Here is a 144,179-nt window from a genome sequence, read left to right as displayed (position 1 = left end):
ATAACCCTCCCTTTCTTCTTTGTTGGCTCTGCCTCCTTTTCTAATTCTTTCTCTTTGTCTTCTTTTTCTTCATCCTCTTCTTCATCCTCTCCTTTTCCCTCAGTAATCATTAAGGGACCAGTGGCAGTTTTCATCTTAGCAATCTTCCTCTTACCTTTGCTGATTGCTTGAGGTAGCTTAGTTTCCAATTCAATTATGGCTTTTGCCTCATCATTAGTGCCAAAGATTGGTTGCTTTGGATCTACAGGCTCATTTACTAGTGCTTCGATGATGTCCCTGGTTTCATCAATATTGACCTCATAAGGGAGAGGTTTCATCCATGCAACTCGAGACCTGCCTGCCTGAATGTATACTCTATCACAATCTACCATGAAACATACATCATCTTTATAATCCTCAACAATTTTAGGAGGAATCATGAACCTATTGTTCATTCTTTCTTTGAAGTCTTCAAATAATTTTCCATTATGCTATCAAATTTTTCACCCATTTCTGCTATAAACTCATTTATCTGATACAAAATGAGAACATCATTTCTCCATCTGACAGAACCTTTGGATGGAAAGAATTTTTGCACATAAAAGAAGAGACATTTTAATAAAGAACCAAATTTGTAGGGATTATTCTTTGATGACATGATGTTATCCATATTCTTGTTTAGTTGCTTCAGTAGTAGCTCTGACAAGTCAAATTCCAAGTTTTTCTTCACAACTTTGAATGCTAAGTCTACTGCCTCACATGGAACACTATTTAAATGACTAGAACTGTACATTTTGTGGGAAATTACATGAACTCTAAACCTCAGCTCCACATCAATAATGGTGCTAATTTTCAAACCTCTACCATCCCACTCAACTAGGGTTTTCTTCTAGAGTTCATCATGGGTTTTCTTCTGGAGTTCATCATGACCTAGGGTTTTGGTGGATTTAGCTTTGCTCAGAATGGAAGGCCAATAATCTTGTGAATCATCTTTTTGGTGATCAATATGGGTTGCTCCAACCATAACTGACCATTTTGTACATGGCTAAGAAAATACCTAATCCATTTTATCTAAAAGCTTCTTGGCAGGTGTGATATGTGTGTCAACCCTTTTGTTTCCAAATGCTTATGCTTGGGTTTCAATGAGCCATCAACACGCAATTCTTCTAAAGCACTATCAATTTATAAGGTTCCTATCTCTTGAATTGAACACTTAAAATGAGTGTGGATATCGTTAATCAGAAGTACCTTCTGTGGAATTTGTGATTGTGTGCCATTAGGGTCGAGTGCCTCTGCCACTTCTAGAACTAACTTGAAATTTGGTGCTTTCCACTCTACACCCTTGACCAAGATCTCTGATCCTCTTTTCACCTTGCTACTACTGGTGCTTCTGGATGCCATTGCTACTCAGTAAGTGATGGAAATTTTTTGAACAAATTCCCTAGCTGCAAATTCGCTCAAAATCACTTGGAATCGCTTAAATGCACTAGGAAATCTCTTTGCTCTAAAGACACAGTGAAAAAATGAAGTTGAATTATGCCCTTTTTGATGAAAATTCACCATTAATTCTAGGTACCATACTGATGTAGTGTGTGACAGATTGCCATCCACTAACCTAACTTGGCAAGAGTATCAACTCGGTAGACAAACCAAATTCCTTTTACTCTCGACCTTGCTTGATAAGGTTTTTAACCAATTTTTCTTGATGGAGTTTGATGAAATTCGATGAAAGATAACCTTTCTGTGATCCTGGTGTATCTAGAATACTAATTGGATCATTTGTGTTCCTCATATTTCTTGGAACTGCTTATGATTTTCTTGCTGAGTACAACTCCAACACATTCTTAGGAATTTAGTTTGAGGGGATAGAGTCACCCACTTCTTGAGTGACTTCACTTCCATGATTTGAGCTTGTATCCTCAGTAGATTTAGGAATCCATTGCTGCTTCATTTGTTTCCTTATGTTGTCAGCCCTTTCTTTCTTTTTATCTTCAACTTTTCCTATATTCATGCAATTTTTAGCTATATGAAAGAGGTCAATGCATGTGTAACACCTTATAGTAGTATCCTTCTTCCTTAGGTGATGCCTTGCATAATTTATACTAGTGTGTCCATATTCTCCACAATAATGACATATGCACCAAGTATTGTAGTCCCATCCAAATATTGCCTTTACAAATTGTTCAGTTGGATTGAATGATTTGGATCTGCATTGAGATGCCTTGTGACCATGTTTTTTGCATTTGTGACATTTACCTTCAAATTTTGGTTTCTCCTTGCATTTATTGGCTTTGTGACCATGCTTATTGTAGTTGTAGCACTTTCCATTGAATTTTTCTTTTCCATTGCTTCAGCATTTGTTTGATGTATGACCAATTTTCCCACAATGATTACATGAGGTTTTTTTATTCCTTTTTGCACATTGCTTGGAAGATTTACCCTGTTCTTCATTGTATCCAAGTCCTACTTTAGCTTTTTGCCTTTGAAGATTCTACTCATTTTGTTGATTCAATTGATTCATGTCTTCTTGTGATTTCAAAATTCTTTCATTGATTTTTTTTCAGCATTTAGGTCATTCTTCAATTTTTCAATGATTTTCTTTTCACATCTCATTTCTCTCATTATTCTTTCATTGATTTCCTTTTATAATTTAGATCACTTCTTATTCTTTCATTATATGCTTTGAGAATTCTGATTTCTTCATTTGCTTCAGTGATTTGATCAATAAGGTCTTCATGCTGAGTGGATTGATCTTGTTTTTCATTGTTTCTTGCCTCCAAGTCTTCATTTGCCTTATTTCTTTGTTCCAAAATTTCACATAGCCTAATTGATTGGATTTCTTGTTCTCTTTTGGGTTTCCTTACTTCTTCTTACAGAGAGCCATTCTTTGCTAGGAGTTCCTTGATTGCCTCATTACCTTCATTTGAGTTGCTTGATGGAAAAAAGTCTTCAACATACTGACGGTCATCCATTTTTCTTGCAAGTTCTTTTCTTCTTTTCAAGGATTGGGAAAGATGCTACTTTGCTTCTTTGAGTTGAGCTATGGCCATCTCCAGATCTACCTTTTCATTTTCAATTGCCTTGTCAAGTCTAAATATCTCCATTTGTCCTTAGATCTTTGCTCAAGCTGCCAAACTTTTATCCTAAGAACCACAATGCTCTAATACCAATTATTGAAAATATTCAAGATATGACAAGTTACTGAGAGGAGAAGGGTGAATCAGCATCCATCTATGCTACTGCATTCATTAGTATTGAAAGATAAAACATTCATCACACAAAAGAACACAATATTTTGATGACCCAGAAACCTTCCAAATAGATAGTAAAATTGGGTGGGGATGATACCCACAAAACTTCACTACTATAGTATAAAGTTGGCCTGTTAAGGCTTACATTGACCACTTCTGGTGATCTTCCCTATCAGGAGCACAAAGGACTACTAGGTCCACCTTGTTAGAGGATTTACAAACATACAATGAAGTATGCACTTGGTTAAGAGATTTATACAAAGATTGTTAAGTCTACCTTGTTAAAGGATTTAGAAAATTGATTCACCTATTAAGATGAAGTAGTGGATCTACTTACAACTGATTGCTGATAAGATCCTTTATGTACTAATCACCTTATGTGATGGATATAACTTTTTTGTCTATGTATTGACCTTGTTGTATTCCTTGAACTCCTTCTGATAATCCTTTGCATGTACTTCTCAAAAATATTTCACATTACTTCTCTCTCTTTTTTTGATTCATTCGATATCTTACAATATGTTGGTGTTTGAAAACGTTACAAGTTTTCAATTACCCTGATGAGAACGAAACACATCTAGGGGCAGCTAACTCCCATTTTCAACATGCCCATTCAGACACCAAGCCAACTATAAGGCATGACCCTTCTTCTTCTTCAGGCTTTGCAAAACCTATGCGGGTAGACCTATAGATCCTTTATATGGTTCCAGTAAAAGATAGAAATCACATTTGGAATCGCGTTTGAAAACTGATCAAACGGATTCTTCATAAGCTAAAACTTGGAACATAACAAGTCTCTGACGTCTATAATGCAACACAAAAGGAAATTTAGCATTTTAGTCAACTGGGTCAAAGTTATAGCACATCAAACGATGCTTCCCAAAAATGTGTGCAAAGCACATTAGCATGAAAAATTTAAATGATCAACTTTGAGGGATTCAAAACCTAGTCAAATGGATTCGAAATGACTCAAAATTTGAAACATAGGTTATTAGGTACGGATACTAGACACTCTCAAAGGAGTAATTCATGATCCATTTCTGGGTGTGAGATATTTAGGTGCAAACACAACCTCCTGTCACTGTTTGATACTAGGGCAGAATTGCAAATTTGACAAATGCTTGAAACAGGACTTCGCCAAATGACTCAGAAACTCAATTTAACTTCATGAAATGCTTAGGCATGCTGAATGAAAGGTGCTAGAAGCATTAAACACCTTAGGGATCTCAGATGGATAGTCAGGTACATAGATATTAAAAGCATTTGTAGGGCTCAATTTTTTAATGGTGCTCAAAATTGACCATGCAATTTTGAGTGCCAACAGTGGCTCTGTCTGGGGATGCATGCCCCTTGTGGGCATGGCAAGGATTTAGGTCTCTGGGAGAAGCAGACCATTTGCAAAAACTTCAAAACTTCTCTCTCGAATAGCTTTATTGAAAGCAAAAACAACTACAACTACTATGTACACATGATGGCCCCGAACTTAGCAAAAACTTTTACCTCTGTCATAAACCTTATTTTCATTTACATTCTCCAGAGGTAAACTAAAATTTTCATTATCATTTGTTTCACCAATCAGATCAGCATACTGAAACAAATAACTTGGCAAAACAAAACAGCTTCCTTCATTCTCATAGTGCATATAAAAATCAAAGACCATTTCCTCTTCATGCTCACTATGAGAAAAAGCATCAACATGCTCATGACTACACAAACTGAACTGAGAATCAAAATCCAACAACGATTCATGCATGCTGATCGGAAACACAAAAACTTCATAATCTACATCATTCACCAAGTTGCAAACATCAAAAACTTGCAACTCACCTTGTGTCTCCGGCTGCAAAGAGTATTTGGAATCTGATTGTTGCCTACTTGCAGTCATATCATTTACTAAATCAGATTCATCTTTCACTGAGAACTCTTCACATTCTTCAAACAACTGATTAGTCACCAAAATTGAAAACTCATTTTGAAAGTGCTGATCTAAACTATGTTGATCACTATCATTTTCTTCATCTAACTGAAAATTAGAATACACCTTGAACTTATCTTCACAAGACTTATCAGCACATGAAGAAAATCTATAACCTGATTGACAATATTCACCGGGTTCCTCTTTATCATATGAAACATCAAAACAATGTTCAACAAGATCAACATAAAAAGAATCTGAAACAGAATTAACCTTCCCCTCATTAACATTCCCTACATCCAGCAAATTGTCATGTGAAAAAGCATTTAAGGTTCTATTATATACACCTCCAAAGTCTAACAAAGATTGTTCGGATTCTACCTCTTTTTCCACATCAAACTTTGGGGAATTGATTTGACTGAATAAGAAGTATTATGAAAGAACATATGAAGATCCTTAGAGATATTTACGTGCTTTTCAAACTCACGAGCCAACAAAACAGAGATTTCATCATAACTCAAGAAGACTGCCTCACAAATCTTCTCCTAGTTGTGATTGTCATCTAGACAACATGAAGAACTTACAATAGGAAGATGATTAGTGTAACAATTTGGAAAATTAGAATTATTACAACATTCTTTCTTATCATGGCAATCATTCCCCTTACTGTTGTTACAAATTTCTTCAACTTCATATTCACTGTAACAAAGTTTATCTTCTCTTTTATATCCATCTTTTTCATGCTGATTGTTGTTACTTGATTCATTAACATTTGAACCCATCTCTTCACGATCGGAAGATAGATTATATTGCTCTATGAATTCATTATATTCATTGCTACCTTGGCTTTCAGCACATTCATTATCATTAGAAGACATGTCATGAAATCTATAGTCACCACTTTCCATCTCCTCAATGAATTTTTTGATTTGCAAAATTATTTGTAACCTTATAGGTGCTGGCCAATTAATTGAATTGGGTACTAGAACATCAAGGAAAATACTAGGCAGTGAAGATTCCTCAGGTCTACAATGAAAAGGCATCTTATTGATTACTGACTTAAGCCTTAAATAAAATTCTTCAACACTTAAACCTTGAATACTTCCTACCTCAATTCTTAAAAGATTGACAATCCTTTGATAAACCAGTCTATTCAACATAGCAATGTTATTATTCACAATTTCCAAACTCTCAGAATTTGGCAAACTAATCTCAGATCTGAGATCTAACTCCGTTATAGAACAAAATTTCTACCTCTTCCTTCTAGTGCTGAAAAATCACTTAATAGAGGCACTGATTCTTTAAACACTTAACTTCCATGAAAAGAAACATGAAAATCAAAATACCTCAAGTGTTGATGCTGAACTTCGATTTGCTGATTTGGCACACGTGCAAGACTGAAAATCCTTTACATCATTGATCAAAACTTTGTAGAGCTGCCACCTCTTTACAAGAGGAATAAAATAACCATTGTTGTGATCTACTTTTACATTTCAATTATTTATAACAGCAGATTGCAAATAGCACTTTAAAACTTGTCAAGAATTTAAAACTTCCTTTCCAAGATCTATCAACAATCTCAGATTTGCCCATACAACCGAAAGTCCTTCAAAATTTTGTAATGAAATCAATTAGGAACAACTGGTACAGAGATTTGAGAGTCGCCACTCACGCTTTGTGAGAAATAAAACATAATTTGTCACTTGACAAATCTGAACCAGACCTTCAATGTAGGAAAAACTTGCAGATCACTAACATCTTGAAAAGAATTTACACTTTATAAATTGAATTCTTGACTTTGAAACTTTCTCAATAGTATTTGCAAACTGAACTGATTGAAGATGGACCTATGACAGTCATAGCACACAATTTTCATCCAATTTTACAACATACTGTTGATAATGAATAAAGCTTAACTGGGGAACATGAAACTTCAGCAAGGAAAAGGAACACATCTTGCTCCAGATTTGCTATATCCAATCTATTTCATGGCAGAGATTTTGGTTCTTTCTATATGCAACTCCCCAGCGGAGTCACCATTTTGTTGGTGTTTGAAAATGTTACAGGTTTTCAATTACCCTGATGAGAACAAAACACATCTAGGGGCAGCTAACTCCCATTTTCAACATGCCCATTTAGACACCAAGCCAACTATAAGGCATGACCCTTCTTCTTCTTCAGGCTCTACAAAACCTAGGCGGGTAGACCTATAGATCCTTTATATGGTACCAGTTGTCAAAGCATACACTAAATCTAATATGAAGCAGATAAAACCCTTATTTCTCCTGATAACTCATGAAATAGCATCAATCTATAGTAGCTAAATGCAGATCTAGGAATCTCAGAAGCTGAGTGAGGGCATTCTATTATAGCTCTTCAACATGAAAGGGGAAAAGTGTTTGATTAATGATGTTGATATCAGCAAGACCCAAATACGAGCAACAAAATCTAGTGATCCTATTTCTGATCAATGCCTTATCTATTGGGCAATTAAATGAATTATAACCATACATCTTTTTGAAATCTGAGACACATTACTACATCCAGATCCCTAATCTATCCTTCACCTTGTGAACAGACATCTGCTTCAGATTTGAATCTCATACTCAAATTATCCCACCATAAAATCTGCAAACCCTATGATAAATACCAATCAATTACATCGCTCTTTTATCCATATGCAAGACATTTTAACCACATACATTCCAAAATGAGATGCAACCTAATCTATGATCCTTGATCACAAACTAGAAAGATTACAGATCCATAAACAGGGGACAAGACTCAAATTGAATTTGAAAACTTTTGTTGTATTTTATTCATTCTCCTTGAAAACGAATACATGAAAGACATACAGAAAATAAATCATAGATCACCTAATAGAAAAGAACTTTCTGCATAAAACATACATGCTGCTCAATACAACAGAGAAATGCTGAAGAATGGAGGTGGAATCACAGTTCTGGATCCAAAGAAGTGGTCTCACAGAATGACTGTAAATTTCCTACCGACAATGGTTTCATAGTCACAAAAAATGGGAACCCTTACAAAGAGAAAGAAAAAGATAGATATAGCAAGGAGGAAATCTCGAATTTGTTGTGAAGATGACAAGTGTCCACTTGGAATTCCATCGCTTGCAACTAAATCACTTATTTCATCTTTCTACCTCTTTGATTTCATTTGATCTAATTTTGTTTTCATCATTTCTTGTAACAAACTTGAAAATATCCTCTGTTTAATGATGAAAACCCCTTTTGCATCCAAAATATATGATTTGCCTACTGAAATGCTAGTGAAATTTTAGTTTTTACTAAATGAATCTGAACCAATTTCGACCCAAACTGAATTATCACTGCCTTTTAATCATATTCATTTCATTACTATGTTAGAAATTGGTTCTGATCTTTGATTACCTAAATATAGTTACAATCTGGGAACCTCAGAGAAAACCTAGTATAGCTCGAACACATTGCTACCTGTGCAAAATCTGACTCCATATTCGGAAAATTTGGATTCTCCCGGTTCCAACGGTATACTGCATTGCCTAATTCAAACAAAAATTGCCCCTATTATGACCATTTGAAAAACAAGCCTCCATGACTGAATCGGAACATTAAAATTCAAAAATTTAAAATTTATATAGTCAAGACTATATAAAAAATTTAAATTTATTCAAAACTTTCAATATGTGCTTAAAAGCTTTCTAAACTTTCACTTTTGAATTTATTCCTCTCTGCACCCGCCACTTGTCGCAACTTGATTGGCTATGAAATATCTGAGATATTTTAAATTAATTAATATTTTAATATTAATTAATATTTTTAATTCCTTCACTTCCATCTCCCTTTACGTTCTCATAGGAATGAGATACTAATATTTTATTAACATTCCCCATATCCCGTAACCCCGAAAATCTCCAAATTTTGCTTCCCATCCATACGCTCAAAGCTTCCTATTACGTTCTCACGACCCGAACGTAGCATCGAAGATCTTGAAAAATTGGTCTACGCCCCCATGCAAAGCTGGAACTGCTAGAGAGTCGTAATAACAATTTGTTTTACTTCCGTTCTTATGTTGAGCGTATCAACATAAACCTTCAAATGTCTCCTCGTAACCATCCGGTCAAGCCTTCACGGGTTTACACTAACACCCGTAGCACCGAAGCCCTTTCAAAATTTCGTTACGTTCTTATGCCACTAGATCCTGTGTCGTAATAGCTTAAAGGTTTGAAATTTGCCTCCTGCTCTCATGTCACGTTGCCATTGTTTGAGAGAGTCAACACTCATTGACCTTGAATCCTGCACGCCCCTCCATTCTTGTCTGAGCCGCAAAAGTTGTGTGGCTTTGGCGCTGCTTGATATGGTTGCGTTAGGTTATTTAAAAACCCTTTTGACCTGCTACACCCCAAATGTGGGATTAAAAGCTTAGTGGACACGTTACAGACAACCTGTGTGTGAAGCTCCTTATTTCATGTCTGCTCCCTGCTTCCTTTCAACTGTGATCCCCAACATTTCCTGGCACTTCAGGTGTAAGTGCTCCCTTGTTAAAATGGATGGTTCATCCTTGTCTTAATATGCCGACATCTCTACTTTTTCTTACTGTATCCGCTCCACTCTCACGTTAGGCCAGACTTGTTGTTTATATATTCCTTTCAACATGGGAGCTGCTCCTTTTATATGTCGTTGACTACCATACTCCACTTCTAGATACCCTGTAATTTCCTTTGGTTGCTCTGTAAATTCAGCGTGGAATCTCTACTCTTTTAATTGCATGGATTTTCTTTGAAACTCATGGGTTTTACTCTTAATTCCTCCACTACTCTGGTGTGGGTTTATTCCTGTCTTTAGCTGCCAACTGGTTCATTGTTGTGTAGGCTCCTCTCTTTAACAATAGTCACCCCCTCAAGGACTGCGGCTTCTCCAACTCTTATGGCATGAAGTTCTCTTTAATACTTGCGCTAATTTCCATTTCTTTGGCACTCTCTATTTTTTGGCTGCGGCTCCACTTTATACATCAGTCTACTCTTCTTTAGTATTGTTGAACGTGGTAGCTCTTTGACCCGCGGCTTATTACTTGTGTGATCTTCATGATGGGATGGCTTCCAAATTTGCTCATTCTTCTTGGCCACATTTTTCTCAAGTCTCAAGTCTACTTGCCTTTGCTTTGACCTGCATGAGCTTTGCCCCTATTTGGAGATGGCTTGGGCCTTAAGAATGTGTGAATTCTCTCCTGGCAATGGGTTCCTTCCTCTTGCTTGCATGCAGAGCTAGTATTTCATGCCATTCTTTCCTTTTAGCAGCGACCTCGATTGCCCTCTCAATGCGTGAGCTCCTCTTTGTCTTGGATGCAAGCTATTCTTCAGCAAATTTGTGTATTGGTTCCCTAATCTCTGTGGCTTTAGGTATGGCCTGCGTGTGGAGTGCTCCTTCCTCCTTTTAAAATGACACCTTGTTCTTTTTACTTTAGCGCCTCCAAATGTTCCTGCAATGGGCACCTCTTCAAATGGCATCTTTTATTAATTAACATGGATCTGTGAGCTACAGACATTGCTTAAATGTGGGCTATCTTTTCTGGGTCAGTAGCCTCCAAACGGCTCTTCTATTCCTGACGTGTGAGGCATGTTTTTATCATCAGCGGGTTTCTTTTCCTTTTAGGCATGAAGATTGATGGGCTATGTTGGAGTTCTTAAAAAGTGGCAACTATATTCCTTGAATCTAAGCCGCTCCCCTGCTGATGACGCCTTTGAATGCAGATTTGCTGCTCATTTGGTCTTTTCCTTATCACTGTGGATTTGTCTTTTGTTTGGGCGTCACTCTATCTCTAGCGGCTTCATTTCATCCAATCTCCTGCCACTTTTTCACAGTGATTACTATCATCTGTAACTTCTGAAAGAACTTTAGTGTGTGTCATTTTTTGCAATGACTTCTTGGCATATTTTCTTCCAGCAAGATGTGATTCAAAATCACCCTAAGAATTGATAACTATATTGTATGCAACACATTCCTTAATTCTTGATTGATTTGATTTCAATGACAGTGTTCCCCTTCCATCATTTGCTGCTCCATTCATGGATTTACTAAGCTCTTAAAAGAGATGCAAAGATCAGGATTCAAAATGTCTATAAGCCTATTGAAATCCTCATCATTCACATACTCTTGACTTGCAAATTCAGATGGCAATTCTTGTGTCTCTGGCTCCATGTTATCATTCTTACTGACAGAAGTAAGGTGAATATACTCTCGGTTAGACCTTCCCTGCAAAGAATCCATTGACCCATCAAAGCCAACATTATCATCAATTTTACCAATCTGGTATAATTAATCGAGCCCCAAAGCGGGCTTGGCTAAAAAAATTTGTTTCCAGACAACTGATACTCCAAACTAGTCCATTGATTATCTCAAACTAACTGGAATCCATTTTGATCACTGATTGATCATTAAAAAACCCAATGTGTCACTTTTTTCCAACTGTGAATCTAATGCTAGGAGGTCCATTGACTGCCTTTAAAAATTGACCCGAACAACTAACCAAGCTCTCAAACTCGAGATCTCTTTTCTCTTTGACATGTTCAACAGGCCTACTAGATCTCGTTACATGATGACATCAGGGTCAAAAGATATTGACCCCCGAAGTTGCCAACTTAAAATCATCTGCAAATAAACATGTCAAAAAGCTAGAAATTGCATTTGGAAATGGCCTGGAAAACTGAGCAAATGGGCACATGGGGAAATGAAAACTAGGGCACTCATTCTCTATCATGAAGACATTATGGACCTACGATTTAGGCTCACAAAGAATAACTGGGCAAATTTAGAAAGCATCTGAAGTTGGCTACCTAGATTTGCAGGACAGGAAACAATGACAACATAACAATTTTTACAAACGGAAAGACCCTGGAAAAGTGTGCAAACAGATTCGTCAAGATTTGAAAACTGACACACTTAGAGTATTTTTAGTGGACAACGCAATAGTACAATCCATTCGATCTTGCCAGTCACGGATTTCAAGTTATAACGCCACGAATAGGGGTACTGACAAATCTGCAAGTGTTGACACCAGTAAAAGATAGAAATCACATTTGGAATCGCGTTTGAAACGAATTCATCATAAGATGAAACTTGGAACATAACAAGTCTCTGACATCTATAATGCAACACAAAAGGAAATTTAGCATTTTAGTCAACTGGGTTAAAGTTATAGCACGTCAAACAGGGCTTCCCAAAAATGTGTGCAAAGTACATCAGCATGAAAAATTTAAATGACCAACTTTGAGAGATTCAAAACCTAGTCAAACGGATTCGAAATGACTCAAAATTTGAAACATAGGTTATCAAGTATGGATACTAGAGGAGTAAGTCATGACGCATTTTTGGGTGCGAGATATTTAGGTGCAAACACAACCTTCTGTCGTTGTTTGATACTAGGGAAAAATTGCAAATTTGACAAATGCTTGAAACAGGACTTCGCCAAATGACTCAGAAATTCAATTTAACTTCACGAAATGCTTAGGCATGCTGAATGAAAGGTGATAGAAGCATTAAACACCCTAGGGATCTCAGATGGATAGCCAGGTACATAGGTATTAAAAGCATTTGTAGGGCTCAATTTTTCAATGGTGCTCAAAATTGACCATGCAATTTTGAGCGCCAACACAATATACCTTACATATATACCTTTCAAATTTACAAAATTGCAAGGTCGGCCAAAATACAAATGAACAGATACATTACAAATTTGGCCCAATAGTAAATAACTTGGGTTTAGTGAACTAACTCGGTGACCTTTTGATACACGGCGTCCACTGCATTACTCAGCATCATCATGCACTCGGTAGAAGTGAAGGCTTGGTCCATACTAATCACTCCATGTAGTTCTGAACTTGGTAACCACTAGTGACTTGGTAGATGTAGTGTCACTTAGTAGATACTACACACTGAGTTTACCTTGCTTCACTCAATAAACACTACTTCTTTCAATGCTCGATTTACACTGAATCTCCATGACACAAACTTACTGTTTGGCAGACACTGTGAAGCAAGGTAGACACTAAGAAGCTTGGTAGACACTATTGGTCTTCACATTTCCTATATTCACTCGGTAGCTTCATCAATTCTCGATGTGAATTGCTTAACTACTAAGCTTACAAGGTAACCACTGAATGCTCGATATAAACTGTAGACTAAGTGATGAGCTTGGTAAGAATTCATAATTGAATAAGTGTTGTCACTAATGACAAATACAACATAATGTCAACACTGTGTGCCTTACTTATGGCTTAGGTACTTCATGTTATTTCTCGATGGTTTTCTGTTGTTGTTTGGTAATCCCTTACCGTGGCTCAATTTGGTGCTCGAAAAAGGTGCCAAGTGCTCATTCTTGGACAAGAATAAATATGTTGTAGTCTTTAGGTTCTTTCTTTCTTTCTACATCATTTTTATCTATAAACTCATCAATTCTCACATTTGTGCTTTCAACCATAGTATTAGTCACATTATTCAAACACTTATATGCTTCACTCCTAGTATAGCATCCTATGAATATCCCTTAATCTCCTCTTGAATCAAATTTTTCATTTCTAACATTCTTATGAATATAACACCTACTTCCAAAGATTTTGATTCCATGCTCAATACAAAAGTTAGTAAAATCATCAGACATTAATTCACCACCACTATTAGATATCAAATATTTCAACTTCTTACCAATTTTATTCTCAACACTTGCCTTATAATATTTGAATATTTGAAATGTATCTAAATTAACTTTTAGAAACATCACAATCATCATTATGGAGTAATCATAGATAAATAGAATAAATTTCTATGACCATAATGACTTTCAACTTTCATGGGACCAAAAAGATCAATATGGACCAATTCTCATATATCATTATATGAGTGTGACCTAATTGAGAAACTTGACTTAGTCATCTTGCCAAGTTGGGATTCTTTACACATAGCATTATCAAGTTTATGCAAGTTTAGTAAACCTCTCAGTTTCTTCTTCCTACTAACTTTAATCATATTATCAAAATTCACATTACAGAGTCTCTTATGCCATAACCAAACATCTTCAAATTTAGAAAATAGGAATACACTTATAGTAGGATCCAAGTAAAATAGGTTGCCTCTTTTTTGTTCACTAGTACTAATCGATTCTCCATCAATATCAACAAAAAAATCACCTTTTTGTTCAAAAACTCCAATCAATGGTCTGTGTTGTTCAATTGTGCAACACTTAACAAATTTTGTTTCAAATCTTGAATGCAATAATCATCATCACATTTATTATTAAACATAGAATATCATTTCCAAGCTTAAAAAATCCACCATCATACTCTTCTAGTTTATCAAACTTATCAATATCACTAGAGATGTGACTAAACACCAACAATAACCCAATTTCTATTCTTACTAACATGATGTTGGTTAATAATTTGTCCTCCTATTAGATTTGATAATTTTGACTCTTTGATACCCAATTTTTGGAGAAACAAAAGGATGTTTACGAACAACTAGGTTAGTGTATATACTTTATCATTGCCCTCTAAATTTATTAGGTATAGCTTGTAGAAGTTGATGAAAGCCAACTTCATAGTGCGCCAAGATCACCTGCATGCAAATAACCTATCGAAGAGAAACCAAAGGAGGAAGGAGCAAGACCTTGGAGAAACTAAACGGACTTGAGAGAAAAATATTCCAACAAAGAAAAATGAATTTTCTATACAATATTCTCAATGCCAATATGTTGTTATGAAATACAATGAGAGAGCTCGAATATAAAGGCCTCAAGGAAGCTTCTAGAAGAAGCTAGAAGATGCTAGGAGATAAGAACGACAACTAAGAATACATCCATGAAAAGAGGATTACCCTCCAAGTAGGTAAAAGGATAAGTATGACAAGTTGTTAACAACACATATACAAACTTTTATGTTGTCAAAAAGTCAACACATAAAGCTATGCTAACTCCTAGGTGACAACTAATGTCTAATGCATTTAACCTAAGTAAACTTAAGTAAAAGTATAAATAATAATAAATAATTATTTACTCTAACACCCCCCCTTAAGTGCAACTTAGGGGAATGCACTCAAGATCACAAAAGCTAAGATGAAATGTAGGATGGGTCCCGGCAACAAAGCCATGTTAGGTACCCATGAACAAATGCATAAGAAATGCAAAGCAATATCTATAAACCAGAGACAAAGGAGAAAACCCAGTGGGAAAAACCCTTCTCCAAAAAGAGATAGTTGAAAACCTAGTGAAGGATTGAAGAAGCCTCCAACTAGAGGAATGTCCCAGAAAATAGGAATAAGAAGATCATGAAGAGCATCACTGAAGCATGAAGAAGCTACAAAATCTGTCAAAAATAAACTGCTTGTCTGAAGAACCTCTATGAAAATAGAAGGCATGAACTGAGAGTGTCTATATGGTGAATGATCCATCTCACCGAAATGCATAGCTAGCCAGCCATTACAATTTCCTAGTATATAGGATCATGTACTAAATACATAGCTCACACTAATGAACCATCGAACCAAGGAAGCATTAGAAACAATAGAATAACCCCCCCTTAATGCAAATGGGGTGAGGTGACAAGCAACAAAGAAAGTGAGCCAAAGTCCCCTGCAAAAAGAACCAAGAATAGCGAGAGAGAGTGAGAGGTACAAACACTTATAAAGGCATGTGTCACTGACACAACATGGGGGAAAAAGGAAGAGGGTACAAAAGTGGTAAACAACTATTCCCCCCATGGCACTTTATAAACATAGTGCGAGTACAACTATCTCAAAACAACATTCATGAACGTGAAATGCAAGAGTGGAAATTTATCTCAGTGAGTTAGCATAAAGATGCTTACAAATGATATCAGCAATGATTAGAAAGGGAAAAAAGCTGATACAAAAGATAGTACAGCCCCAAAAAAATGATCACATGTCATGAAAATGATCTTCGGACCTAAAACACCCAAGATATCCACCATGGAGAAAAAAATGCCAAAATCATGATAAAAAGAGCAAGGGGATAAATTTCAAGGAAATGATAGAATTTTTGAAAAGTAGATAGAACTAGCTTTCCAAAAATATAACGTTTTCAAAAAATAGAGATGGGATGCACAAGATATGCTTGTCGGAGTGAAAAATATAACATCCAACTTTGACTACAAAAATAGGCAACTAAATTGTATCAAAACTGAAAAATACCTACACCAATGTCTCTATCTCAGAACCAACTTTTTGGCACTTCTTTCAGATCAAAAAAATACCTCCATATGCTCAAGTTATGGCCAAAAAATTGAGAGTAGGTCAAAAAAGGACCCTAAAGACCTTGCAGGAGTACTAATGCAATGTTGATGTCATGCTAACATCAACATTTCATGTGCTTAATATTGATAGCCTGTCAGTTGTTATGGAAGAAAAGGACTACCACATGGCAGTACAGTCAGCAGATGCTGATGTGGCAGTGCTAATGTGGCAGGGGCCACATGGCAAGTGCCAACATGGCACCCGCTGACTGGTGCACATCTCAACAGACTAGCAGAGGTGGGCAGAGCCACAAGTGGATGGAGAACAGGTGGGCCTGCTGGTGTAGGTGGCCACAAGGGCAACTATCGCTGGGAGGGCGGTAGGTCGACCGAGCGATGGCCTAGTTCCAATCACACCGCAGCTACACTGTCAGCGACGATGATGCCCAAGCTAAGTGTCAGTTGCATGATGGTAGTGCTAGGGTGGTGAGATGTTGGCTACCTAGTGCTATGAATTTTTTTGAAAAAAATGCCTCATAAATGCGTCATACAGTCTGTACAGTCTCCTAAACAAAAAAATTTGCCTCCCAGAGTGACCTGGTCCAGAATGGGAAAATTTTATATGGATTCTGATGGTAACAGGCCTTTTGAACTCAATGGCAGTGTCCATTTAGGCCCAAAGTGCTTCAAAAAAAATATCTTCCTCCTAATTTAAAAAAATTTCACAAACAAATTAGGGTTTGTGTCTCCAAATCGCAACTTCAAAAATCCTTGAACCAAGAAGCAGTAGGGAGGCTCTAATACTATGTAGAAGTTGATGAAAGTCAACTTCACAGTCTACCAAGATCACCTACATGCAAATAACCTATCAAAGAGAAACCAGAGGAAGGAGCAAGAGCTTGAAGAAAATAAACGGACTTGAGAGAAAAATATTCCAACAAAGAAAAATGAATTTTCTATACAATATTCTCAATGCTAATATGTTGTTATGAAATACAATGAGAGAGCCTGAATATAAATGCCTCAAGGAAGCTTCTAGAAGAAGCTAGAAGATGCTAGGAGATAAGCATGACAACTAAGAATACGTCCATGAAAAGTGGATTACCCTCCAAGTAGGTGAAAGGATAAGTATGACAAGTTGACAACATGTACACAAACTTCTATGCTATCAACAAGTCAACATGTAAAGTTATGCTAACTCCTAGGTGAGAACTAATGTCTAATGCATTTAACCTAAGTAAACTTAAGTAAAAGCATAAATAATAATAAATAATTATTTACTCTAACATAGCTCCCTATGATTATTGCAATAATATGCAATGAATATGTCTTTATGTGATAAGAAATTATTGATATTATAATCTCTTAACCTAAGAGCAATAAAGGATAACCAAGTTGTTTGTAGGCACAAATAGCTCAAGCAAGATTTATATGAATAACCTATCACACTCAATGGAATGATTGCAGTAGATTATCTTGATATTTTCACTCCTAATTCTATTCTAAATACAAATTACTCATCTACATGTAGAAGTGGGAAAAAAAATATTATACATATGAAGGCAAGTGGAATTGCTTTGGTTATTATCCTTGACTAAAATGTAATTCAACAAGTATCCAATAGATTCGCATACATTATCCTTTAATTCCCAATGAAGTGCATAACCCGTATGAAACTATCAAGAGAAGAAAGAGAACCATATATGAAGCAGAAAATGGAATTATTGTACTATAAATATCAAAATGAAGTGGAATCCATCTTATTATTTATAGGATCATACACAATTGTCTTTCAACTCTAATTGCAAAGCTATCTAACGTATGGACTACAAAATGTGAAAAGAAAATATTATAAATAGAATTACAGAACCATTCCCTCTTCAATTTTTCGACCCTTATTATGTCAAGTGGATTACATTTATAGTCTATTGTTATCATTTCTGAATTATGGCAGAGCAACAGTCTTATAATAAACAATAAAATATGGAAATATCCAATTTGTATCACAATATGAGTACGTGCTATCTCTTCTATTGATGATTCTAAATCCATGATATTCCTAAAAACACACCGTGACTATTCATCTTCATGTAGTCTTAGAAAATCCTGTAGAAATCTATTTATTCTTCATTTTCTATGGTTTCACACCAAACCCATGTATTTCATATTCCAACGGTCACTACATTTTTGAATTCCCGTCACTAATCTCAAATCAATGGTTGAGATTAAAATGTTATGACTTACTTTCTAGGTCCTTCTTGTTGCTTTGTCGCATAGAATAATGATCAAGCATCTTTTTATACCAAGATAGTGACATTTGTGGATTTCTTTTTGATCTAACAGGGGTAACAAAATGATGTTAGGTCTCTTTGTTTCATGGTGTGGGTCCCCTTTTTCCAACTATGCACAATGTGGCAAACAGTTGGCACCATTCTATTGCTTGGAGAATCTAACATTGACTTTCTTTCCTTTGTGGAACTTAGTGACTAGATTTTGACTGCACTTTGTGAAATGTGATGGCCCATCAGATATGTTCATTCATGTCACTATGTCACATAGAATAATGATCAGGAATCTTTATATATTGACATAACGACCTCTGTACATCTTCTTTGATCTAACGGTCAACAAGATGCATTGTTAGATAGTTTATAATTCCATCTTAAAATATTATCCATTGATCTGGTCTTCATCTGATGGTCATGACTTATTTCCAAGGTGACTTGACTACTCAAATCGATGATGTGGATGATCAAACGTATTTTGATTCATCAATTTGATTTCAACTTTGATCTTTTCCACATTTGACCTGGTTCTTTCACCATTTCTGATGATTTGTCTGCTTCTCCTGCATTCAAATTCAATTGATTTTCTTTGTATCCCATTGTCATGATCTACATTTATTATTTAAGCCTCAGTCTTTGATGTTTCTCTACTATATTTGCTCTATATATATCTATGAAAATGTATTCTTCTCTAAATATAGATCTTTGACCATGGAGTTATAAACTTTCAAAGATGAAGAAATGCTTTCATAAAGAACTACTTCTCAACATGAATCTTGTATCCAACATGATTAGGAACAAAGAATATTAATTGTTAGAGATATTAATATCTTTCTTCTAATCAAAAAAATGCATAACAAACCCTCCCAAAACTTAATCACCTAGCCAAGAAATAATGTATTTATCATATGATCTCTTGCATTAGGTTAACTCAAAGGGAGATGAGAAGAAAGACCATTCTAAGGGAAAACTAGATTCACACTCAAAACTTTAACTTTTCACTTGACTTAAAAACCCTAAACCAAAGATATAAACTAAAACTTGGGCAACACATGAGATATAAGGTCTTTTTCTTCTTCATACCTTTCCTCCTATCTATCTTATTTCACAACAATATACACAACTTCTTCACCTTCATTTCAATCATTAGAAATATGACTCGATGCTTTATTCCTTGGCAATGTAGCAAGATTTCTTCCCCATGTCTTTGTAATCTTTGTTCCTTTGGCTTTTGTTCTTTCTCTTGTCATTCTTGTCATTCCTAACCTTTTTAGGACATCTAGATGCAATATGACCAACTTTAGGAAATTTGAAACATATCGGGGATAATTTACGTCTGAAATTGTTTTTCTCCTAATAGCCTCCTAGTTAGCAATGCTTCAACTCATCTAGTTCTTTCTCATAAAAATCAAAATCACTTTTATCTCTCCTAAAATTAGTTTTCCTTGAACTACCAATAGTTAAAGATGACTTAAACTAATTTTATACCTTGGGTAAACTATTATCAAAGTTACTCAACTAAAAAGAAGTCAATATACCGACCAAAGTATCAAGAGTAAGGACATTACTAGGAATAGCTCTGAACTCTGGAATAGATAATACTCTAATAACATAAATGGGAAACAAGGTTGTTATTACTTCACTTACAAAATCTTTATCACTTATGATTCCTCCAGTATATTTGATGGCACTAATCACTTCCTTGATTCTATTATTGTACTGTAAAATGTTCTTTCCTTCTTTTGTCCTTGTGTCATCAAATTTTACTCTTAGACTTTCAAATTTTTCTCTCAACACATTTTGATCACTTCCATCAACAAGTAATAGCTTATCCCACATCTCTTTAGCAATACTGTAGTTTTTTATATCATCAAAGTCAATATCGTTTAGCAAAGAATCAATCTCTATCATTAGGTTATTTTGTTCTTGTTTTGTCTTCATCTTCTCAAATGTCAAAGGAGGGGTTGGAGGTGTGTATTGATTATCCAGATAGTATAATGTGTAGTCACCAATTATTGATAGGTACAGTTCCATCCTACTTTTCCATGATGCAAAGTTATCTTTTTTCAGCTTAGGAACCTCCCTCTTATACATTGTCAAATCTTTAGCATAAGTCCCTTAAAATTTTCTCCTTTAAGCACTCAATTCTGATATCAATTGTTAGATAACTGAGTGTGGGTTGAATTAGTTATCGACAGGTCCTTAAAAAAAAATTCAGCAACTTAATAATGTTAAATTTCAATTGACAATCTTGGTAAACAAATCAAACTTCACAATATTATCAAATCAATGTTTGTAGTAAAATAGCTAACTTTATATACCAACTATCAGAGAAGGTTTCATGTATATTGTAATGGGCACCCCTGGATGTCCCAAAAAACTAAACCAATTTGCTGAAAGGAATTTTGTCAAACAGTTTGCATGCAACCTCTTATTTCTCTGTTTAATGTTTTAAACCCCTTATAACTCCGAAAATCAAACGTTTATTTGTTTGTTGTGGTTTGTGCATGGAATTGGTATCATACAACATAAACAAGAAAGAAACTACAATAATATGAAAAGTGGAAATGAACTGCTGCTAATAAAATGTTATTTTCAAAATTCATAAAACCAAATACATGGCAGATTTATCAACTCACTAATTACTTCAGCAGTATTGACATAATACTCCAGCCCATGCTTTCGAACTTGCTGCTACAATACTTTGTCCTTCAATCAGTCCACTACCTTCGTAATACCATTCCCTCAAAGCAGCATAAGCGTCGGACAAGTAGTGAAGAAGATATGAGCAAAATACCAAATCTGCCTGTAGCCGAAAATGCAACTAAACTGCTTGATAATGAAGCCAATAACAAAGAATTCCAAAGGCCAAACCCCAAGGCAATGACGTCTAAAATGTTACAAGAGAGGATAGATGTCCTCAAATGCCAAGAACAGAGCTGCAACTCACACACCAATTTCTTCTCATATTCAACCTACCTAATGAAGCCACAAATGCTTCCTTTTATTCTATTTCCAAGGGTCCGCTCAACTCATATGGGAAATGTGGGATAAAAGATGTGTAATATATAAAACATATATTAAAATACCCCTTATGTCTCCCTTGGGTACACATCATCATAAAATAAATATTAAAGTAACACTTTAATATTTTACAATTAAATTAGACGTTACCTTAACAAAACTTTAGGCATTAAAATGTATTAGCAATCGGACTTCGAATAATGCGAGTGATAGCTCATTGGAAAGCTCTCACCGAGGAGTATCGAATCCAATCACCAAAATTGACCTGCACTGTGTCCTGTCGACTTACTAAAAAATAGTAAGTATGCCTGAAACTGAGTAAATCAACTTCATTTTGGCCCAAACTGGAAATGACTAGGCCAAAACACTCTAGGATCCCATTAAACCCTTCGTTAGCCCTTGGGACCATGTAGAACAAGGATAACGCACACACACTTGGTCAACTACTAAAAGAACGTGAAGGCCAAAAGATGGGATCATTACATATATATCAAGTTGCTTGGTTAACACTACATTGTCTCGGTCAATACTGAGTTGGATTAACACTACCCTTGTTTAGTTAATACTATTCATTCTTCATTCACTTTACATATGCTCGGTGACTTCTCTAATAGCTTGGTGACTACTACTCCATTATTTATCGGCCTCATTGACCAACTTGGTGCAACTTACAGTTTCTCTCTCTTCTCACTTTATGACTTCACAACTTTCTTATACATGATCTTAACACTTATCAAATCATGTAAAACAATCAAATAAACATTTTATTGTCAATTTGTAACTCATCAAGTAACCATTCTTGTACTTGTCAATACTTTCTTCAAATCCTCTTCATCAACAAATGATATGGAACTCTTTTGAATTAGCATAATGTCTTACCAATTTAGGCTTGACATCAATGACAACATAACAATTGATATGACCCTTTCACAAACATTATCTCCCCTATCTTTAGCATTATTAGTTGGACCTAACATGTATGTCTAGTTTTGTTGTTCATTTCAATCTTTCTGGATGAAGTTATCTTATGATTAGCCCAATCCTATATTTGGTTTCTGGTTGTAATGGACAAATTTAAAAAATTAAGTTTACAATGGAGATTCATGTTGTGCAAAACATAATGACACATTATTGTATTCTTATGCATGTGTTTGACCTTCTTCTGTGTCTACACATCACAATGTATCTAATTGGGGGTGTTCTTATGGATTTAGACCCTAGCCTATATTGTTTGTGATATATTTGTCTTTGATGAAGGTTACCCCCTTATTAACAAAAACATATTCAACAGAATAGAGAAATAAAAAGAAATTGTTAAAAAGGAAATTGGTTTCTTATTATCTCTACAAAAATAGAATTACAATATTCAAAATTATGACATGCAAAGTCACATAGGCATTTTTCTTATAATGTTCAAGAAGCTAGAGCCATCATATAAATCCCTAGAAATTTCCTAGACAACCCTATGGACCTTCGTTATATAGATATTTTTTAGCAACCTAAGAAGGTTCTACAAATTTTAACCCTAAACTTTGAGGCTAACTAACAACAATGTATTATTCAATTCGTATTTTATTACATTATAGTAGGTCCTAACAACTTTCAAAACTCAAAAAGTAATTTTAAAGGAATTTTATTGTTGTGTATTTCATGTAGTCCAACTTTTAGAGACCCCAACTCATTGTTAGTTTCTCTAATTGTCTATTATGACCCAATTTTAGAAATCTTACGAATTTCTAATTTATACCATTTATCCCACACAAGCTCTAGTCAATCAAGGTTTGATCCCTTTTTGAAGCCTCTAAAGCATTTCAAAATTAGGTTCAAATTTTTTCCAATATCAAAAAAAAATTGGTATCTTTAAAAAAAGAATTGATCTTGCAATGAAATTTTTGGTAGGCTTATATATCCAAAGTGAGCCTTTAGGGAAGAAATTAGAACATTGTGAGATTATATGACCAACTTAACAAAAATAATAAGCTTCTAGAAATAGCAACTCTAGACTAAAATAGTCATTATTTAAAAGACAAACTAGATAATATTTTTGGGTTGTGAAAGATTACCCTTACACCTAGGATGCTTTTGCATCAATCTTGGAGATTGTTCATTGGATAAGGTGACTTGTGGCTGCAATCATGTATATAAGCAAGGTGGTAGTTTTCTTTTAGGGCGCAATCAGATAGTGTGTTTGGTAATTAAGGGAGCCTATTTTTTTGGTATTGAAGATCAAGAATCGGGATTATGTCCTTAGTAATGAGGCATGTCTTCTGCATATTCATAATATGCACTTGTAGATCAACTTGATGATAATTCAAGATCATTGTTCCATATTTGTTGGATTTATTCATTGCTTTGTTTTGTCATTTATGTGATGTTGTCATTAGTTGCAAGGTTTGACATACCTTTTGGAGATTTATCCTTCCTTGATTGTGTCAAAGTCCAGTCATATTAATATCAAGAAAATAAAGCCAACTAAAGATAGATTATATAGTTGGAGACCTACTAGACATTTTTTACTAGATTCTCGTAGTTCAATCATCAACCTGTGTATTAGAGAATGACCTTTATTGAATTCAAATAGTAGTATCTACCTCATTCAAGATTTATAATCAATAATCCACTCAGTCTCAACACTAAATAAATAAGATTTTTAATAATCTTTTTCAAGATAAAACTATCTTACTTCAAACTAACCCTAATTATAACAGTAATCATAACATTAATAACACTTCATATCACTTGATTGTCCTTTCTTTTCATAAAATATTTTAGATGCCTTATTTTATAAGCTTTTTCAGACGAAATTATCTTACATCAAATAACCTTGATCATAACAATGATACCACTTCATTTCTTGTCTCCTCTTTCATAAACTATTGTCATTTACTTTTGAAGGTTATTCAAAACACTTACGATCTATCCAAGTCAAAGGTTCTTCAATTTCATTACAAAGTGGGAACCCACTGACAAACACTAGTAAATAAATCAAACAAATACAAGCTAAAGGATTCTCATATTACATTTATCAAGTGAAGTATTATTTTCAAGAATTAGCTTAGCTATAGACAATTATGTAAGGATGTTTGGTACAATATAAGTTGATAAGTAGGAAATATTTCCATAATAAGCCAAATTGTGATATTGCTATCAAGATTCAACTATATAGTTTTCGAGTCAGATTCATTGACCCATGTTTTCATAAGTATAGATTCACACCAAACTCCGTAGATGGATCCTAATAGCAATATTACAATAATAAAAGCTATAGAGAGAGTTATACTGCAATTTAGTATCATTCATAAATTATTATTCTTTGAATTTCATGTAGACTATGGTGATAGGAAGAATTATTATACAAAAAGAAAGCCTCAAACTTGAACACTTCAGTATATTATTATATATATTCCACATTATCATAAAAAAAAACAAGTAGAGACTACCTTTAAAACCTTATACAAACCTCAAACATAAAATCAACCTATAATGATTATTTTTCAACTAAATGAGTGAACTCAAGGTTGAAGTTATGGGGGTAATAATCAAAAAAGTTACAAATACCTCTAATGTACGCATTTGAATCAATTCTATTGAATCCCTCTAACTTTACATTAAATATAATTTCAAGTAAGAAAGAAAAGATGAAGGGTAGAGACATAACATTGTCAGTCATCTACATAATCATAGATAACAAACATAATCACTAAGTCTAAGAGTGTAGATGCATGCTTTATTTAGGAGTCAAAGGTGAAAAGTGCTCATAGCTTGCAATAATCTTGACAATTCATAGTTGGGTGAGAATGACACTCTTAACGCCCAAAAACCAATATGTGTCAAAAACTCTAAGCTTTTTCCTTAAGCTTCCAAGCATGCTCAAGCATAGCATTTTTTGTGTGGCTTAAACATAAGATACTTTAATTGTGAATTCTCAATGTGTATAGACTAGTGTTTCCTCAAGTTTTTGGGATGAGGACAATGGGGCCAAGAGAAAGTTTTCTAGGATGGTTTATTTTTTCCAAGTTTGGGGATGATAAAGTGGACGTTACATAAAATACAAAAGAAATTTAAAATTTATAGATAAATTTGTAGTTACGCATTGCATTTATATGAAGTTATGGATAAAGCATGTCATTTTAATATCATAGAACCTTAACATACAATAGTTCTTTTTTTCAATACTAAATAGTAAATAGTCAATTGATTATATTCCCAATACACATTCATAATTTGGAATTCATTGTCAATATGCACATGATAACAAAAAATATCATGCAAAATGCTCAAATGCTAAAGTGTTGCATATAATTGCATGCTCAAAATGAAATTAGAATAGAGAAAAATAAAACACATTTCTACTCCTGTTATGCTTATGCAATTGTTGTACCAAAATCAAAGTCATTTTTGCTATCATGCTCCACTCCAAGTGCATCCTCATTCAACAAAACCCTAGCCAATCTTAGAGGTGTACCCTCCTCATCAACCTAGGCCACATTTTTAAGATCAATATCCCATCTTAAAGCTACCTATACTATGGAGTCTAACAATCTTGAAGTCAATAAGCTTCATGTACAACCACTAGCTTCTATCTTTGTCTAGAGATAAGTCTATTCCTCTTGAGAAAGTGATAAAGGCATACATGGACCAATTCCTCTGTGCGACAGAGGAACTAGCAACCTATGCAAGAAGGCAGAAGGAAAGAACCTTTGACTATGGTGTATCTCTTGAATGCCATTTCCACCATCCAATAGGATCTCTCTATGTCAATATGACTATCCAACCATGCTTGTAGTTTACTTAATGTCAACCCACAAAATTTCAAAATCAAATATTTATGTGTGAAGTATGGAAGCCTCCTCTAAAAACATCTTATCAATGACTTTTGTGAACCCATACAAATACCTTTGGGTCATCACATTGAGATAACCTTGCATCCATATATGTAAACCATTTGGGATTAGAATGTAGGCCTACATATGATGTGGGGTAATTATTACGTTACACCTTCATGCCACAATGGGCTGAATATTCTACTCATATAATCCCAAAGTAGGATCTCAAGCCCAAATTGTTTCCTAATCTTCCCAAGCATAATATCAAATGTCTCATATTTCTCTCGTAAGACTAAGAGAATTTGCATCAACATATCTAATGACATAGATAATGGGTGAAATGTCAAAGTGAAAATATATGCAAAAAACACACAAAAAATTATAAATTTATAGTCAAGAATTGAATATGAGCATCGGCAATCTAAAGAAAAATATTTAGTTTTAAATAAAATTAGTAACTTACCTCCTTATGGTACACTAACTGTCATAGGGGATCTTTTCTTTGACCAATCTTCTCCAGAGAGCTAGAATTAGACCATCAAACCCACTCTGGATTCACCACTATCAATATAGAGGCTTGTGCACCTTAAATATCCTCTCCATCAATATGTGGTAATTGACATACCTATACTATATATAATTATTGTTAGAGTGGGGTTGTTGTTTGTAATGCCTACCCCTAGTTTAGTTTCATCTTTCTTGTAGGCTTCTAGGAGTAAGCCTAAGTGTAGGGGGAGTGGATGTAATGCTTACCCATAGTTGACTTTTCATATTTGTTTTCCTAGGTTCTTTTAGGCATGTTTTATGTTTGTGTTTATGATTATTGGTACTTGGTTGCCAAATTAGATTAAATGTATTTCATATTCTGTTGATATATGTGTTCAATTCCTTAGTTATCTCATATGTTTATGATTATTTTGATGATGATACATGTATGTTCATTTAGTGATTTTTAGTTATCTCATGATGATAGTAGATGGATTATTTATATGCAGTTCTATAGTTACTTACCTCATACTTGCATGTATATGGTGTACTTGTTTGTTTTACTTTATGATTGGCATTCCTAATGCGGTTGAGGGAGGGAGTCATAGTCACCTGCTAGTTGGGATCTACACGATGCACCACTCCCTGCCATTGTCTATTTAGTTTAGATTGCATGTGTATGTACATGCTCAATTTTTATGCAGATTGTAGGTACCAAGTATTGACTTCCCTAAACTGTCAGGATGAGCGTACCCTATCGCAGTATCTCAATTGATATAAGTGAGGAAATAATTCTTGAGTCCAAATCCTAACCTTAAGCCAATTGTCTTAGAAAGTAGGACAAGTATTTGAGTTGTCTACCCTTTCGAATTTGTCAAGTGACGTAAATTCGTGATTTTAGCCCCTGAATTTGATCTAAAATTTTGTACTTTTTAATGGGTTTTCATAATTAGTTTTGTGGATTTGTAATGATTTCATATTATAATTAAATCAAATTAAAAGAGTTTTTTATGATTTAATTTAATGTAAATTTTATAAAGGAAAATCAATATTTAATTATATTTAATTAATTGAGAAATTAATTAAATAAAAGAATTTAATTTAAAAAATTTAATTAAAGTTATAATTTTAGCATTTTTATATTTATTTAATTTAATAATAATTTATTTAGGAGTTTCACTTTAATAATAAACTCTAAATAAAATTATTAGTTAAACTAATAAATATTTAATTTAAAAACATTTCATGATTTAATAAGAGAGAGAAAGCATTAATTTAATAAACTTTATTTTTAATTAAATTGCAAAAAGCTTGTCATGAAAATTAAAATATAATAAAACAATAAAGGAAAAGGGTTTTCATGTGATTGCACAATCAAAGCCCTAATTTGGAGAAAAGCTCTTTATTAGGGAACCAGAGCTCATTTCTCCAGAGATAGTTTTGGAGGAGCCAATTTTTGAGAAGAGAGCTTTCAAAAGAGAAGGAAAATTCTTGTGTGTTTTCTGCATTGTTTTAGGATCATTTCTTATGGTTTTGTACAATAGTTGCTCGCTCTTTGATTTCTATGTCTTCTTCGTGTTTGCAAATTTGTTTTCAAAATTCAATTAGGTTAAAACCCTTGTATGTGATTTTATCATTCTTCATTTGAGAAATATTTGTATATGAACTAAGAATCTAAAACCTTGTTGTGATTCTATTGTTTTTTAGTTTCTAAATCATCTGTAAATAAATGATAGAATCGAAACCTTTGTTTGATGAATTTAGGGATTCATATTTGGATTGATTTTAATCGCAATGCAGGTTTTTGGAAACGAGAAAAAATTGATTTGTTTATAAGTTTGATTGTTTGATGTGGGTTTCTCTACCAGGTTCCTATATATATACAATAATTATTATGATAACTATAAATAAATAAATAAATAATTACATAAATTTAAAAATTTCAAAGGGGGCATGTTTTTATGGTTTGGTTTTAATTTAAAAATGCATATTAAATTTGGATGGATGGGGCCCACCACCCACCCCCCAACCCCCCTTTCCTCCTTTCTTCTTCATACACTAATGGCAATATGGCCACACATGGTAGGCCTGCTATTGATACAACAGGTACTGTTGTGATAGCAGGACTACCGCGACATCCCTCCAGCCCATGGGCTTTAATTTTATGGTAAGTTGTTTTTTAATTTTTAGTTTTAATTTTATGTTATTAATTAATATTAAGTTTTATTAATTATTTTATTATTAATTATTATATTATTATGTTTAATAATTATTATTATTTTATTAGTAGATAAGGAATTGTTTTATAAATTAAATTATTTTAAATTATTTTATTAACAATAAATTATTATTATCATTAATAATTTAATTAATTATTGTTGAATTTAAATAATAATTAAATTAAGGATTTCTAATTTATTAAAACATATTTGGAAAGTAAATTGATAATTGAAATGTCTAAAAGATTATTTTAGTAAACTTGGTTTTTGGTTGACAGTTCAATGTCATATTTAATTGACTTTTAATTAGGAATTTTTTAATCTTATTTTATTGTGAACCCGGGAAAACTTGGGTTTGACTTGATGGTTTAATTTAAATCATGAAAATGATTTCTATTATTAAAGGAAATTTGTTATATCTTTTGATAATTCAAAAACCTGGTAATTACAATACTTTGAGAATACAAAAATGTGAACCCTGATTGTAATCGAAAACTTTATAAACTGTAATACTTGACAAAGAACAAGAAACTTAAAAACCTATAGTGAAAATTGAACTTTTGTATTTTCAAAACCTAATGAGTAATGAAAGTTATGTTTGTATGTACCCTTTATGACGTGTGGTTTACTGTTATGGGTTTTGGGGTTGACTTATCTTTGACCAAATCAAGATGTTTACTAGAGGCTTGGGGGTTTTGTTCTGTGATGATGTTATGGCTTTTTTTTATTACAACCTTTTATACCCGACCATGGTGATGTGTCATGTGTGTTCTATGATGAGTTTGATCAGATGTTTTGTTGTGCTTTCCAGTTTCTTGTGTAGAACAAAGGTGAATGATATGACTTTTCTGGTATAACCTTTGAGTCTTTGATCAGTTATCTTTGGATTGTTTTTAAGTTGCTTGTTGAGGACTGAGGTGATCATTGTGACATGCTTTTGGTGATGTCATGCGATGTCATGGGTTAATATTTGTGTACTTGATTCTAAATCAATTCTGTTAGGATGATTGTATTGGTGAAATTTGTGATTTTGATTAGTGATATTTCATTGCTTTACACTTGCTTGTTTAAGAAGTGATGTGTATTTTATAATATTATGAGATCTTCTATTTTTACTAAGCTTAGGGTAGGTTATCTATATGTCATGTTGGGAAGTGGCTTGGAATGGAGGTCGGAGCCCTAAGTGACTGCCTGCGTAACCCATTGTAGGTTGTTTTAATAAGAGAGAACATTTCATTAAATGGGTTTAAAATGAACTAATAAGATATCGGTGCCACATAAAATCACTAAGGGGCCAGAGTCCAAAGAGGCTACCAGGGTAACCTTAGAGTTGGCTCATGCGATGACACTTGCCCACTTACAAAGTAGATTTCTTATGTGTCCTTGTTACCTCTGGGATTAGTTGATACTTGTGCCTTAGTACCCTTTGAGATAGTTTTCTTTTTGGATTTCCTTGACCTAGATGTTGGTTATGGCTTATATTTTGATATCCATATAGGACTCGAGTTTATCTCCTCAGCAAGATGGGAGTGGTCCATTTAGATTCCTTAAGGTTGGGTGGTAGTGCATTTTTCTTATACCATTGAGATCCGACCGTCAAATGTCATTGTTGGATGTACTTGTACATATGATCATTTATTTATGTTCTTGTGTACTATGATGGATGGTTATACTCTGTTGTATGTATTTGATTATCAATGATCTTATGAGATGATGTATTTTATTTATGATATTTAATCTTTCAGCCTTTCCTGTAACTTGTATAGTGGATGATTGTGCATTTTGATTATTGCCAAGTGGCATCCTATAATTGTATATTATTTGAATGGATCTTCACTTGTGATTATTCCATTATGTGGATTTTGGTTATGTATTAGATTTCGTATTATTAAACTTAAATGTGATTCAACATCACGGGACTCTTAGGAGATGTAATATGTTTATGATGGTTCTATGTATGTGAGTTATTGCTTCCACTATTTTATCTCTTGTTGTTATTGCTTTCACTATATTATTTGTTGTTGTTTATAATTGTTATCTTCAAAAAAAAAATGTTTGACAAGCTTAGTGAAACTTTAGGTTCATTTATTTTGGGTTTCCTAGTGGGGCATTACATTATTGCACCAAAAGGCCGATCTATCAATGCTCGATACAACCACTCAACTTATAGTACATAGGAGGCAGTTAAGCCCTTGTCACAAATTCTGAGGGGAGCGATGAACAAATTTCTAACAATTATATGGCCCAATGTAATTAAAAAACACATGTAAAAATAATTTAGATAATTTAGTAATTCAATAATTAATTTAATAAAATAAAGTAATTGATGTACCTTGTCCCGGCGAGTTTGAGGTACTCTTGCGTAAAAAGCATCGAAAAAAGCAAGAGGTGTATGATGGTTGCAAATGAATATTTGAACCTCTCTAGCTTCTAACACCACTTGCTTCACCGAATCTATCTTCCCTATGTCTTTTGATAAGCCAACACTAGGTCAAAAATGGAAGAAAATTTAATGTTTAATAATGAAATTCAGTTTGGTCTATGCATGTTAATTTGAGGTGAAAGTTGTGAAAGGTGTCTGGTCAATATGCCATCAAGGGGTAAAAGTCATGAGTTGAGTGGGGATGGGTGCATATATAAAATTGAATCTATTGCAAACCAAAGTAAATCTAGTGACTGGTACTCTCACTTCTTAGTGAAATAAAACTCACAATTCCAAAGGAAGCTAATTTGAAAATTGAAAAGCAATATAAAGCATAGAGATCTAATCTAGAATATAATCTCACAGAATATAACAATAAACCACATATATTGGAATTCATAGTTAAATCCGAAGCACATTAGAATTAATTGGAACTATGTAAAATTACATAAATTAAAATATCTACACCAATATGAACAATGCTAAATGTGTAATCAATTAAAATCATAACACAATTAATAAACACACATCTAATATAAAAGAAATCACCAAGCATCCTGAGAAGTGGATCCAACCTCCTCAATACCCAATGATGGAACATGAACACTTCCAACCTTTCTTTTATCATAATAACATTATTTTATTCATCCAAAACTATTAGAGAGATTGCTTACAATGTTCTACTACATGAATCTGCCTACAAAAAATGTTTGTGTTCACTACTATGTCTCTTGATTTGATATTACATAGCATATATATAGATCAACTCTATAAAAATTATGTGGAATAAAATGGCTTTAGTTGGCTCACAACAACCAAAATATTGATGCATGAGAAACCTTGGTCATGGGCTATACATTACAAACCTTTATGTTACAAATTTTTATTAAAATCAAGAAATGACAAACATCTAATTATATCCTCATGTTTTTGTTTTACATGTCAACAATAGAATAACTCTTGTCCAACCTTAGGTTCTATGCACAAACAAAGAGCATTTTTGTTATGGGGAAGAACAAAAATAGGAAAATATAGATTTTGGTTCCGTCCAAATTAGTGAGAAAGTACACATTTACCACAAATTGTTTTCCTAAATTTGATAATGTCATGAAAAACCAAACGAGTGTCACCATTGGATAAAATAATGCACAATCAACATCGAATAGGTAATTGATGTTGCCACATAGCCTGTAATAGGAACTCTCTTTAAAAAATGTGAGTGAGATTGCAGTTGTAGGTTGTATTTATATGGCTTAAGATAACAATGTGTATATCAATAATTAATTTCATATTTTATCTCAAAACTAAGTTAACATATCACTTATTAATATTTATTCATATTCAACATAATAGTAAAATAGAATAGAAATGGGATGTGAAAATGGGTACAAAGGCATATGAAATCAATTAAATTATAGTATAAAATGGGATATAGTTGGATCTCATCATTTTTCAATGCATTGTTCAATATATGAGCACAAGAGGTCCAAAAGATGTGCCTTTGAACACCCTCCATCATCAAACCAAGTGTTTTGCGAGCACACATGTTGAATCTATGATCACTTGTACACCATTAATGGGCATAATATTCTATATGACATCTCTCAAAATGGTAAAGTAGAGCTAGACATCCTTATGCTTCCCTAAAGAATCCACAACTTTCAAAAAATAAGAGCAAACAACAGATGTGACAATGATATTGATGATATCTATCACTCTAATAATCCATCACAATACAACAAACCATCCTCACCAAAGTCCATCTCATATCATCCATAGACACATTATCCTTGGAGTACTCTTTGTCTATGAGGGTATTTTGCAACTTGCAATCACGAGGGGGTACAAATGAGGGACTCATAATGGCTATATCTTTCACCATTCATTTGAAATAAGAGAAGACCGCATGAAATGGCATAATACGTTAGTAAGAAACAATTTAGCAATAAATGACTCTTTAGCTTCTTGTGTTTGTGCATTAAACATACTTTCCACTCTTCCTCCCTTCTCACCACCACTCACCTTCCTCATCTTAATATGACTACTACCAATAGTGGATGACATAAGCCTAGATGATTCCACTCTTGAAAAAGGTGTCAGCATTCCCAAATCTTTTTTCCACATTTCAACTTCTATGTTGTGAAAGTAATTAAATTTATATCAGATTAGATAGGTTGATTACAGAATTGTACACTTAATAATCTTCCTTAACTAGGAATAGAGTGTTTAGATCTGAGTATGAAAGTTTTAGCTTTGCTCAAAATATTTTGAAAAGTTCCGTAAGTGTTTTTCCCTAAGACACACCCTTTGCATGTCCCACTACGAGTTTGATTTAGTTTGGGCAGTCATGTTACCGACCTATCCATGGAGGTTAGGGCTCAAAAGTGAATGTGTCCTAACATTCGATGCTATATCTCATTTGAGTCAAGAGTCTCATGGATGATGGCTTCTTTTGTCTCACTGCAAAGTTTGTATGGGTATCCTTTCCTTATACCTATGGTTTTAGCTTTTTTATATAGAGAGTTCTTTGGCCATGCCAAAACTTTCCCATACATGAGATTAAGCACTAAACAAACTCTATTTAAGACCTTTGATCTGAGTGGATTATATACCCAATCCATTTCCAATATATTGAGGGAATAAATGATCAACAATTTGATCGGCTTGAGCAATAGATCTTATACTCGATCTCCAAGAGAAAATTTGGAATTTCAAATAAAGTATACTTAACTCATATGTGGTTTAGATTAGATGTAAGGATACTTCCAAGATATTCTGATTTGGTAAAGGTATTATGGTCATGCATTTAACATGATCCTTGTATCTGATAGACACTACATATATCAGCATAAAGCTATTAGGTTAAACTCTTTGCTATCAATTTCATTTCCAACAGTTTGACAGTTGATCCCCCAGCTCAGTTATTCTCATGAAATATGCATTGATGGTTTGTCCTTTATTCATGCTTATATGATTAATTTACCTCTTCAGTGCAAGGGTTAGGTCAGTGTTATTTATTTCAAATGTGCCCTCAAGGGATTTGAACATAAATTATGCAATCTCCTATTTTGCCAATATAGGCACTATGTGATCCCTAACAATATCTATTACTAATTTCATGGCCTTTTAGTTATTCTCAATCCATTGAGATTTTTCTGGTTTATGCTCAGGTTTTGTCTTCTTCTCTTTCACAAATGAATCTAACTTATTCTCTTTCACTATCATCACAATTCTTAACTTCCATGGTGTAAAGTTGTTTGCACAAGACGATCCTCAAATCTGATCATGTATGACATTTTTAAGAATGGAATGTGACACCTTGAGTAATCTGATATCTCAAATCTAATTTGGATCTTCCTTAACAAGGCTCTGATACCATGTGAATGTAATTAAATTTATATCTGATTAGATAGCTTTGATTACAAATTGTAAAATTAATAATCTTCCTTGACTAGGAATAGCAGGTTGAGATCTGAGTATGAAGGTTTGAATGAATCTCCATCTTTATTGTATATTCAATATCTAGAAATACTTAATACTAAATTTTGGTTATTACTACTAATGGTCTATCTGCTCTTAGAATAGATTATTGATAGATTTTGATGTCTATTTGGCAGATCGATCAAGTCATGTATATAACTTTATGAGCGGATATGTCCAAGAATGGACAAGTCTCCACATGTTGGAGGCATGTCCATTGAAGATAAGCCTCTTAATATACACTGATTCAGATCTATTTAACAAACCTGATCCTCAATCAAGGATTAAATAACTGTTTTCCTTAACAATAATCATGCTTTGTGAGATCGTCAATATGGGGGGATATAATCAATCTTACTATGATTTGATCCCTGCATCTCATTAATACAAAGAACATGAAATGATTATTGTAAGACACTAGTAATCTGCCAGAATATTAGATTCAATAATTTACTTATACTATGATTCAGATTATCATTCGAACCTCTTCAGTTAGATCTGGACAAGCTATAACCCAATGGCATGAAATACCCAAAAAATGAGACTTCAGCCTTGTTAGCTGCCCCCAACTCATCCAAATAAGCATGGCAATCCCACACCATAGTCCCCCCAGAACTTTTTTTCTTTCAACCCCTAGGTTTAACATATTGGTTTAGAGGTTTTTTTCTTGTTGAATGAGCCTTTGCATATTGACTCACGATCTTTTAAGGGCACTTTAAACAAGTCAGACTTTTGACCACTACTAGCCTCAACGCTTTTGAGTTTCCTTGTTTTCACCACCCGTTTCCAATTCATTCTCACTATTACCATCCTTGTTGCTCATTTTGATTTCCTTCGCGATTGAACAATGAAGAGTAATATTGAAACAACATAAAGAAGTACACTTTTTCAAGCTTCAAACTTTGAAATAAAATGAATGATAAAAGAATGGAATAATCATAGATTGTAACTTACCTCACTTCCTTTTGTCACCTGCTAGTTGCCTCTTCTTTCAAACCTTTTTTGGCATTTTCCGTTTCTTCTTCATATGACAAATCCTCTTAGACTCCGTTGCTGCTATGAGCTCGGAGAAAGGAAATAACTTGAAATGAGTCCCATAACAATCCACAATGCCTTTTAGACTTTTAGGGCGAATAAGAGAGGGATCCACATAATAATCATAAACAAATTGCATTTCAAAAGCTTTTTAGTTTTTTAGTTTTGTCGTTGCTGCTCTTATTCTTCAGGGACGCCTGTCAGTCCCAGGGACTGTCAAGGAACAGCTAAGCCATCACTGACTGTCCCCAAGACATACGGCAGTCCCCAAAATGGTTTTGCTACATACCCCCAGGTTTTTGGACATCCCTTGCCATTTTTTGAAAAAAAGAGGATACGGAAGAACACCCCCTAGCTATCCCCCCATCCCATAAAAGTCCTCAGTACGATGACAGGGTTTTAAGGCCGGGGATGCATCCCCATGTAACTCTGGTATAGACTTCATGGCAGAAATGATTTTTCCTTCACCTGTTCCTTGCTGTTACTCCTCTAAAAAGGAAATGGGTCCAGACATCCTCTATTCCACTTCTTGGACATAATTGCCCCAGTCTAACAAAATTGCTTTATACTTTCTGCATTGATTGATGTCCATACACTCTACCGGGTTATCACTTCTCGGAAAGCCTCAGTAGGTTGAAATATCCCTTGTCAATATCAAACTCAATTTTGACACAATTAGTTTGGAGTTTCAGGCACTATTCCAAATAATTTCTTTCCAATGTCCATTAAACAGCAAGATGAAGCAATAATAGTATCAGCACAGATATCAGAGATAACAGTTCTGAACTGAAACCTACTTCCAACTATCACAGAACTAAACTCAACACAGATATGGGATAGCACTTTAAGATCAACAACTTCAAGATTTCAGATATTTAGATAACATTAAACCACTTTCAAAATGTCAGATCTATTTTAGATATCAAAACCAGACCCAATGAGTTTATTGTTTATGACAGAAAAGATTGTATCTTCAGAATATTTATCGCAGACTAAAAATATCCCAAATACTAATCACAATGACACCAAAAATTACAGTCAGGCTTCTGAGGGATATGATAAAGAGTCTATTGTAGCTCACAGTCTTCGTGCAATCGATGACTCTAGCATCACTCTGTGATCTGTAGCAATCTGAAATCAGTTTTAGCTCTCCTACTTTGAGTTTTATGGTCTGTTTGATTGTTCACCTGAGTCCTGTCAGAGACAAAGGCGAAAGTGAGCTCCCCAAACCAGGTCACCTGTCCTCCAATGGCCTCAACTGATCTGAACAAAATCCTTCCTTTGATCTGCTCACTTTACAGCTACCTTGTGCCTCTCATCAATGATAAACAGCCATGGATATAATTGGAATTGAATGAAAATGTTCAGTAGTAAATATAGAGATAGCAGGGTTAGCATCCCACCTTGCTAGGTTTCTGTAGTTGTCGATCCAGTAGACCAGTTGTGCTAGGCACTTCTTAATTCAACCAAGCATACCATAAACTAAACAAAGCTTCATCTTATATAGGCAATCCAATAAATGTCAGCCAAGCCAGCACAAAATATGAATTAAAAAACATTTTATTAAATTTGTTATTAATCTCCTAAAGTTGTTTAATGCTGACCCTGATGAAAAAAAAAATAGTAAATATTGATTAAAAAGAGAAAACAAAGGGTGTGCTTTGGAGCACTGCCTAGCTGGCCAGCCATCCCTTTAGTTTTGGTTCATCACTGTGAGGAGCATTCGTTCTTCTATGGAGTTGAAAGTGACACCCCTCTTCTTGCCATGGCATCCATACTTGGCAGTTGGCACCATAAATATCTGTACCTCCACTAGCTACCATTACTTTGTCCTCAAACCCTTCTTAATAGTTATGCCTCTTGTCGACTTTCCATACCCATATCTGATTCATTATTTCTATTTAATTCTAGCTAAAAAGATACCAAATAGATAATTTAATCTTAAAAGAATAATCACAAAAAAGGTCTGTGATTTCTATATATTGTTTACATTTGAGAAGTGAGAACATGGGAAAATAGCTAACTAAAAAGATACAAATAAATCTACATAGCTGAAATTTGATACTCAACCAATATAGAAGAAATGAGTCAACATGAACCGGAAGTATAAATATGTTCCACATTACATATAATGTTCTAGAACATAGCAGACTACCAGGTATCAATGAAGCACCAGTGAACTAATTGAATAATTCAGTACAAGAAATATTCAATTCATTATTTTCTCAAAATAATGAAGGTTTTGAGTTTAAATATCTTTAATATCCACTGTCATACAAAGAAAGCGGATAGAAAGAGTCTCAACATATTTATGGAGCCATTCTAGTTAGCTTTAACAACCAAAGCTAACTAATTCCTGAAGAACCTAACAGTCAGAGCTAACTCTTGCCTGAAGCGTCTCTACCCCATGGCAAGCACAGAGTTAGAAGAGAGCAGGATAGACTCAACATAAGTCCATCTCCATATCAGCCTCTTTGAAGATGCATATGCCACTAGTTCCACCGGTATATAAACCATTGCTTGTGCTAACCATATAACTTGAGCTCAGTTATCCCGTATGCATTCACAAAATGTTACAACTTCCACAACTTCCACTTGAAGCAGTTAAGCTTCCATTTGAAGCCCTACACCAGAAGGAAAGAACATGATCAACCACTTTGAAAAGTACAATCATATTGAAAAAGAAAGAAAATTAAAAAGCACTAAGTCAGTCACCTTGGTATTGGTAACACATATATAACTGCAAGGCTAGTTATAATGCATGGAATAACAAAAAAGAAAAATATCATAATTTACTGCATCAAGCTAGAAGTGTTCACGACTACAAGTATACAATGGCTAAATGTAACAACGAGTTACCAATGTTGCTATTTTTTAAAAGAATAAAGTCAATAGTGAATATATATGTTGGTGAAAGCAAATATAAGTATTAGAAATTATTTGTATTTTAAGGGGAAAGTAGATATCCCAATGCACTACTGCAAGCTAAAACTACTATTTATTGAGTAAATTGTCCAATATTTGGCTCAACTTAAAAATGTTCATTTAGCCGTTGAGGTTTCATGCGAAGTCAGTTGACAGGTAAAATTAGGTATGATCATGTGAAATGGTAAGATGGTTATCGTTATAATTTCATAAGAAGATGACATGTTAGTTAACCGTTATAATTCATGTGAAGATGACATGTTAGTTAAAAGTTATAATGTTATTATATTGTTGTCTTGGAATCTTGGAAAGTTGGTACACTCCCGAGATAGCGGGTCATAGTCATATTGGACAATAGGGCCACTGTTAGCTTCAACTCATCACTCGTCCCAAGGAGGGGTTTACATACAAAGGAACATGAAGGTTCGAAGTTAAGGTGGTGGGAGGAAATCTATTGTCATGTACTCATTTGGTTTTGCAAATCAACATCACCATGGGGAACCGCATAATGACATTTGATTTCTTTTTAGTAGATTTGAATGATATGGATGTCATATTGAGCATTCAATGGATGGAGAACCTCAACTAGAACATATAAAATTTCAAATGGATGGAGTTCTCATTCAAAGTGGGTGGAAAGAAGGTGGCACTCAAATGGATGTCGAATGGCAGCCTAAGGGAGATTCCGCAAAACAAGTGGAAGTAATTTTCAAACACAATGATGTTGCTTGGTCGGCACACTTCTTGGTCTCGACCAAACTTTAGAGTGGGCAACAAGCCTACTACTATGATAATGAGGTTCAAGCACTGTTGGAAAGGAATTTCGTCCTCGCAAATATTCCACATGGCATACACCCACATACAACTTTTGGGCACAGCATTGAGATGGAGGGGGCCAAGCCGATTATCACTACACCCTTTCGCCATCCTAAGAAGTTCAAAGAAGAGATTAAGAAGAGACGATCTAGGAACTCTTAGACAAAGGCTAGAACAGACCTAGGCCTAGTCCCTTTGGATCATTAGTAGTGTTGGTGAAGGACAAAATTTTTAGGATGTGTATCAACTACCGTGTGTTGAACAAGAAGACTATCAAGAATAGATATCTCATTCCCAGGATTGATGGTTTGTTGGATGAACTGTGGACACTATAACTTCTTGATCATGTCATTTGGGTTGATCAATGTTCCATCCACCTTCTAGTCCTGCATGAACATCTTCAACAAGCAATCAGGTAGGATGTGCATCAACTACCGTGTGTTGAACAAGAAGACTATCAAGAATAGATATCTCATTCCCAAGATTGATGATTTGTTGGATGAACTTTGGACAGTATAACTTCTTGATCATGTCATTTGGGTTGACCAATGTTCCATCCACCTTCTAGTCCTGCATGAACATCTTCAACAAGCAAGTTTATGTTAGTGTTCTTTCATGACATACTTATTTACAAGTCGTAGGAGGAACATCAAAGACAATTAGACAATGTATTAGGAATTATGAAGTCACACTCATCACTTGAAAAGAGGTCAAAATGTGAATTTGGGATGATTGAAATCTTGTAATTGGGTCATGTCATCAACATTCGAGGGGTTTAGGTGCATAAAAAAAGGTTTAGGCAATTCCTAATTGGCCCACACCAAAGACACTCACAGAGTGGCATGGGTTTTTCAGACTGTGTAGTTACTACAAAAGATTTGTAAAAGGGCTTTCGCAACTATGAGCACCTCTGATAAAACTGACGATGAGTGGGGCTTTTCATTGGGATCAATAGGCACAACAAGCCTTCAATATATTGAAGGAAGTCATGAGTATGTGTCTAGTACTAGCCCTACTAGACTTCCCTTGAGCCTTCGTCATAGTGTGATGCGTCGAGAGAAGGCACTGGAGCATTGTTAATGCAAGACTATCACCCCATCACGTTTGAGAATTAGAAACCTTTGGGAGCCAAATGATTGTACTCAATTAATGACAAAGAGACAGAGTTGCCAAAAACTCCTCTGTCCTTCCCTGGGCGCTCGTATCCCCGTATCCAATTTGGAAACGTATCCGATACTGCCTCAATACATGTCAAATATTGTACCCATGTCTACCTAAAAAAAAATTGATTTTCCAACCATGCCAAATACTATGGGATTTGATTTTTCAAAAGATTTGACATACATCTTCCCAAATTTGATTTCAAAAAAAACTTTATTAAAACAATTTAAAAGGAAATGGTTTAAACAAAACCTGCACGAAATGATAAAGACAAATAAAATGTTTATCTATTTCAGCAACCTATTTTTTGGGTTAACTTATAAATATTTGTGTCAATATCACTTTTAAAGTAATGAAGATCTCTTATAATAACACTAATAAACTATGTTAAATATATGTGTATGTTTTATTTATTAATGTTGTGGCCGTATCCGTACCCAATATCATATCCATATTTGTATCCGTATCCGTATCCATGCAACTTTGCAAAGAGATGTTCGTCACCATGCATGCATTGGCCAAGTTTCAGCAATACCTCGTTAGAGCTAAATTTGTTGTGAGAACCGACCACAATAATCTAAGATATTTCATGAACTAGGACTTGCACAAGAAGCAACAAAAGTGGGTGAGAAAATCCAAGCATATATTTTTGACATTGAGTAGGTGAAGGGGAAGAATAATATAGTGGTTGATGCACTGTCAAGGAGACCTGCCATATGTTCATTATCACAAATCTTGGAAAATTGCAAGGCACTCCAAGAACACCTTTGTGTGCTAGTTAATGGATGGTCAAATACAAGATGATAGGTACAAGGTGTTTGATGATATCATCTACTACAACGATAGAATCTATTTGTACCTGAACCAAAGATCAAGGAGTAGATTTTCAGGGAAGTTCATGATCCACCCCAATCAAGACACCTAGGGTACCTCAATGACCTGTAGGTGAAATCAGGAGAGGTTCTCTTGGAAGAGCCTAAAAGATGGTGTTACTTGCCAACATAATAAATCAGAGAATACCTTGCCTACAAGGTTACTTCAGCCTTTGCCAACAACTGATCAAAAATGAGAAAGCATCTCAATGGGCTTCATTATGGACAACCTAGGGTATAAGGGAAGGATTTCTTTTATGTTGTGGTGGATCGTTTGACCAAATATGCCCATGGGATTTCAGGCAACTCAAGTGGTCATGTTGTTTTTTCAAGAGGTGTTATGCTTGCATGGATTTTTGTGGAATACAGTTCATGACAAGGATAGTCATTTTTTAATACTTTATCGATGGAACTTTTTCACTTGGCAAGCACAGAGTTCTCACCAAGTATGAGTTACCACCTACAAACAGGTGGTTAAACAAAGATTGTGAACAAGTAGTTGGTAGGCTTCTCATGGAAGTACGTCGCTGCATAGCAAAAAGAGTGGATCCATCGGCTTCATTTACGAGAGCATTGTTACAAAACTACCTATCACATATCAATGGCTATGTCATCAATCAAAGCACTTTATGGCTATGAGGCTTTGTCATTTGTGGATCTAGCATGGGTGACACTCATGCACCGAGGGCGAAGGGTCAGTTGCAAGAGAGTTTAGATATCCTTCTCTCTCAAGGATATCCTACAGTTGGCTTAGAATCAACAAAATATGTATGTCGATAGGCATTGGGTTGAGCGGAGTTTTGAAGTGGGAATTTTGAAGCTTCCAAACTAAAATTGAATTCAAATCTTTCTTGTTTCATGTCTCAAGAAGACAATCAGTCAACATGTCACAATTTCCCAAGAACTCCCACCAATTGACGAAGAGGGAAAACTTACATTGGAGCCTGCAGAGATCAGCATTCTTGCAAAGAAGAAGCTATGATCATGCACCATCGTGGAGTACCTAGTCTGCTAGAAGGATTTGGCAGTTGAAGATGCCACAACGAAGAGCAAACAGATCTTGGAGCATTCCAGCTTGCAATTGCTTGAGGGTAAACAATTCTTGGACTTGGACGACCGTAATGTTCCAAACTTATTAATATCCCATAGAACCTTTAATTAATTAATTGAATTATTAAATAAAAGGTAATAAATTACTATTGTCAACCTTCATGTAACCCCTCAGGAAAATTATTAGTGCCCTTTACAAGGCCATGTTGAGCATTATAGGTAGTCATTGTAGAGTTTTTTGTTTCTTATGTATTTGTGATTCCAATTGGACTTTTGCATTATCTGTTGTTTCGGACATGCAAGATCCTCCCTATCCTAACATTGCAGTTTTGATGGGAGTCACTACTCACCCTAATTTTCTTATTGGTCCCAATTATATGTAATTTGAGATATATTGATATTATCTATCAAGATTTCAGCTGCTCATCCATATATGTTGATTTGCGATACATTCTAGCACTAGTGGTAATAGTTGTAGTAAAGGTTGAATTACTCCATCATGCAGTTGCCAGATTTGTACATCTTACTGCACTCAAAACTGAGTTATATTGTGGGCACTGGAGGAGGAGATTTGCATGTATTTACCATGCAAACATTATCAACAATATATATTAGTGACTATACCTATCTAACAATTTCCATACAAATACCTTAGAAGTAGGTGGGGCCTACATAAAGTTAATACGTTATCATACAGGTGAGGTTTAGTCACCATATGGACATATTGCCTTACATTTGAAACACATCATTATACAATGTGGATTTGACTATACATGAAAGGAATAACAAAGAGACCATATAGACAGAACCTGGTCTCTGATCAAAAGGCAAAATGGGGGCAGGATTAAAGCAGGTTGTGTGGATTTAAATTGGTTGTACGGAAAGTATTTCTTCCAGAACATTACAAGCTGATGTAATATAAATTTATTGATTTGTAAGAATAATTTTCAAAGCACAATAAAAATCACATGTTTTTCTAAATTACAATCCAATAATAGTTTTTTATAAAGGGATGGAGAATGTAAAGTAATAGCCATCTCAGGCCAAAATAGAAAGAAAAAAACTCACAAATGCAGGACCAAGACATCAAAAAAATTTCTCAACTACATGACTTATCTGTGAAATTCCAAGTGCAACCAATTGAATATAAATTGATTAATCTATGTCTTACCCAGAGACCTACCTACCCCCTCCACACAAGTCTCGGAGATGGAGACACATCTCAGAGACTTCTCGGATCTCTCGAGACCTAAAAAATGGTTGGAGACTTCATGGCGAAGTCTCCAAAGAATCCGACTCTCCGATCCCAAAAGATGAAGTCTCCCACTCTTCTCCTAATTAAAAAACAAGTTGAAAATACAGCATTAAGTCATTTTATGTATTTTGACTCTCACATTAGAGGCGATATGCTTATCATAAAATTGGATTGATATGTTTAAGTATACAACACTATTGGAGGTCTGATGTTTTTTTTATGCAAGGTAAATGATTTAAATCATTTTATTTTATAACTCACAAACATTAGAAACCTTTTTTTTATTATTCCAACACAATGACGGACATTAGAAACATTTTATTTTATTTCCTTCAAACACAGTGATAAACATTTTTATTTCTTGTCTGCATTTCAGCAATTTAGCATCAAACTATATATTTTTTAATTTCAAATTTCAACATATAATGATAATCTCAGTAATTATTAATATGATATGATGATGCTAATATGTGACATTCAGAAATCAGATATGACTATGAGATATCAATGTGAGTTTTGAACTATTTGACTCTATATTAGTATGATGTTGTCACATTACCATTACTATTAGTCTTTGACTCTTTAAAGTTTAAACTATTAATATTCAATGTTCATACTTGTTTTCAAAGCACTATTTTATGAATCTATGATGTTTCTTAGAAATTATTAAAATTATAAGAAAAAAATTGTCATCTCTAGGTACCCCATCTCCTGTTTTTGAAAAATAGTCATACCGGTATTGGAGACCTCCAAGTCTCCCTGTCTCCTGGTAACCTTGATTAATCTTTAAGAAGCATTATTGGAGGATATACAGCACCATCTCACATAACCTTTTTTAATTATAGAACTTCAATGATTTTTTAAACAGAAGGCATAACTTCCTAATTACTTACATTTTTCCAGACTCGTATTTAGGCAGCGTATCAAGATATTTCATCCAAAAGGCCCCCGTCTCTTGCACATTGACACCTTCAGGTCCACCCAAATAAGCTTGAATGATGAATTGATGAGATCGTTCTCTGTTTGGAAGAACAAATAATAAATTTTCTACTTGTGATAAATGTGTTAAGAATTTAAGACATTCAATAAAATGCAATATATCAAAGAAATTCCAAAAAAAAAATTAAAGTTCAGTCACCAACCTGCCTTCATAAGTTGATAGCCAACACACATAAGCTGCAGCAAAATACATGGACAAAAATGGGTTTGACAAATCTTCAATAGATCGAATTTTATAAGCCCTGAAACCCAAATCCCTTTGACATCGTAACATGTAAACATCAGTATGAAAGGACTGTAAAATAATAAGGGGGATTTGAAAAAGTAAAGATATAAAAAATTCAAAGAAATAAGGCATTTTGACCTTAACCTTCTCAAATAATATACAAGAAACCAGTAGCAAAAATTGCTCACAGCTTATAAGAGTTTTGGGATGATAGCTTTCTACAGTAGGAAACAAGACAGCATTTTACTTTTCCTACCAAGTGCCATAAATTTTGGCATTAGCCATCTCCTACTATGCAGTAAAAATGTCATATATAAATGTCACCTATTCAAAACAACATACCACCTGCTGATAGAAGAAATCAGCATCTCCAGTTCTACACCTATGGATAAGGAATGTCTTCTAAAAAGATTTATTTCAGATTAAATGTTTCTGCTAATCTTATTGTAAAAGAGTGAGCTCTCGCGGATGCAACATGACATTTTTTCTTATTGGATATAGCTTACATCTTTGTTTCATAAGTCCAGAAACTCTTACAGTTCTAAACCTTTGATGCTTGTTTCCCAAAATGGGCCGTATACAACACTCAGGGTCAAATTCCAATAAGGTTCCAGCTCTTTCACATTTCTGGAAGGTATGGAGCACATTTTCTACTTTAAGAAAGAAAAACAAAGGGCTGATTTATGCAACCATGCCTGGCCCGCTTTAAGATCTATTTAATAAGCACCCTTGCCATGGTTTTAGGGTTCAATAAACCAGAAACTGAGTTCTCTCAGGTGCAACATGGCATTTATTTATTGGATATAGCTGACATCTTTGTTTCATAAGTCAAGCAACTCTTATAATTCTAAAACTTTGATGCCAGTTTCCCAAAATGCACAGCATACAAACTCGGGTTCAATTCCAATAAGGTTCCAGCTGTTTCACATTTCTAGACGGTATGGAACAGATTTTCTACTTTGAGAAAAAAAAAAAAACAGGTAGGAGACAGATTTATTTAACCACGCTTGGCCCACTTTAATCTCAATTAAATAAGCACCCATGCCATGGCTTTACAGTTCGGTACTTATAAAGTCTGACAGTAAAGAAACCACTATCATCCTAAGGACCTGGGTTAAACACTTCGCATTCAAGTGAGGTGAGATAAAATGGTAAAATCTAATGGCTTGTCCTATCTGAAAGATCTTTTGTTCTGTGGCAATAGAAAACATTCCCTTTCCCTATTACCCAACTTTTCTGAAAAGAGTGACTTGTCGGAAGAACAAATACATGTCGATATGTATGTCATTGTATTTATTATTAAATGTTGTTATACTGTAGGTTATAAGTTACATTCTAGACAGAACTAATGTCATGTTATTACTTATTACACCTAAATAAGCAATTAAAGACTATGTATGAATTTCAGTCACCATTATTTCAAGTAGTCTAAGTCCATAGTTTGGAAGCATGGCATGGACTTGCTGAGACTTGAGCACGACTTGCAAATGAACAATGAAACCATGCAAGTCACCCAGACTCAATACTATCTGTCATGCCAACTACACCTGTGTTGCTGTCAAGGACTGCAGGTACTTAATTTAGCCTACTATGTTAAAATCATAAAATACCCATGTTCAGGTTTCATGTTCATTCTTCTTTTTTCCCTCTCTTTACCTAGAAAAGATGCAAATTTGCAATACAAGGTATTTCAACACTTTTAAAGGCTCGTGACAATTCACGCACCTTTGAAGTGGATTTTACAAATGTGTACAAACATTTTGTTTTTCCTCTTGAATTTAAAATGGCATTGTAAACCAAAAGGTGTTATGCTGCCCAAATTACTATTTTTTTCTCATTTTGCAACTCTATTGTGTATTATTTCATTGTTTTCTCATTTAACTACTCTACTGCTTAGTGTTTCATTTTATTTTCAGTATCTGTTATAAATATTTATTTTTCCTGCATCAAAATTAACAGTGGCAATTTCAAGACAAAGTACTAGCAGGAAAGATCCTCTTTGGAAGCATGGAATCCTGAGTGATGCCAAGAGTAAAGTTCCCTGTGATTTTTTCCGACTTTTTAAAGCAAGAGAAATAAATTAATGATTGTACGTGATGGAGTGAGGTCATGTGATAAATAGCCAAAAAGGTTATAAGAGAAAATTATACCATAATTATTAGTTTTGATACATAAAAAAAGAAAAGAGGAAAAGGGAAGCAATGTAAGTAGAGATAAATGCTGGTCTTGATTCATTTATGAATTCCTTTGATGCCCCCCATGCATTCGTCATCCACTTTCCTTTCCTATTGAGCCTCCTAAAAGTTCTAGCCATCATTCTTTGCCCAATTTATTTATTCTTTGCAACATTTTTAGGAGCATGGGCTTCACTCGAAGGTACCAATTGAATACGATTAACATTGAGGCTAGGGTTTAGTGACAACTTTAGGTACTATAACAGTTTACCCTTAAATGTAGCAAACATCTCATACTGGGAAAGGCCAGTAAATGCAAATACAATAGATAATAAGAGGCGATGGACTTTGGTAGGTAACAATTTGAGTGGTCCATTGTTGGAATATTTGTTAAAAATACATGACTTTTGGTTCATGATCAAATGAAAGCATGGTGGAAAAAGGGTTACAACATATTATTAAACAGGTAAAGAAATAGCCAAATAACTCTCCTCATTCTTTTAGTGGCTTCAAGTAGAAAATAGGTTTTCTTGAAATCCAGAGATGCCTCACATAAAGTCAAAAATGTTGAAATTGTGTGCAATTTATTAGACAAAATGATACCAAAGATTGGGGTTGAGAATGTTATCCTGCACTTTCTCATCCCGATGATGGATCATGTAGTGTGATCCGAAACATTGATGATAAATAAACACACACAATCGAATCCAAAAAACTCAATACTTTACAAATGGATTGTGGAAATCTGTTACTATTAAATGTTATCCAAATTGTCTTGAACAATGTAGTGACATATGTCTCTATAGTATTATGGAGAGCCATCCCACAATTTGTTAAACTTTGTGTTGAGCATTACATATATATAATGCAAGAGGCTATTGGAAAGACTGGATGGATCAAAAATGAGGTTGGAGATGCTAAAAAGGAAACCATATTTATCTACAACCATACCAAAAGTCCTTTCTTTGATGAGAGATCACGTTAGCTGTAAGGAACTTGTGCAATTGATAATTGTATAATTTGCCACCCACTTCCTCACTTTACAAAAAGTTCTTCTATCAAGAAATTCACAATGGTATAATTTTTTAGGTTAGAAAACATTTGGTCAAGGTTCTACATATGTTGGATTGTAGTGGCCTGCAAATAAATTACAACCCTAGGCATCAAAGATAAAGTGTTGTGCATAATTAATGTAAGTCCGAACATGATGCATATTGGAGCTTCTAGTTCTAATCAATACTCTCTATCGAAGATGATCATATCGAACCTTTGTCTTATGTGCTTGTCTCTGCGACTTGCAAATTGTGAGACTTATGAGTGTCAACTGCTCAAGCTAGATTTCTACCTACAATGCAAATTGAAAATGTATCTGTGTGTTAGTGTCTACTTTGTCTGGCATTTACTTGTCCATATTCGATTGCATAAAAGCTTTTTCTCTTGACCATTGCTCCACGAACTTAAGCTCTTGCACAAAGGTTTGTAGCCAAATGGAAAACCTGGTGGTACACTTGTTTGAATGGTTGAGTATTACACACGTTCATGCCTTTATAAACAGAAAGCAAATACGGTACAAGAGCTCATTGGTTTGATTTTGAAGCATGAAATTGAGTGACAGATATTCGCATTCTTATTCCCTCACAAAACTTTTTGAACTTGCGGTGGTGCCTCTAGGAGGATACTAAGATGTTCTGTCTTAAGTCACATCTTGTTCAAAATGGGATTATGAAAACACCAAATAGGCAAAGAAATTTGTGGGGCTTGACTTTAACTACCAAGAAGCGTATATACATATTGTCATATACCAAGCAAAATAAACATCGAAACCAATATAGAATGTCATGTGAAAGGACTCTGAGGAAATTATTACATGATAGAAGAATATTTGTTGTACACAATGATTCAGTGGAAATTGTCACAGATGGATGAAAATTTGCATCGAACATTACAAAAAAATTGAGCAACTTCTTCTGCTATTATCACTGTCATAAATGATTTGGTGGACTTTTGTTAACATATGAAGTCATCTATGTGTATGAGGACTAAACAAAGCAAGCCACAAGAGGTATTATGAAGACCATATTTTTTATTTGGTCTCACATGGCAGGGATTGGAGATTTGAAAATCATAACGTCCATCGTTATGTGCATGGAAATGAAAATAAATCAACAAGTTGTGTATACGATAAATAATATATGATCTGCTTAATTAAGAAGTTGCAATGCTCGAGGGAGACAATCATAGATTGTCTATGGTTGGGAGGAAAAATCATTGCCCATGGTAAACATGCATTGAAATTCAACATGGTATCCCTCCAAAATGAGGGAAATATCATTTTGACGGTATTGGACCATATCTTCTTGCATGGCCATTTCTTGACTTCGAATTTTGTATTATTGAATACGCCAATAAAGATAGTTGATACAGTGCCATCTGTGCACGCCAATGACTTGGAATGATTGAAGGAGGTTATGAACAGATGAAGAATTGTGATTGAAGGAGGTTATGAACAAATGAAGGATTGTGGTCGTTTGCAGAGGTATTTGATTTTTCCTTCCACTCTTGGTTCCAGAGTAAGATGGCTCATTCTGGGTGATCATATGTTTCTCAGACTATAGTCAAACGGCTTAATATCTGGGAATGACAACAATTGGGGAAGATATTCCAATGTTTGGAATTCAAAGTTTCATTACAGGAATTATTGCAGGAGAAAATTATTTTGAGCCAAGAGATTCACTGTTATTCAAATATTCCATTGGCATATTTAGTTTTTCACTATTTCTGAAGTAGATGACTCACAAGATGCATTTCTATCACTATTAATGTTGGAATTATTTTATATTGTCATTCCATATTTGAGTGACATCACAATTCTAGCATTCCAGTGATATGTGTAAAGATATTTGATCTAGGAGTCCTATTGTCATCGGGTTTGGAGTTAGCATCTATTAGTCAGGATTCACATTGTTGTACTAATTCTATCCTATCGTACTAATTGGAGAGATGGGATAAATCTTTGATAATATTCTACAAGATGTTTGAAGAGTTGTGCGACCAATTAGTTGAGCAAACTAGCATGCTGGTGGCTTCTTATAATATTGGGCATGAGAACTCACAGCAAAAGCCCCCTTGTTTGGGATGTTTATGACATGTAATCACCATAATCAAACATTGATAGCAGACCACTTTGAACTTGATTGGCACTCCATAGTCCAAGATAAAAGTTATCACAAATATATTTCTGAAATAGAAAATGCATATTTCTAGTATTATCTGCATGGTTCAAACTCAATGTTAAAGAAGTTTGAAATTCATACTTATTCTGCCAGGTTTGGGAAAAATAACAGACTTGAGATAGAGCATCCCTTGCATGTGGTAGCCATAAGAGTGCTATGATGCAAAGGATAGAGAGGGAGAATTCACACTAGGGAGGATGATGCTTGAAGATTCCTTGGTCAAAGCCGAAGTTGTCAAGGAAGACTCTCTGCTCTCTTATCTTCGAGAGGACTACCGAAAATTTCAATTGAAGGCTTTGTTGCTCAAAGAGTTCAAGCATTACCTAGAGGGCAATATCCTTTAACAACAAGATGGACCAAGAAGCTTAAGGAAATTCCTTCAAGAAAGGAAGATCTTGATTTTTGCTTGCATTTCTTCTAAGAAAAAGTCTTAATATTATTGGGAGAGAACAAAGTCAAATTGAGTCAATTAAATCTGATGCAAGTATTGAAATAAATAAAATTCTCGGTGACTGAGAACTCTATAAACAATGGAATAAGTGGGAATTTTACATTGTGTGTGTGTGTGTTGGAGGGGGGGGGGGGGGGGGGGTGGGTGTTGTGTGGAGATGTCAGAGAAGAGACACTATCAGAGTTCCAATTTGAACCATCCTTAGAGGGGAGATGTCTCTCAAACAATCTGAAAGTGTGTTTACTCCACAAATAAAGTCCTTCAGAAACCTTCATAATGACAAATGGGAGCACAAACGATGTACTCAAATTGTTTGACAAGAGCTTATATGGAGGCATTCTGATTTGATGCATATAAACCTTCATTGGAGCAACTTGTATCAAGGATGTTGATGTGCAGATGGTCTCTAGGGATGTTCCTCCAAAAAGAGAAAAATGGCGCATTAGGAATTTTTCTGAGGCATTTTTGCAAATGATAACATCCGAGATGGTGAAATAAAGACAAGGGCTCTTTGTGCAATATAACCTTAAGTGCACATGAGAAAGATAGAGTCGTCACCACTTGAGCCAATTGCTCTATATGGCATAGATCCTTGTGGTGATTGGACAACAAAAGAGAAGCCTACATTGTTCACAAAGGATGTGATATATGATTTGGAGATGCTGACTATGGAGGAGGAGGGTTTTGCATTAGGACTGCATGAAATTCAGGAGGGCAATGAGAGTGAGGACACTGAAAATGAGGATACTGATGATGAAGAGTCATTGCCAACATCATCACCATCTACATCGCAAAGGATTGCTAGGGCTAGAACCGCTAGACCCCCTCCCTCTCTCATAGTTTTTACTAGAGCTACTTGAAAGGGGAAGAGGAAGACATAGACCAGTTTCATATTGTACTTGACATTTGTATTTGCTTATCTTTTTACAAAGACAATTTTCTATTTGTTGTTTTCTTCAGAGTTCAAAGTCTTTGACTACATCGGTATTCCAATGAGGATGCAATTTTATTACTTATTGCATTTATATATATCTAGATCAGATTGTTTGGTTTGTTTACTCATTTACTGACTCATTACATCCATCTACTTATTGAATTTTGCAAAAACAATAATTTTTTAATTAAATTTAAGTCATTTTTAAAATTCCCCATATAGTCCTGAGAAGTTATCGATTTATCTCCAATATTTGCCAAGAAAATGTTTTTTTGGCTCACTATTAAGTGGCAAAGAACGAGCTTTTGAACTATGATTGTATCTATGCTCGGATTCCTTTAGACCTACCAAGATGACATATAGGTTGTGATAATATAATTATTGATGATATAATTATTGTGATATAATAATTATATTGATAATAGTACTGTTATATAATAATAATATAATTATTATATTATTATTGTGGTAATATAATTATATTTGATAATTATATTGATAATATAATTATTAAATTAATGGGGCCACATGTGAAGATCGGTGACCCTTGGTGAGGGGGCACCAGCAATAGCTATAAAGGAAGATTGATTCTTCCTCTCTTGGCAATTGAAATGCACACAATATTATAGCAGGTCAAATTATCAATTAATCTGCAATGCTCGGAGAAGATAATAAGCGTTTATTGTCTATGGTTGGGAGGGCAACCATGATCAAGACACTGCCCATGGTTAAACAAGCACCAATCAACAGAAACAACAACAAGAGCTTCTATGATTGACCTTTTTCTCCAAAAATATCATTGTTTCTAGCATTGCGGTTTGTCTTCCTGATCCTAAATGTTTTTGCAAGAATGAAGAAGGGTTCTTTCAGGGTGCGTTGGTTTTGGCCAAAAAAAATTAAATCTTGTGTGCTTTCTACTCAGCTACATGTAGGGTTTGTAACGTGAGTATTACAGTAAAAGTACTGAGTTTGTGCACAATTTTTTCAAAAAATCATTGCTGTTGCGATTTTTTCTCCAGAATAGAGGGTTTTTGACCTAGTTTTTTGACAAATTTTGAAAAACCGTTGATTTCCAAAATAGTGAATGTCAAGAGCAATTTTTTCTCCAGAAAATAGTGGGTTTAAAAATCTTGCATGGTTTTTTTATAGGAATCGTGGGTTTCAAATTTTTGCCAATTCTATAAAACTGAAACTATTTGTTAAACAAACTTTTATCTCATTTTCCATGTCTTTGAATAGGAGGGATGGCTTTGTTACCCAACATCATGTTGAAAGAAAACCAGCACTTCATGTCTCTAGATCTTGCATTGCAGGAAAAAGAGTTCATCTATCAGTACTCTTCGGCACAAATTTGTATTAAAAATTTGATGTACTTAGTAGAACGACTGTTAAGTAAGAGAGGGTATTAAAGTAGTCTTTCAATATTTAGCTTATAATGGTCTTTTAAGTTATATAGTTAGTTTTTAGTAACTTTCTATTATGTAAGTCATTTAGTTAGTTTTAGTAACTTTCTATCCTATGTTTTTAGTTCTCAGTCATTTCCATTATAGAAAGATCTTTTGTAGTCCTTATATAATAAGTATTCCTATACTTTGTTTGCAATCATTTATTTCAAATGAGTTGCATGTATTCGCCAACAAAGAAAATCATCCAAAGTCTTGCTAGAATATGAAAAAAATATCATGGTGTGTACTACAAAAAATATTGAAACAACCAAAGAACTGTTAAAAGAAAAAATCACCTACATTAACAAATTCTCAGAAAAATCATCAGTGTGATATATATGATAGCATGAAATCACTCACTTATAAAGCCAAACAGCTGTTCGGAAAGGTATTTGCATAATTCCATTTGGCGGATCTGATCCATAGAGGAACCGCATACTGCTGGTTTCAGAAAGAGCAGCTAGAAGTGCCTGTCATCTCAGTATAAGCAATTCATTAAATCTTAGAGAGGGCTAATAAATATGATGTGATATATCCTGCAATAATTCCTCAAAACAATACCGTTAAGATAAGATTGTAAATAACATAAAAGTTATGCATATCATCCCTCAAAAGAAATATCAATTATATTTTAATAAAATAACTTGAGCAATTCTAAATCAAAAACAAAACGATAAGCAGAATTTTAGAAATACATGACAAATTCATGTAACAGTTACAAAGCTTATGTTAAAACACAAAAAGGATTTTCAAAAAAGAAATTGGAAGACTGAGAACCACTATTCCAAATTGTCAACAGTGTCCACTACTTCTATAAAAGATTAAAAGGTAACAAAAAATGAAGTTTACAACATTGCAGAACCCAAAAACAAAGATCCTCAAGGAACATGACCTGTATGGAAAATTCCAAAGATTGTGAGGATAATATGCATGAGTGGAGATATTAAGGATCCCGAATAGTAAAACATATGAAAATATAGGTTATATCACTGCAAAGTAACTCAATGATTCCTTTGCAACTTACATAAGCAAGAAGTAATTTAAAAGAGATAACTTTCAATTTCAACTAGAAAACATTATGTCCTACCAATGCCTGAAACCTTGGAAACAAATTACAAAAAATTATCAACAGAAAAGGGATAAAATCCTAACATCATATCCGTCAAATCATGTAAACAAATGAAACAGAACACTTACAGGCTTTATTCCACTTGCAGCAAAGTGTCTTGAAACAGTGATTTCTGCAATTGCCTGCAAGGAACAAAGTGGTGTCTAAATAGTAGAAATTTTCCACACTGGTATAGTGACTGTACTTAAAAAGTTATAATATGCAAAATGGAAAATAGTCTAAATAGTCTATGTTCCTCTGAGTTTCTGAGCGGGGGGGATGGAGAGACATGTCTTTGGGATGGGAATTTTTAGACCATTTTTGGGGATGGCAGGGATTGACAAGGAGGATATATTAATATACAGAGAAAGAGAGAGAGAGAGAGTAGAGATTTATATGATAAATCGTAACCTTGATAAAGTTGCAAATGTGATCATTTTGACATTAATTATAGAATCAAAAGTAAAACACAAAAATAAGATTGCACATGAGAGTCAAACAAATTCATATTACTCAAGGTTGCAAAGGTACGTGTACCTACACCCCTAGGATGCGTACCCATGTACCAAAGTACCAGGTACACATACCCAAGTACCGCATACTAAGTGAAGACCATCATAGCTAAAGACCTTGATTAAGATTTCTGATTTTTGTTAAGTTTTTTTGTTTGCAAATAAGCCTGTTGTTTATCAAGATTAATTCAATACGTAATCAGTTTGAAACTAAGATATAGTACTGATTAACAGAATTTTATCACCATTTAAGTCAGACGTTTGCAATATGTCATTGTTATGATTTCATTGTTATGATTTATGATCTTCTTCTTCATGTTTAAAGACTGTCTTCTCTGTTATGCATTTAAACATTTAGCATATATAATATTACAAACATATTGCAAATCTGAAACTTAAAACAATACATTACATCTGCAAACTTTATCACTGTTCTCATTTTGAAGAACCATGTTATGGTTCAAGTATTCTCAGCTTATTCATAAATATTAAATTATATTAAAAAAAATTGATGTACCAAAATCCCTTATTTTGAAATATAGCCATACCTGTACCTGTACCTATACCAAAAGTACCTGAGTATCCCCCTCCCCATGCAACCTTGATATTACTCATTAATTGCTTCCATGATTCATGTCAATGTGCATATGAAAAATAGCAGTACTGCACATACCAAAATGTCCAAAGGCTACAAGTTTGTACTAAAAATGTCAAAACCCGTAAAACATAATGATGAAAAGAAATGTTTGACGACTTAGACTCAACTCAGCATTCCAAAAGTTTTAGCGGCAGCAATGATAGGTTGCACAAGGTGTTAGATGTATGTCCGGAATCAAGTTTTCTGATTCGAACCAAATCATACAAGACCATATCCAATTAAATGATTCAATGATTATACTGCAGATTGATAAAATCTCGTTCAATGATCATATCTGATTTAATGACTGCCCAAATAAACAAATTATATGTAGCAGTGATAATGCTGCAATCACTTTTCAGAATGGTGTGGTAAAGATTGAAAACAGAAAAGGAGCAGCAGTGTCGTATCCCTTTCTGGATATTTTACCAAAAAACCGTGATAAATACGTGCAGATTTAAATCCGAACAGTAAACCAATATTTGATACAAATTCCAAGACCTTAACCGACTTGTACCCTGCAGATTTGCATACAAGGAAACTCAGAAAACTTTGTTTTATTTCCCCAATATTCAGAAAGTACATATATAAACCAGGAATTAACACAAATAATCACCAAATGTGTTACTATATTATACAACAGCAATACAATAACATGCAACTATCCAATTGAACCAATCTTATAAGCAGTAAAAACAATCAGATTGGCAAATGTAGATAAAACCTGTAAGAAGGCTAGGTTTGCATCCAACCTTCAAATGCTTTTTCAAGGGTTTGCGTCCTCGAAGAAATAACCAGCAACTATTTCCAGCTCCCAGATTAATATTTGTTTAGATACTATAATCTTCATAACTTCCCATGTGGAGCCTGTTGTACCTTTATCCCTTTTCCAATGTGATGCATGTTCTTTTAAGCAATGTGGGATAAAGCATCTTTTTGTCTTTTAGTCACTTAAGTGAACATAGTACCTTTTTGTCACTTAGCCAGTAAACCATAAAATCATCAAGCATTAAAATAATTGACTAAACGAACTCAGATAAGCACATGCAATAGCTTGTTGGAAAGCTCTCGGCGAGACGCTTCCAACCAACACTAAGATATCAAGAATACTGAGCTTTGTTTACTTACTAAAAATAGTAAGCATCCGGACAACTTGCCAAAATTGCTCTGATGGGTCTGAAATTGGAAATGTCTTGGTCAAATCTCGAACGAAACCCAGTAAAGAACCTTCTCGTCCCCGAAACCTAGGCGAAGTGAGCCGGCAACACTAAATTATAAAGCCTCCCTTCTCAAAGATTGCTTGCCCTCAAGCAATCTACTCATACCTGTAGAAATCAAATGCCAGGATCCCATACTCGCCTCGAGAATGAGGTTCTACTCCTTAGTCGATGTACCCCAGCATGCATCTTCCCAAACTCAGAATGGTGAAACAGTACAATAGGAATCAATGTGCCAAATAACTGAATGCTAGGATTCCAATTCTCAACATAAAGGGACACCAACTGCCATGTGTTGCTGCCCTATGTGCCAATACCCTTAGTCAGGATGAAAACCTCACTCCTTGAGTGAGCCTGTGAGTCTCTACTATTAAGTGAAGATGGGAGCCCAACAATATACCCATATCCACCCCAAGAAAATAGCAACCAAACTCTCCATCTAGCTCCCCGATAAAAGGCAATACCTAAGGATGCTCCACCTGGATCCTAAGTGAGGACTCGTGCACTGTCTAAGATACCACTGACCAATTCCTGTAATATCTATACCACCCTTAGTTAGGATGAAAACCTCACTCCATGAGTGACCCTGTGAGCCTCTACTATCAAGTGAAGATGGGAGCCCAACAATATACCCATATCCACCCCAAGAAAATAGCAACCAAACTCTCCATCTAGCTCCCCGATAAAAGGCAATACCTAGGGATGCTCCACCTGGATCCCAAGTGAGGACTCGTGCGCTGTCTAATATACCACTGACCAGTTCTTGTAATATCTATACCACCGTATCACTGTACCACTCCTATAGTATTTGTTCCAATGTAAATGATAGATCCGGCCAATCCGACTCCACCACCATATCACTTTGGTGGAAAATGAGTAAGACTAATCTCTGGAACTCTAATATGTCAGAAAGCTGAAACACATAGATCATAATCATGTGACTGTGTAGCAACACAGCATAATCTGCCAGATGTAAGATACTATTAACACTTGGATCCCCGACTACCCAATCAACATGATCCTGGGTAAATGAAAGAGTGATTGGTGAATCACCAACATCATGAGTGCTAACACTATCTTCAATACCCTGTTGAATAAAACATGTAGACACCTAATGTGGAACGTAGGGTAATGTGTGATCTCCCCACTCACTTGCAAATAACTCATTGACCCTGGAAGGCCAAATAGAATCAGCAAATATATTACCAACATACACAAGCAAATCATTGATAGTGGAAATATACCAACAAGAAAAATCACCAACCAACAAGTAGGCCGTGGCCATCTCGTAAGAGCTCGGTGATAAATCTCTGGGTAAGCTGAAAAATTCCTCAGAGCATGCGAAGGATAAATCTGAACTTCCTACCCCACCATAAGTACTCTCGCTTATGTCTAAGTCTTTGTAAGAGGATGGTTCACCATTAGTTGAAATCTCTGAACTATCCTCACTAATTGTATCACTAACCATGTACTCATGTGAAGATGTACAGCTGCTGTCATAAAAATCAGAATTTTCACACTCATCAACTTGCTAATCCATAGAATTTTTCTCACCATAGAAAGTCTCAAATGGGGAACATGTGATTGAATCACATTGTTTGCCTTCACATCTACCCACTTTATGAATTCCTTCAATGATTTGCGTGATTTCTTGTGCCCTTGAACCCCGGTTATCTTCTCCATAAGTGGTTGCCTCACTCATTTGATTTTCAACTTTGTGGATGGAATAATGTGTTAAGCTCAATTGAAGGCATAGCTCATCTACCTCACTCTCCTTGTCTCTTCCAAATTTTATTCTTAGATCTCTATACATTAATAGTTGCAAGTACTCATATTTTATCATTTTTAAAGTTTAAAAAATAGTATGTAAAAGAGGACTTGTGACCCCACATACATTCCCATGCCTCTTTTCTATCACAACCTTCCGCATGAGATCCTCAATCAAATTGGAAGAATCATCTATCCTCGTCAATACTTGGACAATCTTGTCCTCTTCGACCAAAAGCATGTCCAATAAGTCAAGGAGTGATAATAGTTTTTGACCATCTCCTTCAAACACAAATGGTTGTTCTCCATAGAATTTTTTGATTTTTCATCACCTAGGGGAGCAACATTTTCAGATATATCCTCTAACTCAACGTGTGCTAGATCATCTTTCTTGCCAACATCACGGCCCATTTGCTTCTCAATTTTTGACATAATTTCTAGCCTAGTATCACCATAAAATTTATCCAAATTAATTTCCATGTCACCAAATAAGATGCTGGTGTTTTCCATGTCTACATAAGATGGGGAGTTGCCAATGTTGGCAATTTGGTCAACTCTTCTACCTAGGCCATCAATGTGCTCATCAGAAGGACTAGTGTAAACAACTCCATAAGATACTTCTATCTCCCAATTACCTGTTAGTATACGTGTGCCATTATTAGTATTTTTCATATTATCATGCAAAGGTTGCTCTTCTTTTTCAGTACAAATATCAAGTTGAGTAATGTCTTCCTTATGCAAATTTCTATAATTGTCCTCTGCAAGGAGATCTCGAGCCAAATCATAGCATTTTTTTTTTATCATATCTGTCTTGTTTTACAGCTCTAGCTGAAAGTTCACATATTCCATGAAGGGTAATTCTTTCTGATGGAGGGAATTTGTTCTACTCATCATATATGCTCATTATTTCAGTCTTCATACCGGATTGGAAATTTTGGGCAAGCTGCTCTTGAGGCTTCATAATATCTATCGAGATTTTTCCCTATCTAGACTACTTGCCTCAGTAATAGGAATTTGATCGACAGCTTGTTTGCAATTGAGTAATGCAATTCACCCTAACATTGCAATGTTCTCAGCTAATAATTTGATATTTTAGTTTCTGAAAATGCCAAAATACTGTCATGATCTCATGAACTGGTAATGTTTCATAGTTGTACTGTTTTGAGCTCAATGTTGACTGAATATTTATTAGCCTCATTCAAATCTCAGTTTAAATTGTCTCTGTTAATCAAAACAAAATATAGGTATGTCTTTAAATGTTAGAAAGACATAGACTATCCCTTCATACCTCACACCCTTAAAATGCTGAATGCATATCTAGATTCAAATTAACACACACAAAAATTTGATCTCTCCTGCTTGGTTGAAACCACTGTATTGATCCCTGCTTGGCTATCATCAAAATTTTAATTCTTTGGCCCTCGACATTTTATCATTCAGTTGGCATGCTAATAGACAACAAAATATGGATGTTGTTGTTGTATCACCAATATTGGTCTAGTGATTTTCCCAAACTTACTAGTTGATCAAAAATGCCATAGTATCCACTGGAATTGAAAATCCCACACCCGATGATGTTCATCTTGTATCGGCGGTCGGCTCCAACTGAACTAATCTCCCTCTGAAGTCCACTGATGACACAATAATATTCTCATGCAACTGTATTCATTCTCATAGTGCTATAATGGACTCATACAGCTATCAAGAATATAGATTCCAACGACAGTTACACAACAAAGGGGAAGAAAACTATTTTTGCTTGAGAGTTCTCTTGTTCAATTGTCGTCACTAATTACAGGATGAGGCTCAAACAGTCAAAGCAATCTGTTTAGACTTGCACTCCTTAGCATTTGTCTTTGTTGTACCAAATTGCATGCAAAACATGAGTATTTATATTTATTCCTGTCACTTTCTACAAAATGGAGATTTGTCAAGCCCACTTTGTTAAAATCATTTTATTATATGCAGTGACTGTGGTAACTAACCCTATCTTATTTCAAGTGGCCTTCCATACATTGATAAACCCACTTTAAATCTTTACCCACCGTTGAAGGATGTTGCAAAGTTGCATTGGTATTTTGACATTCATTCTCATTGCAATGATACCACAGTAATATCCTTAGGGAATTTAATTCACAAAACTCTGAATCTGTAGCGTGTAACTTTACTAAAGAGCTTCATAACAAACTGCATTCCTTCCTTTCAAGCTTACAGCATAAATGAAAATGTGGCAAGGAGTTTAGTATATCAAATCACAGAGTTCAATTTATAACTGGGCATTACATCAAACAGTTATCAGATAATCCTTATTCCATGCAACAACATGCATTTAGAACATTGAACAACACGTATTCAAAACAATTACTAGGTGGTATCTTAACCATTCAAAGAGTTGCCGCTATGAATACTAACTGGTTTTATGCATTACATTCTTTATAACCATAACGTACAGTAGATGACATTTTATCAGACTCGTCATGGACGACTGTTACAGCTGGGAAAAAAAAACAATTTAAAATAAAGGTGGAGAAGCATCAGACCCGTGTTTGAGTTTCAACGTGAATGTGTTGACTTGCATATTTATCTATATCCGACGCCTGACTAGTATTCCCTTCGCAAACCTGACCACCATACGTTTAACATCCACCTTGCTATTGGAGCATGAGTCTTCCGCCAATGAGGAGGGAAGTATTTCCTGCTAGGTTGTAGTGGTCTAACATCCCTTGTTTACATGGACAAACCCGATTGAATACTCCTGCAGTTAGCAATGACTCAGGTGCCACCTGTACTTCACCGTGACTCTTCCCTTTAACTTGGACTGAGCTCCTTGCTACGGAGAACGAAGGCCCAAACTTCCAATGTCTTTCGTGGCACACCCGATACCCACTGTTACTTCTGAAAATCCACACTCCCCTGGACGGCAGATTGCAGATTTACCTAAGACCCGTGAAGTACTTTTTCCTACAATTTCCAACGTAAATGAAGGTCTAATGTGCGTAGAAGATACTAGGAAGATGCCCACTGTCATAATGAATTTATTACAACAGTCAAGATTGCCCTCTCTACGGTATTCTTCTAGGCTATTCGAAAATACACCAATTCTTGTATGCAGACGCCTCTACTACTGTTCTTTCAAACATGAGATTCAATTGAAGCTTGTGAAACAGTTCAAATACAGCTTACCTCCAGACACTTAGATTTGAAAAAGACTCTTCCTATTGTCGAATTTCCTACCTAATCCAATACAATACTGAATGAAGGAAGATGGGGTAGCGTCCAACTCCTTAGAATTTTTCAAACTTGAGGGGTTTCGTTCTCACAATCTTAGTCCAGTCACATTAAAGCAACCAGACCTCACAATATTTCTCTTTAATAAATTTCTTAGTGTTAATTCCTTCTGCGATTTAATTGTTGATATAATCTCACAGGCTGGCATGATGCATGGCTCTAATACCACTGTAGTATCCCTTTCCAGATATTTTACCAAAAAACCGTGATATATATGTGCAGATTTAAATCCGAACAGTAAACCAAGATTTGATACAAATTCCAAGACCTTAACCAACTTGTAACCCGCAGATTTGCATACAAGGAAACTCAGCAAACTTTGTTTTATTTCATCAATATTCAGAAAGTACATATATAAACCGGGAATTAACACAAATAACCACCAAATGCATTATTGTATTATACAACAGCAATAATATAACATGCAACTATCCAATTGAACCAATCTTATAAACAGTAAAAACAGTTAGATTGGCAAATGTAGATAAAACTTGTAAGAAGGCTAGGTTTGCATCCAACCTTCAAATGCTTCTTCAAAGGTTTGCATCCTCGAAGAAATAACCAGCAACTATTTTCAGCTCCTAGATTAATATGTGTTTAGATACTATAATCTTCATAACTTCCCATGTGGAGCCTATTGTACCTTTATTCCTTTTCCCAATGTGATGCACGCTCTTTTAAGCAATGTGGGATAAAGCACCTTTTTGTCCTTTAGTCACTTAAGTGAACATAGTACCTTTTTAAAATAAAGTGACATGTTAAATGAACTTAAAGTCACTTAGCCAGTAAACCATAAAGTCATTAGGCATTAAAATAACTGACTAAACAAACTCGGATAAGTACGTGCAATAGCTTGTTGGAAAGCTCTCGGCGAGATGCTTCCAACCAACATTAAGATATCAAGAATACTGAGCTATGTTTACTTACTGAAAATAGTAAGCATTCGGACAACCTGCCAAAATTGCTCTGATGGGTCTGAAACTGGAAATGTCTTGGTCAAATCTCAAACAGAACCCTAGTAAAGAACCTTCTCACCCCCAAAACCTAGGCAAAGTGAGCCGGCAACACTGAATTATAATGTCCCAAAAAAAGGGGACATTACAAGCAAACTTAGTAGTATCTATAATGAATATTCCAAAGACATTACATGCTACTATAGAGCATACCACACAATTCCAAAAGGCTGCAAACCAATAAATAAGTCCCTCTGATGTGACAACACTCAAACTGTTGTATGGAAACGTCCATAAAATAATGTAATAAATTTGAAACTTAAGCCAGCACTCCAATTTTGTTCAATCCGCCTTCTAAGATAATTTTATAAAATGCCTTTTTAAAGATCTATGAGAGTCGAGATCTAAAATAAGGTGCCTCCTGCCAATCCATTCTCTAACATTTTGCAAGTCCATGTGGCTCAGCTCCACCAACAGAAACAAATTGCACACTCTCATGCAGCTAATAAGTCTCGAAGGAATTTTTCCTAGCTCTTCATGCTTCACATTCTTCAACAAGCATAAAAATAAATTAAGGTCAAACGGTGCTTTCTGAGCTCCCAAACGTTCTTTAAGCTTTTGTTCACCATTATGTAAAGGATTTCACAGCTCCATTTGCCTCCCCGGAGCGAGATGGAGCTCTCTAGGATCTTCCTTGGGTTGTTGTGCGTAGACTTTTAGAAGCTCAACATGCTTTCTATGAGCAATTGCTCACAACTAATGACCTGAAAGAGGCTGCATGCTCCATGGCTGATGAAAAAACCCCATGGTGTGATTGTTTCCCTTGTGAGTTCTAAAAAGATTTATAGTCTTTTGTAAGTTGTGACCTCCAGAAGATTTATCTTGAAGTGTTTTATAACCAGTCTTTAGGTAAATTAACTTTAGGAAACACCAAATTCATAGCTAAACCAAGACCCTAAAGATATTTGTAATTGGCAATTGATTATACTACTCAACATCTCCTATAAGATCACTGCCAAGGCTTTGGCTCTAAAGATTCATCCAATGCTTCCCCAAATTATTTGCCCACTTTCTAGAATTTGACTTTGCCAAGACTTAAAATTGCATTCAATGGTCCTTGATTCTACCTATGTTGGGGACTCTTAGGGTTTTTCACTCAATTTAGTCAATCTATGAAGTTTATTTGTGGTGATGCCTTCTACTTGCACTACAATCAATGGCCACCACTCTTATGCTTTATGGTTAAGCCTTTTTATCGGCATACAACTCCTTTAGGGGGAGATTGACCTCACATTCCTTATAGATACCCAAATCTTGAAAGCTTTTATGGTGGAATTTTTTCCTTAAGGAAAGATAAGAATGTTTTTTTTGCTCACAACTCTATTTAAATTAACACTATCAGATTTCCACAATCCATTTGAATGTAAGTTGGTTTCTGGATTTGATTATATATATTTTTTTATCATCAACATTTTGGATCACACTCTGTGATCCATCATCAAATGAGAGTTCAAAGAGAGAAAAAAAGGATATGATAGATATGTAGACTAGCCTCCAAAAGAGAAATAAAAAGTGTGCCAGAGAAGTAGGAGAAACATGCAACACAAAGAGGAGCTGAAAAAGAATAAATAAAAGATGAAGAATAAAAACTCTTACAAAAAATATAGAAATAATAAACACAGAGACTAATTATCAAAAGATATGTTATGAATAAATAGGAATATAATAATATCTGATACATAATTAAAAAGGCTGAATAACTAATTTAAATAAAACAATAAATATTAGATACGATACACACACACACACACGTATGTATTTATGTATGTATTATATATATGCCTATATATATATATATATATATTTATATATATATATATATATATATATATATATATATATATATATATATATATATATATATATATATATATATATATATATATATATATATATATATATATATATATATATATATATATATATATATATATATATATATATATATATATATATATATATATATATATATATATATATATATATATATATATATAAGTGTGTAATATATATACTAATAAAATATCAATAAAATAACATATGCACAAAAAACATAAATAAACTAATTTAATAAATAAAAAAGAATATATTACAAAAGACAGAAAAGATACTATATATTTATATATACTTATCTGTATATAGTATATACATATATATGTATATATATGGGTATGTATGTATAGATGCACATGTATATTTTAAATTGTTGTTGTACTTTTCACTAGAGCCTCTATTTGTAAAGAAGTTGTGCTTCAAGTTCAATCAAATAAGGTGGGTTGGAGGAGGCTCACCTCCAAGTGTTATTGGCCCACTAGGTCGATTTCCCCTACACTACGGTCAACGTCTCCACAATTTGACTACTCATGGCCTAAGACTGCCTCACAAACACTAGCGTGGTCAGATTTTTTTAATGCAATGATCTCAATCACCCAAATTCCACATCCATCATTGCCACTCTAATGGTGGGGACAAGTTGAGCTCACCTCAAATTGAAGGTTTTATCTCTGGTTGGCCCTTAGGTGGGCCAGGTCATTTGCTTGTAGCATTAGTGGTTGACCCTTGGTTGCTATTGGTGGTGGTGGTTAGCTAGACTCCTCTAAGTGGCTACCTTGGATTGCTCTTGCAATTTCACCAGCTACAAATAAAGACAAAGACAAGGAGAAAGAAGTTAAAAATAATAAGGGATGATCCATTCCTAATGTCAACCCAACCCCCATTGATGTATGGGGCAAACCATTGTACCAAGACACCACTCCACTTCCCACTAGTGTTGCTCTTGCTGCTTAGCACTTATTTCCGATATATTGCATTCTAGGCAATTCCCATATGACTCGTTGGAGTCACCTTGTGTCCCACCCTCTTTTTTGAGGAATATGCATAATTTTAAATTTTTATATGATATATTCGAAGAAGACATGCTATAATGGGAGCACCTCCCCATCTCCAAAAACATGCACACTATGCTAATGTATGTGTATTTCAAGATTCCAAAGCTTAATATAATTTCCTTCCTATCCAAGACAGAGAGAAAAAATTATACATCTAGACTTTTAGGTGGAAGCATTTAAAAGTATATATTGCCAAATAATTGAATAGGAATCAAAAAGTAAAAAATACAATCAATTACAAAAATTGGATAAAACGGCCTAAATTAGGAATGGCAATAATATAAAATGCACAAAAGAGAGGAGAGTAGAGAAAAAGGAAATGACGTGTTTAATTATGATAAAAATATCATAGTTATGAAAATTACCTAGATGATCATTATTGTTGTTAGGAAAGTCATGAGTAGTTAACGAAGAGGTACAATGGCTTTATAATGATATTTCAACCCATGATAACATTTTAAATTGATCATATTATAATTATACGATTTTGCATTATGCAACCTACTAGCATTAAAAACCCAAGCTTGAAGCCTCACATTAGTGACGAGAACATGGGTAAACTATGTGGTGTGAGTGCAGTGGGAGAAGAAGAACTTTTTCCTTTCAAAACTTAGACAACATTTAAAGATTTAACAGATTTAGCCCATATAAATCAAATATTGAACTACATAATTTGCATGGAAATTCTTGTACAAGAAAACCACAGCGCTATTTAATCCTAAATTTACCAATATTAAAGGAACCAACCCACTAATGGAAGCAGCCCCTCATTCAGTTTTTCCTATAAGCAATGTTATAATACTCTTCTCCAATCTTCTATAATAAAGATCATAAATATGTCACAAAATGGATTGCAGTTACCTAATAAAATGTCTTATAAATTTTCCATGCATTTCTCACACTCTCCTAATATAATCTACAAATAATCTTCTTACCTCCTCATACGCATGCCTCGGGATCAAGTTCTTTGCACCTCGCTTCAATTTGAGACGCACCATCTAGACCAAGGTCAGCAAGGGGATGAGCTCCCTTGCCATGCTTGAGAGACAGTGCTTCAAACACCATTTTCAGGATACTTCGTCCAAGTTGTCCCTCCTAGACTCCTTAGTCAAACCAAAGGTGCTTTATGGGTTTGTGGTGTGGGGACCTTCTCTTCTTGACTCGGATTGGGCCTCTATTGAGCGCATCCAAACTCTATTTTTCTCAAGCATCATCAGATGTCACTGGTTCACTCCTCACAGCATTATTCTAGCCAAATTTGGGGTTCATCCCTTCAAGCTTGGTATCATCTTCAACCTGAATTGGTTTCTTCACCATTTCAATGACTTTGTGGACTCCGCAAGAGACCAACAAAGATACTCTTACTTGGCTTACTATTCCTCTATTGTTGTGAACTCTGACCCTGCCTCTAGAACCTATTGCTGATACACCCAAGTTACTTCCCTGTTGAGCTCCATCAGGATCGACAATAACCACCTGCCACCCTTCCAATTCTCATTGGGCGCTCTCGCTCACCTCCTCCCTTCACAGTAGGAGTTGAACAAACATGTTAGACTTGATATTTACAGGCAGTACATCACCACGATCTAGTCCAATCCCATTGGGGGGTTATGCCCAAGGATGGCCTTTTAAGCTAAGCACTTTTTGGATATTTGGAATGGGATTATTGTACACCCTGGCTACTTGTCTCAATGTTGGCACCACGCTCTCTACATCTCTTTGGGGTCCTTTAGAGTTGGCTCCCACTGGCTTCGGATCTAGACTGATCACCATATGGATAAAGAGGACCAAATCTATCAATTGTGCACCTTGATTGAGACTGAGACTGAGACCCACTTCATTTTTCGTTGCCCTACCTACTATGAGATCAGAGGGAGATTTTATTGCTTATTCAGAAAGAGCAAATCCCTAACTTCTTTTTTGGTTATACAGATTAGAGGTGTTTGGCACTTTATCTCCAAGAGACTATGCAACTCTGCAATCACACCCTGTAGCTCTTGTTTCCCTAGAGATAGGCCTCTGATCATCTCATCACCGCCTCTTTCTACACTCATCTCTAGCGTGGGAGGTGAAGCATTCATCCAATGTCTCTACCACCAGTCACTCCAGATCTGTGAGACCTCGTAATGGTTCTACTCATCAACGGCATTCCTCCAACATTTCTCAGTGATGGTTCAGGGCTCCCGCTCGTCCTGGCCCTTATCCTTTGGTGCTAGATTTCTTTCAGGCAAGGAAGGATCCCTAGTCCTTGCCTCATAGTTGGTTCCTTTGCTTTCTTTTGCTTCTTGCTTGCTCTTTTCAGGACACTGTTTGATGTTCTTATGGTCTATTGCTTCTTTGGTTGTATGCTTTCAGTCCCTTAGACCCTTTTGGCGGTCTTTTGTTGGACATTAATAAATTTATTTTATCTTATCTTAAACTTTTCTCTAATATTGCTCATCATTCCTTCATGAAATCTGCAAGAAATCTCCTTAGGAATTGTTTGTTATATGCTAGTATGATTGATTATTTATATTTCTTTTGCATCAAACACAAATACTTCTCTCCATCTTTCACCATATCCATTTATACCTTCCAAGAGATGTGTGGTTCTTTGAAAGACATAATTTTTCACACATGGAGTACCTTCCCCGAGAGTAATAACTTTTTAAACCCAAGTTGCTTCATTGCTAGATGAAATTGTATCAAAAGAATAATTATATCTATCATTAAATGAATGTGCCATGTAATATTCAAATCTCATCCCTCAATGAAGTTGTACCACTCCATGTAATGGTAAAGTTGCACCTATTAGATATATGAAGTGGCTTCCTTAGTTTTAATCACTATCAAATCCTTTTTTTAATCATATTGCTCCTCCTCGTGTAATTACTGCATGTTGTTTATGAATATGCACTTTAATACAATCACTATTCATGTCTTGTATCATTATTTTGATTCTTTGCTGCCCCCTTGCCTAATATAGTCACTGTCTAGTGCTATTTCTGGTCAAAAGTTGTCTTTAAAAAGAATGATAATTGGTATCACACGTTAATCACTATCAGTTTATTTATTTTAGATTGCAGCTGTGCATTAACTAGAAAATTTAAATCTTAAATTTATACTTCAAAGCCTCCATTTGTATCTCTGTTCATAGGTTGCTCCTTGGACATGTAGTATACTTTGACAATGACATCTTGTCCACATTTGACATCAGTGACAATTTGTTCAACAATCATACTTTGGCATATCCTCCTTGTAATGGCTTTACTTATCCACGCCCTACAAGAATATAAATGATAAAAGGGAAACAAATAAAAAGGCTTACCAGAGCCAAAATCATAAAGATCACGTAATAGCTACTATTAAGTAGTTACCATATTTCTGAATCATTTTTTGGTAGGAAAATCAGCAAATGATTTCCTTTCAGAAGTGACAATGTCTCTACATTACTATGCACACAGACTCTATACCCTGCTCTGGTTACTTGGATTTTTTTTCCCCAAGGTACATTGTTCATCAATATGACTTAATGCATATTATAGTGTTAGTGTAATGTCCCTTCTTTGGAGACATTAAAATTATTAAGAAGAAATGAATTTACAATATTAAATTTGACTATGTAAGCTAGAGTTTAATTATTAAAGGTCAAATTAATATTCCATGTGGTCGCAAGAGGACGAGGAATAAGACGATTTATCAAAGTGAAGTTGAAGTGTCACAAGGAATAGGACGAAGGCCAAGGGGGAAACGAAAAGCCTCTGGATTGTGTATTAAAAGAGGAAAAGAAGTTTATAGTTGGTATGCTGATTTTATTATTCAGTTCAATTCCTCTCTGGTGAGAGTCTCAGAAAGCTTCAGCTTTCAGCTAGTTGGAGGACGTAGCCCCTCGTGCTAATAGACAGTGGACACAAACCCATTGTCCCGAGAAACATCATTTCAAGTGTTTCAGTAGCGCTTACAGGTTCTTATCTTAGCGTTCCAATCTGACTATTAAATCTATATTTAGAATTGGGGTTTGTACTGGATATTGTATTGTTGTTGTATAATGCAATAACATGTTTAGGAGTGTTGAAGGACTACTAGTTTTATCCTACTGATTGTAATACATTTTCATACGCTTGAATCTTTAATATCATTCTGAGGCAAACAGATTTATTTGGGAAAATACTAGTTTCTACATCTGCCTATGCTTGAAATTTTGAATATTATTCTGAAAGGAATTGGTTATTAATTGGTGAAGAATTTTCTGGTTTAAACATCGTAGTGTATTCCATTTGCCTATTCCTGAGTTTGAATATTATTACTAAGAAGAAGCTTGTTAAACATTTGTCGGCTATTTTAGTGTATTCGTTTGTGTTGGAATACATCTGAAAGGTTTTAGTTTTGTTTATTCTGTTTTAAAGAGAAATCAGCAAATATCTGGGATCTAGATATTACAGTGGTATCAGAGCTGGTCTTCCTGCCAGCCTGTGAAGTTATAACTAAGACAAATTTTTAAGGATTTATCAAAAGAATTAAATAAACTGAGAGGAAATATTCAAAATGTTACGAGATAGGGGAACGACTTTACCTTTGACAAAGAGTTCTTCTACAAGAAAACAATTGGCAGGGGCACATATTCGAATTCTCATGTTTAGAACAATAGGGAATTATGTTTCTGTACTTTATATATTCCTACAGGAAAATGAACAAGTAAGAGGTTGTGGAATCAAAGGTTGAAGAGATTGAAGGGTGTTTTGGAGGCTACTAAAAGCAGTCCACCTTTCAAAAATTTAATAAAGGATTTGTCTATACCAAACGAAGCTAGCACTCAAATATAGGGGAATTCTTCTGATTCAAAAAAACTTCGGTAAATGAAGGTGTAGGTAACATGGAATAACTATTGTCCACATCCATCAAACTCAAATCTTTTGGTAGCTTCAACCTAGTACGAACCTGCAAAAGAAAAGGAAGCTTTATTATACCAGCCACTTCAGAAGCCGAGTACAAGGAGTTGTCGTTGCATGAAAGGTTGACTATATTATTGAAGATAGAGAGTCCAAACCTTTCCGTGTGATTTTGTGGGAGCAATTTTATGAAATTTTGAACCGCCAAGTTAAAAATTGAAGACCAAGAATTTTGTATTGGCTGACTGTCGTGGAGGCACAGAGTCTCGACAGTTCCATCTACCTTTGGCGATGGAGATGATGCCCAAGATGGAATGATTGGCACAATAGGTGGAGAGATATTCATGGACTCCTCGTATATAGCATCTGTTTTGGAGGAAGGAGTTACGTTTGTTTTAAAAAATAAAATGACAAGCAAGAAAAATGTTACGCTGTCAAATGGACCTTCAGATGGGAAAATAAAAAACTTTACGACTCCCGTGAAGAAGTGCTAGACGCGGAAAGGGCTATCTCTGCTTATTCACACTGGGAAAACTTTCTGATACTACCATATTATGGAGAGCCCATATATGCAGGTTGTTAGATTAATTGAGATGAATCTTGGCAAAGACGTTAATAAAGACATGGTGTTAGCCCAAGAATTTTGGAAGTCCAAGTCGAGCCATCCTCATTATTCGAAGGGAAGCATCCCTTGAATATTGCTGGTAACGTGAGAGGTTACAAATCGAGCGTTGCAGGATTTGAGCGTTAGTCTCTATTCAAGTTAGGCGAATAATCAATCGGATGTTGGTCTGTGGGGTAGCTGGACAGACGTTACACATTGTTCACCTTCCTATTCTTGGCGGCACTCACACTAATTCTCGGCTGGAGGGTTACGAGAACTGAAGGTGGCGTTCCAGGTGCCACAACACAATCGAGTTATATGACAACGTGTTGCTTTCCCCAAGTGCGGCTGGAATTAAGACTGGTGGCAAAGACTCTTGTCGATTCTAGCTGATAGTTCACTTGAAGATTTCGTTATGAATTGTTATGGAACTTTGTGACCATTTGTCATTGGGCGGTTATGGTAAATAAAGCATAGAGGCACACAGTGCAACATAACTATGATCGTTGGTATTCACAATACAAAAAAGTTTTGGAGTTCTCAAACATGATTCAATTGGTGACTTTAGCCTTCAATGACCCCATGGGTTTCAGCTGCAATTCTAGACAGTAGTTGAGCCATATTCTGAGGTAAGCTAATAATATTTATATGCGCTATTAGCTACCAAGAGAGCATATTATGTACACAAAAACAACAGAGTCATTGGAATTGACTTATAAGCAGATTGCGGGTGGTAGCATCTGTGCTACAAGAATTAAACGTTCGAACTAGGCAAACAAAGGTGAAAGGAACCAAACACTACAGGTCTATTCCATTTATGCATCAAAGCTTCATTAAAGGTGCAGAACAATATAGTCATGCATTAAATTGAGCTGGCCGAATACATCTAAGGCTTACAAGTAATTTTGCATTGTGAAGCTTCTTGTAAGAGAGCTATATCACCGGTAGTAGGTGTGACTTGAGCTATGATATTCGAGACCAAGCACGTATGCTGATGCAGCCTCTAGCGTATTCCTTTTGTGGCATTGATCTAGATGGAGGAAATGAAGCATCACAAAGTTTTGTTGTTGAACAAATAATTTCATTAACTGATTTACCTCTGTGCAGTAATGTTGAATCAGAAAGGTCTAAAGGCAACTCTAAAGGGTGTGTATTTGGGAAGACATTTGTTCAACATCATATATATATTTTCTCCCAAGTTAGATTCGATCTTGCATTCAATAAGAAAAAAAAGACTCTACTTGCCTGGTTCTCTTTCGTATGTTGTCCAACACACAGCTCCAGGTTATAGATTTTTCCAAAAACCATTGAGCCTGTCTCAAACTTACATCCCTCCTAATGCAGAGGTTTGTCAACCTGTTGAATCAAGAAGCAAGACTAGGGTTGATGGTCACGTGAGTTTTAGTGATGCAACTGATGGCATTTATTCATCCACTGATAGAACCTTTAGTGAGGGGAGTTCACAGAGTCACAGACCCATTACAAGCCTTGACATCATGATTGCTTCCATAATTTGAAATCACGCTAGAAAATTAAGGGCTTCCAGTTGTTGTGAGGTTTTCACACATCGCCCCAAATCTTGGGGACCCCCCTCGTTTTAATCGCCTCGGCAAATTTTTGGATTGCCCAAAATTTATTAGTTTTGAAAATTTCACGCCTTGGCACCTTCAAGAAAAATATAGAAAGGCTTAGCTTATTTTCACCCGGTTTCAACTTGATTCTCCAGAGCTATCAATTTTATCCCCAGGCCAAATAATTTCCTAATTTAATTTCAACTTGGCAGGATAAAATTGTGAATTTTGTACTTAGATGTTTTCTTTTGAAAATCTGGATATAAATGCATAAATTTAAAAAATCTTTCAAAAGAAAAAACTTATTAGACTTAAGTTTTGGAAAATCTCAAATTTTTCTCTGGTGAAAATTTTAATTTTGTCGAAATGAGGTTAAATTGCAAAAAATCGATTTTTGGTTCTAGATGCAATTTTTTTTTTTTTTTTTTATTTAGCTTGGCAAAATCAATTTGGTAGAAAATTGCAAAAAAATGGCTTTAATTAGATTAATTTGCCTTGAAAACTTTTAGTTCTTAATAAATTTAGTAATTTAATATTTTAAAAATGGCTTTTGGTTAGCCAAAATCCAAATTTAATGACGTATTAATTACTAAACCCTCATTAAATGGAAATATTTAACACCTTCAAAGCTATTTAATTTCGTTTTGCAATTTGGAGCTAATTGGCAAATTTAAAAGTGCAATTTTCTTTTGGCAAAATTAATTTTTTTAGCTAAGTATTTAATTGAGGGCCTTAACTTGGATTTAATTTTTGTTTTTTGTTTTCTCCTAGACCAAGTCAGCCAGCTTTGAGGAGAAGGGAATTGGCTATAAAGGGAGTCTCCTCCCCATTTCATTTTCACAAATCATTTTTCTCCTCTCCATGTTGGGCGAATTTCCTTGAAGGCAGATTTTTCCAGACTTAGGCGACTTTGTGGAAGGCAGTTTTTTGCATGCTTGGACGATTTTTGCTTGCATTTCTCCATTTTCATGCTTGGCGATTTCTCAAGGGGCAAACCTTTTGCAGATTTTGGTGGTTTTCTCCTCCATTTGTGGGCTGCGATTTGTGCCTTAGGTGGCATTTTGGGCAGATTTCAGACTTCACGCTTGGGCGAATTTGAGACGAAGGCAAAATTTTCCATTCTTGGCATTTTATTGAGGCAGATCTAATTCTGATTTTTGGGCAATTCATGGTGAAGGTCTGATTTTTTTTTCCTATTTAGGACTGCATTTTTATACCAGATTTTGGCAATTTTGTTGGGAGAAGAAATACATATGAAGGTTTGATTTTTGCATAGAAGGCAAATGTTGGATAGTTTTAGAAGTGTAAATTTCTAATTTGCAAAGGGATTTGAACTTCTTGAAAGTCATATCTTAGGTTCCGAAAAGTCGCTGTAAGATTATTGGTTAAGGTGAATTTTCATCATCTAGAGTTGCAAGGGGTGCTTAAGCTGACATCCATCTTTCATTCTAGTGTAAGGATTGCTCCGCTTGGTTCTTCTGGCCTTTTGGTCCACCACTCTACCATCCCGTAATAGGGCGACAAGCATGGAGGATGATAGTGCAAGTAAGAATCCCAAGCGGGCGAACACTAAGAAAGACAGAGGATATGATGTCCAAAACTTCCTTCTTCTCGAAAATGAAGAGAATAACCGACACCAATATCGGTACAGTGGACATGATACGGATGAGGGACAGACTGAAGGAAGGACAATCCCCCTTGGCAAAAAGGATTTACAAGAGCGGAATTGTACACACAGCGTCTCTTCCTCCCACATTGCCCTGTCCAGAATTGATTATGGAATGTGCATCTAGATTTGATCTAAACAATGATTCCATCATTTTTGATGAAGGGAAGAGAGTGTTGGCCAGCATTGGCGAACAAGCAATCGAAGAAACATTCAACATTCCCCAGTACAAGGGCATGACAATTGTGATGATGGATCAAGCAACTAAGTCATTTCAAGATAACCAAGAGGCCTATTACACGCATCTAAAGCAGAATTGGATACGCGAGGGAAGGAAAGGAGTTAACAGATCATCGAGGCTCATAATGGCAGATTTCAAACCAGAATATGGTGATCTCATTGTTCTACTCAGTCAAACCATGGGCCTAGCTCAAGGGATGAGATTTGAAAACTGGATGTACTTCTTCATTGATGAGATTGAGAGAGGGAAAAGAAGGTTTGATTGGGCCAAGATCATAAGCGAGAACTTAGAATTGCAACTCAGAACCGTGCAAAACCAAAGGCAATTCTACATGGGCTCCTATCTGTTCTACCTAATTGCTAGATTGTACAAGAGTCTGGGACTTAAGGCCTTAGGAGAAGTTGGTAGCGGACCGGGACAATATTTGGTACATGAATGCTATCCGCAGCTCCATTTGCACAAGGATTACAAGATATTTTGCGATGCCTTCGCCATGAAGACAGTAAGGGTATTACAAGGGACACCTGCTAAGAGCCTTTCATCGGAAGCAGAAGCAAGAATTAAGAAGTTTGGGAGTTGGTTCGTCCAATTTCCGTAGTTTACATATATTAGAGTGGCAGGAAGTACAGTTGTCCCAAGAGGCTTCCATGGTACCCACCCGACAAGGTAGTTTTGTTAGAATTGGCTAGACAACTTGAGCACTATGATAAAATAATGAGAAACGAAGAGAAAACAGGCATTTCATTCTTAATCATAATTGGCAATGATAGTTGCCCAAATCGGGCATCCTTTGAAGCCGCAGAAAAGGAATTGGAATGGTATCATCTAGGATGGTACAGAGCAAGGCAAGGGTTTGACCCTAATGGTCTTATCAAGGCATCTCATGGAAACGAATTTGGGCATGTTCCCACCATAGAAGACTTTTGGGCCAACGCCAAAGATGACTTTCATGTGAAAAAGCTAGCTTTCTCAAGGCTGACGGTGAACATGATGAGGGCTATTAGATGGAGAGGCCTCGATATTCCGAATCAACTGGAGGATGATGGAAATGTGTTGAGAGAAGACTATGATACAGTAGAAGGAACAGAATTGAATCCAGTGGATTGGGATGACCATCAGGATCCTTCCTTGGAAGCGATCACAAGGGTAGTGGATTTACATACCGAGTCATGGTATAATGAAGGACTAAGGAAGCTACAAAGACAAAGGATTCCCCTTACCTATGAGATGATGAAACCAAAAGAGAGACGAGTAGAATCAGTCGGACAAAAGAATGAAGGAAATAGCCGGCAACATGAAATAATTAGAAATAGCAAGAAGAAAGTTTTGGAGGTAGTAAAGGGCAAAGAACATCTAGAGTCTCCAGCCAAGAGACAGCATGCAGTGCCATCAAGAAAGAGTATAATTGAGGCTAGAGGCCAAGAGGTCAATTCAAATGATAAAAGGGCCGTGGTGGAGGTGAGCTCTGATTTGGAATCAAGTGGCTACAGTGAAAGCACCAAATACTCCCCTCTCTCCGAGAACCAACAAGGAAATGATATGGAAGAAACTAGTAGAGAAGAAGATATCAATGAGACAGATTTTGGATCAAGACTAGATGACTTAGGAAAGGTTGCTATTAAGAAAAAACATTTGGGCACCCTTTCCTCTCTCAACGCTTTTATTGGATTTGCAAAGGAATATGAGAAGGATCACGAAAAGATACTTCAAGCAACGAACAGCGTGGCGAAGTCAGCAAAACTCAAGGCGAAGCACACACCTTGTCCTCCTATGGAAGAAGTTAACAAAAGGCTAGCTAAGTTCATTGCCTTAGCTAAGAAGATGAAAGAAAAGGGAAGATTTATATTAGAAGTTCATTTGATGTAAGCCCAAGTGGCAAATTTCCCCTTTCTTCTAGAATAGGACACGTGTCTATTTCTGATTAGCCACCATTTTGGTGCCTTCTCATTGGTTGCCACTTTTTGCACTTTTTTCATTGGTCCATTGATGAGGTGGCAGCTTCTCATTGGCCAATGGGGTGGCAACCTTAATTAGGGTTTTTAGGATCCAATCTGGATCATTGATCTTGTTTTGATCTCCAGCCTCTGTTGTATTTCTGGCCCCTATAAAAAGCCATTTGCTCTCAGTTGTAAAGGGTTGGAGAAATTGTTGCGAAGATAATACCAAAATTGCTCTCTTTTTCATTGTTGCGATTTGCATGTTGATTAAGAACATTGGGTGTTATTGCATGTTTTCTACTTCCACATAGTTAGATTTCCTTTAAAGTTGTTAAAATTGGTTTCATTTCAAGTTGCTAAGTAGGAGTGAAGTAGATGGATAGTTGTATGGTAGCATTGGTAAATGTTTGATAGAGATCAATACTAGACCACTAGCATCCTAGCAGCTGGTTGGGAAGCTTTGTGTGATAAGCTAGTTTATCATTCCTTTGAATCATTGTACTTGTGGAAGTGAGGCTACTGGTCAGCTCTCATTAGGTTCAATCCCTGTCCATTTGCTAACCTTCCATTCATAGGAGTAGGGGTAGAATAGTGAGTAGCTAGGTAGTTGAAGTTTAGAGAGGAGAAAGTTAGAGTAGATCAAGTATCAGAATGCATCCACTCACCTTCCACCACCATTGCCACCATCAACATTTTCTGCTTCTGCACATTTCACAAACCAAGCCACCATCACCTTCATCCCATCAAAGTCCAAGTCATCCTCAACAATTTACGTAAGGTTGCCTACGTGATTATCAGCGAATCACATCGATAAAACTGAGCGAGTATCCAACGGTGTAAGGAACATTGGAGTTATATTCATGTCTCATGAGCATTAACTTTTTCAAGAAAGGAGTTGCATGTTTGATATCCCTTATTGAATATTCAAATCCTAATATGTTATGTAAGTGGTAGAAAACTCGCATCAACACTAGTCAAATAGCCAACTCATATATTTGAAGTGGAAATATTTCAAAATTGCCACTCATATCAAATTCAAAATCAAACACAATCAAATTACAGGGTTTGGATAACATCATGATAAATAATATGAAACCATAAGCACAGTTAGCTCATGATTTTGAAGCTGAGGTAAGGGCTGAAATACTCGACATTTATGGAGGGTATAAAGAATTTCCTATCTGGATTCAAAATGACTTATCATTCAGCAACTATTTAGATTTTTATCTCAAGCAGCAAAATATTATTGATAGGGAAAAAATAAAGTATTTGGAGTTGGCCCAGGATCTCTTTGCAAATGAACAGCACATAGGGGTGTATGTAGAAATTCCGATAGGCTAGAATTATCATTTGGATGATCTTGGAATAGAAGAGCAGACAACTACCAAAAATGAGCAACTTTCTCGCGAACACATAGAAGTTGTTACACGAGGTACAGGTTTCTTTGTTGGTGACTTGGAGGTGAGCTTTGTCAAGCAGAATAATGAAGCAAATTGCACTCAAGGTAATAACAGTTTGGGACCTTGGCATCATGAACCATATATTCATAATACTCAAAACGTGAATCTTGAGAAACAACCTAGGATGACACTATGAGACAATGAACAATTTCAGCGGGAGATAATGAAATTCATGTCTTACAGAATCAGTTGAAGGTTAGTGAAGACATGGTCATGGCATCCTTGATGCAGTTTGACAGTACCCACAAGTTGGTTGAGGAGCTCTACAAGAAGATCCCAAAGGAAGGGGAAAATAACTAGCACGTGACCGATTTACAAAAGGTCAAAATAGCCCTCGAGGCTATGAAATCAGATTACTTATATCCGTTGTCCGATAGGGATTACATTCTCAAGGTTGCTGAGATTTATGCAGCACAGTCAAATAGGGAAAAGGATGAGATTGAGAATCTCAATAGGTCACTCAAGTATGTATGGAAGGCGTTGAGTGAGACTCAATTTTCCCTTCAAGGAACAAAATATCAAATCAAACTCATAGAACAATCCTGGGAATATGAGAATAGAATGCGGCAGGAGTTCTTCCAGGAAATCATTGACGAACTTGAGAGCATTTAGTAGATGTATGACTTGGATAGCTGCCCCAAATGGTTAAGTAGAAAAATTTCAGAACATTTTCAGCTTGTTGACAACCCGTTGTTTGAGGTTGTTGCTGATTGGACATTTGACAATCCTCTTTTTGTGTTAAATGAGGGATCATATATTGTTTTTCATGAAGAGGGAGAGTTTGATTTCAGACTCTGGGATCCTGGCTCAGATTCTGGCAGTGAATCGGGTTCTCAGCATGGGAATGATGAATCAACTTCTGTTGCTTATCATTTGATCAGCCCCAACATATTTTCCGATTTCACCCCATTTAGGAGTTGGGTGAATTCTCTTCATCAGCCCCTGAACAGTTTTCGGTGGAGTATTTATGTGAGATTGTGGGTAGATTCTCAACATTCTTCATATTCATAGCTCCTATGCGCTGGAAAATTTTCCAAGTTTATACTGACAATATGAGTTCTGATGTCCATGGGATGGTGGTTTCAGCTTTTGAGCAGTTCATTTCTTACATCATCCATCTAAGTCCGGTTTTCACACTCTACTAGATTATACATGGACCCTGGATATATTCCTATATCATCATAGCAGCGAGGCAGCATAACAGAGTTTGGGATCCAAGTGTTTGCAAATTGTATCTATGGTTGGACGAGGATTTCGTTGTGGTCCTATTAAGTTTGAGGCTGATTATGGTGATGATCAGTGTTGATCGGTTTACTAGCGCAGCGCTTCTTCGAAGAGTAATATGGGATCCAAGAATTCAGTTAATAGGTGTTTTGCAGAGTGGTACCATGCTTCACAGTTTGGTCGAGTTTGTTGTCAGTTTGGCCATTGGATTAACTACAGATTTATATGGGATCCTGGTACATATTGCTTGAGGGCAAGCACTCTCAAGGAGGGGAGATTTGTAATGTCCCTTCTTTGGGGACATTAGAATTATTAAGAAGAAACAAATTTGCAATATTAAATTTGACTATGTAAGCTAGAGCTTAATTATTAAAGGTCAAATTAATATTCCATGTGGTCACAAAAGGACAAGGAATAATAAGACGATTTATCAGAGTGACGTTGAAGTGTCACAAGGAATAGGACGAATGCCATGGGGGAACCAAAAAGTCTCTGGATTGTGTATTAAAAGAGGAAAAGAAGTTCATTGTTGGTATACTGATTTTATTATTCAGTTCAGTTCCTCTCTGGTGTGAGTCTCAGAAAGCTTCAACTTTCAGCTAGTTGGAGGACGTAGCCCTGCGTGCTAGCAAACAATGGACGCAAACCCATTGTCCCGGGAAACATCATTTCAAGTGTTTCAGTAGCGCTTACAAGTTCTTATCTTAGCATTCCAATCTGACTATTAAATATGTATTTAGGATTGGGGTTTGTACTGGATATTGTATTGTTGTTGTATAATGCAATAACGTGTTTAGGAGTGTTGAAGGACTACTGGTTTATCCTACTGATTTGTAATACATTTTCATATGCTTGAATCTTTAATATCATTCTGAGGCAGACAAATTTATTTGGAAAATATTGGTTTCTTATTGTTGTTCGTATTACATCTGCCTATGTTTGGAATTCTGAATATTATTCTGAAAGGAATTGGTTATTAATTGGTGAAGAACTTTCTGGTTTAAACATCGTATTGTATTCCATTTGCCTATTTCTGAGTTTGAATATTATTATTAAGAAGAAGCTTGTTAAACATCTACCGTCTATTGTACTGTATTCATTTGTGTTGGAATACATCTGCAAGGTTTTAGTTCTATTTATTCTGTTTTAAAGAGAAATCAGCAAATATCCAAGATCAGGATATTACAGTTAGATTACAATAGTTGTTAGTGTAAGAGGTTATTTTGGTCTTTGGATTCTCATTATATGTTTATGACATCCTATTACACTATACCTGGATTTTTAATTTTCAGCTGCTTATAAAAAGGTTTATCATTTGTTTGTTTGATTATAGGGACTTGTGAAGCTCAATGCATTGCAAGTTTCATATCATATCAGATTTGTAAGTTCATTGCCATAAAGAATAGGAAAGAAAGTGGCTACCATAAACAATAAGAAAAAGGTTGCATCCCGACAGATGTTAAAAACCTTATTAAAGTGTGGTTATTTACTGTCTTGCCACTGCAAATGGGACTCTGAAATGCCATATTTGCAACCAATATAACTAAGTCACAGGATTCGTCGAATTTCATCCATGAGATTCAGATTTCAGCGAACTTTTAATCTTTCCAAACTTCATCCGAATTTTATGATATTTAATATAATAGTATTTTATTTTAAACTGATTTTGAGTTATTTAGTTAAATTGTTTAGCAGTGTTGAACTATTTTGACAATTTTGTGGTTATATTACTAATATTTAAAAATACATAAGTATATATAACTAAAATTTAAAGTCGAATTTTTTTCCAAATTTTTACCCTTGCCGAATTTCATTTGAATTTTATGATTGACGAACTCGAATTCAAATTCGAACCTTGTGACTTAGCAATATAATATAACATGGAAGATTATTTTATAACTTGAGTGATCTAAATTTGATAAATATTATACCTTAAGTTCTGTTGTTGTCAAATAAGGCCTCTTCTCTGAGTCTCGAGAAAACCGCACCATCCCCTCTTTTTCTCCATGTCTAATCCATTCAGTTCGAACATCTTGGTGTCTCCACATCTCTGCCATGTCTTCTGGTGACACTTTATCATCCCAATAAGTCCACTCACTAGCAACTGCAAACCACTTTTCAGGAAAAATAGTCAGGACAATTAATGCCCTTGAAAGGAAACCCAAACCATACCCAAGACGCTGATAGCTTATAATGAAAGGAAAAGCCTCTTGAACACTACTTTCAGCTTGAAGGGCTATAGAAATATCAACCAGCAATAGCCAGTAAAATAAATGAAGCAGCCTTAGGAAACAAGATAAATTCTTTAGCATGCCTAGAACCTAGCATTCCCTTACAATTCTTCAGAGTATATCACATGTAATGAGGAGAACAATAAGCATGAACTCGTGATGCAGCAGATAACCTGGTTAAGGGATTGCTATTCTAAAAATATTAAACTAATCCATAGGCCTGATGATGACATAATAATAGCGGGAGAAAGGCACAGTAGCTAGTAGCTAGTAGCTACAGTATCCTACTTAAAAAGCCCAAGCTACACTAAAGAGAAAAAACATCAAATAAATATTAACTATATCAGGGAAAAAATAAAAACATTTCAATCATCTTAAAATATTATTTTGATTATATCCCCTCTAACAAAAAGATATTTATTTGATTACATACAGCAAATAATTTACATTTTTCCTTCAAACAAACACTCAGGCACTGATACATTTCACCTGAAACAAACGAGGCACGCGCCAAAGAACCAGATGCATCAGCTGCAGAATTCATCTCCAAAATTTGCATGTCACTGTCAAGATGATGAGACAAACAAAGCATCAAAGATAATATAGATGGCATTTAAGATGCAATTAAAACAAAATGTTGAATACTACACTTAAAACTGTAAATAGTCTTTGAGACACTAGAACCCTCGTATCAAAATAATAAACTATAAAATACTAAGATATAGTACAATGATAGGTACAGAGAACTAAATTCAACGACCTTATTTTTTCTACTTAAAAATAACCTTTATTTCTTTCTAATCTCATTATTAATTGTTTTATAGCTGCAAACTGTACTTCACTCTGATATAACTATGTATCTTCGAATTAGGTGCCAAACCACCAAAGCTTCCCCTGACTCCTAATACTTTTTTATTCTATGGAGAGTACATCAACTTTTGTCCAACATTTAGGCCTTCCGTACATCTGCAGCTCAAGCAATGGAAGCAGAAGCAAAATACTAGACTTTTCTTTCAACTGAGTTCCACACAGGATTGCCCAGAGCAGCCCCTTAGACTTTAATATAATCATCAGATAGAAGTATTTTAAGATCTTGCATTGTCCCTTCCTAGTAACGGATAATGATACTCTTGGTCTCCTAACTAGAGTCTTGTTTTAGTAATGCGACTTGATTGAATTCCTGCTGTAGTCTACCACTTTCATTTTGACTACTCTGAGACTCTTTACTGGCAGGACCTTCCGTAACAAGACTATCTATACATGCACTTAGTCTTTCTGATTAGCATTTTTTAGGTTTACTAGTTGCCTTACAATTACAATTGTTAGAACACAATGTTATTAGGGGCCATGGCCTTCTAACATTTACATCTGTTTTTTCTTTGAAATCTTACAAACAGTTAGATTATTGTTTATTTACAATTGGTAATTTTGAGAAAGTGTGGCAAACACCCTTTCAAATAATTTTCCTACCCTTTTCCTAAATTAATAGACATACTCTCATTGAGATGTTATTCAATATTTGTAGACTTATACTGAATTTTATTACTGTGTGCAAGAGGTAATATTGGCCATGTAGAAGTGAGAAGTGATATCCCCAAGTTCTGTTGATAAGTTGATAAACAATTTCGTAAGCGTTTTAAATAAAATGATGCTCTGTGGAGTTTTTAAACCCTAAGAGATTATTATTGTAGTCGGTAAATAATTGTAAATGAGCCAACGGGTAGGTTAGTATCCATTATTTGTTATGTAGCCGACTTGTGCCCGACGAGTTCCTTTAGGAACCTTCCAAAAGGCGCTTCGGTGAGTATATATACCCCCTTCAGGAAGCATTGTAATCATCTTATCATCCAAGCATAATGTAATATCATTGGTATGTGCAAATAATATACGGAGTTCTGCTATTTTGTTCCATTGTTTGTATGCATTGATGTAATTTACCCAATAAGGTGTACGATTGGGCGTTTGTGCTAGCTAAGCATATGCATGAGTTTATGACTCTCCAACATAAGACATTCTATATGCCACACTACGCCATTGGTCTTTTCCTTGATGCGGTAGCACGGATGATTCCAAAAGACAAGTTGGAGGCAAAACCTGGACCACTTGCTCCTGGGGAACCTCCTATCATGTGGTGGAAGCACTTGGATTCAGCCACTGGGCAGAAATGCGCTACAGGACAGAAGAGGCCTCGGACAGACACAGGAGGTGATACGGACAGCGGCCGTCAGGAGATATCTTTTGAGGAAAACAATGTGGGGGACGAAGAGAGGGAAGAAGATGATGAAGAGGTTCAAATTGTCACAGCTACCCCCTTCTTGTTCCCACGCACTTCACTATCGGCTACTCCCTGTTTGGTGCCAGCGGGTCTGCACATGGCTCACATTCCAAGGTTTGGACAGACAAGGCAGCCGATACAGATGACTGGTGCACCCCAGCAGGTAGTTACTCTAGCAACACCATGGCAGCACAGGGTAAGGCCTTCTCCTGTCCGGCCGAGAGTTGGGTTTTCCATAGGGTTTGCACGAGTGACAGCACCCGTCAACCGAGACACTTTTTCAGCCCCTATTGAAGCACTTCCGATAGCAGCAACCGTGGCACCTTCCATAGCACAACCAGCAAAAGGTGTTGTCATAGCATAGCCAACAACAAGTGTTGCCATGGCACAGCCAGCAGTGGGAGTTGTCGTAGCACAGCCAACAGTGGGAGTTGTCGTGGCACAGCCAGCAGGAGTTGAGGTACCTATAGTAGAGAGCATACCAGATGGAGGAGAGGAGACGGCCATGGAGGTACCCAACCTCCCAGTACCGGAGATAGCCGAGGGACAGAGTACCCCCGGTGTACACATGGATGTCATAGGATCTGATGCAGTAGTGACGGTAGATGCAACACTTTTGGCATCACCTGAGTGTGATAGGGAGAGTCGAGTTCGGGAGGTCAATACTTTTTCGAGCACATGGTTTCACCGTGCTCCGGCTCCCCAGATGACCTATTTGCAAACTCCTATGCAAGATGATATCCCCGAGGTAGACACTGAGCCACAGGTAGCACAGCCAATTCCGGACATTGGACCGTCGCACAGTATTGTTGAGCGTATGGCAGACGCCATGGAGATGGCTATGGGTATGCAGAACCATCCATTTGCACGGAAGACAGGAATGAAGGAGGCATTTCTTACCGACTTCACAACTCTAGCATCCCGGGCTCGTCAGGTGCTGGATTTAATGGAAACTCAAGCATTGGATTCAATTGTGAAGGAGTTGGAGTGAGTCACCTCATTTATGCGACTAGGATGCCCAGCTGCCTTCGCAATCTATTTTGAGGAGCGGGGATGGCCGGATGTAGAGACTGATGAGATGCATCAGGACTGGGCCACCACGGCAGATTTTGGTGTGGACAGTCGGGTTGAGGTTCTACTCCAGGAGATAGTAAAGTTGCACAGGGAGGCATACTACACTCTTCAGAGGGGTCAGGCGAATCAGATAGCAGTTGAAAGAGCTCGGGAGGAGTCAGCTGCTAGGTTGGCTTCAGCGAGGGCAGCCTGGGAATCTGAGAGGGCAGCCTGGGAATTTGAGAGGGCGGCTTGGCAATCCGAGAGGGAAGCCCTGTTAGTCAAACAAAGTCAGCTGGTAGCAGAGAAGGAGCAGTTGGCAACAGAGAAGGTGCAGGCGGTAGCAGAAAAGGAGAAAGAGATGGGAGAAGTTGGAGCGATGATGCAATCCGTGTTGGAGCTTCAAATGGAAGCGGAGGCTGAGCTGAAGGTTCGAAAGGAACAGGTCTACAAGCTTCGGGCTGAACTGAGCAATCTGAGAGCACAAACCCGACCCCCTACATAGTACCTTGGTTTCTGATTTGAGGTCATTAGTTGCACAATTTTGTTGTATTGTCGTCCGGAGACGATTGTTCTTTTTGGGGGGGATGATGTAGTCGGTAAATAATTGTAAATGAGCCGACGGGTAGGTTAGTATCCATTATTTGTTATGTAGCCGACTTATGCCGGACGGGTTCCTTCGGGAACCTTCCAAAAGGCCCTTCGGTGAGTATATATACCCCGTTCAGGAAGCATTGTAATCATCTTATCATCCAAGCATAATGTAATATCTTTGGCATGTGCGAATAATATACGGAGTTTTGCTATTCTGCTCCATTGTCTATATGCGTTGATCTAATTTACCCAATATGATAAACAATTATCATATATACATATTGAATCTATGCATCTTGTAATTTGCATTTCGTTTATATTATCTTGCATTTGTAATGATTAATAACTTGTGGTCCTAATTTTACACCATTTTCAAGTGTTGAGTGTTTCATTTTCATAAGGAAGGATATTTCTGCCTTGTTCTTCTACATTGACCCATTTTTCGGTCATGGTTAGATAATTTTGTTCATTTTTCAGTATAGGAACAGAAATGTCTGAAATGATGTTTCTTGAGATCAGTTAAACCATTGAAGCATAAATTGCCAAAATATCACAAATGACCACTACTATCAAAATTTTCCCCTGAGATGATGTTTCTTGTGATAGGATAACCCATCCAAGCATAAAATGCAAAAAAAACATGAATGACCATTAGTGTCAATTTTTTCACCTAAAATGATGTTTCATGTGAAGATTAAATCATTGAAGCACAATTGCCAAAAAAATCACAAATGACCACTAGCATCAATTTTTTCCCAATGAAATCAGGCTTTTTAAGATCATGGGTTTGTTGACCATTTTTTTCCCATTTACTCATACTTAAATTGTGTTCTGATTTTCAACAATTTGTTTCATGGTTTTTCTTTCAGATCAGGGTTTCCACTATCTATTATTATTTCACCAGACAAACCTGGGATTGTTATTTTTGTGCTTGGAAGGTGTGTTATGTCTCTCAACATGGGTTGGTGAGGATATTGGCAGCAACATTATCTTTACAACTTCAATTGCAGCGTCTGTTTCCCTACAACTTCAACCAAGGCCAATTGTCCAACAAATAAACTGAGGTAAACATAACCCCAAAATCGTTGGTACCACACTCATCTTTCAGTTAAACTCCAGAACACTCAAATAGTTTCTATCTTGCATTACAGTGGTCAGATCTTTGTTGCCAAAAGACAGTGCACACTTTAAGCCAGCCATGTTGTTCATCTTCTTGTGAGCCAACATGGAGTACTTTGAAAACATAGATTCTTAGAAATGCAACCATGTATACAATTTCTGGATTTTTTTCTACTTTCTCATCTGTAATTGTCATATGTCAATTCAACAGGATACAAGTTCTTCATTGAACAGAGTTGCAATAAATACTCCCTTATCTACTCAGTTTAGTGGAATCAACTGAGTGTAAAAATGATTAGGATTTGGTCTTTGAATACTCCAAATTGCATCTAATACCACATAAGATAATCGTAGCGAGTGGGTGGCAAGAAATTGAGATCAAGTGTGTTGACTTAGATGCTAATGTTGCACAAATTGCTGAAGTCTCTATCAATAAGGCAGTTACAAATGTGATATAAGTAGTGAAAGTGGCACAACAGCTGATTGTGGTTCAAGTGAAATAGAATCAAATCTTGAATGACATGCCCTCAATGAGGACATTAAAGAGCCATATTAAGATTACAGAATATTTACAGTATTTTTCAAATTTTATTGACATTCAAGTCTTTGACAAATGACTAAGTTATGAATTGTTGAGTTTCAATTAATGAGTGTTTTCTCTCTTGCAAGTTATGAGGTGTTTAAATATTTTGTTGTTTTGTTTATTAGCAATTATGAACATTGAAATTATGACAACTAATTAATTTTTAATTTAATAACATACTACATACCTATAGATGGATAGATAGATAGATAGATATACCCATAACCAAGGAAAAAAATTCTTGTACTAGCATCCTTGAAACTCAAATGCTTACCCATCCCCATACAAGTGCCAGCAGCTTAAAATTTATCAAAGAGAATTAAGAGATGTGCGTACACACTAAGCAAGCCTAAAATCTTTAATAATCTGATATTTGAGATAGAGCTGCTCATCAATGAATGCCCAACAAAGGAAGAAGAAAAGAAAAACAGTTTCCAAGCTGTACAGTCCAAACAATCTTAAAAACAACCTTCTAAATAGTGCTAAATCCTGCATATCAAAATCACTATTATCTATACAACAACCACAACTTAAGCCCAAGAACTATATAGAGTTACAGTTTTAACCATTATCTAAGCATGCCCAACAACAATTTCAAGATACATATTCATCAAAAAAAATATTTTGAGTTAATGAGGTATCATATGTTTACATGCATATTCAACATTCATAAGCGCCCTAATATTCTTAAAACTAGTTTTCACAATAAGTAGAAGACAAACATTTCCATTGGAAGACTTTGTTTAACCAGCTGGTATCGCTTCCAATATTGCAAGGTTGACTTGTGATTTGCTCCCTTAGGACCACCATTGTAGGCACGAACCATGAATTCTTCACTTCTCTTCCTGACCCATGCATCATTAACAACGCAGTATTAATAAGAGTCCAGATACAGAAGGTGCAACCTGTCAACTTTAACTTAAGAGCATTCAACAATAAAGAATGTCATACTATAAAATTTCACTATGGCACCAACAGAGTCCCAATGATACCCTTTTTCTCATATTCATGGTGAATCATCAAAAATCATTCCATCCAGAAATCATGAGGGAAATGAAATAAGCACGCACAAGAAGCTCAAAATGTTGAAATAAATTACATTGACAATAAAAAGGTAAATGAAATACCTACTTGCCATCATAAGTTGATAGCCATTTCAAATAGGCTGCTCCAAAATAAACACTAACAAAAGGTCTATAAAGCATGGTAGGTGCACCCTCTACATGGTAGACCGTATATCCCATGTCCCTGGAAATTCATACTTAGTTAAAAATTAAACAATGCTACAACATGACATTCATAACATCATAGCATACAACTGAAATTTTGAGGAAAGATAAAAGATATAATGTGATTTTAAGTTTATATGAGAACTGCACCTTGCCAACCATTCTGCTGTTGACTGTAATGTCTGCATAATTCCAGTGCTAGCCTCTCCTAGTTGAGGTTCATAACGGTATGCAAAAGGTTGCCTTTCACTCTCAATTTCTGCAATGGCACATATCATCATCTGCATTACAAAAACAGAAAAGAGATCATGAATATGAATGAAACATTATGCTCTAAAAAAATATTAAATGCAGAATACAATTTCTTAAATTCTCAAAAGAAAACATTTACGCATATATTTCAGAAGGAAGCACCAACTTCTTTACTTACAACATATCATCATCTTTTTGTTATTTCCTTTTTAGAATCATAGAGCAATGTTATACTAGAGACTCAAAAACTTTTGCTCAAATGATCATGACTATTAAATGAGACTTAGGAAAGAAATTATTCCTTAAACATTTTGATATTGACAATTCAGCCCACCAAGATGAAGCATTATATTCTACCAAGAAAACAAGTTGCTTACCATGTTCTATAAAATTATGTCGCCGGTGCCCAATAAAATAGCAGATCAATACAAAGAATGACATATAATTGTTATAGAATAATGTATGAGAAGCAGCAATTGAAGACGGTGATTTCATCTTAATAATCAATATGAAAGACTTAATGTGCAGCCAACTTCATTTCTTGACTAATTAATATCATAGTGATTCGTTATGACATATTATGCAATGATTAGCTAAGATACTGGTGCTTCTGGCAAATTGACAAATGTGGGTACTGGTGCTTTTGGGTGCTGCACTGATTCTGCTGCTGGTTCTACTTTATCTATATGGATTTTATTATACCTTTCTCCTGTCGAGCTCTATGAAGTTTGAAAAGGTATCCCATATAGTATGCTTGTGCCTTGCGTGTTGTAATGTCCCCATTTTTAGCAGGTTCCTGCAGTTGGCTAGGTCAGTTCACCATTGCGACCCTAGTGAGCTAGCAGTAAGATTTGAGGGTCTTAATTATGTGATTCTAGGATTTCCAGCAACCTATGGTGTGTTTTGGCTCCATTTGAGACACTTACTATTTGTAGTAAGTCAAACTGTTGGTTCTGATGAGCTCGGTTGAGTTAGAAGAGTTGTGTGATGCTCTCAGTTTTTATTTTGGGCTCCAAGAATCTTGAAGGGAGCGGCTATTTATATGACGCAAGCAAAAGGTGAATAACTAGGGCCAAAGGCTCTCCCAGCTATCCAAACCACCCTGCAAGAGTTAACACAACGGAAGTAAACACAAAGAACAACAACCAAAGGAGGAAGAAGAGTGAAATACTTTTATTGATTCATCAAAATATCTTCATACATGCCTAGCTGTAAGGCCTTCTGGGTTACAACAAATTACAAATACATTCACATTCAGTGATCCAACTACAAATTCGCACTTTCAGTTCTGCTCTCTAATCTTCTTCCCAAAAGCTTACCTAACTCTAAGCCTAAACACTCTATATATACTTGCCAAAATGGCTTACAGATTATTCTAGAACATTAAATAAGAGGAAGGCTGACCCAACAACGGCCTGGACACATCCCAAGAAAATATCTTACCATAAATGTCGCGAACAAAATAAATCCCACAAGTCGGCTCGTAGAAATCACATTCAAATGTTGACGCTCGGCGTACACTGGGTAACTCGGCGAATGAAGAGTTGCTTAGCGTACACTGGGTAACTCGGTTAATGAAAAGTCACTTGGCATACACTAGGTAACTCGGCAAATGAAGAATCACTTGGCGTACACTGAGTAACTTGGTTAATGAAGAGTCACTTAGCATACACTAGGTAACTCAGTTAATGAAGAGTCACTTGGCGAACACTGGGTAACTAGGTTAATGAAGAGTCACTTGGCATAACACTGGGTAACTCGGTTAATGAAAAGTCACTTGGCGTACATTAGGTAACTCGATTAATGAAGAGTCACTTGGCGAACACTGGGTAACTAGGTTAATGAAGAGTCACTTGGCGAACACTGGGTAACTCGGTTAATGAAGAGTCACTTGGCGAACACTGGGTAACTAGGTTAATGAAGAATCACTTGGCGAACACCGTGTAACTAGGTTAATGAAGAGTCACTTGGCGTACATTGGGTAACTTGGTTAATGAAGAGTGAACAAAATGAGCAGGATAACAAGGCAACCCAGGATGCTTCTGCATTAGACAACCGGGGTTGAAAGGAATGATTCTCCTGAATCATTGAGATGTCACAATCTGAGTGGAATCCAACTCAGATTGCGAAATCCATGAAGCATCTTCAATAGGCCTATTCTTCCACTTTACCAAATATTCATAGTAATCTTTTCCTCTTGTGCTCCTACCAACTCTCTGATCCAATACCTATTCAACTTCTTCAATCTGTTTCTTAGGATAATCTTCTAATACAACAACTTCATCATCTGACTCATGATACTTATACAAATCAGCAATATTGAATATAGGAGATATATCCATGTCATCAGGTAACTCAACTTCATAAGCATTACCACTGTCAAACTTCTTCAAGATCTTACAAGGTCCAAATTTCTTCATCTTCAGCTTACTATATATTCCAACTAGGAATCTTCCTTTCTTTAGATGAACCATCACCTCATCACCAACTTGAAAATCATGGTGTCTTCTAGATTGATCAGCATTCTCCTTATACTTTTGATTGCTTTGTTCCAACCTCAACTTCACTTCCTTATGCAGGGACTCCATAAAATCAACAAATTCTTCTCCTGCAGCGCTTTTCTTTTCTTCACTAGCAACATCTCTCAAATCGAATATACCTCTAGGATGCATTTCGATAACAATCTCAAAAGGTGTCTTCCTTGTACTCCTATTCATAGAATTATTATATGCAAATTCAGCTTGTGCCAATACTATCTCCCAATTACTTGGCTTATTCCCAACTAAACATCTCAGCAAATTTCTCAAGCTTCTATTCACAACCTCTGTCTGTCCATCTGTTTGTGAATGGAATGTAGAACTGAACTTCAGCTCAGTACCCATCTTCTTCCACAAAATCTTCCAAAAATAACCAACAAACTTACTTTTTCTATCTAAAATAATACTTGTTAGCAATCCATGCAATCTCACAATCTTTTTAAAGAAAAGTTCAGCAACATGCTCAGCATCTGATGGCTTCTTACATGGTATGAAATGAGCCATCTTAGAAAATCTGTCCACTATAACAAATATAGAATCATACCCCTCACTGTTTTAGGCAATCCAAGAACAAAATCCATACTAATGTCAGTCCAAGGTTTCTCAGGAACAGTAATAGGTGTATACAAACCAGTATTTTGACTCACTCCCTTTGCAACTTGACAAACTCCACAACTCTTTACAAATTTCTAAACATCCTTATACATTTGTGGCCAATAATACTTCTCTTTCAACAAACTCAATGTCTTATCAATTCCAAAATGTCCAACTAATCCACCACTATTCTTTTCCTTAATTAAATTCAACCTCATAGGACTTCTAGGAATACACAACTAAATACCTTTGAACAACATACCTTCTTGAATGAAATATTCATCATACTTACTTATGTGGTCTGTCAAATTTGGTGCTCTGCACTCTCTCCACACCTCAGAAAAATCAGGATCAGCATCATACAATTCTTTCATTTTATCAAAACCAAGAACTTCAACCTTCATTTTAGTCAACAAAGAACGTCTTCTACTCAATGCATTAGCAACTCTGTTAGTAACTCCACTCTTATGCTTGATCACAATGTAAAACTCTACAAGTACTCAACCCACTTCATATGTCTTTGATTCAATTTATGTTGACTTCCCAAGTATTATAAAGCTTTATGATCAGTATATAACACAAACTCCTTAAGAATCAAATAATGTCTTCATTTCTTCAATGCTTGAACAATGGCATAAAATTCTTGATCACACACAGAATACTTCCTTTTAGCATCATTCAACTTTTCGCTAAAGAAAGCAACAGGCTTACCTTCTTGACTTAATACAGCTCCTATTGCATTACCACTTGCATCACATTCAACTTGAAATACTTTGTTGAAATCAAGTAAAGCCAATACAGGTAATTCAGCAACATTTTGTTTCAAAGTCTCAAAACTCTTATCAACTCCATGTGTCCACTTGAATTCATTTTTATCTCCCCTCATTGTTTCAGTCATAGCATTACAAACAACACTGAAATTCTTTATAAACTTTCTATAAAAACTAGCCAAACCATGAAATGATCTTACCTCACCCACATTCTCAATTGTAAGCCATTCTAAAATTGCTTTAACCTTCTCAAGATCCATCCTCAATCCATTAGCTGAAATCACAGATCTCAAATACACAATCTCCTCTTGCATAAAAGAACACTTTTTCCTCTTTCAACCTCTGCAATACTTCTCTAATATGCTCAAGATGTTCTTCCTTAATCTTGTTGAATATTAGAATATCATCCAAATAAACAATCACAAACTTACATAAGGATCTTTTCAGAACTTCATTCATCAACCTCATGAAAGTACTAGGTGCATTAGTCAAACCAAAAGGCATAACCAACCATTCATACAAACCATCTTTTTTCTTGAAAGCAATCTTCCATTCATCACCTTCTCTGATTCTGATCTGATGATAGCCACTCTTCAAATCAATCTTGGTAAAATACTTTGCTCCACTCAAACAATCCATTATGTCATCCATCCTTGGCATAGGAAATCTATATTTCACTGTTATCTTGTTAATGGCTCTGGAATCAGTACACATTCTCCATTCTCCATTCTTTTTAGGTGCTAATACAGCAGGGACAGCACATGGACTCAAGCTTTCTCTGATCAAACCTTTCTACAACAACTCATGCACTTGTCTATTAAGTTCCTAATTCTCTGCAGGTGTCAATCTATACGGTGCTTTGTTTGGCAAACTAGCTCTAAGGATCAGATCCATACAATGACTTATACTTCTTACTGGAGGTAAACCATCAGGAATATCATCAGCAATAATTTCTTTATACTCATTCAACAACTCTGCAATTTCTTCTGGCACTCGGTCAATACTACCATCTGTCATTCGGTCACCACTGACTAGCACTCGATTAACACTACTCAATTTTCTTGGAATTATAGCAAAACAAACTTGATTCTTTTTCATTTCCTTTTCAAATTGTTTCCCATTGACCATGCAAATTTTTATAGCAGTACAATTAACCTCATTTGGACTTTCGATCAAAGGCAACAATGTTTGTTTCTTCCCATTTACCCAAAGAGTATATTGATTCAATCTTCCATCATGTACAGCATATCTATCATATTGCCAAGGTCTACCCAACAAAATATGACAACAATCCATGGGCATAATATCACACAAAACTTCATCAAAGTAATGTCCAATTTTGAACTTCACAAGGCATTGCTCACTTACCAATATCTTATGCTCATCTTTGATCCATGAAACATGATAAAGTTTGGGATGTTTCAGCCTTTGCAACTGCAACTTTGTAACCAGCTCTTCTAATGTCAGATTTGTAGAACTTCCATTGTCAATGATCACTTTACAGCATTTTCCAGCCATCTTACATCTTGTCTTGAAAAGACTTCTCCTTAAAATAGGTTCCTCAGCACCTCCCTTATTACATAAGGTTCTTCTCACCATCAAATTTTCTCCAGCCTCAGGTCCACTTGGTGAACCCTCATCATCTTCTTGAATCATAGCATTTCTATTACCTTGCCTACTTTCAGAGGATCTATATTCAAAAGATCTATGTCCCTTTTTACCACATCTAAAACAATTACCATGAAATCCACCTCTAGAATAGGAATTACCTCTTCCTCGATAAGAACTAGTGCCTCCTCGATAAGAATTGCCACTTTTCCATTCACTCTTGCCTTTGTCGTCATTCTTCCTTTCAGATTTGCCTTTATCCTACACAGAACTTTCAGATCGGCCACCTTCACCATAAGCTCTACCTCTACCTCTCTGGAATCTGCCACCTCTACCTCTTTGTCTTTGTTCATGCTTCTTTGTCAAGATCTCCCCAGCCTTCAAGGCATACTGGTATGCTTCTTCCACACTTTCCAACTTCACAAAACTTATCTCATCTTGTATTCCAGATCTCAATCCATTAATGTACCTTGCAATTTTCTCAACATCATCATCCACATGTCCAGATCTGATGTCCAATCTATAGAATTCCTCAGTATAGTCTTTCACAGTCATGTCTTTTTGCTTCAAATTTTGCATCTTTCTCAACAAGCTAACTTGGTAATCAGCAGGAAGGAATTTGTTCTTTACCTTGTTCACCATCTTTGGCCAAGTTCTGATCTTCTCCTTTCCTCTCCTTTCTCTATCAGTTTGCAAGTGCTCCCACCATAGTGATGCATGACCTTTCAACCTAGTGACTGCAATCTTCACCTTTCTATTATCAGGAGTGTTTTCATACTCAAAGAACTTCTCCATATCAGAGATCCAATCCAACATAGCATTGGTATCCAATTTTTCATCATAAGGAACAACTTCTACAACAGGCTTTGAATTTGCCCTAGACAATATTTGCAACAATCTTTCCTCATCTTGATCTTCTTCAAGTTCTGGATTATGGTTTGGTGTTGCTACTTCATCATCACTTATATCATCAAGATGTGCTCCTCTCCTCTGGGCTGTCTCCACAGCATCTAATCTGGCTGCACTTTGTCTCAACTGATCCAATATAGCATTATCAACATTATTTCCTCTACCACGAACCATCTTTACAAATCAAGTTCCTACAAGATCATAACCCTCTGCAAGTTATAGGTCAAATCCGCAGATCTGCCACCCTACAACCAAATCCAAATCAGGGTTCTACACGATCCAATCTCCACAAGGACGAACCTCAAGCTCTGATACCAACTGACGTAGGCAAAGAGGTGAATAACTAGGGCAAAAGGCTCTCCCAACTATCTAAACCACCCTGCAAGAGTTAACACAACGGAAGCGAACATAAAGAACAGCAACCAAAGGAGGAAGAAGAGTGATACTTTTATTGATTCATCAAAATATCTTCATACATGCCCAGTTGTAAGGCCTTCTGGGTTACGGCCAATTACAAATACATTCACATTCAGTGATCCAACTAGAAATTCGCACTTTCAGTTCTACTCTCTAATCTTCTTCCCAAAAGCTTACCTAACTCTAAGCCTAAACACTCTATATATACTTGCCAAAATGGCTTACAGATTATTTTAGAACATTACATAAGAAGAAGGCCAACCCAACAACGGCCTGGACGCATCCCAAGAAAATATTTTAACATAAATGTCGCGAACAAAATAAATCCCACAAGTTGGCTCTCAGAAATCACGTTCAAATGCTGACGCTCAGCGTACACTGGGTAACTCGGCAAATGAAAAGTCGCTTGGCGTACACTGGGTAACTCGGTTAATGAAGAGTCACTTGGCATACACTAGGTAACTCAACAAATGAAGAATCACTTGGCGTACACTGGGTAAGTCGGTTAATGAAGAGTCACTTGGCATACACTAGGTAACTCGGTTAATGAAGAGTCACTTGGCGAACACTGGGTAACTAGGTTAATGAAGAGTCACTTGGCATACACTGGGTAACTCGGTTAATGAAGAGTCACTTGGCGTACACTGGGTAACTCAGTTAATGAAGAGTCACTTGGCGAACACTAGGTAACTAGGTTAATAAAGAGTCACTTGGCGAACACTGGGTAACTTAGTTAATGAAGAGTCACCTAGCGTACACTGGGTAACTTGGTTAATGAAGAGTGAACAAAATGAGCAAGATAACAAGGCAACCCAGGATGCTCCTGCATCATTATAGTAAGTCACCCTATCAAGTTCATTCATCATCTTTCATCATCAAGATCACTTTGGTGTTGTCAAATTTCAATCTTGATGCCTCTTTAGTTGTTTTCGCAAGACGGGTGATTTATTATTATTATTCATCTAAATACTTTGAGGTTGCTATTTTTGTTAATATTGTTGGTTGGTCACCTCAGTATCATAGCTCGTTGGAACCAGGACGAAAAATTTTAAATCGTGGGAACAAGAAACAATGGCCTTGTGTGTCTGAATATTGAGTTATGGTGGAAAAGGTCATTTTTGGAGCCAAAACCAATTAATAAATTATAATAATGGCACTCTATTATATTTTAATGTTGTATAGAGAAAGCTTCTTAAGTGGAGTTCGTTTAGGAAACTGCTGCCATTTGGAGATTATAAATATGAGGTCATTTGTTGAGGAAAGAATCCAATTATTCTGTTTATCTCTTTGCTTGATGTCTTTGTGACAATTCTAAGTCTGATGATTTATGTGCCCTTGCTGAAGTATAAGGGTTTGGAGCTGAGAAGTGTTTTGTAATTCACAGATGAGGTATTGTGAATTAGTTTCTGAGAGGTATTTTGAATCACTGCTGTTGTATAGTGATTTAATTCTGAAATTGGTTGAATCTCCTTACTGTTTAATCTATTTGCGCTGAGAGTGGCTTTGAAACTTAATTGCAAACTGAGAACTCTACTGTGGGGTGCGATCTTGCTACTGGGTATTCATTTATTGTGGATGTTGGTGGATGACTTCTCTATCTGCTGTTGAATGTTTAATGAATTCTGCATATCGGCGTAAAGTTGGAAACCAAACTCCTGTTGGTTGGCGATTATTACAAAGGTCTGTACCTGTATCCAGCAGGTTAGAGATCTGTGGCCCTCATTTAGTGGCCTGTGAACACTTACTTGAGGTCTGAAATTACACAGCAGGGCCTGCAATTAATTACATTTGGTCTGCAAATCATTTCCAAAAGCCTGAATTTCAAATTCAGTGAACTGCGATATAAAATATAGGCAGCAATTGATATTGGAAGGCTTGTGAACTCCTTGCTGGAGGTCTGCGTTTTCACTTGGAGGCTTGTACATCACTGCTAACAGCCTGAGAGCTCTATTTTAGAGGTTATTTGGGAAGCCTTGCATCAAGAGCTGAAAGACATCATTGGAAGATGATCATGGGAAACCAGTTTCTTTAAGAAAATTGTTTATTTCTCTTTTTTAATGTAGCCAAGTTCTGAGACAGTTATTAATATGAGTATTGAATCAATCAATATATATCTTGCACCATTCAAACAAGCATTTCAGCATCATGCTATTTCCTATTGAGAATTAAATAAACTTAATTTCTAGAAGTTCAGATTTGTTGCACAGTTAATGTATGTTATTCACAGCTATCGGTAAACTCAACTGAAACTACATTCACTAGCAATATAGAGTTAGCCAAGTGTTTGATAAAATGCTGAACTACTGAATTTGTCAAGAAATTGGAGTTGTTGAAGTTAAAGCCAGGACCGGGTCATTACACATGTGCTGACTTGGAACCAAGCGAATGTTTTGGATTTGCTGGCAGTATGTTTTACTCACCATTTTTGTCTTGGCACTTGTGTGTATCTATGTTATGCTGGAAGTAAATAACGTCCAGTTATGACTCTATTTGCATTGGCCGTTTTTTTTTTTGAGGTCTTCAGTTCTCATGCTCTCATCAATGATCCTCTTTATGAAGTTAACGGTTCATATTTTATTCATTGCCACGTGTCTTTGTAACTGCCGTTGCTTGAAGTGGACAGGCGCCCTTTAGCTGCAAAGCATCGTCTCTTTCTTTGCCATTGAGATTTAATCATTTAAACACGGTTTTCATGTATCAAGCTGCTGTAGCATGACAGTCTCTTTGATAGAGATTATACATTCAGCTCTGAGAGTTTATGTGCAGTTCTTCAATTATTTTTGATGTAACAGTATTTTTAAGTGAGCCCTATTTTGATCACACAATACAGAAGTGCTGAAGTTTTGTATTGCAGTTCTGATATTGTTCTTAGTGAGATTCTGGTACTGATTTTGAGAATCATAACTCTTGTATTTCGACTGGTCTTTGCAAGACTGTGAGTCAGACCTATCAATTGATTTCTTTGAAGAATTCAATCATGGCAAGCATCTACTATCAATGATGAAGTATCATGCTACGAAATGGTTTATTTTTCTATATTTCTTGCATTTCTTTGCATATATAAATTATAGTACATATAAGTATATATATATATACACACATCCATACACACCCAAAAAATCCCCAAAAAATCACACATCCGCACATCAGTATCCGGCACCGGCATCAGCATCAGAACCAGCATCGGTAACTTAGGTGATTAGTGATTAGAAGCTTACTCAGTAAAACCTAATTTTTGTTCCTCAAGGCCTAATATAAGTTTACTACAGGATTTTAATCCCAAGAACAAACCAACTGCTCTGACGAAAAGGGGGACAGACACCTTTAAAAGCATATTGGAGAAAATATGACTACCTACTAGTTTCAACAGATTCACTCAATACCACCTAATTTTTGTTTCTCAAAGCCAAATAAATTTACTACAGGATTTTAGTCCCAAAAACCTTGGATACCGATTCGCAGCCTGGAAGTGGAAGCGGAGGCATGGGGAAAATGGCCGGAAGCTTCCACAGACCTCCAAATACACAGAAGCTTTATCGTCTGAGCTTTATCCTTATGATCTTTGAGTTTTATCCTTAATCCCTTACATTTTCCTCAATATGTCTATGGGCAGCAGAAGGCTATATATTATTGCCTTTGGTTTTTGCAGAAGTCACAGTTCTTAACGTCATATCATGGCCCCACTCACCATTTTCGCTGCCTTCACTTACCATTATTCGCTGCCTTCCACTTGTTTGTGCATATGTTAACCTATCCTTCGTACTCCTTTTCTTTTCTTTTCTTTGCCGAAAAACCAATGTCGGGTAAAAGTAAATTGTTTCTCTTGGTTTGTATCCACTCCTTCGATCTATTTGGTTTTTAGCCTTGTATATTTTTGCCCGCCTATATCTTCCAACTTCCTTATATCCAATGAATCTGATCGACACCCTTTATTTATATTTGGTGCCAGGGTTTCAAAGGAAACGTTACCAATCAAAGACCATCGTGGATGGGTAGGGTGGTGATCGAGACACAAGTAGCATTTTCGGGTTAAATGGGTAGGTGATTATGTTTTATGGAAACCAATTCAACAAAACCTTATAATATATATATATATATATATATATATATATATATATATATATATATATATATATATATATATATATATATATATATAGTATGTTAATTAATTCTATAATAATATCTATAATGTTAATATAATATATGTATTTAATTTGCTTTTCATGTACATAGTATAACTTTGCGTGTGTGTGTGTGTGTATACACGTATCCATATGTATCTGCATCCCCCCCCCCAAAAAAAAAAAAATCCCACTTTCTGCATCCACGTGTGGATCCACATCCGAATCGGTGACTAATCCAAAAACAAACACTGCTGAGAGCTTTCTAAAGCATATTGGAGAAAATATGATGCCTAAATTTTTTATGCTATCAGACATAATCAATGAACCAACCTACCCTATGGCAAGCACTAAAATACATGATAAATAAACAATAGAAACACATGTACTACATTTCCTAACTTTTATTTAGTATATATTAAAAACTTGGGTACTTCAAAATAATGCATGTAATAGAGCAATTCCATAATGCTATTACTTCTTGAAAAGGCAGATTCACCTACAAAAAAGTAGATTAATTCAAACACATACTAGGTCCAATCAACCTCCTTGCACCAAATAAATCACTACAAAATGTCAATCTATTCTGAAATTAAACAAAAATCAACCAGCATATTATGGTATTGGAGATGATTACAGGATCTAATCGTCGTGTAAAATGCCTCTGAATGATAATATCTGCCATCGCCTGAAACAACAAATAAAATCAAATCAGAGGTTTTCCTTATCATCTAACAAAAGAAGCAGTCCAACCATGAATCAACAAAATGAATACTTATGGGTCTGATGAAGTTGGAAATAGACTCAATTCCTTAATTTCACTAAAATTAACAAATTTAAATTCAGAAAAAAAGGAACAATAATATGCAAACATACAAAAAAAGATACAGAGGCAATCGTTCTAATCTTTCCATAAGCAATAAGTTGAGCTATAAGGTCTACCAGAAAGTTAAGGTATTGATTTTAAGATTATGCTAAGTTATTTGTGATAAAGAAACATTACAGAGCTATGGAAGAATTGTCAATAAGAATTTCAAAGCACAGAGGCAGGAAAGTCAATTGCCAAGAAGATAGAAAGAGAACTATCACGTCCCTCTTGTTTGCTGGAACAGTGATTATGTTATGATTTGATGCCCTAGATGTTATATTTCTTGTTTTCATGAAACAATTCTTATGTTATGATCTGATGCCCTAGATGCTGTATTTCCTGTTTTTACGAGCTAGTGGTAATGTTATTATTCAATGCCCTAGATGTTATAATTCTTGCTTTTCACGGAACAGTAGTCCAGATTGTATGAGAGAAATGGTACTATGTTATTTTCATAATCTAGAGTTAGAATTTGATTTAATTCACACGTGTTATGATCGATATGACGATTTCGGACTAACTAGAGTTCTTGACTGAGTGGTTGCAAAAGAGAATCACCCTTCAAGGAGGGAGGGAAAGTATCACCATGCATGGGAAGCAAATATGGTCGTCAGCCTTAAGCTAGCTGAATCTCCGAACTAGTAAGTTATAACTAAGTTGAGATTGATAGTAACTCTAGTTGGTGGAGTTGACCAAAACCCTAGTTGATTTTACTTCGTTAGTTGTCGAGTTGACAATATCCTTGGCATTAGGGCCTTATGTCTTGGTCTAGACCTCTGGCTGAATCTCTGAACTAGTAAGTTATGACTAAGTTGAAAATTGATACTAAGTCTAGTTAATCGAGTTGACTAGAACCCTAGTTGTTTTTACTTCATCGGTAGTTGAGTTGATAGTATCCTTGTCATTAGCAACCTTATGGCTTGGTCTGGACCTCTGGCTGAATCTTTGAGCTGGTAAATTATGACGAAGTTGAGATTGATACTAAGAATAGTTATTGGAGTTGACTAGAACCCTAGTTTTTACTTCATCAGTATTTGAGTTGATAGTATCCTTGTCGTTAGGAGTCAGGACCTTACGTCTTGGTCTAGACCTTTGGCTAGTCTTTTTCTTTATTAAGATGTAAGGTAACAATCCTTTTTGCATTATTGTTATAATGTATGTTACATCCCAAAATTTTGACCTATCTAAAAATTAATTATAGTCGTTATGATGATTAGTTAAAAAATATTGTTTTTCCTTGCTCGTGTGAAAGGGGTAGTTATATTTAACCGTTGTTTCATATGAATTCGGTTATTATCAATTATTATGTATAATTGCTTATTGATGATTAAAGTTAGCCATTAATTGTCATATGTTAATGATGGTAGTTAGCAGATGCTTGTTTACTGAATGATGGTAGTTAACTATTTTCTTTGAAACTATCTGTGTTATATGTTGGTATGGATTTATCATGAAGAACTTATTATTGTGGAAAATGTTGCACAGGGTTGCAGGAGCAGACGAAAGGGAGAAAGCATTGCTTAACGGGATCTACGGAATGGGGCACTACTTTAGTTTATTTATCCAATCAACAAGTATGACCTCTAACTACCTTGGTAAGGACCTACGACTACATAATAGGGTACATACATTGGTCATGCATGAGCTACTTGGATAACATATAAAATATATAAATATTTAAACATAACCAAAATTCGTACCTTTGATGATTTATGTTGGCATCCTCATCATTTCATTATAAATATATATAAATGCACATATGTATAAAGGTATGATGCCACTATGGTGTTAAATTATCCAAGCTCATCTCTATTAACGTACGTATACATACATACATATATATATATATATTGAGGACATGAAGATAAAATAAATTCTCTAAATTATGCACATATATAGTTATGCGTATCCTAATAGATATGACCTTGGACACAATAATAATATGATGACATCATTAGAAAATTTTATATATATAAATTCTTATTTTAATGAGTCCTTCGAATTCTGTTTTTAGTGATAAGTCTCTGTGAGGGACGATGAGTACACTTGGAGGTATTTCTTTCTTTTGGAATCGGTGAACCAAGAAGCCGATGTTCTTGTTTATAACTGTCATCTTGAGCCATGGCTTTAGTTCAAGCCTTCTCTTGCATAGACATATATTTTTGACTACATTCCTTTCAACTTAACATCAATACTACTCTCCTCTTTTTCTTTTCTTTCGTGTTCTTACTCCTATACGACCCCCGATATTGAAAGTGAAACTAAGCTTCTTGTTTCTTTTGACGAGGAACTCTATATCAGACCTTCGTTTTGGCAAACCAAATCATTGAGAACAAGCCAGTCGGGATTAATTGAATTCATTCCGTCATTGATCAGGTTATGTGGATTACTTCTATTCTCTTATCTGGTATATATATTGCATCTGAAATCTAGATGCAAGTGGGTTTTAAGGATTGCCAATGTTATTTCCTCAATGCATGACTGTGAAGTAAAAGATGACTAATGAATAGTTCATTCGATCAAGCTTACCTTTAAATCTAACCATGTTTGAATCTAAAACAGAATGAATATGCAATGTTTATGTTTTTATTCTCGAATCAACTTGTCTTTTATTTCTGAAATATAGTTCTCTGATTTTTTTGAGAGAAGTCCTTGAGTCAAAAGGACGGCTTCGTGCCAGTAATAAATTATCAACTTTCTCTTAGCTGAGTTTCAGCAAATGAATTGATTTTATTAATAAACAAACACCAAGGACTCACCCTAGCTGGATGGCCAAGAAAGAGGGTGAAGAGGTAGAAAGGAAGCTCTGCAAAAACAAGGAATGCGAATCAGATTTGATATGATAACTCAAACTTTAAGAACTATCCAATAAGCTCATGCATATCCAATCTACTTACCCTGTTGTCAAGTCGAGCAGTGGTGATCGAGTATTATAAACCCACCTAAAACCTTGGCCAAGGTCGTTAAAGGCATGCTTGTCTTCTATAGATAACATGATGTCGGTGGAGCCTGTTAATCAGACATGCCCATCTATTACTGAGTGGACATTCTAAACACAGATACAACTCAGATGGCTGGACTAATAGTGCCCCAAGCCTAGCCCAGCGGTAGGAAGAGACTTTCTTGTCAAAAGATTGTGTGGGGATTGATGAGGTCCATGGTTGGGAGGTTAAGCCTAAGCTAATGCTTCTCCTCTTATCCGAAAGCCGAGGCTTGCACAACAATTATGACACTCTTCAGTTAGATTATGTATATTCTTCTACCATTCGTTTCTATGCATTTACTTTCTCTTGTAATTATTGAATATTGTAGAATTGATGGTAATGATTTAAGTTCTTTTGTTATTATAATCAATTATTTCAGTTGGTTGTTCATTTAGTTAATTTCACACGAAATGGAATTAAAGATGTTTACTTCGGTAATTTGGTTTGAAGTATTGTTTTCATATCTGCTTTAATTCAGATTATAGCTTTATGTTTTTAGATTAGCAAATTCGTCTGTTACAATGTACTTAATAAAAAAATACACTATATATATATATATATATATTGTAAATATCAAAATATACAAAGATATATATAATTGGTTAACATTTTATTATTAAAATATATAAAGATATATATAATTGGTTAACATTTAATTATAGCCCTTATACAAATTAAAACCCCCATCTCAATTAATTACATTATAAATTCCTTTAATGAAATGTTTGGTTAACATTCTATATAAAAATGCTTAGAAATAAATTTCCCAAAGTTTACATGGTATTCAAACCTTTTTGGAATAATATGAACAAAGGCAAGACAATTAGCTGGAAAATAAAAAATAAAAAAGAAGAAAAACACACTCGTGCATTTACAATGAAAGGAAAATAGGGTGGGTGCAAGCTATAAAAACATTGGGTTTTTTCTTTTATTTAAGGATATACATGGTGGTAACAAAGGAAAAATGCATAAGCAAAGAAATGGTGTGAGTAGGAAGAAGCGACTGCAAGAGGAATTGGCATAGATAAGGGTTTTTTAGCTGGTCTTTTCCTCAAATCCTTCACAACTTCACAAAAATGGCTGCCTTTGCTCCACCATTATTTCTTCTTATTATAGCATTTCTCTAGAATGTGAGTTTAAAAAAAATAGAGATAAAAAGGAAATGGTTCCGTTGGTCTTCAATCTTTAAAATGGATGTATTTTCGTCTTCTATTCTTCTTAATAGTGCATTCCAATTTGGAGTTGGGTTATTAAAGTTAAAGAAGAAAAGGTTTTCTATCAAAATCTACTCCAATTTTTTGTAGCAATTATTTTGTTGATGTTATGCATATAGCAAGCATAAAAAATTTAATCAGATTTAGTAGAAACGAACTTGTGCTCAAAAGGGGAATGTCACAGCATTGTTTGCATTTCCAGTGGCTTAGAAATTCACAGCACTATACCCTCTTGAATTTTTAAGAGTTTAAACTCAAGCCATAGTGATTCTCCAAAATCTCTTCACTCCTAATTGTCTGTAGAATTAACAGCACTATACTTTTTAAAAGATTTAAGAAAATTACACTCAAACCTCTGCAAGTTTTCGTATTTTCTTCACTCCTAGTTGGCTGTAGAATTTAACAGCCCTACACTTTATTAAATATTTGAATTTTTAATAGATTACATTCAAATCCTAGCAGATTTTCTTGTTCTCTTCACTCCTAGTTGGTTGCAGAAATAAAAGCACTGTACTTCTTTAAGGATTTAAGGAACTATGTTAAAAGCCTCACAATTCTGAATTATAATTTTATTTCAGTCAATTATTGTTTATCATTAAAAATGTATACCATTCTTTCAATATGACCTCACTATTAGTTTAGGGCCGTGAAGCCGAAAATTATTAATTAGGAGCTTATCTTCATTTTGTCCTTCATTGCTATTAATAACTTCATGTGACTCAACTTGTGTGGGCAGTGGGTCATGGTATAAGGTTAAAAATAACATATTGCACTGTTCATGTCATATCTGCATGTACACATGAAAGGGTGCAGATATAGCACATTCACAAATGCATAAGACAAGATAAAGATAAGATAAAAAAATTGATGTCCAACAAGGCACCAACAAAGGGTCTAAGGGACTGCCAGAAACAAAGCAGCAACCCAGTACAAAGCAGGAGCACCAAACAGTCTCTAGAGGAAACAAGCGAACGGCAAGAAACCAAATAACCAAACAAACAACTAAACACCCAAAGTAAGAAAGAGTCGTCAAACAAGGCTACCCCGCCCACTAGCTAGTCCAATCCACTAGGAAGAAATCAAGAATCAATGGATAGGCCATTGGAGAGGAGATCCCAAGCCATCTCTGAGAGATTCTGACAACACTAGTAGAAGAAAGCCACTGCTGAATGGAAGTAGATTTGTGCTGTCTCACAGCTCTCTTAAACCCAAACTGGGGATCTGGGGCATGCTTGTTACTATGGATGGGGGAAACCACCGTGAAAAAGGAGGTGATAAGCTGGTTGAACTAGGACCTCCAGAGGAAGAGCTGCTGCAAGGTGTGGTCTCAGAGTCTCTGTGTCTCCTATAGGTAGAGCAAAAGGCATCTCTAGCCTATGTACATGAAAAAGTCACAAGAGACTATGCCTCCCGAAATAAGCAGTGAAATCTCCCTCTAATCTCATAGTATATGTGGCAGTGGAAAATGAAGTGAGCTTCTATCTCAGCCACGTCCAAGTCACAAAGCTGACAAGTCCTATCCTCCCTATCCAAATGGTGGTCATTTTGAATGCGGAGCTGATGGAGACCAATTCTGAAAGAACTAAGAGAGATATTGATGCAGAGACACTAAAACTTTCCCTTAGGATCCTTAAATGACCCACTCAACCTTTCTCACAAGGCTGCATAACAGAAGCATTCATGGTCAACCATTAGGTTTCATCATATGAACTTTATAACCAAGTCTCCACCAAGGCCTAAACCATTCTTCCAATCAGTTACCATATTTGGTCCACAAGCATTCCCTTAGTCTAATTCAATTCCATAGCACTTTACTCTTTAAACAACATATTAATAGTTCTCATAAGGTCACAATCTAAGTCACGAGGTTTGAGTTTGAGTTCGAGTTCGACTTTAACAACTATGAAGTTCAGCAAGTCCAAAAAAATTGGAAAAATATCAAAATTAAAATCGACTTATATAATTTTTAAAATTTTTGAAAAAATAAATAATAAATTAATCATAATAAAACATACCGACAATTAATATTTTACTAGTAAAAAATAAATAAAATATACATAGGATACTAAAGTTTTTCTAATTAAATAAATATACTTATTATTTAAATTTTTCTTAAGGTAAACAAAATTATTATACTTATTATTTCATTTAAAATAATAATAAATAATAAATTAAAAAATAAATAAATGTACCAAATTGATTTTAGAAAAACTCGAATATAGTAAATATACTTATTATTATTTAAATTTTTTATAAACATACATATAATATAAACATAAACTATAGAAACCTAAAAATAAAATGGAAAATTGCTGCCAGGACTTTGCTAATAGTTCTTGCCGCCACGAGGTTGTCAGGACTTGGTAAATGTTGTTGCCATTGGTAATGACCTACAACAGGTGAGACAACAGACCAAAAGCCACCGAACACTAAACACGGACGACCAATGGAGAAGGCGAACAGCGACGATTTAAGATGTGAGTTGCAGATGTTAGATGCCTTCCAAAAATTGATGCAGTTTCAAGGGAGGTTCATTTGTAAGTTTTTTTGGCCAAAAATCTGAAATAATGCTGTAATGAAATCAGAGTTGCCGAAAACTCCTTTGTCCCTCCTTGGGCACACGTATCTCCGTATCCAATTTGGAAACGTATCCAATACTGCCCGGATACATAACGAATATTGTACCCATGTCTGCCCAAAAAACCTTGATTTTCCAACCATGCCAAATACTATGGGATTTGATTTTTTAAAAGATTTGATGCTAATCTTCCCAAATTTGATTTTAAAAAACTCTAATAAAGTAAATTTTTTTTTAAATGGCTTAAACAAAGCATGCACCAAATGAAAAAGACAAATAAAATGTTTTTCTATTTCACCAACCCATTTTTTTTTGGTTATCTTCTAATGCAACTCTGCTATGTTTACATATTGTGAAGTGATAAATCAACTTGTAAATATTTATGTGTCAATATTGCTTTTAAAGTAATGAAAACCTCCTATAATAACTTAAAAACTATGTTAAATATATGTGCATGTGTTATTTATTAATGTTTTGTCCAGCCATATCCATATTGGTGGTCTTAAAAAATGGCCGTATCCATACCCAATACCGTATCTGTATTTGTATCTGTATCTGTATCCATGCAACTTTGAATGAAATATGTTTCCAAAAAAACGACAACCAAACTGCTGCCACACAAACTTTCTATTGAATTTTAGCAAACTTTTTTCATGTTTTATGGATTCGCTGAATTTCGAACCTAAAGCTGAAAATTCGGTGAACCTAGTGACTAAGGTCAGAGTCCATATCTATATTCAATCTTTGATTAGAGTCATTAACACTAATTCATCTTACCTCATTCCTTTGTGTTCTATGGATTCGCTGAATTTTGAACCTAAAGCTGAAAATTCGGTGAACCTAGTGATTAAGGTCAGAGTCCATATCTATATTCAATCCTTAATTAGAGTCATTAACACTAATTCATCTTACCTCATTCCTTTATGTTCCCTTCATTTCTCAACAATTCACTAGGTGTTCTAAACCACATTCATCCTGCAACATGCAGCATATCTTGACTTTATCTCAAGCGTTACCCTTCATCAAATCATTCTTAACTCATCTTGTAACCACTTTTATCAACCACATCTCATTCATGGTAACATGCAACTCATTCATATTAAATCAGGCATAAAAATAACTTAACTGTTCAACATTCAACACATAACCATCACTAAAGTACAAATAGGTCTATTTGTTCTTCCCCCTTTGGTAAGCGCCCTATATCAATCCATTTACATTCAATCTTTAAAGTAAACCGTGATTCCATAATACTATGTAAATCTATAAAATAGGGTTGTAAAATGCAAACAATGAACAATACTGTGATGCCAAAATACTGTTGTTGGCAGTTACATAATACCCAACTCAGACTCCAGTAACTTCTAACCATTGCTAATATTGAGAATTGCTCCTCTTAGACTGTTCATAATTAGGTTTGGAAAAACATATCCAAATCTCAAAGAAATCCAATAGTGCAATTCAATTTTATGAACTTTGCACCGAGACCTTTTTCCTACTATTGCAAATTACAGGTTCTCAACAACAATCATCAAAAGCTCATTGTTTTTCTCACATGCAAAGATCTCTGCCCATGGGCTCAACATCATTTTAAAGGGCTTTGAATCTCCTTTAAACTCCCATAGTTTCATTTCATTTCGATGACAAAAACAAAAGATACAAACAAACCCTTGACAGCAAGTCTGGAAATGGGGGTTTCTCAGCAACTTAACAAAATCCTCTTGATCTATTCTCATCGGTCATGACTATTCCTCTAATCACATTCAGAATGAAGTAATTTAGTCCTTCTATAGATTCAATGCATATTTGAGGTCATACATATCCATGCATGCAACAAAAATTGATTGAGACTAAGAAAACCAGTTTGTAACCAAATAGAGAATGCATTTAAGACAAAAGAAACCAAGCTTCATTTGTTTCTACCAAATAAATGTTACAAAATGATTTGGGACTACATTGTCACCTTCCTCACTTAATTTCCAATCATTGGAGTACATTAAAACTCTTTTCTACCATGACTGTACACTAACTGCAGTAGGGCAGCTCGAGGGTTTTCAAGTATTAACTTTACATTTTGCCCTCTAATCTGCCTTCACCCTCCAAAAAAGACCATTGCATGTTCTTTTATGAGACTATCAAATAGCTACAAGAAACCTCTTCACCTTCCACTTATCAGTTACCAACTCATCAAGTGTAATATTTGCATAATTTCCAATTTTGCAAAGTTGCATAATAGCAACTTTTACACTTTTTAAACCTTTTGCCACCATATGACATATTCTCCACCTAAGACACTTACAAATCATTCAAACTCATTTAAATGGACCTTTTACAACATTTGACAGGATCATCTACCCTTCCAGAAGTCATGGTTCACATTTGACCAATAGGATCAACCTAGGACTTTTAATGACCCTATTACATCAATGGCTTCATAACCTTACAAATGGATCAAATACATTCAATACACATTGCATTAAAACAATTACATGACAATGACAGCATAGTGACCTTGTCACCCAGTTTCTCCATATAACTAGGTCCTCCTATACCAGATACAAAGAGCGTGAGACCAGCCATGAGACAACTACGTGGGGCAGACAATAATCTCATCTTGTGATTCGAGAAAATGCTTGGCATTGAATGCCATCTTAGGATGAAAGTCCCCCAAGGGAACAGGTCCAGGTGGTATAAATATACTGTTTGTAGAAGTTTGTCCTGATATGCTTATTCAACTCATGTCGGGAGGGCAACAAATGAGACGAGGCATCCAAGGAGCAATTGAAAAGAGGAAGGCAATCAATGTCAATACCAAAAGACCCTAATAGAGCCGACATCTAAGCAAACTTGACAAGTAGGGTCTGAGAAGGCAATGGCCTTTGAAGTGCAGAAAGCTAGATATGAATATCTATGTCACCCCTCCAAGGAATCCACAAAGCCCCGCAGATGATGTAGGAACCAAACCAAACTAAAAATAGTACCAAGTCTGAAAAGATGTACCTCAAACTCTGCAAGGACAAATTTTGTGTGAGGTATACTAACTACATCTAACAATATGCCAATAGCAAGAGAGCCTGGACCTAGTCTACAAATACCCAATCCGACTCCAATAAGGACGCCCCCAAACTACGAAACCGTATAGAACAGCCGTTCTAATCAAAGTGACCAAAAGAGTCATCTTGGATCTGATGTCCTGAAAGTGGTTCTTGAAGCACACTCTCTCACAACGACCAAAGAGTTGACATGAACTTGAACTGTCAGTTGCTAACTAAATTGAGGGCCCGAAAACCTATACCCCAAATAAGTATAGAAGGAAATGATCTTGATCTCTCACCTTGGAACAAAAAGTGGAGGTAAGAGGTCTTGAGACAATTGAAGATCGTCACCTTAGTCTTGCTCAAATTCATTGTCAACTGCCATAAGCCCGCAAAAAGAATCAAGGCTATCAAGAAGTATCTTAAAGGCCTCGAGAGAGGAGGCCATGAGGATCACATTATCCGCAAAGAGCGAGATAGATATCAACACCTAGTGTAAGTAGCAATCATCACCAGGTAGGAGTGCATCGGAAGAAACTCCTCCAACTCATCAATGTAGAGTCCAAACAAAGTGGGAGACAAAGAGAACCCCTACTTCACCCCAATGGTGCCATGAGTAAAGTCAAACATCCCTTGGGGGTCCTGATGCACCAAACCAAGGTCTCATAGAGTCTCATTATGACACTCGAGAGAGCCGCCAAAATGCCAATATCCTCTAATCTCTTAAAAGGGTCATCCTAGGGATGAAATTGAACGCCTTGCAGAAATTCACAAAGTAACAGTAAATTTTCGAGGAGCAGTGACATACTTCCTCAATAATAATGAGATGTGGTCCACAGTCTAAAAATCTAGGCTAAATCCCATTTGACCCCTGGCCCTAATGTCTTGGATCAAGCTCACAGGAAAGAATGTCATGGAAAACTATGGCGTACAATTTAGAGAAAGTATGCCTAACCATGATGGTCCTGTAGTTGTTGGGATCTGGAGCCGATCTAACCTTATGTCTCAAATGGATGATGTGATGTGACTAGGAGGGGGGAGCCCAGTGCAAGCAACATATTTAGAAAATATGTGAGAAAAGGCCCTACAATCATAATGCCAAAAGCTTGAGGAGTTTCATCTAGAACCCTTCCTCCTCTCTCGCTCTTCTATTGTTTCATGGATCTAACTGCCATGCTGATGTTGGAGAAGGTGAAAAGGTTGCAATAGGGGGAGAAGTGGCAGGAGATGACAGTGAAAGGGGGCTTCCCAGGAATAATATAGAGGGTGGAGGTGTGGGAAACTAAGGAGATGTGGTCTAAGGTTGGATGGAGGGAGGATCTATGAGGGAAGAATTTTTTCCTTAAGGCTTTGGGGGATTGAAGGAGGGAGTTCCAAAGGGACCAGCTATGATAAGATATGAAGAGGCACTTCTTGTAGCAAAGGAAGTGGCAGTAGGAGTCCTTTAGTTGTCTAAAGGAGTAAGGATGGAAGGTGGAGGTTGTGCGCAACTTGCAATCTACAGTCATCATCATATCAATGGTTCATGGGGCAAGGGCACCTACAGGCAAAGGACGAGGTCCAATGGGAGATGTGATGGAGAAAAGAGAGAATGACAACCTTCTAAATGGACATGGCGAGGCTATCAAACTGGGAGGGAGTACTCCTGAGTCTTGTGATGAGGGAAGTTATCAGGAGGAAGGAGTCGTCTAAGGTGAGTGTGGAAGAAGTTTTGGTCCCCCTTGTCAACGCTAAGGAGGGTGAGAGAGGGAGGTGAAGAGGTGGAGGGGGAGGGGCAATAGGGACAAGTGGGGGTGGAGGGGGGAGGGGGAGGTGAGGAGAGGGCCTAAAAGGTGATGCAAAGGACAGTGTGGTCGGCAAGGGGAAGGCGGGTGATGGTGAAGTAGCCGAAGGAAAGAATGTGAGAGCTAGCAAGGGTGTAGTCCACAAAACTTGCAGCACCATAGTGGGGCCAATAAATAAATGATTTGGAGTCAATGAGGTTGGGCAATCCATTCAAGATAAATAAATCAAATGACTCGCATAGCTGAAGCAATAAATGGCCATATCTTGTAAGAGGACCCAAAGTAGGATGTTGTCCTCTGGAGACCAAAGGAAGGTCGGATTAGCAAAGAGGTATACATTAGATCCGAGTTCAATCATGGAATGGAGTCTGCAAGTCCCTAGTCTATGCATTGAAGTCATTGATGATAATAATGCCTCCCAAGTTGGAAAACCTAATAATGTTGTCAAATAGGTCCATGAATGGGGCCCCTCCTGCCCATTATGTATAGCATATGGGGAGGAGGCTGGTGAAAAGTAGCACATTGCAATTAAAAGGTCCCTAGGGTGAGAAGTCATTGGGTGCTCACGAGCTCACATAAATCTAGTAAAACTATCTGAATGAACCACTAAAGTTGCATTTGAAAACCTGCTACTAAAAAGTGAAGAAAAACATCCACATAACCCTTTACTCACCCATGTTGACAAGCAAAGTAAATATTTTATGACCATTCAACCTAATCTCTAAATTATCATTTTATATAACCGTTGTAACAACAAGTTGGTTTATTAAACAGCCATGAATATGTAATAAACATGTTTGGTTATGCTTCTAGCAATACCACTTATTCAAACATTTGACATTTCAACAAACACTTGGCAGACAACCCAATTATCACTGAATATATGGTATTTAATATTCTGAAATACAGTATTGGAAAATGCAAGGATCGTTCACAAATTAAGTTAACTTTAGCTTTATACATTGCTCAAATAAATATCAAGGACTACTATATAAATCTACCATGTGAATTTGCACATTTAAACCTGAAACAAAAATGGCTCACATCAAATTCTGAATTTATTTATTAACTTAGTATGCTTCAAACAATTCCCGCTTGCAATCAAATAAATATTTTATCACCAACAAAATCACAAATGTCCAACCTTGAGAAATCCAAAACAAAAATTACCAGAGATCAAAGATGTAAATTACCAAACTCCCCAAGATAGAATTGCCCTATCAGCCACAATCAATACAGTAAGAGAAGACAATGAATTATTCCAACCAACAATCACTCTTTAGCCACAGAGAATACAATAGAAAAGATTCAACCAATATCCCAAAATATAACTAAATCACTATACTTCAGCAGTGATTCAAAACAATTCTTTGAAACTAATTCACAATACCTCAGCCGTGAATTAAAAATCACTTCTCAGCATCAAAACCCTTATATCTCAGCAAGGGCATCAAAAATCAGAACCTCAGAAAAAGCCACAAAGGCAACAAAAGCAAATAAATATCCAAACATGTTTTTCTCAACAAATGGACTTGTATTTAAAACCTCCAGATTCCCTTTTGTTGCCAAAAAGTATCTTCACTCAAGAAGCTTCGCCACATAACATTAATTAGAACCATTAGATTCTTTCACTTAACTTGGCTTAGCTAATTAATAAATGGCTCTTTCCAATGACAACTCAACCTTCAACTTGAGTGAAATTATAAATTTAAATTATAACTTTATAATAAATCATTTAATTATTTAATAATAATTTGGCCACTAAAAATATAATAACTCCCAAAATACTCATCAATTTAATATGTTGTCTGAGATAGGAGTCGTACACCTATTATTTCTCACATAATTCAATTTCTTGGTCTCTGCCACTTCTCGGCAAGGCCAAAAAAAAAAAAATTCTAGGCAAATATCGGAGAGAAATCAGCAACTTCTTAGGAAAATATCAGGAATTTAAAAAATGACTTTAATTTAATTTAAAATGCTTTTTTTTCACAAAATTCAATGAGTAAACAAACCAAACAAGCTGATCTAGATATATATAAATGCAATAAGTAACAAAATCACATCCTCATATAGAATGCAAATGTCGTCACAGACTCTGTTATTTGAAACAAGCTACAAATAGTAAATACCAAATTGTCTTTGTCAAAATATAAGCAAATACAAATGTCAATTCAATATGAAACTAGTCTAACTCTACATCTTCCTCTTCCCCATCCCAATAGTTCTAGTAAAAACTATGGGAGAGGGAGGGGGCCATTTGCTTGGAAAGAGCTTTGAATCCGCTCCTAATCTGCCGGAAATCACTATAAATCAATGCCAAACATGTAGGTCCTGCTCCAAAACCCTTCTCCTCCACCCAAGACGCCAAATGCAGCAAATGAAACAATGAAATGTTGTTTTTTATAACCGCAGGTTTATATTGGACATCACTCATGAGAAAAGTTCAAGTTATCGCGAGAAATTGACAATGTATCGCCAACTTCTCGCAGCGATAAGTTGAAAATCTCGCCACACTTATCGGCAATAAAACGGCGATATTTTAATCTATGATTTCTCCGTGTGACCAAATGCAATTTTCAAAAATAGAAAGGGTCCATCTCAATCAACATTCGACTTACCAAAAATAGTAAGTACACAAAACTAAGCCCAAACGAAGTCCAATCTGAGCCAAACAAATACCAACCTGTAGCTTACTGAACTGTGGAGAAGACAAGACCCTCCCAAGCCAAGCCACTACCTCAAAAGACCCTCTATCCACAATTATTAGCCTACAAGGATCACAATAATAGGCTAATCCCTAAAAATCCAATGCTAGCAATAATGGGGACATTACAGTCCTTCTTCCCCAAGATTGCTTGTCCTCAAGCAATTTGGCAACACAGTGAACTCCAGCCTCCACCTGGATCCCAATGAAGAAGTGCGTCACAACCCTTTCGGCACTAAACCAACTAGAAACCAACATCATAATGACCAACCACATGTCCTGCAACATAGCACCCAAAACTTGTGTTGATAATGTAGTTGTCAAAATGTCACCAAAAGGCAACTCCATAGAAGATCTGTGCATCCTCTTATTCCCTGTATCTACCCACAATATATATTGGATAGAATCCTGATCACCACCAACAATTTCTGCAAAAGATGTAGCTACAAGAGAACCATTTGCACTCATGCCAATTGTATCAATAATAGGTATAGCCATGTCATAATATGTTGTCACAGGAACATCACCAACTGTCGCAACAAAGAACTGAACCGAGTCTGCAGATGGTGAAAACTGAGTCCAACTCCTCTTAGGTGAGTGATCAATATCAACCTCAAATTGCGGATTGTCATAAGACAATATTGCATCCATGTCAAATATAGGATTATCCATGAAGTGAACCTCACCACTGTGCTAATCTGAACTATAACATGACTTTGCCTCGACACCACCCACCTCATCATCATTGACATGTGTGCTATCATAAGGGCAGACATCTACAACCACTACATGCATACTACTAAACTCCTCGCTAGATGGCTCAACCGACACATAAGTGGCTTCTAATATGACAATATCCTCACATGCTTCTACTCTCACTATTATTGCATCGCCATCAAATACATGATCCTGGGAGCTCATGCCAACAACTGCATCATCTGACTCAACCTGATATGAATTCTCATCACATTCCACCATAACTGTACCCAACTCATGTGGTGTCTCATAAGAAATGTCCCGCGCATTTGTAGCCGCAACTATATCATCACATTTTTCTCTTCAAAAAAGTGATATCATGCTCTGCTCAAATCAAGGAATTGAAATCAGTCAGGTCATCCGTTTGTGATTTTGATTCACCAGCCAACTATTTCACAATACCTTGTATCTCAGATTCTCCATCCCTAGATGGAGAAGTACGCCCTTTGCGGGTATAATGAATACCAAACATCCTATCACCATCTATAATGTTGAAAACCGAATCTCCAAAACAAAGGACCAATCAAACTGAGCCCAATTCCTGCAGGCTGGCAAGAAATTGCTCTGATACTACTGTAATAAACCTGTTTGGTTATGCTTCTAGCAATACCATTTATTCAGAGATTTGACATTACAGCAAACACTTGGAAGACAACCCAATTATCATTGAATATATGGTATTTAATATTCCGAAACACGGTATTGGAAAATGCAACAATTGTTCACAAATTCCGTTAACTTTAGCCTTATACATTGCTCAAATAAATATCAAGGACTAATATATAAATCTGCCATGTGAATTTGCACATTTAAATCTGAAACAACAAATGGCTCACATCAAATTCTGAATTTATTCATTAACTTATTATGCTACAATTCCCACTTGCAATCACATAAAGATTTTATCACTAGCAAAACCACAAGCATCCAACCTTGAGAAATCCAAATCAAAAATTACTAGAAATCAGAAATGTAAATTACCAAACTCTCCAAGATAGAATTGTCCTCTCAACCATAGTCAATACACTAAGAGAAGACACTATATTATTCCAACCAACAACCGCTCTTCAGCCACAGAGAATGTAATAGAGAAGATTCAACCAATATCCCAAAATATAATTAAATCACTATACTTCATCAGTGATTCAAAACAATTCTCAGAAACTAATTCACAATACCTCAGCTATGAATTAGAAACCACTTCTTCGCATCAAAACCCTTATACCTCAGCAAGGGCATCAAAAATTAGAACCTCAGAAAAAGCCAGAAAGGCAACAAAAGCAAATAAATATCCAAGCATATTTTTCTCAACAAATGGGCTTGTATCTATAACCTCTAGATTCCATTTTATTGCCAAAATGTAATTTCGCTCAGAAAGCTTCACCACACAACATTAATTAGAAGCTTCCATTAGATTCTTTCACTTGACTTGGCTTAACTAATTAATAAATGGCTCTTTCCAATGACAACTCAACCTTCAACTTTAGTGAAATTATAAAGTTAAATTATAACTTTATAATAAGTCATTTAATTATTTAACAATAATTTGGCCACTAAAAATATAATAACTCCCAAAATATTTATCATTTAAAATAGGAGTCGTACCTATTATTTCTCCATGTGACCAAATGCACTTTCCAAAAATAGAAACGGTTCATCTCAATCAACACCCGACTTACCACAAATAGTAAGTACACAAAACTAAGCCCAAACGAAGTCCAATCTAAGCCAAAAAAAGACAAACCTATAGCTTATTGAATTGTGGAGAAGACAAGACCCTCCCAAGCCAAGCCACTGTCTCAGAAGACCCTTTATCCACAATAATTAGCCTACAAGGATCACAATAATAGGCTAATCCCTAAAACTCCAATGCTGGTGAAAATGGGAACATTACAGGATACTCAATTAAATTGTTTATTGGAAATTATATACTTGACAAATGTAACACCGAGAATGTTAGAGGGACTTCAATATTATTAGGTACTCTAGATTTGAAGTTGGGACTAGTTGAGTCTCAAATCATAAGCGAGCATGAGCTAATCCTTGAGGTGGGTATATTAGATGCATAACCTAAGTCTGAAAGGGTGATGAACTTGACTGCATGGTTAACCGTGATGGCAACTACAAACCTTGGCAGAGGTACACTATGTTAAGTTAGTGATAGTGAGTTCAATTGTTCTAGATATATAGCCCAGTCAAAGGTCATACTAGTTAGGATAATCTATATTATATAACTGACTTGTCGTATAGGAACATCTGCCAAATTCAGACAACTTATTTCGTCACCCTATTTACACCACTACAAAGGGTTGGGCCACTTCAAATAGTAAGTTTGGCAACAGGGATCAGTAGATTGGTGGTTGGGTGTGTCATGTTCCCTTTTCAAAATAATTTAAAAAATTAATAATTTTTGCCAAGGTTGGCGAGGTCAAAAGAAAAGTTTTAGGACAAGGGGCTAATTTTTGGAAATAGATAGATTAATAAATGTTAAATATTATTAAATTATATCTTATTCACCCCTCTTGGTCAGAGTTAAGGTTATGCCCTCTTTACAGGGGTTTGGAGACATTTCAAGGTCATTCTAGAACTTGATTTTTGCTCATTGCTTTGTTGTTCTTCAAAGGGTGCCAAATCTGTGGAGAAGGAGACCTAAAGACAGGAGTTTGCAAGTTTCCAAGAAGGCTAAGGATGGGAGTTTGAGGCTGCAGCCTTTTTTCTGTTAAAATAGAGCTGAATATATGTCTTGGGTCATGATTCTACTTCTGTGATAGATTGTTAGTGTTTTATGGTGTTTTCGGGCTATTTTTTGTTGTTTTCGAGGACCCGAAGAGCATTGTATTTGTCCTCCGTTTTTGCAGTTGCTGTGTAAACTCTTTGCAGATCTGGAAATGTCATTTTTTAGGCCGTTATGCTGGCAAAATTTCTGTAAAAATGTCTACTTTCAGATTTATCAATAATATGTGAAGCTATAAAAAATTTCGGCTCTATTTCGGGCATAACCAATTTGGGTTTATTTGAGAAATTATATAATCTTTCTAAGTGTTGTTTGTTTAATTTAAAAATCTGATTAGAGAATGCAAATATGATGTAAAAAATCAGAAAGGGGACATTCCAGGGCGAAAAAACCTGGTGATAGTTTCCCTCCAAAGTTACATTGGATCACAAGAAAGCTTGGAATGAGAAACTTCAAGCCCATGAGACATGGTAAATCCTAACCCTACCTTATACTTCTTTTGAGAATTGTTTAACTGATTTATGATAACTTATTGTTATGTTGATTTGTATTTCTTTATTATTAAAAAAAATTGTACTGTTATGATTAGAAATGTTCTATATGTTAGATTTTACTACAACTCTTGTAATTCCTTTTGGTTCTTATTTTATACTATCATTTCATAAATTAATTGCATGTTACAACAACCTTCAAAACAATGGAAATGGAATTTTATTCAATGATAAATGCTAGACCATAGTCATGCATGGGTAGAGAAATATATTCTTGAGATTACTGTTACATCCCAATTTTTGCCCTAAAATTTTAAACTAATTATAGCCATTGAACCCAATTTATTTCTTCATGTTCATGTGTATTTGAATTAGTTCATTATAGCCGTTGTTATAACATGTTAGTTATAGCCAATACTTATTCCTTCGTGTTCATGTGAAATTGAAGTAGTTAATTATAGCCGTTGTATCGATCTAATTATCATATGAAGTTGAGTTAGTTAATTCTAGCCGTTGTATTAATTTATTCATGATCATGTGAAATAGAGTCAGTCAATTGTAGCCATTGTACATATATGATGAACAAGTCAGTTATTATGATGATTTTAATTAACAATTTATAAATCTTGAATTGATGTTTTGGCGAGAATGGTGTTTTAAATGATTATAGGATGAAGACCGGAGAGAGAGGGGAAGCATTGCGAAACAAGGTCATCGGAAGGGGATGGTCATAAAGTTTAGTCATCAAAAATGACAGGTTTGACCTAAAAACCATCCTGGCAAGGTCATTAGGACTTGGCAACATATTCCATGGTGGAACCGCATGAGCTATAAGTAAAAACAATATATATTAAAACAATACAAAATAAACATAAGTTTTTACCTTTAAGAAATTATCAAATAATAATATCATTTAAATATTATTTTATTCTCTCAACTTGGATCATAGGTAAATAATTATAAAGTGACACCGTTACATTAAATTCATTAATCCAACAATGTCACCTTACCATTACGTACCTATAAACTTAATCAAGAAAATAAAACAAATATAAATAATATTAATTATTTAAAAACTCTTCATCTTCCTTCCTTTTCAATTTTTCCCTCCTCTTTATTTTCTTTTTAGCCGATTGATTAAAGATTCGAGTATGATCTTTGTAACTATTGGGTAGCCGTAAGGTCAGCTCAAATTTATATATGCAAACCTTTGTCGTGTATCGGCATTCAACCATGTATCCGGCCTTCTTCTCATACACGATTTTCTTCATCAAATTCCTTGCTCAGTTTACTGTGTCAACGGCACCCGATTTTGTTTTTACTTGCATCCATAACAATATCATTCACCATGGGATTCAAAGCAAAGAAGCGGATTAGAGACAAGTGAAAGCCTTCTCAAACTGCAGTAATAGTGTGTCATGTAAGGAGATGTTTTATTTTTCTTTTATTTACCTTTACTAATGCAGAGTCGGCAAACATTATAAGTTCCTTGTTACCAATATTCCTTGCAAGCATGGCGTCTTCCTTATGTTAAAGACCAAAAGAGAATTAAAGACCAAACGAATTCTCTTTTTAAAAGTCTGCTTTTATTTATATACTGAAGTAAGACAAAAACCACAATCAGTTACAATCCTTCTTATAATCCTCTAATTTCAGTCAACTGCCCTATACCAATGGTTTACATTCAAGTTTGCTACTCTTTTAGTATCTGAATGAATAACTTCTGAAGCTCTCTTAAGCTATCTTTCTAATTATTTTGTATTCTAATATAATGTCTGATAACTGAAAATGAGAGCACCAAGGAGTTCACCAGGCTAAATGCTAGAATATGGTGAAGAAGGTGCGAAGTATACAAATAAAGTTAATTTGAAGGCACCAAGGAATCACCGGATGGATGGCCTGATTATGGTGAGGAGGTGTAGATGAGCCTGTAACAAACAAGAATAATATCAGATAAAAATAATAATAATTTAATAAATACGATAGCTCATGCAAGTTCCACATGTGAATTAAGTTGTCAAGCTAAGTGGTGGAGATCGGGTTGTAAACCCACATTTTGAAATCCTTAGCCAGGGTGGAATTAGGTAGACTTGTCAGAACAATTGATCTTGTTGTTGTCCAAACACTTCAATTATTCCATCGAATAACTACTGGGACCTCAACCCACCTGGATACTCTGATGGCTGAATCAATGAACATCCCAAGCCCAACCTCGGGGTAGGGAAGGTCATTCTATTAAATTAGAACCTGTGGGGATAAGTAATGGTCCGCGGTTGGGAGGTTAAGCCTATGTCAATGCTTCTCCTCTCACCAAAGTCAGAGCTTGGACAACTAATTAAAGGAAGCTTCACAAATTTATCTGAATGTTCTTTTCACTTGTAAGTTTAATTATTTCTTTTCAATTTGAAAGTCATTTACTTAAAGATAGATAATACGTTAAGGTAGTTAGATGATCATATGTAATTAAATCTGAATTTCCGTTCAAGAATATCTATTAATTAGTTTGATTGAAATATAGAAATGGTTAAGTAATTACTTTCAGCTGATCAAGTAAATTAGAGGTTATTGTTATCTTTTTGTAATTCTTGACAGTTCAGTATTGTAATCAGATTTACTTCAGTTTAAACAGTTGTTGGAAAACCTTGTCTTGTGAATAAGAAATAGAAATCAGTTAGTTCTAGACTATAATTTAGTTAGTGAGAAACCGGATGTTACAATTACTCAGGTATTGCATCATCTTCCACAACCTTGAGAATATTTGGTTCACCATGAACAGCTGCATCTTCAGTACAGATATTAAATATCAAAAACAGACAAGCTAATTGAACATTTTCTTTTAGCAAAAACAATTATCATATATGATGTAGCTCACCGCCTATAGATAGAAAACATTTCTGACATCACAATTTGTGCCATTGTTATGAAAAAGGTTTATATGTGCTAGTACATCTCAGACTCAATTAAAAGAAATAAAAAGATACAATACTTAAAATCGGTGATTCGAATGCAAATGATAAAATATGACTATCCCTAATTAAGTGCCAATGATAAGCATGACACAATCAGTAACTCAAACCTTTATCTTGTTCCAAGTGATATTGGTCCATTGAAGACCCAAAGCATTCAAGACTTTTTCAGGGTGTACTTCACATGGACAACCTAACATTTATACTCTTAAGTTCAGATCCAACATAAAGAGATCCCACATGTCATGAAGAGCGACCACTGTCACCAAGCTAGTCAAGGTTCATGTATCTTAAGACTGGCCTAGAATGTACAAATTGTTTTGGTCAACAAGAAAGTAGAATTTCACCATTTAGAAATGGCTCAAAAAAAAGTTTGAACTAAATATAACAAAAGTACAAAATAAAACAATTAAATCAGGAGAAGTTGATTCTGTATGGGCCATATAAACATGCAATTTTCCTACTGTTGCAACTATTACTAGATGTAATTGTCTGTTTATTATAGTATTGACACAGTCATTACCTTCATTTCGGTCTGTGTTATACAAGGTTGCCCATCTGGATTACGAGACAGATGAACCTTCTGCCCCTGTATCTCCCCAGCACCAATCCATTCATTATGTACCTCTGGAATTGACCACATAGCTGTCATGTCTTCTGGATCAACCCAATCATCCCAGAATTTGATGCTAGGCGCCATTTGTAAAAAGCAGCCAATGATAAGTCTCCAGAATCAATAACTGGAGGGATTTGCTTGACAAACAATGGAACCTACAAGTTCATTTGCATACAATGGAAGCTGACCGAAATGAAAAGCTATCAGAAGAACCCATTTACTGGAATCATCACTGGAAAAAAAGGATGTCTTTCATCTGCTTCCAATCTTCTTTGCCAGCTATTACATGCCCTGGCTGCAAGAGCAACAAACAGTTACCAAAACTGTCAAAAAATAAATAAATAAATGTGTACAGATCACAGTGCATAAATGTTACAACTATCAACAACAACAATTTCAGCAAGTTATATGCTTATGGCAAGAATCTAATAGATCTCCTCAACCTCTCAGCCAAGTGGCACAAGGCCCTCTGGTCCTCTGCATCACCACTCTCCCTTCTTTATAAGCCGAGTTTTCCCAACTTAAGGAATATATTCATGCATTTTATAAATTTTGTAGGGATCCAAACTACCAAAGATAAAAGGAAAACATTCATTCATCAGAATCAAAACTGCAAAAGCATCCAAATGTTCATAAATGATACTGAAGGAAAAAAATGAATATGAAATTGCAGTGCATTCAGAGATTACATTTGTTAAACATAATGGATTTGAGACCTATGAAAAAGAAAAAGGCATCAGTGTGCTTATAACTTTCTCGATGCAATGTATCTTTGAAATTCATGGATTTTTCAATATGTTTTTATACATCACAAAACTTGTAACTCAAAAGTGAGAAAAGAGATAAAAAGAAAGGTGGCTTATAATTTCGTCAATGCAATGTTTCTTGAAATTCATGGATTTTTCAGGAGGTTTTTTATATTTATAATTATAAATCACAAAACTTTGAATACAAGAATCAAAAGCTCTAGAATCAGCTTAACACTTTGACATCCTGAATTGAAACAAAAAAGAAATGAAATAGAAACAAAAATACTGGAGAACATTGAGATGAGATGTTTGAAGACAACTAAATTACAGATTACAACACTATGAAACTGACTCCAGAATTTCACTAACCTTAAATTAAGATGAAAAAAGGACACAGTTATATTGAAGTTTTATGCACCATATCCTGATTTTTTAATGATTTTTGCTGCATCAAGAAGCCTTCATGTGTGTCATGGACCTAAGTTTTCCCTAATTCATCATTTTTGTTTAAGATCAATTAGAGTTTCAGCAAAGAAAAATTATTTTCTAAATGGTAATCCATGAGGATCCAGGCCATTGGATAACACTACAAATCTTGGGTGTTTCTCAACACTGGTCACAGTCTCATCAACAAGTTACTCGCCCCATTCAGCACCCACATGTCAACAAGTCCTTACTCATCTGTCATGGTTGTTCAACAATTGTGAACCATTGTGAACCATTGTGAAATGGACATGAAATGGTACAATTCAACCAATGCTTTATCTCCCATTTCTAAATAGTAATGTATATATTATTTCTTTATAGTTAGATAAAGATAATCTAGAAAAGCAAGACATAGATATCACACCTATTCTCACAAATATTGTATAGAACTTGCATAATAGAACTTTGGTGTGATAGTTTTACACATATTATCAACTGTCTTCTCTACTTACCTTGTTCAATTGCATTTTGTACATCTTTAAACTCCGTCATCCATAATTTTTTTGGACATACCCATAATAAACTCATTTGATGATGGTCACCGTTGGGTCTTCATCTAGGCCCCAAATCAATGGTGTCATAGCATACATATTTCATATATTCTAATTGGTATCATGGCAAATCTAAACTTCATATTCATCTGTGTAGCCACTTGCACAATGTTTGGTTATAACATGTTTAAGATGGAGACACGTGACCCTTTATGATACATTCCTGCACATCTAGGGGGAGACAATTTTTCTTTATTGAAACCAACTTTTAAAATCTCCAAAAAATGATAGAGGATACATTGTAAAGGTAATTCAAAGAATTGAACAAGAATCATCCACATGAATGAGCAGTATTTTTTTCGGTTTTTGCTCCTCGTTGAACAGGTCAAAACTCCTTCCAATTCCCATAAACAATTTGGTGGCAATATGCCATACAAGGGATAATCCAAGCATCCCTATGCTAGAAATAAAAATAGATGCAGAATTCATTAATAAGTTAATAACAAACTAAACCTAATGTGTTCATAATATGCAGTTAATCATTTCTCTGGCCAAGAAAATATTACATTTCCTCTTCTAAAAAGTGTCTTTATCCTTAAAGAAATGTTTGAATAATAACTAATTGACACATGAGAATGAGTAAAACACACTTGTAGATACATTGAATGGTTTCACAAAAGCACTCAAAGAAACTTATTATCCTACTCAAAATGATGATCACCCATACATTAAGTTCTCTCAATCTTGACAAGGCCAAGAATTTTTTTTGCAAGGATATTAATATATAAATGCATTTTATATTTCAATATCTAAATTAGGTGTTGAAGATTCAAAGCAAAATTTTGTTTGTAAGTAAAGGTCAAACTTGAAACTGCATATCCAATAAAATATGGATTTCCCTAAGATCCCTTCAGCTAAAGAAGCATATAGTTGTGCTTGCAAGTTTGAAGCAAAGGTCGAAGTCAAGACTAAGATTGAAGATTTTAAGTCTTGGATCAAGACTCAATTTTTTCTTTCCAAGAAAAATTCCAAACCAAGGAATGGCTCTCATTCTCAACTCCATGCACAAAAGAAGAAACAACAAAACATGATCAAAATATACAATCCAAGACTAGCAAGTATTGTGTAGTTCATACTTATAAGCAATCGTTCCATTGAAGAATTGTATCTTTAAGTAGTATGTACAACCACACAAGCACTATAGCACCAAACAATGAATAAGTCATTGTCGAATTGGAATCTCCTACTTTTGTTGATAACAGAAACATCTCTGCTTCCCTTCCACACACAAAAGAAGCAGAACTGTTGTTCTATTCTCAAATGCTAATCAATGATCAACCAATATGCTTCATCATTGACAACAAAAGTCAAAAGAGCATAATGTCTCGTAAAGCAATTCAAAGATTGAACATCCCACTCACCCCTCATCCACAACTGTACTCTATCACATGGTTCCTAGCAATATTTGAGAGATGCATCACTTATCAATGTCACCTAAAATACAATCCTTTGTGACAGCACTCCATCAAACATGTGTGATGTTTTACTCAGGCAATCATATCTTTAGCATCAATAATCAATTTATAAAGAAAATCCTAGAAACGTTATCATAAATTTCGGTGAGTCTAATAGGACATAACACAAGCTAGAATTATGGTAAGAAAATTTTCTTTTGATGTTGACACATAAACTTAAGAACATCTCGATTCCTTGCAACACCAATGTGTATTGCAATTTCCTCTGACAGAAACAACGAAGACCTCAAAGTTGAACTACAAGTTGGATGGACCTAAGGATATTTTTCAATCACCAAAGAAGGTGCCTATGCATTGTACATTAAGGTATGCTATTCATTTGATTCCTAGACTACCTACAATTAACACCTCTCTATAGAGAAAATTATTTCTAGAAGATGAAGAAATCAAGAGACAGTAAATCCATGAACCTATGGATAAAGGACACATCAAACCCAACTTATCACCTTGCAACATCCCAATTGTGCTTGCATTAAATATTGACATGTAGAGGATGTACATCAATTACAAAGCTCTAAACAAAATCACAATGACAAATCACTTTCCTCTTCCAAGCTGAGGGCATGTTGGACCAAGACCACAATGGGAAGTTCTTCACCAAAATTGACCTTAAGTTTGGACATTATCAAATTCCTGCCAAAACTATAGATATCTAGACTTAGAGGATAGCCTTCAAGGAAAAAGAAGATTTGTTTGAATGGAAAGTCATTCCTTTTGACTTAATGAATGCACCTACTACATTGGTGTGGATGATTCATGTCATTCTCAAGCCATTCACCACTTCATTTATTGAATTCAACATCCTAATCTTTAGCAAAATGTAGAATGAACATATATCTTGTAAAGAGCAAGAATTTGATAATTTGTGGACACATAAGTTTCATGCAAACATTGAAATTGATTATTTGCAAAATGGGAGAAACAAGACATGGGATACATAATAGATGCAAAAGGCATGCATGTGGACCCAAAGATTCAATTCATCTGAGAATGGCTACAACCAAAGAATCTCACAAAACTTATTGTGATTACCAAAATTCCTCATGAAATTTGTACTTGGTTTTTTCAGCTACTTGGCCTCTAAACCAAATACCAATGTTGTTGCTAAAGTGAAATTCATCTAGTCAACAACACAAGAATAATCATTCAAAGAATCAAAATGCAAACTATGATGTGTACTAGTAATTTTGCTATGAGGTCTTCAACATCCATTTGAGATTGAGATGATGCATATATATACAACATGGTCACCCAGTTGCTTACCCTAATGAAGCATTCACTACATCAATAAGTATTCCACTAGGATGTGTCCCCTCCACCAAATTCCCCACATTTTCAAGACGTTGCAATGACTTGGAGAGGGCATCCCTTGGTTTAGGGGCAGCTGAAGGACTCTAAGACAGAGCAAAGACATACCCAAACCCTGAGGACTCACAAAAAACTTATAAATAGCCATCTAACATGTAAGCCTCATTTCAAATCACTCCTATATTTAAAAAAACTAAGACTTGGTATTGCCAAAAACAAGTGACAAAATCGTGAAAATGGCATTCATTGTAAAGGCCCTTTTGGTTTTGAAAGCCTTGCTTTGCACTTGGTGGGGATGGCTCTGCCCCTTAGTCTCATCCTACATCGAAGAGGGAATGAAGAACTAGTGTCGACACTCATCCACACTAGTAAATCTACCTGCACGACGGGTATAGTCCCTTGGCCCTGCTAGGGGCTCTACCCAAACAAAGGGCACTACCACTATGAGGAGCACTGGTCTTCAATCCACAAACATCCACCTAACTTTGCTAATGTTCAATGCAATTATTGTCATGTTTTTATGTTTGGTCATTTAAAATTAACTTGGTATGACAACTTTTCATTCATAATTCTTACACTTATTCTTTACAAATCTTTTCATAACTAATTTTTCAAGTACTATATGTATGTGCACTACCCCCAAATGCCCTTTATAGTCCCCAGCATTAGGCCCTTGGTCCACTCGTTCCTCAAACAAATAATATGACAAGAAAGATGTAATGTCCCCTCTGTAATTTGCCCTAGAATCATGATTGCAATAAATTAGGGTTAGGGTTACATTCTACCAAGTAAGATATCATAAAAAGTGTGATCCTGAATGAATTGTGCAATCATAACATAAGAAAACTTCTATACACACACACACACTTCCAATTATTACAGTTAGACAAGATCACCTTGCATTCACATGATCAATATATTATACAAACACATTAGGGTTTGGAGGAAGAAATGTGATAGGTTTGTGTTAGTGTGTTTAATAGTTTAAATGTGTTGGTCTCTAGATCTTGGGTGGTTACCTATATAGCCAAATCTTACATGGTATCAAAGTTGTTAAAGTGTCATTGGGTAGTCTTTCTAATAGATTTGAGTGCAATATCTAGATAATTTTGGAGGGGTCCTCTTTATGGCTTTCTATTACAAGTCTCAATTAGAGCTTCATAGTGCAAATCTAAGGTCACATTAGATTCAATTAGTTCAAAAAACCCAAGATTATTTTTTGTTTCATCTAAATTGGACTCTCGAGTGCAAATCTATATGCATTTGAAGTTTGGATGTGTAGCATTGATTTAAGTGGCAAACGATTTTCAAATAGTATTATCTTCGTCATCCGAGCTTCTTTTTTGTGAGCATTTTTTCTGTTCTAAGAGAGAATTTTGTGCTCTTTTCAATGGTGGAGTTTTCTGATTTCAATGCTGAAATTGTTCAAAAAAATGAGGAATTATCATTTTTGCAACTTCCAACACCTTCTTCAGGCTCATATGTACTCCATTTCAAGTTTGAATTATTTTTTAAATGCAAGATTTTTTCTATACTTCAAAGTGGTGCTATTAGTTTGTAATGATTGTGATAAAAAAAATCGTAATTTCAGCAAATTACTTTATTTAGCTTAATTTTGCAATTGTAATGCATAGATTTATTTTGGTCTTATGCATAGTGATCTAAGACTATTATAGACAACATGAAGCATTTGTAAAGTTGAAAGAAAAAAGGATTAAAAAATTATGTCTATTATTTAATGATCTTTTTCATAATAAAATATCTTAAATAAATCAAGTTTTTTGAAAACAAAATTCATCTCAAATAGCAAATTTAGGAACACAAATTTGTCCACCCTATAATGTAATGTCCCCTAATTGGTAGCCATGAGGGCACTTGTTCTCTTTTACCTTGCATCATTCCAATCAAAGGGCATTATGAACAATATTCTACAAGGCAATTCTTTGATGACACCATCTTCATGTTTCCAAATTTGCATAATTGTGCCAATACTATAATCTCTTTGAAATAGGCTACCTTGTTTACTCAAAATTTGCCTCAGAACAAAAAGAAAACACTTTTTCTTTTCCAAATTAAAGTTCAAATGCAAAGATGCTTTTCTAGATTCAAACAAGAGAAATATAAGCACAAGACATTACTGGACTTGCATAGATAGGTTATCACCAAGTCAACAATTCTCAAAAAATACTCACCCATCTTAGAAATTCTAAGGACACAATTTTACAAGTGTTTCTTATTTTTATAAATTGTTAACATATATTCCTGCATTATTGAGCCTTCATTGTTCAGTAGAATTCTAAAATACGAATGCCTAACCTTGACCACCTATAACTGCAAGGAAGATTCACTGCATATTCTCATTTGGCTGCCTAGGAGGATCACCAACGATTTCCTAACTCATCTTGTTCAGTTACAAGAGCGTGCCCTATAAAGGCCATCGTGTTTCTTGAGCCCTAACAAAAGTTTCCACACATCGGTTGCCTCCCTATAGCAACCACAATCAAGTATGCAACAACAGTATTGAACTATTAAAGTTACCTTCACACCAAATAACCCGAAATATTCATTCTTGAAGTGTTCCAAAACGTTGCCTTCAACAAACATCCATTCTTCTTTGATGCAGAGGTATCTCATCCAAACAAGATCAAACAAATAAATCAACTTATCTATCCAAATATGGTATTCAAACTCCAAGGTTAACTTGTCTATCCCTCTTCACAAGATTCCACCCAAGCACAAACTTGGCTCCATGACACCTTCTAAGGTTTAAACATACCTTATTTATCATGTTCCAATAGACTGTACCCACCCATCCAACTTGTTTATCAATAAACTCTCACCCATGCACTAACTAGGCCTAATCCTAGTAGCCCTTCAAATCCGGTATTTCACACTTGCCACAAAACTTTCCCAAAACAACAAACAAATTGCATATTTTGATGCCCTTTTCAAAATTATACAATGTATCCCAAAATCAACTATGACTCTTTTGGACTGATTCTACAAACCAATACGCTGCAACTCTAAAATTAGGCCAAACTAGCCGAAATTTACAAAAGAACTATACAAAAAAATTATGACCAGAACCCCAATGAGTAGCATTGAGTTATGATCCCAAACTAAGGATTTTCTAGGTTTTAATTGTTGTCATGCTCATTTGTTTTCCCAACTCACATACTTTCACTTCTAGGCCTTAAATTTTAAAACCAAGGGTTTTCTCAAAATGTTCTCTACTAGCACTTTTGAACTCAAACCAAAGTTGATTCACCATTCATTCATCATATCTAAGCATATTCCAACATAAAAGTCAAATCTCTCAGACCTTCACCATAGCACCATTTATGCACCCTTAATACCATCCAAATTTCATTCTAGGGCATCAACCATTCTATAAGGAACGTTGGCTACAAAAAGTAGAATAGCGCTTTAATCCATAATGACTCTCAAACCCTTACAAATAGCCAAACATTGTCTACAGGACAGTCAATAAATGAACAATAAAATGAATTGAGAAACCTTTCAATTGGATTGAAACATTTATGAATCTCCTGTCAGGACGTTATGGAATAAAGTACTAACAAACTTATGAATGATAAACACAAAAATTTTGACAAATACTGCAAGAAATCTGAATTTCTTTATTATCGGATCTGAACTAATACATTCTCCTCGTGCTCAATTGTAAGTTCTAAAGCTTCATATACTCATGCCAATGTATTGCATCCATTCTTCTCACAGAAAACCCGATCACAACCTCCCAAACTATCAAAACCACCCAAAACCACCATTAGACCAACTAGCTGTTATAATTTGAAATTTTGAATTTGTTAACCTTAATCCCTTAACCACTAGGGCCTTTCTACTTACTCAAAGGCTAGTTTGGCCTTAATACATCAAATATACATAGAAACAATTATTCAAACCCGTAATGCTTCGTTACTACACCTATTAAATAATTAGTCCTATTACCCTTACTAGGTTCATTAGGACTTACGCCTCTGTTGCTCAATCTATTACATCCTTGTGACATAAAAGGCTTAATTACAACAAATTTGACCCTCATATACCTTTAATTACATATTTCATGCCTTGATGGCATAATAGACCCCTTGGATCCATTAGGTGCTTCTACACCATCTCTCATGACTAGTGATTGTTCACATGAGTTGTGCGATCTCTACACTTTGACCTAGACGAAATCATTCTTCATCAATAAACTCAATGCTCCACAACATGTGCAAATCGACTACATCAACATCCCTCTAAAACAATGCCTTCGACCACTATTCTCACACAAGACCGTAGTAGTTCAAACCCAACATACATTCTTTATTAGCATCCCTCTCAAACATTGAGATACATGTTGGGGGGGAATGATTGTCAATTGTTTATTCACTACGTTCCCCAGGGACGCATTCCCCCCCACAAAAAAAAAAAAGAAACACCTAAGAGTGAAACAAGGACGTCCCCCTGATAGTGGAACAGGTATGGGATGTCCCCAAGTCATCCCCAATTTCTCAAAAAAGTGAGAAAATTTCTCGGAAACTCGAGGATGGATGACCAAAAGTATGGGGATATACAAACATCCCTGAGACGAAAGGGGACATAACAGGGGACATCCCAAACTTTTGGACACCAAAATAAAAAAGATAAAGATTTAAACATGATTTCTTTTTAGCATGAACTTGGGCATCTAATGGGGCCTGCCTCCCCTCTTGCCCTAAAAGGTTAAAAACGACCACATAAGGCTATTTTTGACATTTGTTTTGTTTTGCATATGAAGTTTGAGTTTATAGCAGCAAGTTGGGGTTTTCATTTTGCAAGAGGAAGTGATTTGTTTGATTCCAAGAGCTTGTGTAGGAGTTTGAGCTTCCTCTATTGTGCACCAAGTAAGTATGAAAGTAGTTATGCTTACATTTTCCATTTTTTAAATAGATTTGCAACTTGAAAGAGTCTTTTTTTTTACCATTGTTTCAATTCATATTTTTATTGTATATTTAAATCTCAAAACAAAGCACAATGAGCAAAAATGGAAGTACTAGTAGTAGTTGTGGTGATGAGGAATATGTGGTTAGGGGTGATATTGCTAGTTGTGGGAGTTGGAAAGAAGCTGAGTCTAAAACTGATTTATTTAAATGCCCTTCCACCATCATTAGGGATTATGCAGAGGGTCATTTCAATAGGAAAAAAACCTCTTCTCCCATCTGTCATACTTGCAACAAATTAAAAAGAATGCAGGAGGGACTTGGGTGTGGGATTGTCATGTTCGCCTTGATGATTTTAGGCGTAGCTATACAAGGGTGAAGTCACACTTTTTAGGTGTCGCATGCCACAGAATCAAAGCTTATTCTAAGTTGATTGATAAGGAGAGATTAGAATGCCAAAGATTGCACTTAGAGGTTGAAATGGGTGGGAGGGGGGAATTTGACACTGATATCACTATCTATTCACTCACAATCATCTAGGCATATGTCATTTTCCATTGGTACTAATGGAAGCCCTACTGAGCCTAGAGGGAAGAGGAAGATGGGTACTGGTGAGAAAGGCTTCGCGGAAAGTATGTTTAATGCACAGGAAAAGGAAGCTTGTAAGGCATCCATTAGTACATTCTTTGTTGGTAATGATATCTGCGGCCTGTTCCACTTATTTTATACAACTAGTGAAAGATATATTGACTATGAATCCCTCATTTGTAACCCTTGGTGAGCATAAGCCACAAACCACCATCTTAAATAATGAGTACTCTAAGGATGTTTTGTTGTTTGAGGATATGAAATGTACTTGGGTTAGGACGGGCTGCCCTATCGTGATGGATGGGTGAACTTATGTTAGACATCAACCACTCATCAATATCATTGGCACATTCCTTGTTAGCTCTTTATCTTTTGAAAGTCATAGACTGCTCAAGAAAGGGTAAAGATGTAGAGTTCCAGTTCACCATATTGAGGGATGCCATAGAGGAGGTTGGATTGGCTAATGTAGTACACGTGATCACAAATTTTGTACATGTGTGCAAATCAACCGGTTTGATGGTAGAGGGTGCTTAAAAGCACATCTTTTAGACCCCTTGTTGTGTTCATGCATTGGAAAATGCATTGAAGGACATAGGTAAGACTGATTGGGTGAAACAGATGGTGTTAGAAGCTAGAGAAGTGGAAATGTTTATATGCAACCACCACACTTCACTTGCTCTGATCAGGTCCTTCTCTAAGAAGAAGTTCCTCAAACCAGCCGAGACAAGGTATGTCAATTTTAAGTAAAGTTTAGTTTTCTTTATGTTTATTTTAATCTTTACAAACTTACATGTGATGTGTTTAATGAGTAACTTTGTTTTAATTTATAATTGTCTGTATAGGTATTGCACAAAATTCCTCTTGATGGAGAGGATGATTGAGGTGCATAAGGCACTCCAATCGATGGCAATGAATCCAAAGAGGGCACGATGCTCCAATTCTAAGTCCTCTGTAGGAAAAGTGGTGAAGCAAAGGATCCTTGATGACAGTTGGTGATCCACAATGAAGTAAGTTGTTGATTTTTGAATTAAAGGTTAGTCTTTTGCTTGCTGATTTTCATACTAACTTAAAATATCTAATTCTGATTTTAATTTTTGTTTGCATCTTACAGATATATTTTCTTTGTCATAGCACCCATTTTAGATGTCATTATATATGTTAATACTGACACTACTAGTCTTGGAGAAATATATGAGACTTTTGACACCATGTTGGGGAAGATAACAAAAATTGTTGCAGCAAAGGATCCTACATTAGGGCTTTATGAGGAGTATATTAGGCCTATTGTAATGCAGAGGTGGAACATAATGAATACCCCGCTTCAAATGGAAGCCTTTGCTCTAAATCCCAAATGGTATGCAGAGTTCGATGAAGGGGCCTTCCATGTGATGATCCTGAGGTATTGGATGGCTTCAAAAGAGCCATTGATAAGATGTACTCAGCTCAAGAGGCCTCTACTCTTTGTACACAATTCCTTGACTTCACCAACCTTCATATCCCAAATTTGAGTAAGCTACAAGCAAGGTTAGATAGAGCAGTTTTGGCACAGAGAGATCCTATTGGAAGGTGGACCTGGCATGGGAGAGATACACTAGAGTTAATAATACTTGCCACTTGCCTCCTTGCACAGGTTGCTAGTTCCTCAGCTACAGAGAGGAATTGGTCGACGTATTCATTTATCCACTCCATCAAGAGAAATAGGTTTAACTCAAAATGTGCAAAAAAGATAGTGGCAATGCATCATGCTCTTCGACTTGCAAATCATTAGACTCCAAAGTATAGGCAAACTTCACCTTTGCAGTGGGATGTTGAGCCTAAGGATGTGGCCCAGGTAGATGAGGATGAGACAAAACCAAGATTGGTTGGGGTTACATTGGATGAGACTACACTTCCTATAGAGCATGATAGTGGGGATGAGGACTCTGATTTTGATGCCACAGGTGCTTTGTTTGCCTATATTTTAGTTTATGTGTTGAACTTGAACATGATGATGAAACATTATGGCAGCCCTGTAGCCTTTGGGCATATTTCAACTTCCAGATTTCTGTGACATTGTTCATTGCTAAACTTATATTTTTGTTCACATATTGATATGCATATTGACAATTGAGTATTAAATCAGTTATTTTTTCCTAGATGGCATTGAAATGGTGTATGTTAAGGTACTATAATGTTTAAATGACATGCTTTGTCCTTAGTTTCATATGAATAACATGTATATTTGCAAATGCCAGTGTATATTTTAAAAAATTCCCTATATTTATATAGCTGTCCCCATTTGTACAAGATGGATTTCAGATAAGCATATTTTATATTCTACTATATGCGAGCATACAATCAAGCATCATCTATTTATGCATAAACTATATGTCTGTGTGTGTGTGTGTGTATGTATATATGTGTGTGTGTGTGTGTCTATACTACAAGTGATTGTGCGAATGAGAGTCCTCAGAAGGGCAGATCTGAAATATTATCAGACTTTTGTATTTTCCCTGATTTGAAGATTAATGCCTTATTTGCTATTGGACTTCAATGAGTCGATCCTAGATTTATTTTTTGTTGGGTTGAATACTTCAATCTTCTTGATTGACCTACCTTGATGTAATTGTATTTTCTTGCTCATTGTTTCCAATCTGTTGAATGTGTCTTGGTATGATTGTACTTGTATTATTGTTCAATGCCTTCCTTTCACCACAGACCTCTGTATTTATATCCCATTATTCCTTTGAGGAGAAGCAATCCTTGTGAAGAGACATGCCTCTTGTTTAATCGCTAATTAACCATTTTTTAATTTTCCTTGATTGCACCTTTTCATGCTTTATTAACAATTTTAATTATCTCAAAGGTTGCTCATTTGTTATACTTGATCACTGTTCATCATTACTTTGATCATTGGTTTGTTCTCAAGATTGCTGCCTTTATTTTACTGCCCCATTACTTTCTATTCTTCCTGTTTATGTTAAAGGTCTCTTTTGAGGCAGGGGCATGACAAAACACAGACATCAAAAACTTGTTCTCATAGATATCATGCATAACTATAATAATGAATCTTCTTTTATAGCTCCACACATAGTGTGATTTATTTTACTATGGTTCCTTGTTAAATTAAATTTTGCATATCTTTGTCCTCTATCATCTACAAATTAATTCTAGAATAACTTGATTAAGTCCATTTAGTTGGACTGTCCATGGAGTCTTTGCCCAGGCTCTAGATCAAATAAACACACACCACCCATAGATGTGTTGGCATATATGTAGCGTCCATTGTCACTACATCCACATTGTTGCTAATCAACTTGATATGACATTCACATTGCATGCTGTCCTCCACGGTGTTGAGAGTCATCTTGTTGTGACATCAATCACAATGTTGTGAATCACCTTGCGCATTGTTGTGACACATCTTGTTGCAATAGCCACCTCGTTTTGATTCCCCTTGTCTAGCACTTGCCTAGTTGTAAGTCACCTTGCTATAGTTGTAGGCATGCCTGCATTGTTGTGGCACGCCCACCTCATTGCAAGTTGCTTTGTTACAGTCACCACCTTGTCGTGAGTTGCTTCTCCTCAATTTTGTGTAGTGAAAACTTGCACTAGACATGCTATATACCATTAATGTTCTAATTTACCATTACAACGCAATCCGTGGAACTTTAACAGGCTTAATGCACCACAAACAAAAATTGATAAAAACAAGAGTAAGGGGTAATCACAAGAATAGCTCTATGCAGTTGAGCCAGAAGCTTATCCTACGAATGATGCGAGTCGAGACACAACTTACACACTGTTAAAAATGTAATTACAGTGCTTTACAATTCTGCATTGGTAACATAAACTTTGCAAAATAAACGGGCTATAAAAATTTAGTACTTTTGAATTGACTTCAGATCCTGGCTCAATTTAAGATTATAAACTGACACAATTGCAAAAAAGCTATTAAAGCACGCCACCAAAGATTCCCAAAAACATGCCACACTAGAGAAAACACCAAATCAAAAATTCATATCTGTTACAGTTCTATTAAATTATTGAACACAAAGCTATCTAAAGAAAACGAAAAATGCAAATAGATGTAAATTCGAATTTCAAAAATAACGTGAAATTAAGAGCTCAACCAATTGAATTTATAATTTACGCACACATCCACACAAAACAAAAGCATGCAGCCAAATTACCAAAAAAAATTTAAAATTTAGCATTAATAATTCCAAATCAAAAAATGTAGCGTACCAGTATCACCGTAAGATCTTTCCACAAACCATTAGCAGAGCTCTGCTTTGAAATATCCACATAACTTTTCTACGATCGTTAGAGACATTACCACAAAATAATCTAGAAACCTTTTGAAACCTCTAGAATTTTTATAGCCTTTTAAAAGCACGTCGAATTCAAGAAACCCTAGTTTGATTTGTTATCAGTGTGTTTCGCCTTGTAAGAGGCTTCGCAGAAGAAGAACAATATTCCCGGCGGAAGCGTCAGAGGATTGCGCTCCTCAGCGCTTATAAATAATTTTCTGATGCGTCAGCTACCGGTATACCAGTGTCGGGAACTAAAACCGCCTGTAAACAGCGGAAATCAAACGGCCTTGTATTTCTGAAAGTGGTTTCCCATTATTATATGCACTGTGGCGTACTTTTAATTTTTCGACTGATTTGTTTCGTGTGTTCGAAGATTGAGCTGAACGACACGTCGCGTCCCCATAATTTGTTCTTGCCACGTCAGATTGAGGTTTATTGATGGAAACTCCACGTCGTATATAAGTAGTTGAGTGATACGTCCCATCAAGAAGGTTTTTTTGATGCCACGTCACCTTTTGAACGAACCACGTCAGCCTTTAGTTGGTGCTACTTTTCTTTCGTAACGTCGAAATTAAATAAAACTAAATTGCCACTTTTAGTATGGGTTATGTATACTTTTAGGAATTCTCCAAATGAATTCGAGAGGTACACTTTTTAAAATAAAAATATATTTTTTAATTGAAAAAAAATTAAAATTTTAAAAAAGAAAATTCTTTGACCGAATGATAAAACTTAAATGTTTTTTTTTTCTTCCGTATGCACTGAATAAAAGTGTTGCTTTGTCCATTTTAATTGACTTAGGAAAAGAATATTTCTTTGGATCAATTTGAGATTAGTTAAAATGCTAGTTTATTTTATTTTATTAAATTTTGTATGTTCAATCTATTTGTTAAACATAAGTAAATGAGTTTGACTCAAGAACTATATAGTGAAATATTAATAGTAATATCACAATTTAACTTTTGTGAAAAATATCTCCTATTTATCAAATCTATTTAAATTAAATTATTATTTTTTAAGTCTTTTAATTATTATGTAAAATAAAAAGGTGATTTTGTAATATTTGACTTTTCTTAATTTATATTTAGTTGACTAGTATGGGATGTCAATACACAAACCTTAAGTTCTTCAATATTGCACTTCATTATATTAAATTTAAAAGTTATAGACATTCTTGTAGTACAAATTCTCCATCAAAGAATTTATGCTAAAAAAGTGTATAAGTCTCATTTAACCTACTTTAGTTAATAATCAAAAAATGCTATAAAGATATATCATGTCATGAGTTGTGAATGAGTTTATTAATGCCGTCTTCACCACATTATCTTCATATGTTTAAAAAATATCTTAAATTGTTAACAGAGATTTTTGGATTTGATTGTGTGTATGCTTTTAACTTCTTCATTAACAATTATGATGGATTATGGAAATTCGATATCTCTAATTGGCTTTCAGTCCACCAAAAGGATAATAAGTAGTAAGAAGTAGAAGACATGCTTAAGTTTCAAATAATAAGTGATCGAAATTATGAGTCTCTCAAGAATAGGGTTGTAGAGAATGTATCCTCATTTGTTCAAAAATGTATTATATCCTAAATCTTATAGTTTTATTGTAGTTTTTATATGGTTTGCACCTCAACTCCAAAGAGTGAGTAGGTGATAATATGTAACAATATAATAAATGAATCAACAAGGAAGAAAAACTATGAAAGAATCTCAATGGAGATGGGTATTGCTAGGGCTTATGGTGATGGAATAACATTCGTTCTACAAGTTATGGAAGTGATACAAGCTTTAATATTCACAAATATGATGGGTGCATGGTTGTGTTCATTTTTAGAGAGGATACCTATATTCTCTCCATTAGAGAAGGTTCCATGGAGGATGCATCTTTGATTGTTGAGTTTAGGAATACTTTTTTATACAGTGCACTCCAGAAATTAGAAGTGCTTGTGATTGTGGTGGCAGTGCTTCTTCTACTAGGGTTTTTTTAATGAAGATGTTATTGGTGTTGATATTGAGGTTTTTGCTTGAGTGGAAGTAGTTACACTAGAGTCAATGTTCTTAACTCTCATTATGTCAATACCATCAAGGGAAGATAGTCTATGAGATTCTTCATTGGCGCGATTGATTATTAGTTTAGAGACGAAAGTTTCTTTTTTTCCAAGATCAAAGAGTGGGTTGAGGCCATGTCAAAGATTCATGAAGTGTCCTTATTTGGTGATGAGTTTGGTGTCAAACTTTGTTAAATTTTATCTGGTTGACTTCTTCTAAGTGCAATAGGTTGGTGCATATAACTCAATCCATACATGTTGTCAATGAAAAAAATCCCATATCAAGTAACCTAATGTCCTAAAGGGGCTTATGTAATTGTATTTTGGGGTCATGTCTACTTGGGTGATTGTCAATAATTTTTCTAGTAATGATTGTGTAGCATTTTTTATCAATGTTTTGAATCGTAGCCTGTGATCCATCATCAAGATACAGAAAGCTCAACAAAAGCTCAAGTAAATGTAAAATTTTACATTCATCAAGATACAAAAAGCTCAGAAAAGATCAAGAAAATGTAAAATTTTATATTTTCTTGAGCTTTTTGTATTTTCGTGATGGATCACAGAGTGTGATCTAAAATGTTGATCAAAAAATACTACACAATCATTACTAGAAAAATTATTGACAACTATTATTGATGGTGGAAAATCGAAGTTCTTACTTGGGTGATATTAGCACTATATGTGAAGCCAAGGATTATATAAGCTACATATCAATTATGTAAAGGGAGCTAATGAAATCCAAGTAATAAATCAAAACATGAACATTGGTCGAATATAACCTATTTGCATAATAGTGGATGCAAGTAACTAGGAAATTGACTTAGTAGCAATTGTGGATGGTGCAATGTTACAAAAGTATTGCAACTTTAATTCATATCAAATTATATCTATTGAAACCAATAAGAACTATTACAAAAACTAATCTATAAAAGAAATGAACAATTTAACTAATACTAAAATTAACAATCTAATTAACTATAAAGAGTGTTATAATATTATAAATATCCCTTGTTTGAGTCTTGCAATCTCTTATCCCAATCAATCTTAGTTGAGGATAGCATCATGATGCAAGAACATCCTAGGGTAGTTGGCAATCTTGCATGTTGGTGTAGTTTTACCTTAAGGTTGGAGAGCTTGGTCGAAGAAGGAGGTGATGCTCGGTCACCATTAAGTTGTCATGTTGGCCAAGGAGCTCAATCTTTGGAGGAGCTCGGTTTATGCTGATACTCAACATATACTATGTTCCTTGATTTATATTGCATTGCTCAGATTATTTTTTATTACTTGATATATATTGTTGCTAATTGATGATTGTGGTTTTGCTAATGCTCGACAATTTGGTGCATCAAATGGAGTTCTTGTAGATTGGATCGCTCAACTTGGTGCATTTAATGTATGTGGAGTCTAATTGTTACATGGAGCAATCCTAGGGACATGTGAGGACCTATTTAGGTCTTGGCGATCTTTCCTATGTGTATTTAATGACTATTGTAATTTGACTAAGGCACTTTATGTTTATTGTGTTTTAATTGCATCAAGTCAACTTGTGGCTAGAATATTTATATAGTGTAAGGGTTTATTTAATTTGTAACTTGTTAGGCTGACATGTGGCTTGGTTGGGTATAAATAGAGGGCCTTGTGGAGTCTTGAATCACTATCATTCAACATGGAGAATATGGAGTAGCTAAGAGGAGAAAGTTTTGAGTAGAGCTAGTAGTGAAGTGTGGGCTTGGAAAACAAGAAGGTTACTTGGTGGCTTACAAGTATAAGTTGAGATTCTTCTTGAAGTTCTCTACTAGATTGTAGGTCCAGGCTAGGTAGCAGTTGGATCTTGCAAGATCTTGCAGAGTTGTTATTGTAATTGCTGATATATTTTGTTGTAACCTAGAAGGCCTTACAATCAAGCATGTTGAATGAAAATCTAATGATTCTAATGTGAGAATCGACATTGTTGTCGATCTAAATCTTTGTGGTATTATTTATATTTTGTTGCATGGTTATTGTTGGGGGCTAGGACATCTCCATTATGGATTCTTCTGCCTTGCACTATGTCATATCAATCATCTACTTTGTGATTATTCTTCAACAATACATAACAAATAATAATTACTTCACTAGTTAACCAATAAATCTACTAATGTGAAAACTACATAATTGAGAGAGAAGAACAGAGAATGAAAAAATGGTTGCAAGTTCGAATAACTTGAAGATACAAGCCAAAGAACGAGGTAGTTTTTAGCTAGATTGAGCCAAGCAAGGAGTGTTGACGGATCAACCATAGGTATTTCGAAAAACTATGGGATTTGATGGTACCAATTCTACTGTGGCGGTTGTGACTATGCCAAACAACGTGGATAAGCAATCTAGTAAAAATCCTAGGTCTAGAACTTCTTCTATGCTGGTGGTAATATATGGTTCTTTATCAAACATGCATGGCTCTTTTCTGCACATGCATGGTTCTCTTTTGAACATGCACACAATGGGATCTAACTCATTTTATGTGGGGGAGAGTTCCAAGATTAGAAAATTTAATGGTTGTCTCCCACGAAGCCATAATCGCCCTATTCTGGTTATTCCTTTGGAGGTAGTGATGGAGGACATTGAGTACTTGACTAAGCATGCTTTGATATGAAAATTTCTTGGTATTTTAATATCCTTATTGGCTCTTGAGGCATGGATTCATCATTCATGGAAGGTGGAAGGAGATATGGAGATCATGTTGGCTGGGAATAGTTATTTCTTTGTTGTTTTCTCTTGCATGTCTGATCAAGATCATATTTTTGAAGGGGGTTCTTATTTTTACAACCATGTGGGGTTATTTGTTAAACCTTGGCATTCAAGATTTAATTCTTTCGAGGATCTCCCCTCAAATGTGCCAATGTGGGTTCCTCTCCCATGTCTTCCTCTTGAATTCTAGCGAGAAGACATTCTTTGTCAAGTTGTTTCTTTGCTTAGAAAATCGGTTGTGATTGCACATCAATCCCTTGATAAAAAGATTCTCTCTTATGCTAGAATGTGTTGAAATTGATTTGAATAACCCATTACTAGATTCTATGGAAATTTGTCTTGGGTCTTCTTCTTGGGTGCAAGAATTGGATTATGAATCCCTTCCATTCTGATCTCAGATATGTCATGAGTATGGTCATTTGCAATGTCAATGCCCTTAGGGCCTGTTTGGTTGCTGGAATATAAATTAAGCATTGGCATTCAGAATGTTGGCTTTGGGATTATGGAACTTGGAATCTAGATTATGATTAGGGAATCCAATTTGGGATTGTTTGGTTGACCAAGAATTCATTGTGAGAATACAAATTTCATCCATTTGGTTGCACATTGTGGAATTGGAATACTAGCCAAAATAACATGCAAAATATTATCATCCAGTTGTAGCATTATCATCGTGCAAAAAAATTCAATACTTAATTGGTTTGTTGAAGTCCAAACATTTTTAACAAGTATAAAAAGATTAAGTCATGTTGAAAGTAAACATTATCATAACGGATGAGGACGAGATTGTACTAATGGATACTAAAAAATTTATGACTCTTGCTCTATAAAAAAAATACCATTGATTATAATTCACATAATTACTGATATGAAATATGTATATTGTTCAAGTCTCGTTGAACGAATCTGAATCACAAGAATTGATGAAATAAGAGTCAAAAACATCCCATTAAAAATATATATATTTGTAGAGATCCAATAAAAAATTTGATCATCACAACATTCAAACTCACAGGTGCAAAGTCTAAATTTTTATATTAAATTTTTACGAAATCTTACCTAGAAACACTTTTACGCTAGAAAAAAAATGAATAGAGTAGATTGTTTTTGTCCTGCATACAATTCATTTAACTGAGAAATAATGTATGTGAAAAAGTTATTTCACCAAACTTTTTTGCAGTAACTACTGAGGCGGATCAGGCGGAAAAAGCCTAATAAATAACTCAACAGTGGCAAATATATGAGCAAGCAATAGCAAGTAATAGCGGAAAATTTTCCCCCAATTTAAAAAAATTAAATTTCAAAAATTAGTGCAAAAAAAAGTGCCCCCAAATGGGCATCCAAAAGTCAAACCCAATCAAATTTTACTTTAGTTGAAATCCTCATTTCCAAAAAATGGGAATTAAAACGGGAATTCCAAATAACAAGTATTCGAAGGAATTTGGAATCCTTGTTTTGGGGGTCAAATGGGGATATCGGATTCCACTTTTTTCCAATTCCAATTCCGATTGTGCAGACCCAAACAATGGATTAGAATTTTTTTAGAATTTCGAATGCCAATTCCATTCTAATTCTAACTACCAAATGGGCCCTTAGGTCTTAGCTTCTAAAGGCAGAAATGGCTCTGCTACTGGAAATGATGGTGGTCACACTACAAGAAAAGGTAAAGCTTAGATGGATGATATAGCTAAGGGGATGAACAAGAAGATAATGTGGGAAAAGGGAAGACTCAATTGAATGATATTGGTCTGGATAAAGATGGCTTTATTCATGTTTTCCCACGAGAAAAGAGGCATGGTCAAAAAAGGCCCTTCAAAGACCGATAGTCAGATTCTAGTTTTAATTGATTTGAGGTGTTGGAAAGTATGGTTTTAGAGGAGGGTATTCCTCCTAGTATCTCAGTTGATCCAATTTGTGATGGGGAACCTCTACCTCATGATTCCTATGAAACATCTAAAGTTGTGATTCGTCAATGAAATGAGCTCCTTATTACTCCTAAGTCTGGAGCTTTGGTGACTCCTATGGTGCCTCAAGATAATGTTGGTGTTCTAAAAGACTTCTCTCAGGATGTGCTAGCATCTGGTAATGGTAAGGAGTCTCCCCTCCCTTTGGGTTTGTTGCAAAGATCTTTTAAGAGGGTTTCATTTACTCCTCTAAAGATTGGGCATAAAAAATACTGAGAGAAGCTCTGATTTATAGGAGATATGTTGATAGAGTCTAGAGATGTAAAACCATTGGATGCTCATTTCCCCCATCCTACTCAGTGATGATCATCCTCTCATGAAATT

The 144,179-nt window shown here is 35.5% G+C and overlaps 1 protein-coding gene across 2 annotated transcripts; it reads right to left on the bottom strand.

Annotated features, from left to right (window-relative positions):
- Positions 1-38,196: 38,196 nt before the first annotated feature.
- LOC149528437 (transglycosylase) lies at positions 38,197-137,289 on the bottom strand. Of its 2 annotated transcripts, XM_089811881.1 has the most exons (14): positions 137,044-137,289; positions 123,178-123,301; positions 122,642-123,029; positions 100,639-100,689; positions 88,941-89,071; positions 88,693-88,809; positions 88,284-88,406; positions 82,427-82,500; positions 81,638-81,810; positions 54,903-54,956; positions 54,066-54,175; positions 45,386-45,499; positions 45,137-45,262; positions 38,197-38,788 (listed from the first exon to the last, which is right to left on the bottom strand). In XM_089811881.1, exons 3-14 carry the CDS (start codon positions 122,816-122,818, stop codon positions 38,728-38,730), a joined length of 1,311 nt encoding a protein of 436 aa, XP_089668007.1. In that variant the 5' UTR covers positions 122,819-123,029; positions 123,178-123,301; positions 137,044-137,289; the 3' UTR covers positions 38,197-38,727. The 2 variants fall into 2 exon arrangements, with proteins under 2 accessions (XP_089668007.1, XP_089668006.1); XM_089811880.1 differs by lacking the exon at positions 123,178-123,301.
- Positions 137,290-144,179: the final 6,890 nt, after the last annotated feature.

The sequence above is a fragment of the Cupressus sempervirens genome, chromosome 11 (assembly GCF_028749045.1).
Source record: "Cupressus sempervirens isolate cs-2001-9-10 chromosome 11, ASM2874904v1, whole genome shotgun sequence".
In the NCBI taxonomy this organism is placed as follows: domain Eukaryota; kingdom Viridiplantae; phylum Streptophyta; class Pinopsida; order Cupressales; family Cupressaceae; genus Cupressus; species Cupressus sempervirens.
The sequence above is the reverse complement of the archived record's forward strand: the minus strand, read 5'-3'. Positions and strand labels throughout refer to the sequence as shown.

Excerpts from the sequence above, each read along its gene's own strand:
- LOC149528437 (XM_089811881.1), bottom strand. The coding sequence starts at position 122,818 with ATGGCGCCTAGCATCAAATTCTGGGATGATTGGGTTGATCCAGAAGAC. Across the intron at positions 45,263-45,385 it reads CTATCAACTTATGAAGGCAG|AGAACGATCTCATCAATTCA; the intron begins GTTGGTGACTGA and ends TCTTCCAAACAG. Across the intron at positions 38,789-45,136 it reads AAATACGAGTCTGGAAAAAT|GGCTTCAAATGGAAGCTTAA; the intron begins GTAAGTAATTAG and ends CTTCTGGTGTAG.